The 129,459-nt window shown below is 52.4% G+C and overlaps 49 protein-coding genes across 49 annotated transcripts in view; 19 read left to right on the top strand and 30 right to left on the bottom strand.

Annotated features, from left to right (window-relative positions):
- K489DRAFT_308958 (Nucleotidylyl transferase) overlaps nucleotides 1-762 on the bottom strand; it is a gene marked incomplete at both ends in the record, with an annotated part of 978 nt that extends 216 nt beyond the window's left edge. Inside the window, one exon of the mRNA XM_033600627.1 lies at nucleotides 1-762. This exon is cut by the window's left edge and continues 216 nt beyond it. Coding sequence (XP_033457324.1) covers nucleotides 1-762 — 762 coding nt within the window.
- A 1,833-nt stretch (nucleotides 763-2,595) lies between these two features.
- Nucleotides 2,596-3,325, bottom strand: K489DRAFT_383080 (uncharacterized protein). The gene has a single exon (XM_033605512.1). It carries the CDS (start codon nucleotides 2,992-2,994, stop codon nucleotides 2,641-2,643), a length of 354 nt encoding a protein of 117 aa, XP_033457323.1. The 5' UTR covers nucleotides 2,995-3,325; the 3' UTR covers nucleotides 2,596-2,640.
- On the bottom strand, nucleotides 2,932-4,529 carry K489DRAFT_52152 (PP2C-domain-containing protein). The gene is made up of 4 exons (XM_033608693.1): nucleotides 4,008-4,529; nucleotides 3,864-3,937; nucleotides 3,517-3,808; nucleotides 2,932-3,448 (listed from the first exon to the last, which is right to left on the bottom strand). Exons 1-4 carry the CDS (start codon nucleotides 4,360-4,362, stop codon nucleotides 3,177-3,179), a joined length of 993 nt encoding a protein of 330 aa, XP_033457322.1. The 5' UTR covers nucleotides 4,363-4,529; the 3' UTR covers nucleotides 2,932-3,176.
- Nucleotides 4,530-6,294: 1,765 nt separating this feature from the next.
- K489DRAFT_372796 (uncharacterized protein) lies at nucleotides 6,295-6,897 on the bottom strand (the record flags this gene model as incomplete). The annotated part of the gene is made up of 1 exon (XM_033603367.1): nucleotides 6,295-6,897. One exon carries the CDS (start codon nucleotides 6,895-6,897, stop codon nucleotides 6,295-6,297), a length of 603 nt encoding a protein of 200 aa, XP_033457321.1.
- Nucleotides 6,898-9,217: 2,320 nt separating this feature from the next.
- K489DRAFT_324676 (MFS general substrate transporter) lies at nucleotides 9,218-11,902 on the top strand (the record flags this gene model as incomplete). Its single annotated transcript, XM_033601781.1, has 1 exon — nucleotides 9,218-11,902. One exon carries the CDS (start codon nucleotides 9,218-9,220, stop codon nucleotides 11,900-11,902), a length of 2,685 nt encoding a protein of 894 aa, XP_033457320.1.
- A 1,002-nt stretch (nucleotides 11,903-12,904) lies between these two features.
- Nucleotides 12,905-14,766, top strand: K489DRAFT_383075 (Aldo/keto reductase). Its single transcript, XM_033605511.1, has 6 exons — nucleotides 12,905-13,316; nucleotides 13,438-13,620; nucleotides 13,685-13,844; nucleotides 13,926-14,085; nucleotides 14,146-14,286; nucleotides 14,349-14,766. The coding sequence occupies exons 1-6, from the start codon at nucleotides 13,055-13,057 to the stop codon at nucleotides 14,523-14,525; spliced, it is 1,083 nt and encodes a 360-aa protein (XP_033457319.1). The 5' UTR covers nucleotides 12,905-13,054; the 3' UTR covers nucleotides 14,526-14,766.
- Nucleotides 14,767-14,898: 132 nt separating this feature from the next.
- K489DRAFT_433703 (uncharacterized protein) lies at nucleotides 14,899-15,951 on the bottom strand. The gene is made up of 2 exons (XM_033608527.1): nucleotides 15,332-15,951; nucleotides 14,899-15,223 (listed from the first exon to the last, which is right to left on the bottom strand). The coding sequence occupies exons 1-2, from the start codon at nucleotides 15,613-15,615 to the stop codon at nucleotides 15,019-15,021; spliced, it is 489 nt and encodes a 162-aa protein (XP_033457318.1). The 5' UTR covers nucleotides 15,616-15,951; the 3' UTR covers nucleotides 14,899-15,018.
- Nucleotides 15,952-17,355: 1,404 nt separating this feature from the next.
- On the bottom strand, nucleotides 17,356-19,449 carry K489DRAFT_412250 (uncharacterized protein; the record flags this gene model as incomplete). The annotated part of the gene is made up of 2 exons (XM_033607910.1): nucleotides 17,356-19,207; nucleotides 19,265-19,449. 2 exons carry the CDS (start codon nucleotides 19,447-19,449, stop codon nucleotides 17,356-17,358), a joined length of 2,037 nt encoding a protein of 678 aa, XP_033457317.1.
- Nucleotides 19,450-19,615: 166 nt separating this feature from the next.
- K489DRAFT_52079 (uncharacterized protein) lies at nucleotides 19,616-20,496 on the bottom strand. Its single transcript, XM_033608692.1, has one exon. It carries the CDS (start codon nucleotides 20,347-20,349, stop codon nucleotides 19,891-19,893), a length of 459 nt encoding a protein of 152 aa, XP_033457316.1. The 5' UTR covers nucleotides 20,350-20,496; the 3' UTR covers nucleotides 19,616-19,890.
- Nucleotides 20,497-22,120: 1,624 nt separating this feature from the next.
- Nucleotides 22,121-23,270, bottom strand: K489DRAFT_343349 (NADH-quinone oxidoreductase). Its single transcript, XM_033602306.1, has 3 exons — nucleotides 23,217-23,270; nucleotides 22,937-23,156; nucleotides 22,121-22,882 (listed from the first exon to the last, which is right to left on the bottom strand). The coding sequence occupies exons 1-3, from the start codon at nucleotides 23,257-23,259 to the stop codon at nucleotides 22,432-22,434; spliced, it is 714 nt and encodes a 237-aa protein (XP_033457315.1). The 5' UTR covers nucleotides 23,260-23,270; the 3' UTR covers nucleotides 22,121-22,431.
- A 381-nt stretch (nucleotides 23,271-23,651) lies between these two features.
- Nucleotides 23,652-24,840, top strand: K489DRAFT_383070 (uncharacterized protein). Its single transcript, XM_033605510.1, has 3 exons — nucleotides 23,652-23,862; nucleotides 23,924-24,337; nucleotides 24,394-24,840. Exons 1-3 carry the CDS (start codon nucleotides 23,827-23,829, stop codon nucleotides 24,781-24,783), a joined length of 840 nt encoding a protein of 279 aa, XP_033457314.1. The 5' UTR covers nucleotides 23,652-23,826; the 3' UTR covers nucleotides 24,784-24,840.
- A 446-nt stretch (nucleotides 24,841-25,286) lies between these two features.
- On the bottom strand, nucleotides 25,287-26,935 carry K489DRAFT_372789 (uncharacterized protein; the record flags this gene model as incomplete). The annotated part of the gene is made up of 2 exons (XM_033603366.1): nucleotides 25,287-26,880; nucleotides 26,931-26,935. 2 exons carry the CDS (start codon nucleotides 26,933-26,935, stop codon nucleotides 25,287-25,289), a joined length of 1,599 nt encoding a protein of 532 aa, XP_033457313.1.
- Nucleotides 26,936-27,449: 514 nt separating this feature from the next.
- K489DRAFT_383068 (uncharacterized protein) lies at nucleotides 27,450-28,339 on the top strand. The gene is made up of 2 exons (XM_033605509.1): nucleotides 27,450-27,539; nucleotides 27,596-28,339. Exon 2 carries the CDS (start codon nucleotides 27,892-27,894, stop codon nucleotides 28,105-28,107), a length of 216 nt encoding a protein of 71 aa, XP_033457312.1. The 5' UTR covers nucleotides 27,450-27,539; nucleotides 27,596-27,891; the 3' UTR covers nucleotides 28,108-28,339.
- A 1,722-nt stretch (nucleotides 28,340-30,061) lies between these two features.
- On the bottom strand, nucleotides 30,062-30,682 carry K489DRAFT_372788 (uncharacterized protein; the record flags this gene model as incomplete). Its single annotated transcript, XM_033603365.1, has 1 exon — nucleotides 30,062-30,682. One exon carries the CDS (start codon nucleotides 30,680-30,682, stop codon nucleotides 30,062-30,064), a length of 621 nt encoding a protein of 206 aa, XP_033457311.1.
- A 3,594-nt stretch (nucleotides 30,683-34,276) lies between these two features.
- On the bottom strand, nucleotides 34,277-35,188 carry K489DRAFT_383063 (uncharacterized protein). The gene has a single exon (XM_033605508.1). The coding sequence runs from the start codon at nucleotides 35,179-35,181 to the stop codon at nucleotides 34,504-34,506; it is 678 nt and encodes a 225-aa protein (XP_033457310.1). The 5' UTR covers nucleotides 35,182-35,188; the 3' UTR covers nucleotides 34,277-34,503.
- An 823-nt stretch (nucleotides 35,189-36,011) lies between these two features.
- Nucleotides 36,012-38,648, bottom strand: K489DRAFT_412246 (uncharacterized protein; the record flags this gene model as incomplete). The annotated part of the gene is made up of 2 exons (XM_033607909.1): nucleotides 36,012-36,296; nucleotides 36,366-38,648. The coding sequence occupies 2 exons, from the start codon at nucleotides 38,646-38,648 to the stop codon at nucleotides 36,012-36,014; spliced, it is 2,568 nt and encodes an 855-aa protein (XP_033457309.1).
- A 487-nt stretch (nucleotides 38,649-39,135) lies between these two features.
- Nucleotides 39,136-39,638, bottom strand: K489DRAFT_51856 (uncharacterized protein). The gene has a single exon (XM_033608691.1). The coding sequence runs from the start codon at nucleotides 39,536-39,538 to the stop codon at nucleotides 39,275-39,277; it is 264 nt and encodes an 87-aa protein (XP_033457308.1). The 5' UTR covers nucleotides 39,539-39,638; the 3' UTR covers nucleotides 39,136-39,274.
- A 911-nt stretch (nucleotides 39,639-40,549) lies between these two features.
- Nucleotides 40,550-42,431, bottom strand: K489DRAFT_372784 (sphingomyelin phosphodiesterase; the record flags this gene model as incomplete). Its single annotated transcript, XM_033603364.1, has 2 exons — nucleotides 40,550-41,169; nucleotides 41,222-42,431. The coding sequence occupies 2 exons, from the start codon at nucleotides 42,429-42,431 to the stop codon at nucleotides 40,550-40,552; spliced, it is 1,830 nt and encodes a 609-aa protein (XP_033457307.1).
- Nucleotides 42,432-45,506: 3,075 nt separating this feature from the next.
- On the top strand, nucleotides 45,507-47,863 carry K489DRAFT_383059 (Di-copper centre-containing protein). Its single transcript, XM_033605507.1, has one exon. It carries the CDS (start codon nucleotides 45,768-45,770, stop codon nucleotides 47,667-47,669), a length of 1,902 nt encoding a protein of 633 aa, XP_033457306.1. The 5' UTR covers nucleotides 45,507-45,767; the 3' UTR covers nucleotides 47,670-47,863.
- Nucleotides 47,864-48,810: 947 nt separating this feature from the next.
- K489DRAFT_51797 (uncharacterized protein) lies at nucleotides 48,811-49,834 on the bottom strand. The gene is made up of 3 exons (XM_033608690.1): nucleotides 49,663-49,834; nucleotides 49,001-49,578; nucleotides 48,811-48,918 (listed from the first exon to the last, which is right to left on the bottom strand). Exons 1-3 carry the CDS (start codon nucleotides 49,741-49,743, stop codon nucleotides 48,816-48,818), a joined length of 762 nt encoding a protein of 253 aa, XP_033457305.1. The 5' UTR covers nucleotides 49,744-49,834; the 3' UTR covers nucleotides 48,811-48,815.
- An 806-nt stretch (nucleotides 49,835-50,640) lies between these two features.
- K489DRAFT_324683 (uncharacterized protein) lies at nucleotides 50,641-52,751 on the bottom strand (the record flags this gene model as incomplete). Its single annotated transcript, XM_033601782.1, has 3 exons — nucleotides 50,641-51,855; nucleotides 51,913-52,215; nucleotides 52,275-52,751. The coding sequence occupies 3 exons, from the start codon at nucleotides 52,749-52,751 to the stop codon at nucleotides 50,641-50,643; spliced, it is 1,995 nt and encodes a 664-aa protein (XP_033457304.1).
- Nucleotides 52,752-53,011: 260 nt separating this feature from the next.
- K489DRAFT_412241 (uncharacterized protein) lies at nucleotides 53,012-53,743 on the bottom strand (the record flags this gene model as incomplete). Its single annotated transcript, XM_033607908.1, has 1 exon — nucleotides 53,012-53,743. One exon carries the CDS (start codon nucleotides 53,741-53,743, stop codon nucleotides 53,012-53,014), a length of 732 nt encoding a protein of 243 aa, XP_033457303.1.
- Nucleotides 53,744-56,776: 3,033 nt separating this feature from the next.
- K489DRAFT_324081 (NAD(P)-binding protein) lies at nucleotides 56,777-57,747 on the top strand (the record flags this gene model as incomplete). The annotated part of the gene is made up of 2 exons (XM_033601735.1): nucleotides 56,777-57,577; nucleotides 57,637-57,747. 2 exons carry the CDS (start codon nucleotides 56,777-56,779, stop codon nucleotides 57,745-57,747), a joined length of 912 nt encoding a protein of 303 aa, XP_033457302.1.
- A 36-nt stretch (nucleotides 57,748-57,783) lies between these two features.
- Nucleotides 57,784-62,223, bottom strand: K489DRAFT_403603 (uncharacterized protein; the record flags this gene model as incomplete). The annotated part of the gene is made up of 2 exons (XM_033607095.1): nucleotides 57,784-61,451; nucleotides 61,502-62,223. 2 exons carry the CDS (start codon nucleotides 62,221-62,223, stop codon nucleotides 58,046-58,048), a joined length of 4,128 nt encoding a protein of 1,375 aa, XP_033457301.1. The 3' UTR covers nucleotides 57,784-58,045.
- Nucleotides 62,224-63,871: 1,648 nt separating this feature from the next.
- On the bottom strand, nucleotides 63,872-66,435 carry K489DRAFT_51539 (cobalamin-independent methionine synthase). The gene has a single exon (XM_033608688.1). The coding sequence runs from the start codon at nucleotides 66,340-66,342 to the stop codon at nucleotides 64,027-64,029; it is 2,316 nt and encodes a 771-aa protein (XP_033457300.1). The 5' UTR covers nucleotides 66,343-66,435; the 3' UTR covers nucleotides 63,872-64,026.
- A 1,626-nt stretch (nucleotides 66,436-68,061) lies between these two features.
- On the bottom strand, nucleotides 68,062-69,860 carry K489DRAFT_51610 (uncharacterized protein). Its single transcript, XM_033608689.1, has one exon. The coding sequence runs from the start codon at nucleotides 69,808-69,810 to the stop codon at nucleotides 68,386-68,388; it is 1,425 nt and encodes a 474-aa protein (XP_033457299.1). The 5' UTR covers nucleotides 69,811-69,860; the 3' UTR covers nucleotides 68,062-68,385.
- Nucleotides 69,861-71,013: 1,153 nt separating this feature from the next.
- On the bottom strand, nucleotides 71,014-71,732 carry K489DRAFT_390298 (NADH dehydrogenase 29/21K chain precursor; the record flags this gene model as incomplete). Its single annotated transcript, XM_033606591.1, has 3 exons — nucleotides 71,014-71,038; nucleotides 71,102-71,601; nucleotides 71,670-71,732. 3 exons carry the CDS (start codon nucleotides 71,730-71,732, stop codon nucleotides 71,014-71,016), a joined length of 588 nt encoding a protein of 195 aa, XP_033457298.1.
- A 429-nt stretch (nucleotides 71,733-72,161) lies between these two features.
- On the top strand, nucleotides 72,162-73,157 carry K489DRAFT_324448 (Nucleotidylyl transferase; the record flags this gene model as incomplete). Its single annotated transcript, XM_033601758.1, has 1 exon — nucleotides 72,162-73,157. One exon carries the CDS (start codon nucleotides 72,162-72,164, stop codon nucleotides 73,155-73,157), a length of 996 nt encoding a protein of 331 aa, XP_033457297.1.
- An 89-nt stretch (nucleotides 73,158-73,246) lies between these two features.
- On the bottom strand, nucleotides 73,247-74,559 carry K489DRAFT_396027 (4-hydroxybenzoate polyprenyl transferase; the record flags this gene model as incomplete). The annotated part of the gene is made up of 2 exons (XM_033606861.1): nucleotides 74,261-74,559; nucleotides 73,247-74,206 (listed from the first exon to the last, which is right to left on the bottom strand). Exons 1-2 carry the CDS (start codon nucleotides 74,399-74,401, stop codon nucleotides 73,247-73,249), a joined length of 1,101 nt encoding a protein of 366 aa, XP_033457296.1. The 5' UTR covers nucleotides 74,402-74,559.
- A 438-nt stretch (nucleotides 74,560-74,997) lies between these two features.
- K489DRAFT_324364 (uncharacterized protein) lies at nucleotides 74,998-78,948 on the top strand (the record flags this gene model as incomplete). The annotated part of the gene is made up of 2 exons (XM_033601753.1): nucleotides 74,998-78,295; nucleotides 78,329-78,948. 2 exons carry the CDS (start codon nucleotides 74,998-75,000, stop codon nucleotides 78,946-78,948), a joined length of 3,918 nt encoding a protein of 1,305 aa, XP_033457295.1.
- A 100-nt stretch (nucleotides 78,949-79,048) lies between these two features.
- Nucleotides 79,049-79,762, top strand: K489DRAFT_51497 (uncharacterized protein). Its single transcript, XM_033608686.1, has one exon. It carries the CDS (start codon nucleotides 79,150-79,152, stop codon nucleotides 79,540-79,542), a length of 393 nt encoding a protein of 130 aa, XP_033457294.1. The 5' UTR covers nucleotides 79,049-79,149; the 3' UTR covers nucleotides 79,543-79,762.
- K489DRAFT_51502 (uncharacterized protein) lies at nucleotides 79,650-80,201 on the bottom strand. Its single transcript, XM_033608687.1, has one exon. The coding sequence runs from the start codon at nucleotides 80,123-80,125 to the stop codon at nucleotides 79,757-79,759; it is 369 nt and encodes a 122-aa protein (XP_033457293.1). The 5' UTR covers nucleotides 80,126-80,201; the 3' UTR covers nucleotides 79,650-79,756.
- Nucleotides 80,202-80,396: 195 nt separating this feature from the next.
- On the top strand, nucleotides 80,397-81,350 carry K489DRAFT_324414 (GINS complex, PSF2 component; the record flags this gene model as incomplete). The annotated part of the gene is made up of 3 exons (XM_033601756.1): nucleotides 80,397-80,510; nucleotides 80,622-81,160; nucleotides 81,236-81,350. The coding sequence occupies 3 exons, from the start codon at nucleotides 80,397-80,399 to the stop codon at nucleotides 81,348-81,350; spliced, it is 768 nt and encodes a 255-aa protein (XP_033457292.1).
- Nucleotides 81,351-81,899: 549 nt separating this feature from the next.
- K489DRAFT_372772 (mitochondrial 54S ribosomal protein YmL9) lies at nucleotides 81,900-82,814 on the bottom strand (the record flags this gene model as incomplete). The annotated part of the gene is made up of 1 exon (XM_033603363.1): nucleotides 81,900-82,814. The coding sequence occupies one exon, from the start codon at nucleotides 82,812-82,814 to the stop codon at nucleotides 81,900-81,902; it is 915 nt and encodes a 304-aa protein (XP_033457291.1).
- A 2,082-nt stretch (nucleotides 82,815-84,896) lies between these two features.
- K489DRAFT_372771 (uncharacterized protein) lies at nucleotides 84,897-85,346 on the top strand (the record flags this gene model as incomplete). Its single annotated transcript, XM_033603362.1, has 1 exon — nucleotides 84,897-85,346. One exon carries the CDS (start codon nucleotides 84,897-84,899, stop codon nucleotides 85,344-85,346), a length of 450 nt encoding a protein of 149 aa, XP_033457290.1.
- Nucleotides 85,347-87,791: 2,445 nt separating this feature from the next.
- On the top strand, nucleotides 87,792-88,912 carry K489DRAFT_51380 (uncharacterized protein). Its single transcript, XM_033608685.1, has one exon. It carries the CDS (start codon nucleotides 87,971-87,973, stop codon nucleotides 88,565-88,567), a length of 597 nt encoding a protein of 198 aa, XP_033457289.1. The 5' UTR covers nucleotides 87,792-87,970; the 3' UTR covers nucleotides 88,568-88,912.
- A 1,029-nt stretch (nucleotides 88,913-89,941) lies between these two features.
- Nucleotides 89,942-90,314, top strand: K489DRAFT_383042 (uncharacterized protein). Its single transcript, XM_033605506.1, has one exon. It carries the CDS (start codon nucleotides 89,951-89,953, stop codon nucleotides 90,200-90,202), a length of 252 nt encoding a protein of 83 aa, XP_033457288.1. The 5' UTR covers nucleotides 89,942-89,950; the 3' UTR covers nucleotides 90,203-90,314.
- Nucleotides 90,315-91,253: 939 nt separating this feature from the next.
- On the bottom strand, nucleotides 91,254-93,443 carry K489DRAFT_412229 (Mpp10 protein; the record flags this gene model as incomplete). Its single annotated transcript, XM_033607907.1, has 1 exon — nucleotides 91,254-93,443. The coding sequence occupies one exon, from the start codon at nucleotides 93,441-93,443 to the stop codon at nucleotides 91,254-91,256; it is 2,190 nt and encodes a 729-aa protein (XP_033457287.1).
- A 397-nt stretch (nucleotides 93,444-93,840) lies between these two features.
- On the top strand, nucleotides 93,841-94,633 carry K489DRAFT_433682 (uncharacterized protein; the record flags this gene model as incomplete). Its single annotated transcript, XM_033608526.1, has 5 exons — nucleotides 93,841-93,852; nucleotides 94,094-94,144; nucleotides 94,196-94,367; nucleotides 94,442-94,474; nucleotides 94,530-94,633. The coding sequence occupies 5 exons, from the start codon at nucleotides 93,841-93,843 to the stop codon at nucleotides 94,553-94,555; spliced, it is 294 nt and encodes a 97-aa protein (XP_033457286.1). The 3' UTR covers nucleotides 94,556-94,633.
- Nucleotides 94,634-94,955: 322 nt separating this feature from the next.
- On the top strand, nucleotides 94,956-100,658 carry K489DRAFT_412227 (IKI3-domain-containing protein; the record flags this gene model as incomplete). Its single annotated transcript, XM_033607906.1, has 3 exons — nucleotides 94,956-98,905; nucleotides 99,606-99,850; nucleotides 99,922-100,658. 3 exons carry the CDS (start codon nucleotides 94,956-94,958, stop codon nucleotides 100,656-100,658), a joined length of 4,932 nt encoding a protein of 1,643 aa, XP_033457285.1.
- K489DRAFT_383034 (uncharacterized protein) lies at nucleotides 100,411-102,842 on the bottom strand. The gene is made up of 2 exons (XM_033605505.1): nucleotides 102,684-102,842; nucleotides 100,411-102,568 (listed from the first exon to the last, which is right to left on the bottom strand). Exons 1-2 carry the CDS (start codon nucleotides 102,718-102,720, stop codon nucleotides 100,785-100,787), a joined length of 1,821 nt encoding a protein of 606 aa, XP_033457284.1. The 5' UTR covers nucleotides 102,721-102,842; the 3' UTR covers nucleotides 100,411-100,784.
- A 1,210-nt stretch (nucleotides 102,843-104,052) lies between these two features.
- K489DRAFT_372764 (uncharacterized protein) lies at nucleotides 104,053-106,527 on the top strand (the record flags this gene model as incomplete). The annotated part of the gene is made up of 1 exon (XM_033603361.1): nucleotides 104,053-106,527. One exon carries the CDS (start codon nucleotides 104,053-104,055, stop codon nucleotides 106,525-106,527), a length of 2,475 nt encoding a protein of 824 aa, XP_033457283.1.
- Nucleotides 106,528-107,283: 756 nt separating this feature from the next.
- On the top strand, nucleotides 107,284-110,089 carry K489DRAFT_383032 (uncharacterized protein). The gene has a single exon (XM_033605504.1). It carries the CDS (start codon nucleotides 107,748-107,750, stop codon nucleotides 109,833-109,835), a length of 2,088 nt encoding a protein of 695 aa, XP_033457282.1. The 5' UTR covers nucleotides 107,284-107,747; the 3' UTR covers nucleotides 109,836-110,089.
- A 57-nt stretch (nucleotides 110,090-110,146) lies between these two features.
- K489DRAFT_51275 (guanylate kinase) lies at nucleotides 110,147-111,471 on the bottom strand. The gene is made up of 4 exons (XM_033608684.1): nucleotides 111,412-111,471; nucleotides 111,195-111,323; nucleotides 110,811-111,124; nucleotides 110,147-110,725 (listed from the first exon to the last, which is right to left on the bottom strand). The coding sequence occupies exons 2-4, from the start codon at nucleotides 111,205-111,207 to the stop codon at nucleotides 110,459-110,461; spliced, it is 594 nt and encodes a 197-aa protein (XP_033457281.1). The 5' UTR covers nucleotides 111,208-111,323; nucleotides 111,412-111,471; the 3' UTR covers nucleotides 110,147-110,458.
- A 1,543-nt stretch (nucleotides 111,472-113,014) lies between these two features.
- Nucleotides 113,015-114,117, top strand: K489DRAFT_412222 (uncharacterized protein; the record flags this gene model as incomplete). Its single annotated transcript, XM_033607905.1, has 4 exons — nucleotides 113,015-113,134; nucleotides 113,275-113,510; nucleotides 113,593-113,902; nucleotides 114,040-114,117. 4 exons carry the CDS (start codon nucleotides 113,015-113,017, stop codon nucleotides 114,115-114,117), a joined length of 744 nt encoding a protein of 247 aa, XP_033457280.1.
- Nucleotides 114,118-115,092: 975 nt separating this feature from the next.
- On the bottom strand, nucleotides 115,093-116,167 carry K489DRAFT_51215 (uncharacterized protein). Its single transcript, XM_033608683.1, has one exon. The coding sequence runs from the start codon at nucleotides 115,886-115,888 to the stop codon at nucleotides 115,307-115,309; it is 582 nt and encodes a 193-aa protein (XP_033457279.1). The 5' UTR covers nucleotides 115,889-116,167; the 3' UTR covers nucleotides 115,093-115,306.
- A 1,255-nt stretch (nucleotides 116,168-117,422) lies between these two features.
- K489DRAFT_412221 (uncharacterized protein) lies at nucleotides 117,423-118,364 on the bottom strand (the record flags this gene model as incomplete). Its single annotated transcript, XM_033607904.1, has 3 exons — nucleotides 117,423-117,630; nucleotides 117,697-117,806; nucleotides 117,870-118,364. 3 exons carry the CDS (start codon nucleotides 118,362-118,364, stop codon nucleotides 117,423-117,425), a joined length of 813 nt encoding a protein of 270 aa, XP_033457278.1.
- Nucleotides 118,365-124,142: 5,778 nt separating this feature from the next.
- On the top strand, nucleotides 124,143-124,837 carry K489DRAFT_433674 (glycoside hydrolase family 92 protein). The gene is made up of 2 exons (XM_033608525.1): nucleotides 124,143-124,614; nucleotides 124,670-124,837. Exons 1-2 carry the CDS (start codon nucleotides 124,338-124,340, stop codon nucleotides 124,822-124,824), a joined length of 432 nt encoding a protein of 143 aa, XP_033457277.1. The 5' UTR covers nucleotides 124,143-124,337; the 3' UTR covers nucleotides 124,825-124,837.
- Nucleotides 124,838-124,907: 70 nt separating this feature from the next.
- Nucleotides 124,908-128,037, bottom strand: K489DRAFT_383021 (peroxidase/catalase 2). Its single transcript, XM_033605503.1, has one exon. The coding sequence runs from the start codon at nucleotides 127,584-127,586 to the stop codon at nucleotides 125,331-125,333; it is 2,256 nt and encodes a 751-aa protein (XP_033457276.1). The 5' UTR covers nucleotides 127,587-128,037; the 3' UTR covers nucleotides 124,908-125,330.
- Nucleotides 128,038-129,459: the final 1,422 nt, after the last annotated feature.

The following is a 129,459-nucleotide window of genomic DNA, read 5'->3' as shown; positions in this document are numbered from 1 at the left end:
ATGGCGGCTTGCGCGGTCCCACGGGAGCGGACTCCTAAGGCCGCTGCTGCTGCCGTTACGCATTGAGGCGGATGAAGGGCTGCTCGCTCGGCTGGGTTGCCAGAATTGTCGGAATTCTTTACTGAGTTCTTGCCCGGTCGTGGTCCAATTCGTACGAATGGTGTCGCGTAGTTCGGCAACATGTCGCTTGATATCCAGCTCGTTCTTCTTCAGCCATGAGACATTCAGCTCCTGTCGTGATGTACCGCGCTGGAGTTGTCGCTTAATGTATTGCTCGTAGTCGCGCACGATTTTGGTGATGATTCCTGTGGTGCTGACGCCCTCTGTCCTTTGTGTTACGAGGAACATTCCACGCTCTTTGATGGGTTTGTAGATATCGTCGCCTTCGCTAGCTCCATATGGAAGATCGTCATGAGCGACGAAGTCGATCTTGTGCTTTTCGAGAAATTCGACGTTGATGATCCATGGGCAGTCTTCCACGACCTCGTCCACCCATCGGCAGTGTCGTAGTGACTCGGCACGCTCTTTGCCAGACATAACAGTAAGCCCTTTCCGTTTGTGTGTCTCGGTATCGCCCGTCACTCCCACGATCAGGTAAGTGTCGGGAAATGCGGATTTGGCTTGTTGAAGGACTCGCATGTGACCAAGATGGAAGAGATCAAAGACGCCGTCGGCGTACACGCGTACAGGTCGATTTTTCGGAGGCGCGTTGGTGTGATAGCCTGCCGGTTCTACAGTGCCTGCCTTTGGAGGAGGCTCCATCCTCATTGAACCCGCTTCGCCATTCTCTCCGCTGTCCGGTTGAGCGTACTTGGGCATTTCTACCTTTCCGCCAGTCTTGATGGTGTACTCCACCTTTGGTGCAGACTTTTTGCTGGCTGCACTCGTAGCACGAGTCCGCTTCGCTGGTGGGTCAGAGGCTTCGACATCGTTGGCGATATCGGTGTCCAGCTTGATTTCTACTTTGTCTGCTGACGCGCGAGAGGACGGTCGTTCGGCCTCTGTGTTTGGTGCCTCTTTCGACAGTGTCGAAGCGCGTTTACGTTTGGGAGCCATTGCGCAGGTACTTGGTGGAGCTGGTGAAGTGTTCAAAGGCGGAAAGAGAGTTCTGCGCAAGTGCCTGCTCGCAATCCGACTGTGGCTTCGATGTGTGAGCTCCCAGTGATATACACGCGTCGGGAGACCAATGCGCTTGGAAATTTGAAGCGGGTCAACGTCTCCGCTCCGTACTTCGGTCCGAGATCTGCTTCTGAGCCTGGCCTAGTATTTCACGATGTCTTCGGGAATACACGGACACACGCAGTTGAAATGCGAAAGATTAACATATATAGCTCTAGGCATAGGGGCTTCTTCTTACTTTGATGAATTAAAAAACACGTGCCTTTGTGCTCGCCGATTGACGGTTCACCAAGAACGCCATGTGAGGACTTTCCTTGTTTGGGCGTTGGCGATGACGGCATGCGTCGCGCATACTTTTCCGAATACACATATGGGCAGCCGCGGACAAGCAAGCACACATTTTCCCCGAACTTCAGCCGAATATCACTGGTCTGGCCTTCTCCAGGGCTGTGTCGATGGTGGAAAAGCTCAGATGTATGTTTCAAAGTCTATAAATCAAACACAAACACAGTTTGTCACAGTGCGCGTGTATGAGAGCCAATGTGATCGCTGTGTGGCAATCAAGCGCGGAGGAGGTATATCATCAATGGAGACAAAACTCATGGTCAGCATCAGTGACGTTTCGTGACGAACGAGCGCAGGAGCCTATCCACGCGGGAATACGTGACATTCGACACAACTTTAACGTGCATACGGCTGATAAAAGGAGACTGAATATCACGCTAGGTCAGTGGTCGGTAAATGCTTTGATTCAAAGTTGCCTAATGCTGGAAATCGAGTTCATTCGAGTAGTAGTAATGGGATCGAACTTCGACTTTGTCCTGGTTTTGAAAGGAAGGTTGAACGATGATGATCGGAGCACGGAGGTAGTGGATTTTGCGAAATCTCACGTCGAAGCTTAGAAATCCTGCGGAGGGAAAATCTCTTGCTCTGTCCTTCCGATCGCCTGTTGTGCTCGGCTTCGCCAAAATCGCGGTCATTTCGGGAGATAAAGAAACATGTCATATCGTCATGCCATTCCGAATCAAGCTATCGCAAGGTCGTATAATGCTAGAGTGGGCGATGGTTCGCACGTCCCGTATCACTCTGACGGAGCTGAGTCGACAATCAATGTCTACTTCTTTTCCGCAGCAGTCTCTGCCTCCTTTAGAATCTCGGCGACCGCCGGTCGCGAAGCCTGCTTGTCCTCTGTCGAATCAAGCTCCTTCTTGGTCTGTTTCTCCGTCTCGAGGGATGCTACCGGCGGCGGAGCATTAGCAGATGAGATATTTCCGCTCTCCTCGCCTTGTCTCGTCAGAGGCGCGCCCTCCGTTCCCTGTGGTGCCGCGGCCGCTCCTGTTGTTGCGGAGGGTGCAGACTTCTGCACCAGCTCATCATCGCCCTCTTCCTCTTCCCATTCATCGCTGTCCTCCATTTCCTCAATACGGCGTGCATGATCGTCATTAAGCATGTCATCATCGTTATCATGGCGGCCGTCCATAAGATGACCAATGGAAATCTCGGTTCCATCTCCAAGAAGAATCACACGGCCACCGCGCTGGCCAAAGATGCGTGCTCGCGGATCCATGTCGAGGTCGTCGTCATCGTCGTCATGGTAGGAGTTTTGGTTAAATCGGTCGTGAACGCCAGGTCCTCGGAACTCGGCTGTAGAGCAGAACGATAGCAAATGTTAGCCAGCAGAACGATGTGTTTTGTGGCTGAAATCAGCGGATTGCTGCCAGAGTGGAAAGGGGTGCGAGGTTGATAGTTGCGAGAATCGCGGATCTCTGTTAGTTGGTCGAAGTTCATGAGATAGAGTGCGGATAAAGATGCTACTCCAGCGAACGGCGACAGAAGAAACGTTTCACGGGCGAAGAAATATGAGAACGGATTCATCATATATACTGCCTGCCATGCCACAATAACACGATTCTTCTATCATGATGCGCTAAAGTGTTTTGCGTGCTCTCGAAAGAAATGATGGCATATCATCAAGGTCGGGAAAAGGTAGGAGGGTGAGAAGGGCCAAGAGAAGGAGGATGTGATGAATGAGAAGGGAGTGGAGGGGAAGGGAGAGGTCAAGACTTGCCGTACTCTGGAGGTGCGCAAGGACCATCTCCATTCGCAACCCGTTCCGCAATCAAATTGTACCACTCCTCCTTCGTCTTGCCTTGGAGCAAGGCCACCACCATCATGGTCATGTTGTCACATCCGACACCTCCTGTCTCTGAGTTGGACGCCAAGCAGTTATCCATCATGTTCTCGCAAATGGAATGTAATTCTTGTTTGGCTGCGATTCCTCTTCGAACGAATTCTACGACGGCTTGTGAAGATTGGCAATCCCAGATTCCTGCGAGATTCAAAGGTCAGTTGACAATTCTACAACAAGAAGGCAAGGTCTTCAATGGGACCACAAACCGTCGCAAGCAACGACCAGGAATTCGTCATCCTCTCCGATTTCGTGCGTCGTTACTTCAGGGAAAGCAGTGACGATCTGTTGCTCCGGGGGTAGGTCGGCGCTCTTCTTGAATTCGAAATCGCCAATGGCTCGGCTCAGTGCGAGATTGCCATTGACTCTGCCAAAGTCGACAAAACCTCCGGCCGCGCAGATTCTTGCCTTCTCACCCTCGTTTTGTGGCTTGTGGTCAAAGGACAGCGGCTTCGCGCGACCCTTGATACCCAGAACGGTTCTTGAGTCTCCAGCATTGCCCTGTGACGGTCAATGTCTAGTTGATACACTTTTGAAAATTATTTCAGAAACTTACGCAAAAAATCTTGTCCTTTGTCATGATGCCAACAGTCGATGTGCAGCCGGAGACTTCATCTTCGTACTTCGGATCTGTGGAGACGGTTAATGAGTAACAGTTCCTACTCGCACTAAGACATGGTATTCGAATGAGAGGACGTACCGCTCAAGATGGCCCGATCGATCGCCAAGAAACCATCTTTGAGCGCCTGCTCAAAATCTCCCTTCTTGAATGATTCCTGTTTTGCAATGATCTTGTGTAGATTCTCTCCGGTGTAGATGGCCACTTTGTCGCCACCATGCCCATCGTATACTCCAAAATATGATATCCTGGTATCCGAGGTCGCGGGGGTAGGCTCTCCGTCACTGCTCTGAGGTTGTAGGTCTAGAACTGCAGCATGTGCGTCCTCCATACTGATTCTCCATCCTTGCATACAGCTGACTCCGTACGCCGCGCGTTCATCCTCGCCGTGCTCCGACTTTTTCTCCGTGATCGGTTCGCTCAGGGTCTGACCCATCTTGGTGATGTACGCCGGTAATCTTCCAGGCGAGAGTCTCGGACTGCTGGGAGGATTTCTATCTGGAATGTGCGGGTGTGTTCTGATGTGAATGTGAATGTGAATGTAAATGGAAAGAGGTCGTCCGAGGATCGCGGGGTGAGCGGTGGTGGAAGACTATGAACGGAATCTAGGGCTCAGCAAGCGCAGCAGGCGCAGAAGTGTTCTGAAATAATAATATTAGGTGAGGGAGGGGAATGCTCAGGTGGGCAAGTGTACTGAACTTTGACTAGGCTGGCGGAGAGACGAAAGGGGGACTTTAGTCTCGAATAATACAAGCGAGTCTGAGACGGGAACCCGAGAGCCGACAGGGAGCAAATGAGACTACAGGGCAGTGGCGGAGATCATGGTGGTTACAGCAGTGGGAATGGTTGGTCACGTTGCTGATCATGAAGGTCTACAGCACTCTCTATGGATGATAGCGCACTGCTACACATACGCGTCGTGAGGCTAGATGTGCATGTGCGGTGGAGATTTTGCGAGGGCGAACGAAGGCGAATGACGGAGTTGTGCGTCTCGATTTAATTAGTAAATCGTCATAGCCAAAGCGGCAATCCTCGAGCCAGATGTGACGAATTTGTTATGATGAATGAATACATCACAACAACCATTTGAACAGCAAACAAAGCAGGGAGGAAGACATTTCTGGGTAGCACCTGGCTGGTATTCTGGCGGCGCCTTGTGTTTTGTGTGGGTACTATCGGAGCGCACCGACGTGTCCTGTACGGGCATATCCTTGGCCACCTGCATTTCTAATCCAGCACTGAGGGAGATATTCGCGCGTCGAATCGATCGTGGCAATGTGCCCAGGTGTGGTAGAGCCTGAGTGGGCACGCCTTTAACCCAACTGCAGACGCGTCTTGTTCTTGCCTAAGTAAACCAGAGGCAAAAAATCCACAGTGTGTCGCGTGCCTGGAAAGAATCACGCACTCTACGATACGCTGTGGTATCGTCGAAGAGGGGATGTACATACTATAGGTGGGGAAGGCGGCAAATTTCGTGGGTTGTCGTCATTGTCAGGGATTACCCCAATTCTCTACCCATACGTGTGCCATACGCACAGTCGCTACAACAACTGGCATTCAAACAACAGTGGATGTCTAGATGCACCTGGACTAGACCACAGTTTGATGCATATACACTGTACTTTCAATCTGTTATCACCTTCTGATCCTGGTGCATCGCGACGTGATCTTTCTAACATCTAGGCCTTGACATTTCAATAAGTGTCTCCTTTGCACGGGGGGCAAATGGGCTTTCTCGAACGATTTGGTGGGGGTACAGGTGCAATGCCGCCCGTACTACACAATTGATGGGCGTGGAAATTCCGCTGTGTCGCAATTGTTATTACCTAGGTAGCCTTTAATGCTCGGCTGGGGCTGCTGGGCACGTCATCCCGATGCCATTCAAGTCCGCGCCCGCGTCCCCCACAATATTCTTCCAAGATTCCAAGGTCGTTTCTCATCAGTCGCGTTTTGCTCGGTCAGCAGAGGGAACTTGATCGTCCTCGCAGTGCCGATCGACCAATCCTCTCGGTATGCAAGAGAAACAACACGTCTTTGTGGATCTCATGGTCATCAACTATCCATACTACTGGAAACATTGCCAAACGCTCGTAATTTCTCTCGAAAAGCGACGTCGTCTGTCTTACGCGTTGGCCTGCACGTAATAGCTGATCTGAGCGAGCATGTCGCGACCCTGACAGAGCGGAAAGAGCTCAAATATGGAGAATCGCCTTGACTTTCACTTTCATCAAATCCGATAAGCTGGCGCTGGCGCTGGCTTGAAAAGTCACCTATAATAATAGTTATGACCATCCATCTACAAGAAAGTTCGAAATCAAATCAGCTTCCCGCCTCTGTGTATCATAACAATAGGCAGTACGCCTGTCCCTCACTCCAGTTCCGCTCTGTGTCCAGTCTCCGCATCTTCTGATTTGCTCTGAAACATGAGCTTCGACGTCGCATGATCCTCGAGCTCCATCGAGATGGATCCCGTTTTTTGACCTTGCACAAAGTGAGAGCCAGAATGATCCTCGAGCTCTCCCCGATGCTGCCCATTCATCTCGTATATCCCGACTCCACTGGTAGGCGCTTCGTGGGTCTTCTCGACAAAAGAGACTTCAGAAATTGGAGACTGCGCTGCATCATGCACTTCCTTCTTGGCTTTTCTACGGCGGCGGATCAACGCGTAGGCTATGACGCAAAGGACAATGAGAATAAGTAGGCCAATTGCTAAGCCCACGCCTATTCCGATTTTGACGGCAGACTCATTCGATGACACTGCCTGCTGGGTAGCCGCGACCGTAGAAGCATCACTGGCCGCGACAGGCGAAGAGACTGTGCCGCCCATTGTGCTGGCAGCTTGTTGAGCCGCACCGCTAGACATGCTTGTGATGGTTGATAACAAACTGCTGGTTGTGCTGGAGGGTTGCGAGGTAGTACCATTGGGCACACTCATAATGGTAGACGCCGCGTTTGACGAAGTCATTGTCATGTTCGAGAATGAACCAGTGGGTACGGCAGTCACCTAGTGTGGTGGTCCGTTGCCCCAGGGCGGTGTTCCTGTGCCCCATGGAGGTGTACCAGTGCCCCAGGGCGGTGTTCCAGTTCCCCATGGTGGTAATCCCGATGATTGCGCTTGCGCGAACCTAGGTATTATGCCTTGCAACCACATGATAATGATAGAAGTTGCTGCGGTATGGAGGTCCTAATGGCGACTCCAGTTTGAAAGCATGAATGGCGATTGCCTAACTGCTGCTGTCGTCCTCTGACGGTGCTCAAGTAGGCTCCTGCGCTCAAACCCGATGCTGGATCGTCAAGGGCAGCTTCGATGCTATGCTGAGCACAGCTTCATCTCCAGCGGCAGCATGAAAGTCATTTGTTGTATCCGTGCTCGAACTCGGAGATTTCTGGAGTCGAGGCTCGCGAACATAGAACATGATGTTTCTCGCCAAGGCCGAGGTGGCGGGCTCGAGCAACACCACAACATTATGACCAACGACTGGCGGCCCACTAACATGTATCATTGCATGTGTTGGTCAGCACTACGGGATTATGGGCAAGACGTGCATATTAGCGAGGCGTCAGCCGTTGATTCACAAGCCTTGAGCCTGGGGTTTCGGGACGAGCGCAAGGTTTCGGAGCCTATGGCCGCATCGGGGCAAGGATTATTAGCTACTGAGGGCGCAATTGCAAGACCAGCGGTGCATAATCATGGCGTTCAGAAGGATCGCTACCTAATTGTTGAGCAATCGAGCTGATGTTGTAAGCTTGTATCAGTCCATCGTGATTTGCGTGCAGTAGTCTACAGCGATTGGTAACGCAACAACGTGCAGAATGGACGGCAGCACGACTGTATGATATATCAATCGCGAAGCGTTTTACTCGGACGCGTCGACTGGATGATTGCATTTTCAAAAAGGGCCTCCAGATATCTTGCAACTGGGACGGGACCAAAATGTTCGGCTCAGTCGATAGAAGTTGGTAGTAGCGTCGCTAGACAGCTGCGAGCTTGAAGAACGAAGGACACCTGCATCGACCAAATGCGTGGGCCCAGTGGCGATATCTCAACCAAGCAATATGGCGGGCCGCAACCCTACTCATTTCAACGATGGACAGTGCATCGGTTGATCCCCTATCACCATCGCTCAATGATTTGAATAATCAATAATGATGAACAGGTATGTAAAGTAAGGACAATGTGATCGGATGCCCTCACTTCATTTTTCACTGGTTGAGGTTTGGACGGTACACAGGATGAGGGAGCCCGAGAACATCAATTCGCGCAGTGTGTCACGTGAGACTCGATGGGCTTCATCTATGCCTGAGGTAGTAGATACAATGTGGCTTGGTGGAAGACGAATCGGCGGTACTGCGGAGAATCTTTGAATCGGTCTCGGCTCTGACTCTCACGTGGCACGCCGGATGCGTGCTTGCAGATTCAGATACCAAGATGATGATGTCTCGGCAAGAAGATGATGTCTCGGAGACAAGACGACATCACTTGGTATCCTGATAGTCCCGAACCTGGAGTCCTTTGGCGAAGTAGCTGCTGCTGGGAACAAAGACCATGTACAACAGTTGTAGTCCGTGTGATGAGTCATCCCACATCATTCCCGACCGGGCTCTTGTAGCACCGCGACGTTCAACACGGAGGAGAAGTGGCGATCGAGCAATAAGCGAGATGTCAAAAGAAAAGCTTTTCCCACACAGGATCGGTACAAGATGCTGTACAATCGAGCATCTGATCTTTGGCTGGCTATATGTCCTTGTCATGGCGCAGTAGCGAGATTCATCGGACCAAGGGGAGTGAGAAGTGCATTGAGGCCTTGTCCGACGAATGCGGAGAACATCAAGCCGCTAAACTCGGCTCCACGGACATCCAGCTACGAGAGAGTACACATGAAGTCCTCATCTTTCTTGTATCTCCCGATGATAACCCTCACCCTCTCCTCTCTGTGAACACAAATGAACAAGCTTTACATGTGAATTGTCGAAGGTTTCTGAAGTGCATACCAAGGACTTCTTCCGACTCCTTCGCCGGCACTTGGCGCAAACCGATGCTCACATTTACCATTGCCTGCCTGCAGCTGTCGACCGAACGACGTCACCAGCAATCGAAATAAAGAATTTTCGAAACGAGCGAGGGTTCGCGACCATAAACAACTACGCACAGCCGTCCAACAGATTGGGAAGCTATCGGTGTCAAAAACCGATCGCATGCCCAAAAAAGTCTAAAAAGACCATAATTGGGATCGCGATCACGCTTTGAACGATGGTCCGTCGCCACAGCCTGGCCATCGAACAAGGATGACATGGCGAGCAACGCCCATGATGAACAGCACCATGCCTTCCATGGTCGCAGCGGTCTTGTTCTCGGCATCACCATCTTGATGTGGGCATTGTCCACGGTTTTCGTCATCGGCCGTTTCATTTCCCGTGGTGCAATCGTAAAGCGCATTCTGCGAGATGACTATATCATTGGCCTGGCTTGGACCATTGCGACAGGGCTATCGATCGGAGTATGTCTTGCCGCTGCGAACGGCTTGGGACGGCATGAGAGAAATGTTCCTTCAGATTGGACACGGACTCTGCGGAAGGCGATCTACGCCGTCAGCATCATGTATCAACCTGCGCTCATGACAACCAAGACATCCATCCTGATGTTCTATCTGAGTCTCTCCGCAGCGGATCGAACCTTCAGGTGGGCTTGCATCGCAACCCTGGTGGTTGTGAATGCGGGTGGTTTCGCGCTCACCATGGGAACAATCTTTCAATGTCGTCCCATTTCAGCAGTGTTTGACTTGGTGGTGCCAGCCGGTGCACAATGTACGGACGTCTTGACAATATATCTGGCGTCTGTACCGCTCAACCTCATTACGGATCTAGCGCTACTGCTCCTGCCAATGCCAATTATTACAGCTATGCGTCTGCCACGAAAGCAAAAGATCATCCTCGTGGTGACATTCAGTGCAGGTCTGTTCGTGGCGATTGTGGACGTTGTCAGGATCTCGTATCTACAAGACGCATCGGAGGCTCGACTAGCTGCGATTCAAAGACTGAACGGACAACCATCGGATATTGCGGCGGACGAGATGATCGACTCGTCCTGGTTCTTGTCCTATACATACCTTTGGACAGCAATCGAGGTGCATGTCGGAATCATGTGCGCTTGTGTGCCAGCGCTCAAGCCACTTGTCGCACGCTTCCTACCATCAATGCTCAAGGATCCGGGCGAGACTACGCGAGCGGCCTCGCCAATGGAGAAGTCTGACCCGGTCGACATCAATCGCCCTCCAGATATGAGCCCTCGCGTGGAGTACCCAGAGGATGTCCATCCCCGCGACTTTGGTGGCTCGCTTGATTCAGGTGTCGGTGGACCAATGGACATGATCGATTTTCTGACGACGCCAGACATGAACGAGAGTCAGGTAATTCAGCGTACAACAACGGCCATCACGAACACTTCTCGCGACACGGCTCCACCTGGGTCAGCAACATTTTTTGACTTTGTCAATGTTAAGCGCCATAAGAGTATGGTACAAATGACCCACCGCGAGTCGATTTTTCCAATCTCAATGGTCACTTTGCTATTCTTCATCTGGGGTTTCGAATATGGTCTGCTTAACGTACTCAACCGACAATTCCAAATTGTCGCCAACGTCACTTCAAGTCAGACGGTCGGCATCCACAGCGCCTACTTTGCCGGATACTTTGTTGGGCCTTGGACAGTTGGCCGCCTCGTTTTGAAACATTGGGGGTTTCGATCATGTTTCCCAATCGGCATGTTCATTTATGCTGCAGGCCTACTCATATTTTGGCCTGCGGCCGTTCTGACGTCCTGGCCAACATTTGTGGTGACTAATTTTATCGTTGGCTTTGGCCTTTCCATCCTCGAAACGGCATGCAACCCATTCATCATGCTTTGTGGACCTCCCGGATATGGTGAGATTCGTTTGAACATCAGTCAGGGTCTCCAAGCTATCGGCAGTATCGTTGCGCCTTTGATCGCAGAAAAGGCATTCCTCGGTCGGATCGATGATGCTCCTTCTTTAGTCAACACTCAGTGGGCTTATCTCGGCATGTCTCTAGCTACAGTGATTCTGGGAATGATCTACGTTTACGTCCCTTTGCCTGGTGCAACGGATGCAGAGCTAGCTGATGCTGATGAGAGGGCCGATGGTGCTAACGAGGCTACCGTTCCATTTGGTGGTCAACGGAGACTACCAATAATCTGGATTGCCCTCGGGTTGGCAGTCTTTAGTCAATTCTGTTACGTCGGCGGACAAGAGGTCAACGCCACTATCTTCTCCACCTACTTCACAGACGTCATCTATCCTGACTCGCCAGCATTGTCATTGAGTGTATCGACCTACTCTGCCATTGCGCATACAGCATTCGCTGTCTCACGATTCGTGGCTGCCGGATTGGGCTTCTTCATCAAGCCTCGATACTTATTGGCATTCTTCTCCGTTGGTGCCGTCGTCTTTACAGCTTTGAGTATGCACTTCACAGGCGACACAGCCATCGCGTGCTTCATCATGGTCTACTTCATGGAGGGCCCCATTTTCGCCCTGATATTTGCTCAAGGCTTGCGTGGCATGGGACGACACACCCGTCTTGCCAGCGTAATGCTCACGTCCGCTATTGGTGGCGGAGCGGTGTTCTCGCCGATTTCCAGTGCACTCGTCACTGGAGGCCGATCAGCATCATCTGCATTGGTCGTCGGAGCTGCGGTATTTGCCGCAGGCTGTATCTATCCGTTCGCATTGTCTTTGCTGCCCAAGCTCAGCAAGATCGTCGACTATCCCAAGGCGGACAATGTTACTGGATCACGTCTATCGGCGTCATCGCTGTCGTCAAGACCTAGCGCGATGCGTAAATTTGAAAGTGGACATCGTCGACGGCGCATACTCGGATTGGGAATAGTGACTGATGAAGGTGGGAAACCTCAGCGAAGCCCAGACGCTGAGCACCGCGAAAGAAGCGCGGCTGAATGACAAAAGCCATCGACTGGATCGACTCGGATTAATTTTGACGCCGCCCAATTGTTCATTTGGAGAATCGATGGCCGTTTTTGGGCTGGCGTGGTCAATATTTCAAGCATGGTGTTTGGCGTTATGTCATGTCCTATCTGCGCGCTCGGCATTTTACGATATGACCGGGGCAAGAAGGCTATTTTTGGTTCTTTGCTTGGATTTCTTCTACTTCGACTACTGTTTCAATGATTGACGTCAAATGACGGTCGCGAAGTATCATTCTTCGAAATTGTACATCACAATTACATGTTTAAAAGCGTTCTTTTTCTCCAATCGCGTGCCAAAATGTTGTGATCACCTGTCCTTGGTTTGTGCAAGTTCGCTCGCTCGCTCGCTCCACTAGCTTGAGTCAACTCGAGTGTCGAAGTTGCTGGAAGTGTTCCACAGGATCTCGGCTCATTCACTCGAACGATTCGTGCCATAGCAGCCATGCACGTAGGCGGATTTAGGACATTTCGGCGGCTTGTAGGCCTTAATTCTCTCACGAGCCACATCTGTTGACCGGAGGATTTGGTTTTATGAAATAGAAATGCCAACATAACAGCCCCAAAGCCAGTGGTTGACTTGATGTAGTGCGTGATTTACATCGAGCCAATGGTCCAGCACAGAGCAGCTTGTTTGATCAAAATTTCATGGGCTCTTTGATCTAAGGGGCTCAACAGCCGACACCGGTCAAATTGAGCCATACACTCGAATAGCGACACTGATCGCGACGACCCTCTTTCTGTAGCACTACTAAACAAACCATCGTGTGTCCAGGTTTCTCTGGGTCGTTGAGAAGGGCTTACTAGCACTACCTAGGTGCTAGGTGGGTTTTTATGTTGGCTGAGCACCTGCAGAGCCTTGATGTAATGCCCGTTCGCGGAGATAACTCCACTATCTCCGCGTCGAACCCTGTACACGACACGAAATCACGTCACTACAGCTTAAGCGTCATGTCCAGAGTGTAACATGGATGGAAATACCGAGTAGTGGGGCTGACGATATTGCAGAAATGATTCATGTTTCCGCAGCCCTTCCGGAAGACTTATATATAAGGAGAAGCCTATTCCTCTTATTCGCAGTGCAACCTCAAGGTACAGAATCAAATCCACAACTCAACAATCAATCACAATGTCTGCTGCTGTCGCTGCTGTCTCAAACACCCTCGGTGCTGCCACCGGTGGTGCTATCGGTAACAAGCTTCCTACTCGCAAGCTTGGCCGCAATGGTCCACATGTCACTGCCCTTGGATGGGGTCTCATGGGACTGAGCGCCTTCTACGGCCAGCCAAAGCCTGATGCGGAACGATTTGCAATCCTCGATGCGGCATATGCTAGAGGCGAATTGTTCTGGGACTCTGCGGATATGTACGGCGACAATGAGGACTTGCTTGGTAGGCCCATCTTCCCATCGATGGTCATAAGAGATGGTTGCCGATATATCACCATCATACGATCATCAAAAAGGCAGTCATGATGAAGGCTTCTGGTGCTAATCGCTCTCGTGTCCTACAGGCAAGTGGTTCGAGTCAAACCCGGAGAAGCGCGAGAAAATCTTCCTCGCGACCAAGTTCGCCAACAGGGTCGATGACCAGGGCAACCGTAGCGTCGACAGCACTCCCGAATATGCGCGCGCTGCTTGTGAAAAGTCCCTTGCTCGGCTGAAGGTCAAGCAAATTGATCTCTACTACGCTCACCGTTAGTGCCGTCAAATGATACACATCCATGCAATTCGCTAACACCGGATTGTGATCACACTCAGGTCTCGATGGTGTGACTCCTGTAGAGAAGACCGTCACTGAGCTCAAGAAGCTGCAAGATGAGGGCAAGATCCGCTACATCGGTCTATCCGAGTGCAGCAGCGAATCTCTGCGCCGTGCAAGCAAAGTTGTTCACATCGATGCTGTGCAAATCGAATACTCGTGAGCCTCCATTTTCTACACAACAGCGAATAGTGCTGTGACAGGCAATGATCATATGCTGAACAATCCCTCCGTCTTTAGACCGTTCTCTTTGGACATTGAGAACCCTCAAATCGACCTGCTCAAGACTGCACGTGAGCTCGGCACCGCCATTGTGGCTTACTCGCCCATCGGTCGAGGTATTCTCGGAGGCAAGCTTCGCAGCCGTGCCGACTTCGGAGAGGGTGACTTTCGTGCCTACGTATGTAGTACAGCCGACCCTTCGAGAGTGGACTATGCTGATCAATGGCTTTCAAACTAGGCTCCGCGATTCTCTGAGGAGAACTTCCCAAAGAACTTGAAGCTCGTCGATCAGATTACCGAGCTTGCTGCCAAGAAGAATGCCACTCCCTCTCAATTGACATTGGCATGGCTGCTCGCTCAGGGTGATGACATCTTCCCGGTACGTTATGCTCGCGAGTTGGAACCCTCGCTACGCTCATCACTGACCACGTCTCTATTCAGATCCCGGGCACCACCAACATTCAGCGTCTCGAGGAGAACCTTGCGGCGTTGAAGATCAAGTTGTCGGCGGAAGAGGATGCGGAGATTCGCAAGGCGAGTGAGGCAGCTGAGCCAGCTGGTGCGCGATACCCCGAGGCCTTTGCAAAGCACTGCTTTGTGGACACTCCTCCGTTGTAGTGAGCGATCGGCAGAATGAGAAGTCGGAATAGCCATACATAATGAAATGTGTAACGATCAAGTTGTGTAATGCTTTCAGCCCCCAACACGATATAGGAGCCATACACGGAGCAGCTTCAGACTGTACATGACGATGGAAACCGAGGTCCTCTTGTTAAGCAAAGACAACTCGACTGATGGACTTGCTTGAGGATCATGAAGAAAATGTGTGAGGATAATCTGAAGATGTACAGTAGTGAAGTAAGCTTTCAGATTAGTTTTCCAAGACAGTAGCACGAAGTAATGTACAAAGGCAGACTGGGCAAGGAGACAGTCCATCTCTTTTCCTTTCCAACCCTCCGATTTCAATCATTGTGTAATAGAAATCGACAAACCGGACATGGTCTTTGGAATATACGCAGGATTTCCTCGCAAATACAAACGTGGACTTTGTTCGAACCAACTCTTCAAAAATACATATTCCGATCTCGGCCTGGACAACCACGTCTCCAGCTTAGAACAGCGCGAGCGCGCCAAAGATGGCTACGACAGCACCTGCAGGCGCAAGCAAGACTGTGGCGGCGCCAGTGTGGGTCGGGCTGGAGGGTGATGGAGAGACGGCATTGATTGCGTTCGTGGAGGAAGTAGAAGTACGCGAAGCGGTGTTGGATGAAGTCGTAGTGCTGGACAAGATGGTGGTCGTGGCGTGGGTTGGGTAACTAGCGGCAGGTTCAGTAAATCATCCTTTCTGGCATCTCATCTGCGTCTTTCACTCGATCCTCTTGATCGGATTGAGAGGCGATAACCATTTGGCAAGGCGGACTCACGCTTTGGCAGCATTGCAGTAGGACACTTTGGTCTGCTCAACGCCGAATCGGTTGGGGTCCGATGGGCAGTTGTTGTAGCAGGTCAAGACATTGTTGCTCTGCTCGCACAGGCAGTCCCAGTCGTTAGGCTTGCAGTTGTCAAGCTGAGCCTTTTCGGTCGCAACGCAAGTTTGGATGATGATGTCGATCTGGCTGCCGCATCCCGAGACAGGTCCAGATGACGATGATGTCTGCGCAGCGACGAGGCTGGCGGCAGCCGCGAAGAGGATGGCGGAGGCGTACATGGCGATTGTAGACCGAAGATGGGAAGCGAGGAATGCTGGTTGTTTTCAACGACACAAACGTGGGCTATATCACGATGAAAGATGCTGGCGAAGAAAGCAAAAATCGAACTGTTTTAGAGGAGCCCTTTAATGTTATCGGCAACGCAGAAGAATCGAAAGGAGTGTGTGAATGGAGAGGAAATGAAACGACCGGATAAACAACCACAGATGAACACAGAAGCCACAATCAAGTATGAAGTAAATGTACAGAGGAGGAAAGAGGGCTGGCACCGACGGGTTGACAATAACAGGACGGAGGAGGAACGAAAAGAGGGCGCGCGGAGCCTCGCGGGTGTATGCGCGTTTATTTCCGTGGACACATGCGCTCGACGGGTTTGAACGACCGTTCCACGGACGGGAGCGTGGTCAATCACATGATGTTTCCTGCCGTGCAACCCGCCCTTTCATCTCTCCGTCATGGTGGGACATCAACAACCCCGGCATTCGAAAGGAACCGTTGCGCGAATGGGGTTGATAGCCAATCCAACAAGCATCCGTGCTGGAAGATAATAAAAATGTTAATTTGATCTAGAGGGAACAAATCGACGAACAGGGTAAAGCCTAGTTCGGAGGAACTCATCCCTCCTTGAAGTCTATTTCCTCTTCCGCACCAATCATACCAAGTTGATGGGCCAGGCTAACCCATGTTGAGGATTACGGCGCAGATTGAGTAGCTTCCACCTGCTGCAGGTATTCCAAGGCTCACGTACAATGCAGATCCATGGTTCCCTCGATGGGATCAGCAAAGGGTAGTACGTGTTTCACATGCTGATACGTGTGTCGTGCAATAAGTGTTTCTTATATGCAATCCAGTTCACCACTGACCAGCAGCTGTATGCATGACAGTGTCTGCTCGCTGAGTGTTTAAATCAGCATCGAGGAAATTGCAGTGACCAGAGAGAGGAAATGCTGCTCGTGTGGGAATGTCCTGTTTGTTGACCGGTCATGCATGGCAAGTCGAGTATTTGGTGCCCAGATTGCTCCGCGTTTACTTCCTGCGTACAATCACTTTGTTTCTTGCGTGTTTCATCGGTGCTTGATGCATGCACATGTCAATGGTCCTGGAATAAGACAGGCTCTGCGGTCCTGTTCAAACGACGTACGAACTACGAAGCATGTGGAGCTAGGTTGATGCTCTGGCCTTCGATGAGCGTCCGCGAGAATACCTGTTGTAATAATGCCATCTTACTGTTCATACGCATGCCGTCCAGAGTGAAACTCGGCCTATCGAACTTGCTCTTGGTGACAGTAGTAACGTACTCTTCACTGTACTACCCCGACAGTCATGTAGATGGTCACCCAATGCAGATTCACTATCCAGTCACACGAAAACGGATCAGGAGAAAATTCGAAATTTTGAGAAGGGAAATGGTTATTTGATGCAGATAAATGCTGTTGCAATCGTTATATTGCGCGATGCCGTCCGCGCAGAGCAGGTAAAATAGTTAAGAAAAAAATGCCTTGCAGGCAGGATAAAAGATGCGATCATTGGTCCCGAGTTTTCAGTCCCGTCCAAAAGGGGCTCCCAAGAAAAGTCTATATTGGTGATGGAAAATAATGATGTGAAACGGAATAATCGCCACCTGCGCCAGACTTGAATATTTTCCCAATCAGAAAAACAAGGGTTCGTGTAGTGATGAAGAGACAACGTGAAATGTCCATGACGTTTCCGATAGCGAAAGGAGAAGCGAAATCCGCCCTCTATGCTTTCTCGACCAGGTTCATGCGTGGTTTTAATTGTGATGCAAAGTCATCCCGAGTTGTGACCATATCCTTGGGGATGCGGCTCACACGGTAAGCGCCTTGGCGAATGGCATCAGACTGCATCGCCGAGATACCTGAGCGATAGCTTCGAATTGAACCTGCGTCGCTCGGGCTAAGGCTGGCATTCGGGTCGCGGATGCGGCTCGGTAGCGCAAAGTCCAAGGCAGTGAAGGTCGAACTCTTGCGAAGTTCATGCGGTGAGGGCATAACTGTGAGAGTGTCAAAAGACGATGCGAGCGGGGTGAACGCTCTGACGGCAGGTGAGTAGGGTCGCGGTGTTCCGGCTGGAGAATCTGGTCGAGAACCGTGTTGCAGATTGCGGAAAGTGCTTGGAGGGGCAAAGTCGATCGGATTGAAAACTACAGAATCCTCCTTGAGAAGGTAGGGAGTGGGCAAGCTCGTAAGAGTCATTGGAGGCGGCATTTTCTTGGCCGGAGGTCCCTTTCGTCCTCGAGGTCCGGCAGACGATGTTGAAAATTTCCGTGGGCGGTTGTCGGAATGTCCGCTACCACGAGGAGGGCCTCGAGGTGGTGGCGTGAACGCTCTCCGACCCGGTCCTTGCGCGAAAGGTTTGCTTCCTGGGATATAAGTGTCGTAGGCGTCTAGGAAGGCGGGGTCATATTCTTCTTCGAAATGCCCGTTGGTCGGGTTCGGTTTGCTCTCGTCAAAGTACTCGCGGTAGAACGAACGAATTCTATTCGCGCGCACTTCTGGATTGTCATCTGGAATGTCCGGAGGAAGCGGTCGTAGCCCGACGACAGAAAGCCTGTTGTTTCCGCCCTGCCAGACCGATAACCGCGTATTGTCGACTACAACTGAAGCCCGCTGGGTTGACATGGGTTTGGGTGCATGTATCTGTGGCGTTGGGCTCATGTTGTGTTCGTCTTCGTATTCATCATCTTCTGTCGCAAACACCATACCCGGTGGAAGATCAAGTGATAGATGAGGTATAGGCGCAACGGGGATATCTGGCACTGTTTCCGCTCCGTCTCCATATATGCTCGATTGTCTTTTCGCTGAATACGTGCTCGAGCGGCGATTGTTGGGGGAGCCGGCAGAATCTTTCCTTGGTGGTATGGCATATGAGGAAGTGCGCGGAGGAGCAACGTCGAGCACAGCGGGCTCGGGTGTCGCCGGAAGATTGCGTTCATCGTATGAATGTAGGTGGTCATTACCGGAGATTGCTAGACTCTGCTTGCGTGGAGGAGGAGGAGCCATGTCCGTAGCATGCGGCGTAGGAGAATGAGCACCGTTTGATGCAAATTCTTCATAAGGTGAGGTAGGACTTGCCCGTGCGGCATACGATTGTGACATTGGTCGCGCATTTGCCATGAGACCTGAGTTTTCGTGTGATTGATTTCCCATTGAGAGGGAATAAAGCGAACCTTGCTCTGCACGTTCATTGATCCGTGGTGCTTTTCCTGATCGTATTGAGTCGCTGTCACTGTGCAGCATCGCGACGGGTCGATAAGGATCATGCTCATCGGTAATTGATCGGGAAATACTGCGAAAGGATTCCCGTGAGCCACGCAAGCCGCTGGGAAGCAAATATGGGCTGCTGAGATTCATGTCCATGGACAGTCCAAGTGCCTTCCGTGGAGGTCCGTTACTGCCGAGGCCGTTGTTGCTCATCTCTGGGTTGCGCTTATTGCCTCGAGACGCGCTCGGCACACCATCAAGTCCGAAATCGAGGGACTTGTGAGGGTCATTGGCATCTTCAATGCGAAGCTTTTTCTTGTTGCGTCTGTGCAGAATGAAAAGAACAATTAATGCTGCGGACAGAGGAATGCTGTTGGCTTGGTTAGTGACAGGTTTACGCAATTCCGGATGTTCCTGAACCACCTACACTGTCCCCAGTACGATGGGAATGGTCGCACTGTCATTTGTATAGCAATTCCCTGTAGAGGGATCGCATTTTCCATCGCGTTTGGAAATCATGTGAGAGATGCTCTGGAGACCAGCCGCAGCAGCATCATCCACCATACGCTCGAAATTCTGGGCCTGCGCGCGCAGATCGGCGGGAATGCGCATAATCGTCCTGTTCTGACACCGACCTAGTAATCACCCGAGGTTGTTTCCCAGAACACGATGCTCTTGAAGGTTGATGAGAAAGGTTTCCAAGGGGTATCTGGCGAGTGGATGAGGTGAGGGATTTGTATAGATATTGTGGTGATTTTCCGGCCGGTGGGTACGGATGTCCGCTTCCTTTCGCTCTCGGTGATAAGGATATTATAATTGTGAGATTCGATTCGTGATATGGTGTCGTGAACGGAGACTTGGAGAAGCACGATCCTGTCGCTTGGCCTCAGGAAGCGGGAAAGCGTATGAAGCAATTGCGCAACAGGGTGCAGCAAGAAGAATATCGAGAAGAGAATTCGGTCAAGAGCAATTGCAAAGAGCGTCGTGGATTGCCAGTCTATTTGGTGTCGTTAAAGGAGCGTAAGCGGCACTGTCTGTTGCAACAACATCGCTTCACGGGCAATGCAAGGCGAGACGTGTGCAGGATTGCGAGTCGATTGTGAGTAATGAATGAATGTGGTTTGTCAATTCAAGAGAAGACAAGCTCGGCAGAAGGCTCAGGAAGAGAATGTGTAGAATCGACAAGAGAATGACGGGTCGATGCGACGGGCAACGAAACGGTTTGGCAGATGGGGGCACCAGGCCTGGCTCAATTCTCAACGACTGATTAATGAGCGTGAGAGGTAGTGCTGTGGGTGGCACCAAGAGAAGGACGAGGCTGAGAGAGAAAGTAATACAAGAATACCTGAGGAGGATCGAGGCGTGCGTGGGTGTGTGTGTAAGAGAGAGAACCCTCCGCTTTACCAGGGAGAGAGGGTGAGGAGACGGGAAAGAGTTGGCAAAGGGCTGAAACTCTGCGCGTCTGCCGCCGTTTCGACGGGTTTGACAGATAAGATACAGTACTGTGCACATAGATTACAAGTGCAACACATGTGTGTGGTGAAAGAGGTACTGTGCTGTATAGTAAGGAGGAAAGGAGTTCCGTTTGCTTCATCAGCCATGTTGCTACTTGCCCTCCCCTCGGGCGTGGCGCGTACCGGGCTCAACTCTATTCAGGCCACGATCTCATGGGGCCGAGCAACACATATTTCGTCGACCGAATTTCTCGTGCTGACGCGCCGTCAATATTCGGTCTGTTTGGCACGTATCCACGTTGGACATTGGAGCAAAGGCCGTTCCGCAAACGTCACCCCAATTTCGATTTTGTTGTTTTGTTCGGTCCGCATTGCAGTACAACGCGGTGTTCCTGCAGTGTAAGCATGGCTTTTCATACCCGACGATTTCACCGGGCGGGTTTTTTCTGGAAAGGAACGGCGCTGGAATATCCATATAGCAACACCATCGTCTACCTCTCACAGCAAGTAATGCTCATATATTGATCTGCTTGATCAATATGACCTCCTCTTGTGGCTGACACCTCGCTATGCATTGTGTGTAGACTGTCACATTTTTGTCCTTTTCTCCTCACGCGTCCGCATCGGCTTAAGCGCCAACTACCACGACTCCTTTTGCGACGCGCCCTGTGACCAATCAAACACCTGTCGACGACAGCGCCACCGCAGTGGTCCACGTTCGATCTCGACGCCCTCACCGTTGATCGACAGTGCACCGTGCCTTTTGCTCTCCACTTCAGGGCCGCTTCCCGCGCAGCGACCATACAACGTTGGGTCATCAATTCGGCGCAACGACAACATTCCACGCACCAGAAGATGACCTTGGGACGAACAACCATCATCTATCCGTTTCAAATCTGCATGGGTCGCGCCGCTGCTTTAGCGTCAGGTACTCCCGTCTGGCCCGCCAATCGCTGTTGACCTGCATGAGGATTGGTCGAGAGGGTGCGCAGCTCACAGTGTTGGGTTTTTTTTTGCTCGGCCATGCTTTTTCGTAGGCTGATCTGAAATGATCCTGTCGCGCATGTTGAAGAGTCAGTGAGGATGATGTTCAATGTGAACTATATACGTAATCCTCATCAATGATCAGTCAATCTATTTACATCATATCCGGCGCTTTCACCGGATAATAAAAAGACATATAGACAGTGGGGCCGTGGAGGAAAAGTTCTTTGGTAAATGCAATTTCCGACATTCTACGCCTGACGTGTTTCACCGCACTCGATGATGTTGAGTGTGATGAAAGATACCCCTCTCGATTCCGATCTCTGCTCACACTCACGTGATTTCGTGATGTCCACATCTCCATTAAATAAGATCGCGATCAGTGATGATTTGGAAGGCGCCTGATATATTTCGATTGACTAGTGATAATCATGATGACATCCGTCCCGGTCTCTGGTCGCTCGTGGTACAAGCTCTACATCTGTGTCGATTCCGGGTAACAAGCGAACAATCTTGATTCATCCATCTGTATGCCATACATGCGGGATATATGGCCGAGGACAGCAGGACGGAACTCGAAAAATCATGCTGTACTTCTTCGTACTGTAACGACCAAGCTATATACGTCTATGTCTCCCACAAATTTAATGGTGCATCACAAAGCCTTGGACGACTTCTAGTACCCAACGGAGAGCCGGACTGAGTAGTTAAGCACAACGACCATTCGTCTTGTAAAAGTGCTGCGCACCTAATCGAAGATGTGCAGTCCACTATCGACTCGTGTCGAGCAATCACTCGTGTAGTGGCCAAATTTTGTCAATGCATGCACTGCGAGGTTGCAATTGCTACTGGCTCCTGTGGTCATTGGGAGCTTCACGTTTTTGGCAACCGGGGCACATCCACCATAATTTCCGACCTGGCCCATTTGAGACGATAATCTTGCAAGTTCTGCAACTACTTCTTTGCTCCATGACGATGCACTATGTACAACAAAAGAGAAATTGTGGACTGTTCAAAGTCTAGCCCAAACGCCAACGCATCAATAAAGCTCCTGGTCTCGCAGAGCGTGTGCAGATTCCTCGTCCTTGACGACTCTATAGCGAATATCACTGTTACACTCCTCCCTGTCGCACATCTCCAATTTCCATTCGACCGTCTACTTGCGGTACCACATACGGGAAATCTTGGTATGCCGCATCTTCTTCTGCAGCTGGAAGATGCCAAACATCAGCGCCTCGGCGGTTGGTGGGCAGCCAGGTACGTAGATGTCGACAGGCACGATTCGGTCACAGCCGCGCACGACTGAGTAACTGTAATGGTAGTAACCTCCACCATTAGCACAGCTTCCCATGCTGATGACCCATCGCGGATCGGGCATCTGGTCGTAAACTTGTCGCAAAGCTGGTGCCATCTTGTTGGTTAATGTACCCGCCACAATCATAACATCCGACTGTCGTGGTGAGGCACGGAAAATGATTCCCATGCGATCCTGGTCATATCGTGGCGTTGACAAGTGCATCATTTCCACAGCACAGCACGCGAGACCGAATGTCATGGGCCAGAGCGATCCTTGTCGTGCCCAGTTGGCCACCGCGTCCAATGTGGTGCTGCCCAACATGTATGAGTATGATATCCTCCTCACCAGCGTCATTTACACTTACAGCGCATATTCCACCACACTGTTATTTCCCTCCTGACTCGGCAATGGTACATCTGTTCCCATAGTCTTCTTCATGGGCGGAGGAGCGCCCGGGTTGCCCTTGACATTGGCTGGTCCCAATGCTCGGGTCGGTGTCGCTTCAGCCGGCTTTTTCGACGATGAAGAGATGAATGCCGCAGGTCCTGCGACGCGGAATGTGTTGAGCGAGGTGGCAGGCTTGACTGTGTATTTGTGTCAGTCCCATTATGTCTGCTCCGCGTGTTGTCTCTCGCTAGACATACCGCGCAGCGCCAATGCCGTCGCTTGCCGTGTCGTCGAGAACATTTTTGTGAGTGGAGAGTGCAGTGCAGATCGTTTGGCGTGAGATCGGGACAGAGACTCTCCCAAATGTCCGCTCTGGTGGCAAGGTGAAGCTGTCACGACAGGATTTCTATGATGCGAGTAATGTCGCCTTTGCGCAGATCTCATTGGCTCCCACGCCGGGCGCAACCGATCATGCCTGAGGTTCGGCTTTGTGCTCCTTGTCGCGGGAAACCCTAGATGGTAACCCAAACCCTATCCTCGGACGATCTTGTTCACTGCTTGTCATTCCTCCACGCCTTGCCCAGCGGATCTTGGGACGTGGTCATCGCTCGTCTACTTGTTATTGGTATGGAAATGGTCTCGTTGAAAGCTCTGAACAGGACTGATTCCACGGGGTCGTTGCTGGTCAGGCTTGATTACCCACCTGGAAACCAAATATTTACAACCTAGTTTGGTCATCGTGACATCAACAATACATATTTCCTTGATCGATATTTGAACAAAGCCCTGAATGGCCATACATGGAACGCCTTTCTACTACCCATTCTAACCGAATTCAACATTGAAACGAAAGCTTCACAATTGAGAATGTCGGGGCTAGGATCACACGCGCGCCGACTGGGAGTGAGTCGTTTGTTCTTATGCAATATGGTGCTTCGTGTCCATTGACATTCTCCCGGGATAGAAGAACCAGCTTGGACCTTACGCATTTGAGACGCGCATGCCCGGCAAACTCTGGACATTAATATCCGATGAGAATGGCTCGACGACCGATCTGAATGGGGTGATACCAATATTATCTTTCTTACTCGAGCGGGATGAAAGTATCGCAGTAGCTCACCTGTGTACAAAACACGCTACACAGGTCTTTAAGACGCGCTCCGAAGGTGCTCACTTTTGTGGCTACCGCAACATCCAGATGCTGCTTCTGTCTCTCAGACACATCTGTCCTGAGAAACTCATATCACTTTCCGATCATGACAACATCCCACAGATTCAAGAAGCCATTGAGAAGGCATGGGATGATGGTTACAATTCACATGGACGGGTACAGACAGGGGGCATCATATCCACGCGAAAACACATCGGAACGTCGGAGGTACGATCATCAATCTATGCACCCTCTGTACGACCGGCTGCTGATTTGGATTCAAGGTGGAAGCGCTGATGTTAAGCCTGAACATCGCGTGCACCGGGCACTTATTCAGTGGGAAATATGCATGGAAGGAGTTGCTCGACTTTGCCGAACAGTACTTCCATGCAAGCGGACTAGATCTCCCACCACTCTTCCTGCAAAGACCTGCACATTCTTTGACTGTTATTGGGATAGAGTTATTGAAGTCTGGCGACCGCCGTCTCCTAGTGTTCGATCCTCAATGGAGGTCACCATCGATCATGTCTGATGCAGCGCGTGCTCGGGAGTGCGTTGGTCTACATCGATTACTGTTGTTGTGGCGTTACCGGAAGTCGATACGGTATCTAAAGCGGTTCAAAAGTTTCGAAGTACTTTCTATCGATGAACGTCTGCAAGGAAGACTGCCATGAACGCATTTGCAATGAAAACACGAACACTCAGCCTACTGAGAAACTCCACGCCGGTAGAAGTTCCAAATTATTCTTACAAAAGAATTATCTCAACCGAACCACTTCGTAGAACAACAGTAGAAACAATTCCTGATAGCCCTGTCTATCCTCTACAACTTGGCACCAAGATTCATGTAGAATGTCACATGATCACGTGACCTAAAAAATCCCAAGGGTGAGCCGTTGCGTGGGCCCTCGATCAAGCTTTGCGTTAATGTCAATATTGGCTCGACTGGACGTCTTTCCGCGGAACATGATTTTTGCAATGCCTTGACGAAGGGACTCGACTTCGTGCAGTGATGGGAAAGGTCTGTATTCTATGCTCGTCTTGGCTTCCCGCCTGTAGCGGTACTGGACTCCCACACTACGTTAAAGTGCGAGCACGACATGAGAGTGGTTTTTTTAACGAGCTTAACCTTGCTCGGATGTTTTTGATGAGTGCAACAACTCAGCCCGCAAAGACTTTACTGACGACGACGATCACGCCGACTTTCAGAAGCGTCCTTGTCTTTATGCCGCTTGGCGGCGGATCCCTCATCAGGCGAACGAGCTCGTCGCTTGCTCCCTGTTTGAGGTTCTTCGACAGCTTGGCTGTCGCATAACGCCTTGATCCGCGTGGACCAGGCATCCGCCTCGAATGCGGTCTTCGATTTAGAGGCCAAGTCCATCATGCGATCAAGTCGCTGTTGGAATTCGGTCTTCGGCAAGCGAGAAGCGCAGCCACCTCTGTGGAGTTTGCCACAACTCGGACACAGCGGCATATTGCATTGATGCAACAGATGGCCAAACTGATTGCATCTGGAGCATCGGGGCGCGGTCTGTTCACCTCTGCCATGAGCTCCCTTGCCCTTCCACCCGGTCTTTTGCTTGTCGCCTTTTGGCGCAGCATTGGCCTTGGTTTGGGGCACAGCAGGAGCTTCGCCCGTTTCCTGGTCCGCGGCTCCAGCGGCTGCATCGGACTCGGTAGCCGTGACGGCTCCTGAATCCTTTGTAGTCGGCTGGGCAACAGCCGGGGTGGTTGCAGGGCGGGGCTGATCGGCCTGTTGCCGCTGCGCCTTGCGCGTGGTATTGTCCGTAGACACCGTTCGCCGCTGAGCCTTTTCGGCGTCGCGTTCAGCCTCTGCGGCGTCACGTTCAGCCTTTGCGGCAGCCTTCTTGGCGTCTCGCTCAGCCTTTTCGGCATCACGTGCGGCCTTCTTATCGGCAGACTCCTTCTGCTTTCGCTGCTTGGTTTCGACTGCCTTTGCACGTCGAGCAGGATCACAAGGTCCGGAATGATGGCCAGCCAGACCAACGGACTTGCAATCTTCGCAGTCGGGATTGCCAGCAGCCTTCCACTCTTTCCACGATGTCATCTGGACACGGGTTGAGCTCTGGGCTTGATGATCGCCAAGCGGAGCGGCCACGACAGTGGCAGATTGTGCAGAATTCGGCTGCACGGCGCTTGCGGCAACTTCTTGAGACTGCGCCTCAGAGGAAGTCTTCGCAGCGACTCGTAGAGCCTCAGTTACTGCAGGAGCGTCCGTCATCTCGGCGTCCTCGATGTCCGTTCGGGACTTTTGTCCTTCGGGGATCTTCGAGGGAGCACGTGTGACGTCGGCAGGCGCTTTGGCCGTGCCGATTGGCTTGATTTCTGACAGCCAGCTGACTATGCTGGCTTTGTCGGAGTTGGCCGCGTCGTCTTCGCGGTCGGAGTTGACTGGCGCATCTGACGCCGTGTATTCCGCCACATCTTCCTGGTCGGAGTCGGCTGGCGCATTTGACGCCATCTCGTCCGCCCAGTTCAAAGTGGGGTCGATCTGCCTGTCGACCAACGCAGGCTCGGCTGGCTTGCGAGCCATCGCCGATGCACTCTGTGCAGACGGGCCCACCAGCGACGCAGGAGGTCCAGCCGACCATGCTGATTCGCGACTTTTGTCACGAGTGTCAGCTCCGTCTTTGGCCTTGAGGTCCTCAAAGTTGGTTGCCAGGCCAGGGGCAACTGCCTTGGTGCCGGGATCATTCCAGGTCCCGCGTTTGATCTCCCATCGCGGCGCCTTTGGGGTTCGATTGTTTGGCCTGTATCATCATTAGATCTGTTTGAGCAGTTCGGGATCGCGATAGCAAACCCCATGTTGTCACCGAGGAGCTGGTGATCAAGAAGAATTTTAAATCGTGCACTATGTGCACGTCAAAAGGCTTGATGATCGTGACGAGAGTCAAAGCATCAGACTCTAAGAATTTCCAACATCACATTGACAGCATCACCAACCTCGCATGCTCCCGCTCCTGAAACACGCTAGCAACCGGGGCATCTTTGATGCATTTTCACTTGTACATTTCATAGGAACGCTCATTGACCCCACCTAACCCTCCAGCTATCGAGCTATGCGAATTTGTTTTCTCCATCCATGTGCTCGAGGCCGAGTAGAAGAATATCATTCAGATGCCAGTGTTTCAGAACCTTGGAATGGCAGGGCTTGGCTCCACTGAGCAATTGGATACAATTTAGGAGAGTCGATAGATCAAACCGAGCGTGCGTGCAGCAGACGACACGATCAGGTTTTGCGAACAGTGATGAAGCTATCTTTAAGGATACATCCTGAAGGTATTGCGATTGATTGCTCCAACATTCTCAGTAACGGACGAATACACTACCAAACTCGTCAATCCTGCTCTACAGCTCTACAGCTCTACAAGGCGACAACACGAGCGGCATATTCTAGAACGCCTTCCTGGTCTGTCTCAAAGCCGTATCTCGAGACCATCGGCCTGCCACTGACGGTCGAAACAGTCTCCAAACAGCCCCTGAGCGCAGCAGTCGATATTCATGAACACCAACACCTCCCAGGCAACGAGAGTACGCTTAAGAACATACACCCATTACAGATGAATCATGATTGCTGGTTGCCGGTCTTCAATCATCGCTGATGTGTATGTCCGGGCAAGTTGTGCCTGGCGCTGAGGAAGAAATTGAAAGCTGTACAAGGGGAGCGTCATGCAGCAAGGAGAGGGACTACCGGAGAACGATACCATTCTGTAGAATCGGGCTTCGAGATCCTTTTCAAGCATTCTGCAATCTCAGCTGCCATGCGCATGCCTCCATACAGATTCATGAAGACCGTCGGTTGTGGTGACGCGTCAATACAAGCACATCATCTGAGTTTACTGCTCGCCGTTGTATCGCACCCGCTGAGTCCAACTTTGTCGCTGGACACCGAGGACCGCGTAGATCGTGATCTTTGGCCTCAATCAGCGCATCTGGCGCTCATGAAAAACGCAGCTGGTAAAGCCATAATTATGTGAACGCCTTGAATATCGACCAAAGCTCGACCATGGTTGATGTGCCTGACAGTGTTGGCGAAGGAAGGGGATCATAATAGGAATGGATTGTGAGCAAAGCTAGAGCGATGCAAGTTCTCGTGAAGTAGAACGTTTTGGGAGTGCCGGTATGTGCTTCGGCTCTGCACCAGGGGTGCCGATATCAGGCAATGTCAACATTCGATCTGCTCCTGATGTCCGTAGACCATTTATGAAACACTTTAGCATTGCAATAGGCTACGCAAGTCGGCTCGTAGGTCATAGCACGGGGAAAAGATAGGCGGAGCAGGTTGGCGGTCTTATGTAACAGCGTCAGGAGTCTAAATGACGATTTGCTTTTATTGATCAACATCATATAGTGCTGCCGCAATTGGGGGCTTGCGACTCGCGCGAGCAGGTGGTTGTGGCAGTGATTTGGTGAACATAATCATGAGCTGAGCGCCAGATTGCAGATCGTTGGTGCCCTCTTGGTATTGCTTGTTTCGAGGCCGCAAGTTATGTGCTTGGGCTTGGGCTCAGAAGAGCGAGTAGTATCCTTTCGTTCGATGACCATCTCTTCAAGTTTCCAACTCTTAAAGCCCATGTGCAAGTGACCATTTGTGTTTCGACTAAGGTCCGCATATCGACAAGGCTAAGAGTATTGGTAAGGTATGCGCCACATGTGATTAAGGCCAACAGCTCTTACGCGATCTTGTGACGTAGGAGTCATTGTTGGTGAGCGGATCCCATCGCGAGAGTCGGATGAGCGAGAATTCAGTCGGCAGTGCCACGGGATATCTGAGGACGGGCGAATTATGCTTGGCGAAACTGCTGACACATGGGTTGCTCAGCAGCTGAACATACCTTCATAGTCGTTTGATCGGTCTGATGATGGGTGCTTCGAGCAAGATCTACATGCCCTAAATTGCGACACTGACTGCGCTGGCGAGGTATGCTGTTTCAAGGTTATCATTATCCTTAGATTGCTGAGAAATCTAGTGGCTCAATCAGACACACTGACGCTAATATTCGTGGCAGGAAGAAGTCCCATGATACTGCCAATGGTGAAGATTGACCTCAGTGGAAGACAAGGAGCTGCGATCGGCTTTATGGCCAAGAGTTTGTTCAGAATCTGAGCGCAGTCTTGAGCATGAATTTCTTGAACTAGTCTGTTCTCAGTTGGCAGGTGAATTGTGGACACAACGCTGTTACAACTTAGATGGTGATGATAGGCGATTGTGTAAGTCCGTGGAGAACAGCTGCTTGATGAAGATCAGGTCGCAAGAGGATATGGGCAAACTCATGTAACACCCGAAGTGACCTGCCCAACTATTCATCGCTGCGAAGTGTGCATGCATGCATACCTAGTAATGTAGTGTCCCTCGGTACCTAATAATGCACCTATGGATAAGATAATTTTCAGGTTCAAAAGCAGCTGGAGGCTTCCCCGATTCTCTGGTGATTACTTGACCAGCAGATAGAGTGCCTGAAAAATGACGTTTCTTCTCGGTCGTTACCTAAATATACCTACCTACCTAGGTAAGTAGATTTTAAAACATTTGTTGACAATTTCCACACGATAAAGCTCCAGGGCTGCTTCTGAGACCATGAAGCCCTATGACCGTGACGTCTTAGGGTAAGAGTCTGCTTGGCGAACAAAAAGCTCGTGATATCGAGCGAAGACGTTTTGTACAGAAAGCGAAAAAGATTTGCATATTGATGCCGGTGGGATCTACTGGTCTGTGAGTGGTTGCTGTGTGTTAATTGAACCTTTGAGTGAGACGTACTCGAACCCACGCCTGTTAAGACTAGCGTCTGGGTGGAATGAAAATTCGGTCCTTAAGCTCGAAGGTTGTTAGTCTGATTCGAAACTGAGTTACTGCAAGGCCTATATTTACCTAGCGCCTATGAAATGCGTTAGTTTGAACATTGAATATGAAAGGCAATCTGGCATTTTACCTTAGACCACTCGGCCACAGCACCTGTCATTCTGGCAGCGAAATCTTTCCGAAGACTTTATGAAGGTTTGTAGAGCTTGCATCAACACAAGCTTGGATAGCATTCCTTCCAAGATGAATTTCGTCCAGGGATCCTGCGTGCGTGTCAGGAGTAATGATTGCTCACAGGTGGCCATTGCCGTCATCGATGCTTCTTCACCACATGCGTGAACCTGTGCATGGTCGAGAGGCCGCACCCACCACGCGATCGTATTGCTGAAAGTAGTAGCGTGACCGCGTGACGCCGGCGGGCTGTGCGCTTTGTAGATTCTTGACGCAATTGTTGCCGTAGAAGGTCGGAAATTTGTGCCGCAGCCTTCGTTCGGCGTAGTGCACTGGCAGCTTGGAGCTTGCGGGGCTTCTGTATGACCGTGCTGTAAAATTGTGAATTGCAGACCAAAAGCATGTATGTCACTGCAGGCCGCAGTGGTATCTGCGCGCTCAGCACCATATCCAGAACAGGCCCATATGGCGATGAGGGCGCGAAAGTGCGATGCATCTTGAAGCAGCCCAGCCAGAAAATCGAGCTCAGGAGTCTTGTCGCTGCACAGATCCTTTGAACTCTCTATCGTAAGCAGCTCCATCGCGCAAAGACTCCATGTTCGAAGATTTTCAGCCTCGCTCAGATCAGACTTGCAAGAGTCGCATGGAGGTGCGAGCGGGTGATGCCACTATATCCCGTGATCCAGCTATTCAAATGATATTGAGCAGCATGCACCCAATGCCGTGAGCCCAATATTTTCCGTAACGCAAGACATTCTCTCAGACTTGAGATGTGACCGCTCCACGTGATCAAAATCCATGCCTCGAACCCTGGACCGTTTGTTTAGTTGGCTATCGGTTCGTGTATTCGAGCCTCAGCAGCGCAAAGATTCATGGCCCGCAAGACGTACCCTGCGCAAGATCAGATCATGCTTTTTCTAGGCGCATCTTCTGAAGCCGAGAAGGGCGCAAGCCACGGTGAAAGTCCATTTCCAAGCTTTCATTGTACCAACGAACTTGGGCGTGGTTGGAACGAGCAAAAATTCCCGGCCCGAGGAGGTGACGCTTCACGTGTCGCCCGGTGGAGGGAATAGACCACAAGCGCCGTACAGTCGAACGTCACGCGCGCCTCAACGATAGCTCTTGTGCCTGGTGGCATGTAGAATCCTGCTCGTGCAATGTCGGCAAGATTATGTGTGGGTCGCTGGTGTCGGCTCTCAAGCGAGGACCGTCGGCTCGGTGGTCTTTCGAGCCGTAGACTGGTATGCGTCCCTGCGCGACGTGCTGAGATGGTCTGGGACACACGATGGCCAGGCAGCAGCCAATATGATTAGAGCTGCCGTACATCAGGCTATGCCTGGATGCACCTTCAGCGAAAAGCTGAGGAGACGGCAAGAGGCCAGACACAGGGACGACGCCGCACCGAAAGGTGATGTCGAGTACTGATTGATTACTCATCAAAAAACACAGCTTGCAGATCAGATTAGTCACCTGGACATCGCCCGATGCAGACTCCAGTATTGCCATACCCGTGGATTGGAGTTCTATGATCGAGGCGCGAGACAAGATCCTGTCCGTTATTATCTGGAAGTTGCGAGGAACCTTTGTTTTTGCGAGCTACAAACTTTGGCACTACGTATTGTATTCATGATATGTGCTTGACATGAATTGGCTAATCTGCCAGATGTGTTCATGTTAGTTGTCAATTTCAGGTCCGTGGCACTGTCGTATGCATGTCTTCACGGACTTGAGGTTGTCTTTGAAGAACGATCTACGGATTTCGCAAGTCTGGTGGGCGCGTCAAATTCGCCTGTGAGAGCTGTCTCGATCTGATACCACATAGGTGGGTGCATGCGCAGTGATGTCAACAAGTGGTCAATGACGGGCAGTGCTTAGTCCAATTGTTAAGCGATCTATCACCTTTGTTCATACCATATGCAACCTTCTTCACATAGTTTGCGCGTACGGAATTTGAACTCATGAGCAGAGATCGCTCGCTGGATCTACGATATCTTGACTCTACCTGTAGATGCGTCACCAAGATCACGAGCTGATGCCATCAGCGCTCCGACACTGCACTGGAGGTCATCACATCTTCGCAAGTACATCATCACATTCGAAATTGACGCACTGTAGACACCGCTGGGGCTGCATTGCAACATTCTGCGACACTGTTGATGGTCAGCGGAAATACCTTCGGATCGCCTCACAAAATGTTCGATGGGTTGTCCGCCGTGATTTCGTAGTCACGTGCCTGAATGTCCAATGGCACGTAGGTCGGCTTAGGGGTTAAGCAGAAATTTCCAAGATAGTTTAAGCTTGGCTTATTTTGAGTATAGCGCGAGCGGACCGTAGAGAGTGCATGCCAATTCTGGGTTAGTGCTTCCCAATGTCCAATTTTGCGGAGAAGCTAGACGTCAGCCGGCAAAGCCCAGAGTTTGGGAGTGTCGGGCTCCCACCATGAAATTTATCCAGTTATCCCAATACTTTCGCAGGTTTGTAATGATTGTAAGCACGGCAGAGTAGTATGCCACGCTCGTGGAATGCCCTCAATATGTTTTTATTACTCGACTGTACATGTGTACATGCGCCTGGCCGTGTTGTCTGTACGTAGGGTGTAGGACCAAAAAGATACAAAAACTCGATGTCGTAGTAATGCTGTAGTAATGTTGAATTGTTTGATCAAACCAAGGCATAGGTACATATCAGGCATATGCAGATAGTGAGAGGACCAACGTGTGCATCTCTAACGACAGTAACAAGAACTTGAGGTCGAAAGGAGAGTTGTCAATCGAGAAAACTTCTCAGCTTCATGAACAGACAACAAACAAGCCCCTCATCGAACAACGGGAAGGTGGCCGAGCGGTTAAGGCGCCAGCTTAAGGAGAACGGGTGTTCAGAGCTTCGGCAATGAACTATCCACCATCTAAGCGCTGGTTCGAAAGAGCGCGGGTTCGGTAAGTTATCCAGACTAGCAAAGCAGCATTGGATCATCGTCTAACATCAACAGATTCCCGTCCTTCTCATCATCAAGCTTCCATTCTCTGGAGTATATCTTTTTCATTCTGGAATCTTTCTTTTTCGTCAGGGAGGTTCAACCTGTCGAAATGGGACAGGGAGAGTTCGGACGAGTCCATAGTGACGACGTAATCTTTTTACACACCCGCGACCTCTGCAATGGCAAGAACTTCCTCAAACAAACGACGTGCTTTGACAAAGATCATTATATGTCTTGCAAAATACCGTTAGCTTACAATGGTTTGACGCTCATCTCTAGTACTCGAAATCAACAGCATTGGACGGGCTCACGATTGAACAAGACTGTGCCTGCTGTGAGACAATCCATTTCACATGTTCGTGCACGCAAGTACCGCCCATGAATTCAACGTACTGTAGCTTACCGGTGTTCAACTTGTAGCTATTTATATAATTATTAGACAGACAGTGATCACACCAGATACTACCTCGCTGTGTTGGTGAAGCATCAACGACTGCCTAGTAATGCTGTGAGTTTATCCAACGTCGTCGACAACCGTGGACATAATTCCATCTTAGATGTGCGGGTAGGGATTGGGCTGGGTAGTAGGGTCTGGGTTGCTGTCACATTCCTTTCTCTACGAGTCATGCGATTGAACACGTCACTAGAGCTTCACGAATTCTATCCACCTGCACCAAACTCACTCGACCTATGCTGGATAAGAATTTGCAATGACCATGGGATAATATTGTCTATATAGTTGCATTTCAAAAACTTCTTGGAATTATCAATCATTGCTTCATACATAGGTACAAAGCATATAGATAATTATTGACACAATGAGACCCACTTCATAGCGGCCAACCTGACTCCATCACACGATAGGTCAACCACCGCCTAGACTCATTTGAAAAGGTTTCATACAAACATTCTTCATATACGCTATTTCGCGCCTCAGACAGTCCTACCGTTCTTGAATACTTCTTAGTTTCTGCCATTCGGCCTACTTATCTCCGACACCAAACGTAAAGGTGAGTATTCATCGCCGGAGTAGACTGCACATTCCCATGTGCAGTCCCGTAATCGCAATCCGGCAACGCGTGGCAACATTTGGTTGCCGCGTACGTTTGCCGGATGCTGTCACGTGGGATCGCTTTGTCCATGATACGCCTGCAACATATGGTCGAGGAGTATGCATAACGAAGACGAATGAAGGATGCTTTCAATATCATAGTCAAGACAAGGAGCAGCAACCATTTTTTATGGCGCATGCAACCACGTCAAGCGACAGTATCGTTCCCTACACAGGGAAAATGGACGGTCTGACCCGTTGTAGGCAATGAGGAACCATCCTCAAAGACGAGTATTGTTGAGACGATGAGCATGGGCCGTTATACAGCGCAAGCAATCACGCCAGCAACCACCACATCGTGCCAGGGAGGAGGATCAAAGCTCCGAATCGTCAACATCATCGGTAGATCTCTCCGGAATGCCCGAACGCAGATCGAACTCTGAAGTTGCACTATCAGCTTCAGCTGGTCTTGATGTTGAACGTACAGGAAGTCCGCTCGACGCAGGCAAATAAGCTGGCTCTTCCTCGTCATCGACATCGTGGACAGGCAAAGCAGCCGACTCTTCCTCGACATCGACATCGTAAGTGTCATCCGGGATATCTAGGTCCTGTTCGGCACTGGGCTCGTCAGGTCCTGCATCCGCTTCGTCATCGAAGTAGTATCGTGCCCAGTCTTCGTGAGTGAGACCATCGCCTTCGAGTTCGTCGTCGCTCATGCTGTAGTCCTCTGGATGATCGCGCCGATCCTGGAGGTGCTCTTCACACGTCTGAATATCAGCTTCAAAATCAAATTCGCTCGGAGCTCGGCCGAGCGCGGCGTTGAAGGCGAGGCTATCTCGAGTCGCTGCCAAGTACTCCTGTGCATCGTCAACGTTTGGGACAAGGAATGCCATCATCAAGTTACACTTTGCCCTCGTGAGCGGCGGTAACATTGGTCTTCTCAGAAGATCGCGCAATTGTCGCCGCGCGGCGGCATGATCAGTCTCAAAGTTTTTCAACGCTTCAGCATACAGACTGAGGTACAGTCTTTCGATGTTACTTAGCGGGGCCATTTCGCCGTGATTAACTTCTGACTGTCTGTGCCGACTGCGTATCACGTCGATCACGGAATCACAATTGAGTTAGATTGTGATGTGTTTATCACGTGACAAGCGGCGCAACTCGCACGGCCCGGAGGCCGATACTGGGGCAAGGTAACTAGGTTCCGAGGTTACCTAGCACTGCCTAGGTATCACTTCAATCATCACCTAGGCAGTACCGGGACAGCCCTGGAGAACCCGCGGGCGTGGACCATCGGCCTGCATCATCAGTCCACTGGTTGAGTCATCTCAGTGCCCAGTCCGATTCGACCACCTGGGCAACGCCTGTATTCCCACTTCGAAGCGAACAAATATTATCTTGGTTGGATCAAGGCAGGCGCCATTTCATATATGGTGCTCAAAATCGAGCATCAATTGTTATCGAGTATACAGGTTCTTTATATTACATCATCTCAACAGCCACATACATCCATGGGTCTTGCACAAAAGATCACCATGTGCTGCGCTTCACAGGCTTCTGTCTTTCGGTGTAGTACAGAAGTAGCGCCTTCGACAAATACTTGTCACGTTCGACAATCTCCGACATCGAACATCGAACTATCGCATCGTGCCTCCCCATAATACCGTAAATGTAAGGAATTTGACTCCTCCTGGCTTCGCCACGCCACGATATGGCAATGGGTACTGGACCACGGCACCGTGCTTGCGCTTGAGGTGGGAGTCATTCGCCGTGGTACGACAAGAGCGCCCCAAACTTTACGCTTGGGTGCTATTGCCGCTTGCTGAAGGCTTCGGGCTTGGGAACAGGTGTAGAAACAAGCGAATGTCAGACTTTACGCCGTTCATTCATCGTCTCCATCATCTCTGTCGGCGCCAACATCTTCGTCCAGCGTGTCACCAATGTCGTCTTCGAGTTCATTGACATGTACTTCCCGTACATCGTCCATGTCATCGTCGGCGAGCTTGGTGACGAACCGCTTCGCGACTTGCAATGCCTTCGGGAGTGAGCGCTCAAAGACCAGTGAAGGCAATGCGTCTTTTGGACGTACAAACCATTCGGTCTGATCTCTGCAGCGCGTTTGCAACTCGTTGCGCATCTGATCGTAGTCGGATTCCGCGTAATCCATCTTCATATAATTAGCGATCCGGCTTTCGAACAAGACGTTGCAACGTTCAGCCACCCTCTGCTGTCTTACATCGGTGATAGTATCGGCATTCGGCCACGCCGTACGCATAGCCCGCCCGTGATGTTCATGCCCGATGGCGAACTCTGACGGGTGGTGAGAATAAAGCGTCAGGGGTATCCCAAGATAGGCGCACCTCCCAGCATTAATCCTCCACTGCCAAATGAGTTCAAAGCAGAGAGAGGTTGGAGTCTCCTCGGTGATGAAGTCTTTGTTGCACCAAAACCACATCAAGTTGTAGTGATACATCATACAACCCTCGAGGTATTCCCAAGACCAGTCGTCCGGCTTGTGATCTCGTCTCCATGGGAACGGCGCACCGTCGCTGCCACGCGGCATTTCGACATTTGGCCACTTTTCTGAAGCGGGCGCAAAGTCCAAAATGGCGTCGGTAAGCTCACGCATACGCTTCTTGTCCCATTTCGCCTGCTTGAGGCTGGCAAAATGTATGTTATAGTACACAACCTCGTCGGGTTTGCGATACACACCATTCCGCCATTCCTCGCGCGCAGAGTCAAATTCTTCTGGACTCATCTTGATATCCAATCTGGCTGTTCGGTACCACGGAAATTTTTGACGAATCGCGAATAGATGATCCATACGGACGTTGAGCTGGTGATGCTCGGCTACCGGCTTGCTCAAAAAGTCGGATGCGACCTGCAACACGCCCTTTAGGTAAGTGTGCGAGGCCTGATTTGCCCAAGCCGCAGTCGGAACCACATTTCCGCTGTGGTGGTACGACGTCTTGCCGTCCTCCACGTGGAAAATTGTGGCCGCATCTGGACTGGCAAGGAATGGTGACGTGCGGGTGGCCGTTGCTAAAGGCAGAACGTCAAAGCGTCGCACATCAATGAACTGGTCTTCCCAGCCGTCGATGTTACGCCACTTGTCGTCTTGCTCTTTGGCAATGCCGCGTCGTTTGGTCAGATTCGATTCTTCGGCTCGAAGAACAATCAGCAATCTGCCGTGATATCCAGCCGTGGCCGTGGAGCTATGGGGCTGCCCGGTCGCACTAAATCCGGCAATTTCTACCGGGAGAACCTTTGACACACACGCAAGACAGACTCGCAGGACCAGAGGATGCATTTGCATGTCACGGCAGAACGGGAGCGTAAAGCAGCCCTGACAGACATGCAAGTGACAACAGCGCTCCTCGTCGGTATGATCACAGTGGGTGATGAACGACCGATCGTGAGTCACATTGACGCTGTCTGCCTTCAGACAAGCCATCTCCCAAGCCTGCAAAAGGTTGCAGTTGCCATCAAGCAATGCCGTCACGAGCTCTTCAAGAACGACAGATGTTCGACCCCTTGAATAGCCAATTATCTGAATAGCCGGAAGAAGTTTGTGTCTCTTTCCCTGGTCTCCAGAGATCGTTCCTACATCCTTCTCCGTCGGGATCGACTGCTCGATATCAATGCGGCCACGTTCTTTCTTCTTCGTGACAGCGTAGACGCTACGATGATCGTAAATACCCTTCAGGGATTTACCCAGCGTGCGATTGCCACCACGGCAGTAAACGGCAGCTATGCTGTTTGCCTGCGCCTGCAGATAATCTCTGTCTCCAACGGCGCCGTACATCGCGTACTGTACGTAGTGGCATAGCTCGATGGCCTTTTCATGCGTGAGCTTGTCCTTCGGCGACAGCGTATTGATGTTCGGCCCACGAGTGCCATATTCTACGTCTGGTAGATTTGACAATGGAATTGTTGGAATATTGACATCAAGGTCAATATCTCCCAAGGGAACCCATACTTTGATTGCCTCATTCTTGGTGAACAGGAACAACTCAGAATCGAGGGCCAAGACTTTTGCAAAGTATCGATCGCCTCGTTCCACGTCCCACGCAATCGAGAAGCCGAAGTTCTGTTTGAAAACTGTCATATCGCGATCGACATAGAATGAGATGGGTCGTGTGTTCTCAAAGTAGCGCTGCACCGCGATAGACACCAGCAATTGAGCCAGAACCACGCCGGGTCGCACCGCAGTCTCTGGGCACTTACTCAATAACTCACAGACGATCACGGCGACTTGATCGGCAGCATCCTGTGCAATGTCTTCCTCTGGCGGAAGCAACGCACTGGGTATATACAACCATCGATCAACCGCTTTGATTTTACGACCTTTACAGGTCAGAGCACCAACCCAAAAACCATTATGGATTCTAGCTTTGGTACTTGCGTCAAACACACCTTTATTCGAGGTAAGTGCCTCGCGCGACGTGAGCCGCATCTTACCTACTGTCCAGATCTCACCACTCCGAGCAGGCGTAGACGCCAATAATGCGTCAGCCATTTCGGGTATGAGGTTGGGCACTTTGCAGGTTACAACGCGTTTAAGCCGGAGGTGATCACGAACGGCATTCCACCTAGCAACATTTCTCAGGCTCTCTGAGCCAGCGAACTCGGCCGGAAGGAGAGACCTGTTCGAGTCATCTCGCGACTCTGTTGTCGTCGACTGCAGCCGAATGGTCTTCTGCGGCCTTTTGCTTTCCTTTACGGATGCAAATGGTCCGAGAGTGACGGCAGCGGCTTCGTCAGACGAAATTTCTACATGCCCAGGTGAGGGATGTAAGTCACTTCGGCGTCGTTTGGACGGGCGAGTGGACTCATCATCCCAGGGAAGAGTATGCGACATTTTCATCTACGTGCTTTTATTGATGTGTATATATATCTCAAGATATACAATCTTTCATCAATACAAGCGACGCGTGTTGTTTCAAGCACGTCAGACATGGCGCGGTCAATTGTGGGACCTCAAAATTGCGGCATGTCACAACTCTTGACTGGGCGATTCGATTTGTCACTCATTCATTGCAGCCAGCCATGCCAGTGGTTGAAATACTCATGCTGCACACGATATCTACACCATAGGCTCGCACATATCGCAGCGGATATCTTGAGTAAACTCTAGATCGGTACCTAGGCTTTCGACACAGAAAGTGGCGAAAGGCAAAAGCAACAAAGTTGAGGTGTTGTACTAGTCATCAGTACGAACACCATATCGGAACAACGCCTTGGAGACCTAATCCACCCTTGCATCATTTCTAAATGGGTTTGGGCGTACAAGAATGTGAGGAATGCGTATTTGGGCTTCAAGGAAGCATGACACTCGCAGAAAGGACTGCATCTATTTGGAATTGATGTTTGCAACATCCTTTTCGGCTTTATCAAAAGTCTATCCATCCTCAAGACACGCACAAGTCATGGTCGTTTGAGAAACAATGCAGCTTACGCCAAATGTGCTCGTCGTATTTCTTTCCAGCCGGATTGTCAAGCTCTGTATGCTCAAAGGCCAATCGAGCCCGAAACGTTTGTGCTACTACCAACCGGTTTCAATGTGGATCCGTCCAGCAGATTCCTTACTTTTCTAGCAAGTGAATTTATGATCATTCCACAACTTGCAAGCTTTGTATGCTTTGTGAACTTCGCAGGTACAGCGGAAGTTTGCGAGCAGATACTCTCTCTGAGCAACAAACGTGTAAATTCGGCAAAGATGGGTGAGCGACGACAAATCATCGTATCTTCCTCCTACCATCATTATGCTCTCTCTAACGCATCCACAATAGCATATGTGGAGGATACCTTCTCTTCGCTTGCCGAAGGCGAGCTTGACAAGCTTCTCGGTAACATTATAGAGGATCCGCCCGAATTCCCGACTTCAACCTAAACAAGCCGCAACCGCAGGATCTTTGAGTATATTTCAGGCAACACGGAAGAGCAAATCGCCGAAACCAACGAACGTTTGTAGCAGGCGATCATCATTGCTGCTATCCAAGGGCTTGCTGCCTTTCAGGACTTCGTTGTCGCTTGCGATGATGATCGGTTCTTCGGCGTTGCTGAGCGGGGAGTCACCAAGGTAGTCTATCACCTTGATAGTCATACTGGAGGATGGACTTGGCTTGCGAAGTGTATTGAAATTCCGCTCATATTGCAATGTTTGAACAGCGGTCGCTTCATGTGTGAGGTTGTCTCGCACGACGCGATGTTTCCACCATAGGCGAGCAAAAGTCACAAGTGAGCTCCAGTGGTGAAAGATCCAACAGCAATTGTGATTGTGAGGGTAGTACCCGGATGTTTTGCTAAGCAACTCGAACGGAGAAGATCACGAGGTGTAGCGATCTCACAATGAAGGCCCTCTCGGGTTATTGTGCAGCCGGTCCACGAGTTGACTTTGACCACATCCTTGACATGCCATCACGGAGTATACTGCCGTCGTCCAATCGCACCTCTCAAAACCTCCGACGTCAGACTCCCATGACACTCGCTCTCCAAAGTCCCAGCATGCTCATGAACGAGGACAGAACCCCTCTTCGCCTTGCGGAATTGCAATCCCGGCTTCGGCTTGATACAATTATACTGCGATTCCGAAGCACGGAGTTGACAAATCTCGGCGGTTTTGCAAGATCCCGTGCAGGACGAGACCTTCCAACCCCGGCGTTTCCGGGCGACATAATCCTGAAAAGCAGCATCATTCGTTTCGAAAGCTTGCGTCACGCGGTGCCAGAAGGAAGGCGTCATCTCGGCGGAGGCATCGGTCACGCCGACGAGGGGCCCATAGACAGCTTTGCTGGAGTAGTATTTGCTCCAGATGGGTCCGCTGGAGGTTTGAAAGGTGGGATCCTCGAGGCTGCTGGTGTATTCGGTCATGTCGAGGACGCCGTAGGTTACGGGATCTACACTGTAGACACGAAAGGCGGGTGCGCCGGAGGTTGGTGTCAATGAGGGACAGATGTAGGACATGGCGGAGGCGCTGTCTGCTGATGGCGAAGAGCCGTTGCGATAGCTCAGCTCGAAATGATCCAAATGGGTGTGTCCTGTCTCACTAATTAGTATAATCTCCAGATGTAGCTGGAGAGATGTCCATACCAAAGAACATCGCAGCGATGGTGGCCTCGTAGCGGTTCACGATCTGATTGAGATAGTTCGACCCATCTGGGAGAGCATCCCCGACACCGAACGGCATATGTCCAATGATGTAGACACGCTCGCCAGCATCTTCAGCGCGTTGCAATTCATTGACCAGCCAAGCAAGCTGACCATTCGGATCATATCTTATGCGCAGTTCATACAACCAGAAGTTGACAGAGTAATAGAAATTGGTATCGATGGAAATGATACGCAAATTGCTACCGGGACGCTTGTACGAATAAGCTCCGTATGAGTCGGCTTGAGCTGCTGCAGTTGGTCCAATCCATTGCGTCCACGCCGTCGACAAGGCATCATAAACCCATTGACTGCTTGATGCACCTATGATGCCTGCAGGAGGGAAGCTATTAACAGGCGCCGCTTCATGATTTCCAGCCGTCGCATAGATCGGCATTCCGAGTCTTGATGCCATCTTAGCATATGCCGTCTGAATGTCGTTGGTCACATCCGGTCGATCCACAAGCCAGATCGCATGGTCGGGAATATCGCCTGTGAAAAGACCGAAGCTTGCATCGGGAGCGAATTGCTCAATGGCATTGTACATGCTCTGCTCGAGTGATTCGGGAGTGTCGCATTGATGATTACCATGAGGTCCCGCTGGGTAAGAAGTATTTCCAGGCGCATCGGCGGCGGTATATGGTCGACAGCAGATTGGTTTGGTACAATTGTAATTGCTTCCCGTTTCATAATCCAGATCGATATGGATGTCGCTGAAATGTACAACCTGCAACGGCGGTTGACCACTTGAAGCTGGTCGGGTGGCATTCGGCTTGGGTTTCGGAAATTTCACTTGATATGGCCTTACATTAGGATAAGGACATAATCCTAGAAGTGAAGTGCAAAAGGTCTGCGCGGTATGTGAAGGAATGATCATCCCTCGGAGATCGTGAGCTATGATAGGACCTTCCGAGGCGATGGCACCCTTGCAAACATCTTCATCTTCGAGATGCGCAAGTACACAGACGGTGGTGATGGTATTGACGAAAGCATCGTCGCCTAGTAGAGCGAGGGTTTTCAAGGCGAGTAGAACGACTTCACAGCCAGCACATGTTGTAGTGCTTTCGAGCAGGGAGAGAATGCTACTTGCATTTTGTGCGGAGACGAAGCTCACGACGAGAGCAAGAATGCTCCAGCAGAGTTGAAAACGCATCTTCTCTCACGATTTCGATGTTGAGAAGTGGTTGTTTCTCGCAGAATCACATTTTGACGACTTCCCTGTGAACGACAGACGTGGCAATCGACTCCGCACGACATGTTTACATTAAGCGAGGCTTTCGCTATTTCTTACCCAAAGCAGCGAGCTGAATCACATAGACGGATGTTTGGTGACGGAAGAGAGGAAGGGAGATCGGCAAAATTTGTCGTTTGATGCGAGATATCTCGGATCTGATTTCCTCTCGATTTGATGCACTAAGAGGGTTTTCTTTGGTTGAGAGCGCGATCTGACGAACGGAGGGATAATATAAACAATAATGGAGAGTAATTGTAGAAGAGAAAGGCAGGTATTTGTTGCAATCGACATATACGGTAATCGGCCAGGCTGGACGCAGCTCGATGACACCAAGGTTCGTGTTCTTCTCTCCCTCCCAGTCTCCCTTTCAGATTTGAGAGCAGACAAATATCGCATTAGTCATCTGGGTGCGATGTTCAGCCTCAAGACGCAGCATCGCCATGCCCATCGCTTCGACGAATTGAATATTCATTATCAAAAAGAATGAAAATTCGCCACGCGCCAGAATTGCTTGCTAGCGGCTTGGGGCCTGAGCTGAGACAAGTGCCAGATTGAGGGCGGAGCTTCAACAGCCGGGAATGTCACGATTCATTAGTGCACAGCCAGCACTTCTAGAATGGAAGAACTGAATGGAGACCAAGGGATTGGGACACAACCTTGTGCTCCATGTAGCTGAGCGTCGGCGAGTGGATGATCATGTAAGCGCCGTCCTGTGATGTCCATCGCCCAATGTCACGGTGCCGAGAGGGTTTAAAATAGCACAAGACTGTTACAGTACACGATCAGGTTTGATGATCGCGGCTGACCGCTTCCGGGGATGGTAATCATACACATCCGCAGGTACCGCACTGCAGCCAGTCGTGTGCCAGTGTTGTACCGTTTACACACCTCGCTTACCAGGTGAGCAAAAGGCATTCCCTTCGCTAAAGCTTGCATGAGATATTGGGGAAAAAGGGCTGACGAGGGAGTGAGGTCTCCACAAGGAGCTGGAAGGACAGTATGCATTCACTTCCGGCCTGATAAGCCGTCGCCGTTGTCGCCGTGTCATCACGACTGAACAGGATAATGCAGCGAGCGCAAAGAAAAAACGACGTGCACAATCCAATGCGCGTCATTTTCTCGATAAAGAGCTGCCGTTTCCGGAGAATTCTGCCAAGAGAGTTTGCGCTGTCAATTGTGCGTGGTGGTTAGGGATGTCACGTTCTAGCCGAGCCCAGACAAGCGGTGCAAATCCAATAGTTAGCATGGAGAAGGATGCTGCTGGGCGACAGTGAGAGGACGACGACGACGATGATGATGAGGAGCATGAAATTTCCACCCACCCTTGCCGAGCTCCGGAGTGGATCCCCGGACTTTCGGGCGGCACCTGGGCAGACACAGAGCAAAACAACGAACGCTCGGGTGAAGATGAATGGTTGGGAGGTGCCCGGGTGGGGACACGAATCAACCTTTGCCCAGGCGTTTGCCCTACTGTACTGCATTCCCGTATTGCCGGAATCGGGTGACGCTGCCTGCCACCACCACCACATCTCTCTCTCAGTCACTCATCACACTCATCATGAGCCAGAGTTCTATCATGAGCCAAAATCCGAAAGCCTATTTAGTTTTTGTGCACATCATCATAGCCAACGCATAAGCGCTCACGTAATGTTATGGTAATGATCTGCCTAAATCATCCTCTTCTCCTCTCGCTTCAGTCCATCTTTTCTCAACTAATAATAATGGAGAACAAGGTGCCAAGTGCCTTCTTGCTTACTTGGGTTACATACCAAGAGACGAGGATTTGGACCTTGCACGCGCTGGATCTTCGGCTGGACTATGCTTTCAGTCATCAGCCAGACCATGCCAGCCGACCAGACTAGACCACCATGTTCTGAAGCTAGCGCATGCGACGTAATCAATAAATCTGCAGCAGCCATGGCTGTGTTGAGGTATCAGATGAGCTCAAAGACAGTCCCCGAAAAATTCTAATTGATGGTGTACGTTCGGCGTTCAAAAGCTGTCGCCGGTCGAGGTACCTGATTTTACAACGAGCTTTTGTTGAGGACGATCAACAGACACGCACATCATACATACAATACCTCGATTTGAGGGGAGAAAAAAAAGGAAAATCGGTATCACTCCTACACCACTTACAATCCCTCTACCGAGACAAATTTAAAAGTGGACCCCCGCAGTGTGGCGCACCACGGAGTCGCGTGCCTGACTAAAAACCTTACCAGACGAAATTGTCGTAATGTTCCGGTTTGGGAAAGGGGAAGGGATGGAAGAATGCGGAGTACCCAAGTACACTTCCGGAAGGTGTGGAGACGATCACAAGACAACAGCAAAGCTCGGAACTTTCGCTGTGCTAACAAGCGAATCCATCTCTCGTTGCGAGCGATGGAACCGTTGCAATGCTTTGACCGCAAGCGAGATGTGTGTGCATGTGGGGTAATTTACACATCTTGTCATCATCAAGTGGAGTAGAGAGAGACACATCTGACACGAGTATTCCCATCTCGTATTGAGAAGCTATTTCCATCGAATACATGACGGAGGTCGTGCAGCACGAAAAGGAGCCAAAGCATGACAAGACGAGGGCATTGTCACATTGAGTTTTCGCCCGGTTCCGAACGATTCATGCAAGACTTGTAGATCCACCAGAGCTGTTCCAGCAAAGAGTGTCCTGTAGATCCATCGACTTCATCCACCACACGCACCACTAGGGGTGAGTGACATAGACATGAGTTGGTCGATGTGCAATCCAAAGCATTCATCGACGCCACCACACCACTCAAGGGGGCAAACGGAACAAGCCAGACTGTTCATGGTAGGGATCGCGAGGCCGGACCTTGGAATGGACCACGAATCCATGATCGGGCAGGGTATGGGGCTCTAAATTTGGTCGTCGCAGGGCTGTCGTGAGTCGTCCATAGCTCCTCCGCCCGCTCCGAACGCATTCCTAATCCGACCTGGCTGATTTGACCGCTTCCCACGACGACGCAGGGATGTAGCACATTCCTTTCCCCATGCGAGGAGGAGACATCTCAAATGTGAATACGAATACACACTCGGACCTCACCTGATACTTTAGCGCCTTTTCACCCTGTCCAAGTCTTCGATTTTCTCCCAAGTCTTCGATTTTCTCTTCTAGGCACCGTTGGATCCAGATGTTTGTTTAGTGCCGTGGTTCCGGTCCTGAGCACATATTTCCACGTTTTCCCGCACGTTTCCCCTCATACTCGATTCGACATCTTCGCAACTTCCGCAACCATGAAGTTCCTCCACTTGTTTTCAGCCTTATCGTTGGCTTGTACCTTTACCTCTGCCCATCCTGCCGCCTCTTCACCTCTGGAGGAGAGGCAACAACAGCTGGTCATCACCAACGCCGTCTCTGGACCAGTTTATCCTCGACTTGAGATTCGAACATTATCCGCTGCGAACAACTACGCACAATGGTCCTTGTTCATTCTCGCTCTTCGACAATGGCAGCAAGAATCCCAAAGCGATCCGTCGTCGTTTTTCGGCGTCGCCAAGATCCACGGTGTACCGCGTCAGAACTACAATAACGTCGGACAATGCTTCGGTTGTGGTGGCACCGACGGCTATTGCACACACGATTCGATTCTTTTCCCAACATGGCACCGTGCCTATGTCGCTCTGTGGGAACAGCAGTTTCTCATCCGAGTGAACCGCGTTGCGAACTCGTTTGTGGGCACTCAGTTCCAAGGTGCCATGCAGCAGGCGGCCGTGTCGATGCGTTGGCCTTTTTGGGACTGGGCCGCGAAAGCTCCCGCAGGCACCCCGGTGCTCCCATACGTCGTCACGAACAGGACCGTCAAGGTGCAAACTCCCACCGGCCAGCAGATTGTCGGCAACCCCTTGTATCAGTACAACTACACCAGCTCCGGTGGCATGTACTACTACCCATACACTGACTACAGAGCCACCTATCGATACCCTTACAGCAATGCCGCCAATGCAGGAAGCAACAACGCCAGAGCTGTTTCTGCCTTTGGTTCGGCTCGTTCGAATTTGGCGGATCAAGTCTACGGACTACTCACCCAATGTAAAACTTGGCAACCCTTCAGCAATGACAACGCCGACAACAGCAACACGGGCTGCTCCAACAGTCTCGAGGGTATCCACAACAACATTCATGTCCTCGCCGGTGGACAGGGAAGCAGCTCGGCCGCCGCCGGTCACATGTCCGTCCCACCGACTGCTTCATTTGATCCCCTCTTCTTCCTGCACCACGCCAACGTGGACCGTCTTTTCGCAATGTGGCAGGCTATCAACCCGTCTCAATACAGCGGTAGCGCAAGAGCACCTGGATCCACCTGGACCATCGCCCAAGGCGACACCAACAACGAATTCTCCAACCTGACCCCTTTCCTCAAGGACACCTCGGGTAACTTCTGGACAGGACTCCAGGTGCGATCGTGGAACACCACCTTTGCCTACACATACCCCGAATTTGTAGCCACCCCAGGCGATGCCGGATCCGTCGCCAGCATCGCCAGCAAGCTATACTCTCGCGGCGCCACCGCCACCGCCGGCTCCATCAAGCGCGATGCCGAAGCTGCTCCTGCGCCCAATGCCGCCGCCGAGGCGACCCCCGCCCCCGTCCTCGAAGCCCGCGACGCCACAACCTACCACTACGTCGCCAACATCCAGACACCGCGTCACTACCTCAAGGGTTCCTACACCATCTACATCTTCAACGGCAAGCCCGCCAGCGAAGACCCGGAGACCTGGATCACCGACGAGCGCATGATCGGACCCATGGGAGTCTTCGCCCACAGCAGCATGGCCTCGAACAAAGTCGTCATCGCCGGCTCCGTCCCCTTGACCAGCACTCTGTCCTCCATCGCCGGCACCGGCCTCCTCGCCGACCTCAGCATCCCGCTCGTCTCGGCCTACCTCAAGGCCAACTTGCAATGGCGCATTCACGGCCCCAACGGCGAGAGCGTCGACCCGGCCTCGATCCCGGGCTTCGTCGTCTCCGTCGTCTGCGCGCCCATGACCGTGTCCTCGGACCCAAGGGTCTTGCCAGTCTACGGACAATTCCAGACTTTGGTCGACGTCACGACTGGTTTGGTCGGCGGTCTCGACAAGACCACTAAGCTGTTGGGTAACGTTGTCGGCGGCCTCCTCAACGGACTTCTTGGTTGAAAGGCGCGTGGAGCGCTTTTTTCGATTTACCTTTTCCTTGGGGCTTGGATACACCCAAGTGAACCCTCTTCTTTGACTTTCTTCTTTTGAAAGCGTGTTTGGGAGGGCGAAAAGCAACTAGATTGTTGCGGAGGACATATGATATTGTTTATTCATAGTTGTGTGTAACGAAACCTAACGAGATATCTCACCTGTTTGTCATTGCATTTCCATCCATTTGACGTGTTAATTGATTTCAGCCACTGTGAGCACTCGGCTTGATGACAAGACTGTGTTTGTCCTTGGTGCCGACCCTTCCAACACAAAGTAATTCTCAATCACGTCGACCACAAATACGACTCTCCGTCACATTCTTATTGGTCACATTCTCAGTACTACTTCGCGCGAACAATCCTGGAGCCGACACGAGACTGTGATTGTAGGAGCACCAAGGTCGATAAAGCCCATCTTGGATACTATCCACGATATCTTCACTAGACCCTGAATGTGTCGGGCTCTCACGCTCGAGAAACAGCAATTCAATCAAAAGACACCCGATCCTCGTGCATCCTTCTGCCGCATAGGCATTCCATCATCTCAAGCAGAGTATTTCCAATATCTTGCGTCACCCACTTCCCATATCGCATCATAGGGCACTCCTTGAAAACTCTACTTCTCTCGATATTGCGAAAGAGACCGTTGAAACTTTCTCGAAGCCGTTGGCCAACGTTCGCAACGGCTGATGACTCTGACGAAGAATGCCACATCTCCTAGGTTACGGCATTATGACTCACATGTCATTTCTTCATCCTGAGCCTGAGACCAAATGTATCCCGTAGGCATGGAAACGCTCGTCAAAGAGGATGGTCGAGACGAAGCTGGGATCGCCGTGCTTCTGTCAAAATCTCGATACTGGGATTCCAGTACTAGCATTTCCTGAGACATGCCTGCAGCATTCTTTTCGATGGGTTATGGCATGGCAACAAGGAGAACGACGAGGCCGAAATGGCACTTCATCTCAACTCAAAATTGTCGCAGAGATGATCGTCCCGATGCATATGGCAGTGTCGTCGATGGTGCTTCGCTGCTTAGTGATGTATGGTGACCAGTCCTCTAGCGCCCGGATCGAGAAAATTGGCGCCTACTATTATCATTAAAACGGTATATTTATCGTCGCGATTTCGCGTCTAAAGGTTTGAGGGTCTGCCCCGAGGCCAAGGGACCGCACCAGCCGTAGAGGTCACAGCGACATTGGTCGTGATCCGGACAGCTAAAAATGAGCAGCGTCAGCAAATTTATCCTCTCACAAATATCCTCCCTGCGATAACAGGGGAGTATTGTCCACAACTTACTGCGTCGCATCCATGCCAAACACCACATGCCAGATCTTTTCAAACACCCAACCGACCCCATAACTCTCCACCTGAGTAGTGTTCGCAATCCAATTCATCATCCGCTCATAATCTTTCTTCGGCCGTTCCAAAATCCTCTTCCGGCTGACCGCGAATTGCGCACAGCACACCCCACCAACATGTTTCGGCACCTGCTCGGCTGGAACATTAAAGAGCTCGGAGTAAATCTCGACAAAGTGCGCGCGAGGTTCCTTGTAGCCGGCCAAGTCCTGCTCGGTCGGATCATGCGGATTCACCGCGATCGGACATCCTGGATCAAGATCGCAGCGGAGATTGACGTAGCCGGCTGCGTCGATGGCCGCGAGGCGCAGGTGCGGCAAGGTATGCGAGTTGAGCGGCCCGAAGAGGTCGTTGTGTTGTTGTGTGTCGCTGGCGTGGATGAAGATGGAGTAGGCGGGGAGCGCGTCGTAGTAGTCGATCACGTAGCTGATGAATGCGGCGGCTTCGCGGCCGATGAGGGTTCGAGGCACAAGGTAGCCTGGCTCGGAGGGCTCGGACATGGAGTACATGTACAACGCGTGTGAACTGGAGAGTATTCATACGTAAGTTTGGGGTCTTACTGGCTAGATGCGCCTGCGCGTGTGAAGATTGGTATTACTCATTGAATCCGCGATTGAACAGCCAATCCGTGTCCTCGTATACGGTCTTCCCCAAGACCAGCGCACTGGTGATGTTAGAGGCATCTTGAGGTGGTGGAGCTGGTACAATGCTGGAATGTGTCGTGAGCAATGGAATGGTTTTCTTGATGGGTTTGCGAAATGAAAACAGAGCCAGACTGATTGCTAGAAAGACGAGAAGGATTGTTGACCAGAACGGCGATGGCCGCAATGAATAGGAGAGCAATCTCCGTGCCATGACGACAGCGGTTAGCGATGAGGATCGAGGTAGACTATCCGAGGAGAGTGCATAGCCTTATCCTCACGAAATGCATGGCGAAGAGGACGTGAGGTTGAAATAAGATCAGTGGAGCAGAAGAAGAGAAGTTCCCAACATGTGTGACAGCCTTGCGAGGCGCGATCTTGATGCTGCGCCGCGCCTCTCACCTGCATAGGCTCATCATTACCGAAATTATAATTTTACCTTTCATCCATCACGACGGATGTCAGCAATTAGTTCACCTAGTTGCCGGCGACCAACACCCTTCCAGGCAAATCTTGGCGGCATGAAACATGCGGCGCAGTCATCAGAGGGAAGCATAAGAGTTTGCGGCGGTGATGGTTTTGACCTTGCCATATCGTATGTACAGTCCAGTACGAGAAACGGTCGTTGTCCAGCCCTAAAATGAGTGCAGAATTCGGCCCGGACGTCATGAGTCCCTTCAAAAGGTGCCGTCTCGCCGAAAGGCCCGGCACGCGAGCCATGATCATCTGGGCTCAACTTCGGTAGGTATATCATCAACAGCTGCAATGCGCACCATCACAACATAACTACTGTACAGCAGTAGTGGTCTGTCTGATTCCACAAAAGCAAAGATCTATCGTCCCATATGTCTAATATCCTGTAATAGGTATGGTGATCCAACCGCTATATTCAGCTTGTTTACACCATCGTTATTTCTATGTAATTCGTGCTGCAATCTTTCACAACTGCACATGATGGACCAACTTTCCACGACCAGGTACTCCGCTCAACACAAAGTCATGGACGTCATTATTAACCTCTGCAATTCCCGGCAACACCGGCGTCGAAAATTGTTTTCCAAGCAGAGTCTCCTGATCTGCAACAATAGTCCCATTCACAGCTTTGACATTCCGCGAGAAGAGCTCATCGCTCCCGGTGATGCTCGGGAAAGTCGTCTTGAGTAGAGAGCCGGCAGCAATATGTAGACCATCGAGTGAGAAGCTTTGCGTCGTGGTGCCGAAGCTAAAGCCGGTGCCGGCAGTGTTGTTAGCAGCATAATATGCTGTGCCATTTTGAGTCGTTTGAGCTGACGTGCCGTCAAATGATAGTGCTGATTTGGCCATGTCGCTGGAGAATGTTTCTTGGCCTGTCGGGAAGACCAAGCGGCCTAGACTGTCGATCGATTTGGAGCGGCGGATGTCTGCAGCAAGTGTAAAGCCATCTGGATTACCGATTTGACTGCTCTCAACGTAGAGCGGATAGCTGAATTTGCGGGCGTAGCCATTCGATGAGAGATCTTGACCGGTCGTCTGTTGATCATTGGTCTGCAATGAGGCCTGATTGGTAACGTTTCCCTTGTTTAAGTAGGCGAGGCGTTGATTCCAGCTAGCAAGCCGGGGTCCTGTCGAGAGCAACAAGGTCGAGGTAAAGGAAAGCGTGCGCTCTGCCGTGACGGTATATAAAAGTGTATCGTTGACCCCGGCAGAGGTCTGCGAGATAGATGAGCTGACGTGAAACGAGGGTTGTGGAGCAAGCTGCAATGGCGCACTGCCAGATGTGACGTGGCCTGCTTTGTCGAGCCACACAAAGATCTTTCCGGTGACGAGCCAAGTGGAGCCAACTCGACCTGATAGAGCGGCATTGCCAGTGCCGTCGTCATTCAGGCCGGAGACGCCAATGGTAAAATTGTGCGAGCGACCGTCACACAGAATCGGAAGCCAAGGGGTAATGTCAATCTCGTCCTCTTTCAAATCGAAAGTGTCGATGCCGACAATGGGTCTCCAAAGACTAGGGACAATACCGCCGGTAAAAATAATCGGGAACGGCCAAGCCACGCCAACGAGTGTACCATCAATAAATAGCTGGACTTCACGAAATGGTGAATAGCCAAAGAGCGTGCCGACGGTGGACTCGTAGGTGTTGACGCGAGATTGGGGCACATTGCTCCACCAGAACTAGACACGGTCAAAATTGTGAACAAGCTTACTAGAACCTTGCCGGATAAACGTTACCTCTTCGTCTGCTTGCCCAGTGGAGGAAATAGTGAACACGGCCTTTTGGATGTTTCGCGGCAAGGTAAGGACATTGGATGCGATATCCGAGGGGACACTGAAAAGACTCGGTTGGCCCTGGGAGCCTTGACGCTTTGAGACTGGGATGATCAAGTCCGCTGGCTGCACAACAGAGTCCGCTGTGAAATATGCCGCCGTCAAAGTGACGTTGAAGGTCCCGTCTAGAACGTCAGTCACCAAGTTTCCCAGATCGAAAATGACGGTTTGTGATTTTGTGAACAATGACAAGAAGTTGGTCATATCCTTTAAGTAAGGCTGTCAGCATCCGTGTGATTGCGATAGACAATACTCATCAGACAGACCTTGAGGTACGTCCATTCAATTCCGTTTCGGGTAGGCTCTGCCGTTGATGTTCGAAACAATTCAATGTCTCCAAAGGAAACAGTACCGAGGCGGTCATACTGTCGCCCTCGAGATGTAACTGTCAAGTTCCAAGTGACTCTGTTAAAGGAACACGACGGCGGAGTGTAAGGCCCAACGTAAGGTTGTCCATAGGAGGCGATGAAGTCGTGTCTAACGAGGATATCCTGGCACACGGGCTGCTCACTGGGCACAATGACTGCAGACGCGTTCGAAGATCCATCGGTGACTTCAAGTCCACCTTTGGAAGAAACGGTCAAAACTGGCGCGGCTACCTGGGAAACCTCGAGGACCACAGCGGAAGCCGCTCGGACGAAACGCTGGATAGCGTCATTCGGGTAAAATCGAGGACCGGAACATTGCGCCAGGTTGCTCAATGAAAGGCTGACCAATATCCATGACAAGAGCGACGTCTGCATAGAGCGGCGCCATTGAAACGAGATGCCACGAGATGCCATGATCATAAACGATACCACGTTCTGAAATCTGTGAGATAATTTTCAACGGAAAAGGGGTCCGCTGTTGGAAAATAACCTGTGGGGCAAAGTCAGACCAGGTCAAATACGAGACGTTCTTCAAGACAACGTGTACAATGCAAGGGTCCGAACAGTTCCAACCTGGCCTGTGGTCCTCGGTACAAGAATGTCCTCCTCCCGGTAGGGCTGACGGCTTTGTCCTTTCAGTTCCTTCTCCCAGGCAAGTGGGCACCGTAGGTCCAATATAGGTTGATAAGCTGAGGAGCAAGAAGGTCCAGATGCGCATGCTGCTGGGACAGCTCCTGGGGAAAGAACACTCGATACCAATTGAACATGGCAAATTCCGCGGGCGTCATGATATAGTCCGGATAGTAGATGACCCTAGAAGAGATGACCCAAACTACAGTACGAATGTAGTCGATCACGAAATCGTCTACGTCCACATTCGGAGTATGGATGTGATCGACAACGTTCTCGTGGGTAAGCTGCAGGTTCAAGTGCTCCGGGGAAGTGGTCTGCGTGGACGAAAGGGACTGCGGTTGGGATGTTTCACTGATTATGGTGCTGGCAGTATCTCGAGCGGGCTCCGGATAAAACTCTGGGCGGGCCTGGGATGTGCGGGCTCCAGTAATCCGGTTTGTCCGTTCCGGGGGCATCATGGATGATCCTAGGTGGGTGTTCCAGGTATCCGGGAGGCAACCTGAGCCAGGGGAAGGCAATGACCGTGGAGGGCTGGGATATCCGGGAAAGGAGTATTGAGCAGTCTCGTAGACCACACCTGGGTCAATAAAGGCAGTTTGATTCGACAAAGACTCCGCAGTCGTGTCACAGGACGAACTCAGCATTGAGATAGACTGCGGCAGTGGACCATGGAAGGAGTGACTGTAAGAATAGAGCGATCCATTGTTGGAGGTGTCGGTATCTGTAAAGCTCATGCTGTCCAGAATATGATGGGCGCTTCTCGAACAGAATGAAGTCGGGCTCCGAGCTGGATATGAAAAAGAGAAACGGTCGATTGGAGGACCACCCCCAGGAGTTTGGAACGATGGTCTTACGATATTTGCGAAGTAAATGACTCGTCAGGCTTACCTTTGTTATGATTGACAAGGATCCTCGACCAAGAGGCTCAATGCGCTCGGCAAAGCGTCGTTCGCCTATGATCCTACGTCGTGACCGTTGCGCCGATGGCGGCAAAGCAAGTCGGATGAGCGTTCGTCCACGATGAGGACAGACGTCACGTCAACGCGGGTCACTTGGGCTGCAACAACCTACCCTCGCGTGACGCGCGTGGGTGGGTTGGAGGGCGTAATTTGCGCTCTTGTCCTTCTCAGGTACAGGGTATTCGCGAAGATGGGAGTGGTGTGACAGGCGGAGTGAGGTACTAGTCAGGATCGTGGACCGCTGGTGGGAGATCCAAGCGGCGAATGACTGCTTAATCTTCAGCCAAGGCGCGGTAAATTGAATTATTTCTAGGTCGCTGCTTTGACCAAGGACACCAAGCGAGGAAGCTATTCACGCCACAAACACTGCGACGGGTCGTGAAGGATTCAATGGGATGGGATGATGTTGGATACGAAGAGGAATGATCTTGGGTGGGGGTTCTGCGCTGACGTTCCTGCGTAAAACATGAGATGAATCGGGGTATGTTGATGGACACATTCGCCGGGCAGCATCGCAAGGACTGCAGCGGTATGTCGACATCATCATCAATGCCGATCATCAGTTTCGATAGTTAAACGGCACTTGATTTGTTGAGCTGGGGGTTCGAGGCAGGGCACCTTATCGCAACGGTCCTGGGACGAAAGCGTGGGCCAGAGCGGGGGAAATTCGGCTCACCAAACTCAAAGTCTATCAATCTTACTCTCACTGCCAGTGGCGAACAGCAGTGCCCGTGTGATATGCACCCCACAATTCCTGAAAATGCGACCATCTCATCAGAAGATGCTGAAACACTCGTCGTGATGGCATAATCATCCTTGGTGGACGTTCCACTTCAGCCCTGCTGGTGTTGCAGAGGAGTCGGAGAATCGCCGCACAGGAGACGATGTCATGCAGAGCGATGCAGGGCTGGTGGTGAGGTATTCTCCATAATCGTTCTTTCTATTGGTTCACGATCGACAAGGCTGCAATAAGATATCCACCTTGACTCTGCATCCTTGCCTGAAACACCTTCTCCAGAGCACGCTTGTGGAAGTTGCAGTTGGGCATCAACGCACACGTTTGTGAGTTCCTAGACCTGGAACGCTGTCGCATGTCCAGGCAGTCAATGCACGCGGGAAGGGATACTTCCGAAGGAATGAAAGGATCAGGCCCGAGAATAGAACGATTCGGGCAGATTTCGTCGTTGACATCATGCCACGCAGCCACGTGCGGTCGACCGGCATCACAATGGATGAATTTTCCAAATTGCGCGCAACGCCCTGGCCTGGGGACGTGAGAGCATTGGCAGCTTGTCAGTCTTTGTATTGTACCAATTTCCGGGAGTTGTTCCCTGATCTCGCGCTGCTTGGACGAGCGACAAGGCTTTGTGTCGCGCTCCTGTCCATTTTGCAGTTAGGAGACTTCCCGCAAAAGGACAGTCTTGACTCTTGCGATCATTAAATATGCCATAGCTTTTCACATCGAAACCGGAATGTTTGTCGATCGTCTAGACCCTGGAGGTGAAGCGTGTTTGGAGCACTTGTCGCTGAGTCTGTGCGCGGAGTTGGACGACTCGCGGGGACCCTGCAACAGATTTTGCACCGGCCAGGATCACGTCCATGACGTCGCCAACATCGTATTCTGAGTCCAGCAAACACGACAAGACATACAGTGAAGCCGTCTGAGGGTCAAGCTCTTCTCCATGTAGGAGGTGCTCGAGTCGTTCGGATCGACGCTGCTAAGCTTTTCAGAGTATGGAGGCCTTGCAAGGACAAAGATATACGATGGTGGTTCGTTTCTGGAGTCGCGATGTTGATGCCCGACAATGCGGAGCTGACCCCCCAATTTCAGAACCCATTCCGCCGATCCTGCGAGGCATTGCGGAGGGTCTTGGGGCAATATTTTCTAAGCTAGCGAAAATGAAGCGTGATGTTGGCTCGTATTGATGTTGGGACGTCGGCACTTGCTCGGACATGTATGGAGATAATTTGTTGCTCTCTCGAGAACGTACGTGGTAACCACAATGCTGGCCCTCGTTAGAGGCGGAGGCCCGTCATCATGTTTAGCCGAAAAGGACCCCATTTTAACACAAGTTCAAGCTGGCCGTGTTCCTGGGTTTCGAGATCCAAGGCTTTCACGTTGCAGTTTCCGAAGATCGTGGTCGGACATCCAGGACGGTGCTTGATTTCCAGCGTTGCACATGATATGGTTATACATTCAATGCGCGAGTGGTGATGGTAACTCAGCACCTTACGTCCACTTGTCGGATCACCGCGAGCTTCCATGGAACAGCATGTTGCGCATCTCGGTGCTTATCAGAATTGTACGCTGAGGCCGGCGGATCACCATGGCTTGAATGGCGCTGTGAGCGCGAGACTTCTCCGACTCCACCATGCTTTACAATACAGAAACGAAGAGCACGTTTGTATGAATTTGAGCATGTCTACATCTGATTTCCAGTCGTATTCAGGCAATGTGACAGAGCCAAGTCAACATGCAATCTCTGGTTGTTTATCCATTCAGCAGCCGGCTAAATGCAGCTGCAGGGCAATTGCTGGTTGAAGCAGGTCCACCTCACCTTGTCCAACTTTACCGGACGACTGACCAGGCGTGTGCTCCCGTGACACGAAGAATCGCGTTGATGTCGGATGTTTGATAATTCGTTTGTCAACACTAAGCCATCATTATTTCAGGCATCAGATCGGCAAGCTTCGCACATCGGAAACCTCTCAAAGATAGGCAGCTGACCGAGGTCCTCAAGTGAGGGAGGAAAGACTCATTATATCCCTCTCGCTTCACTTCAATTGACCTTGCAGACCTCGCGCAAAATGACGGCTACCGAAGCAACGAAGCACAAAAGAGTCCTCGAGTGTAAGCTCGCCATCGTCACCGGTGCCTCTCGCGGCATCGGTGCCGCCGTCTGTGCAAATCTCGCCAGCAAAGGCTGTCATATCGTAATGAATTACACATCAGCTTCATCGGCTTCCAAGACCGAGACTCTCGCCCGCGAGCTGGAAGCCCAACACGGCATCAAATGCTTGCCTGTACAGGCCGACATGTCAACCGAGACAGGCCCAGCTCACATCATCCACCAAGCCCGCCAACACTTCTCCGTGCCACCGCCGCCCTCTTCGTCTTCCTCCGCCGATGATGATCGTGTTCTCATCTTCCAAATCGACATACTCATCAACAACGCCGGCGTGGGCGGTAAACATCCCCTCCCAGAAGCCACTTCCTCAGAATTCACGCGCCTCTACAACATAAACGTGCGCGGGCCTTTGCTCCTCATGACAGCAGCCCTCCCTTACCTCCCGCACGACCGGAGCGGCCGAATCGTAAATCTGAGCAGCGTGTCCAGCAGCTGCGGTTTCACAGGCGACAGCATCTACGGCGGGACAAAAGCAGCCCTCGAAGCGATGACGCGGTCCTGGGCCCGCGAGCTCGCCGAACGCGCGACCGTCAACGCCGTCAATCCGGGCCCCGTGGCGACGGACATGTACTGGGCCAATCCGCCGGAGTTCCAGGCGAGTATGGCGCATTGGACGAAGAATACGCCGTTGGCGAAGATTCGCGGAGATGTCGATCCGAAAGAGATCCTGGATGGTGCGGAGTTGGCGGGAGGTCGGCCGGTATGTTGTTTTCGCTGCTTTTGACTTGACTTGTCGGCTAACATTGAATTGCTGCACAGGGATATGATCACGAGGTTGCCGGTGTGATTGCTATGCTCTGCACACCCGATAGTGCGTGGTGCACCGGAAGTGTGATTTGCGCAAACGGCGGGATGAAGTTTAGTGTCTGAAAGAATCCATCTTATACGCGGGGCCGACATCGACTAGAAGAGGCGGGGAGTTAACAGAGGCATTCAAAGTTCTGCACGAGTTTATCTATGCTATGTGACTGTTTGTATGGCGCACCCAGCGGGATCTCTCGTGCTCTGATGACAATAATCTGATAACGTAGTAGCATGCTGGCTGAAAACGAATATGATGCGCTCAATTAATTCAATGCACCCAGAAGAAGAAGAAGAAGAAGAAGAAGAAGAAGAAGAAGAAACCCAGTAATACATCATAGTCGTCATGGGCGGCTCGAAAGTTTCATCAAAGGTCCTCGCACTTCTTCTCTCCGACATCATTGGGTGACTCCGCGGTGGCGGTAGTAGCAGTGTCACCGCTCGACCCCAACCCAAGCAACTTCTCTCTCTCCTCCTTCTCCTTCATCTGCACGAATTGAATGAGATCATACGTGCTCCCTCTGAGCGCACTTCCCGCACGCCTGCTACCACTCCCACTCCGCTCGCTGAGGCTCTGTGTTGAGATCAACGAAACACTGCGCAGGTGACCCTTGCGATCATCGACCACTGTGACGGAAGGGAATCGGCGGATGCGGACGTTTGGATCGAGATGTGAGGCGTTCATTTTGGGCTCTTTGCTGCCTTGCTTGGACTTTTGTTCCGGTGAGCGGGCTTTGAGCGGCTTCAGGATCGGAGCAGGCGGAGGTGGCATTTCTGAAGAGCTTTGCGAGCGACGGTGCCCATCGTTTGAATGTTGTTGTGCGACCGGGGTATCAGCGGTTGCGGTATCGTTGTTGATGTCAGAGACGGACGAAAACGCCGGCGCGTGGCGTGTGAGACAGGATTTGTACATCTGCGACCAGAGATCCGCGCGTGATGAAGGTGAAGGTGGCATCAGAACCGTTTGAGACCTATTTCCTATGATATCCTTGCTGAAGTCCTCGTTGGCGCAAGTGGAGGGTCCGTCGACCTGTGTGATCGTGGTTTCGGGAACATTGCTCATGGCTATACTATCCTGTCGCACAGATGTAAGCTCTGGGCTATTGCTCTCGGTAGACTGACTTGTTCCTGTTGGATCGATGCTAGTATCAATACGTCGGACGTTGTGAGCAGGTTCGTTGAAAAGACTACCAAGCCGGAATCGAATACTGCCTGCTGCTTGAGATCCAGAAATTTGGGTTGACTCCTGCTGCTCAGGAGCTTGGACGAAAGAAGAAAAGGAAATGGTATGGCTATGTCGAGGAGAATGATGAGCGTCGGTCTCACCCAAACCTTCGATGGAATCTTCGACCTGCTTGAGATGTTCATATAAACTGTTTGAATGATTCTCCGGGACCAGCGAAGGAGGCAACATTTCCAGCTCGGGTTGCTCCAGTCTGCCACTAACAGCCACAGATGTACGTCGATTCTGTCCTTGGAACCCGTTGCCAGAACTGGACAGCAGATTGTGATAGTACCTGACAATCCCACCGAATGTCATGGACCGTCGTTTGATCATTGTTGGGGACAAATTCTTCTTGTTATCACTTGTCGTGAAGGACCTCTTGCTTGTCGGAGAAGCCTTCTCATCAACAGAATCGGCACTGCTTTCCACATTTCTGCCCGCGAAGTCACGCGTCTTGACGGAGTCAGCAGCATTAGCTGATCCACAGCGCTCACTGCGTGTATGCGACGCGAAACGTGACCATGACGGACGCGATGTTCCAATCTTGGCAGTCTTGGGAGAAATAGTCGGCGAGGCGCTTGGAGATTTGACGAATACAGAGGGCACCGATGTGAGTGAAGGGACACCGCAAGATGCTGTGCCAGTGAGTGGCTTGTACTCTACACCAAGCAGTCCCGATGGAACAGCAGTATCGAACGCCACATGTGGACTTGAAACATCTGGCGCAAGCTGGACACTGTCTTGTCTCTTATTCAGCAGAGCATTGGTGCTCGAGCTACGTCCAGCTGGGTCGAGCTGGAAAGCATTGGGCAACGCAGGAGACGAATGGCTCAGACGAAGCGATTCTCGACGTTTGCTTTCGGATTGAAACAAAGCTTTGCCCTGTTGGTGACGTTTGAGAGCACTCGCCATCAAAGGATTGAGCTCTTCCTCTTCCTCATCCTCAAAGGTTTGCTGTGATAGATACGCAGCATTTGCCATCGCATCGTGGCGATGATTATGTCGGATTTCTTGAGCATTGTGCAGGTTCCTCACTGACGGTCGTCGTCTGTCATCGCCCATCAAAGTGAGGTTGCGTTCGTACTCAAGCATCGAAGGGCGGCGATGGAGATCGATGACCGGGGTCGGTGGGAGGGATGAACGAACAGAAGCGTACATCGTCGTTTGCCCTGATGCTGTACTCGGAGAGGGGGTATGGCGAAATTGAGGCCTATGAGAACTTGCGTCGTCCACGGTAAGGTATGTGCCCGAGGTACGACGACTGCTCCCGGATTCAGGGCGAGTTTTGCTTGCTGGCACGACCAGAGACGTATGCATCATGCCAGAATGTTCGACCTCATCTTTTGTGACAACAGGGTTCTGATATAAGTCTCCTTCTGTCGCTGAGCGACGGCGAGGAATGTTTTCTGCAGGGCGAGTGAGCTCATACTGTACTGTGAGCATAGTATCATCAACAGCACCGTCCTCTGCATTCACATGCTTGTGATCGTCCGAGCGCAGAATAGGCGTGCTCGCACATCGCATTTGCTTAAGACTGCCAGGACGGAGGAAGCGGAAAATGGACTTCCTCTTTCTGACTGATTTCTTGGGCGGCGTGAAAGCTTCGAGGAATTTGCTCTTCTTGCTGCCTTTAGATACAGAGTTACGACCACTTTTGGAAACCGGCTGACCGTTGGAAATCGGATGGTGCTCGTGAGACAATGTAACGCCGTCGAGCGTATGGCGCTCCAGCGGAGAATCGTTTGTATCGACAAACTCTGGTAGTACTTCCTTATCAGCAGGGGTAGAATTGCCATGTGTATTCGTACTGGCTGTGCGATCTTGCTCCCCAGCGCCATCAGTTCGCAACGGCCAGTCGGCGAGATTTCCCGCCAGAGTATTTGGGATATCGTACGGCTGCGGACATTCCATATCTCTGTTTGCGCTGCAAGGTCGGCTGTAGACAGAAGAGCTGGCGTCCATTGACGGCGACGATACGCGGCATGAATGCAATGCGGGGGTCAATAAGGCCGCGGGTGGAGTGTCTGCAACCTGCTCAGTTTGTTTGTTCAATAGCACTGTGCTCTCGCCTGCATCTTGTCCAGCATGCGATGTGGATGTAGACGCCTGGCTTGCTCGTTCGGTCAATTTTTCAGGGATCGCTAAAACGGGTTCATCATTCACAGGCACACTGATAACTTGCTCTACCACACTGCCCACTGAGTCAACACGAATCTCCTTCACCTCAGGCACCTTGTTTGTATCAGAGTCGCGACGCAGATGTCCATCTTGCTCATTGTCCGTCATGAGGAGACTTGACAAAGCAAAAGAGGTGCTCGACTTCCTCCTCAAGCGTGTCGGTGAATGCATCGGTTTGAAACGTTGCGGGTGCAGATCCACAGAAGAGCTTCGACGCACGACCGTCTCATTGGAACCTTCCGGATAAGGTGGCAGGAAAGGAGATGTGACTATCCTCGGTAGAAGAGGAGCTTGATTGAAAGGCGTGAGTCGCAACTTCCGGAGAGTCAGGACATCGAGCTCAATAGCTGCATCTGACAACGGAGATTTTCTGTGATTTGAATTAGAGACAGGATCGACGTCGTTCTAGGTTAAGCTCACCTGTGCTGCGACGCTTGCAAGATCTCGAAATTGCCTTCCGCAGAACTAGAATACCTCGGCTGATTCTCCGCGAGATCATCTTGAAGCTGATCTACTTCGCCATCCGTGCGGATGACGGATTGCGCGGAAACCAGACGTGGCACGCCCCGAGGAGACACTGTCTCGTCGTGCTGTCCTTCCATGACAAGATTCCGAATAGCGAGTTCCTCACTAAATTCGCGTCGACGTCGACGTCCGCGTTCCTCTTCTCCCTGCAAAAGAGCCTCGTCCATATCTCCCATAGCCTCTTGATCCATTTGATGGATGACCTCCGTCGATGTTAAGGCTTTGGCATCACCGTCCCAGAGCTTACCACTGGAGACGGTTTCCCATTTGCTGCAAATGCTAGCAACACGACACCCGCGCACTTGCTTTTTGGCACGGATTCGATCGCCACTCTGCTCTGTGTTTACGCTGGCGCTTCGTCCCGGATCAAGTGTGCGACGGCTGAGCTTCATACGTAGTCGGCCTTTGAAGCCTGGACTTCTCAGGATGGTGCTTGAGTCAATAGTGCCGGGAAGGGTGTTTGAATTTGTGAAGCGTAGAACATGTGGATGATCGGAAGGTAATCCTGCAGCAGCTAAGAGAAGGCCATCAAGTGAAGATGACGACACTGTCAAAGGACGGGAAGGCGGTTCGGGTGAGTTGATACGTGGATGAACACAGCAGAGTACAGCCGACATTGTTTTGACGTGGTTGAGGCTACCGATCTTGTTTCAATATTCCGTCGCTGGTCCAGAATTGTTCCAGATCCTGTTCTATGACGAGGTCTGCCTGGGTGAGAGGCTTTCAAGGTCTCTGTTGAACACACAACGCGTGAGATCAGCACAGCATATGAATGAAACAAAACGAACACCTTCTGAGCCTGAAGCGTGGATGATGCTGGTGTTGATTCTCTCAAACCAGTACGAATCGTCCAGAAAAATAAAAATGCATAGAGACGACCTGCAAACTTGAAAGCCATCCATGGATTCGACGAATGTCAAGGACAACGAGCATGGTCTATCCACACGGACAGGCAAGGCAGACCGAAATAATGACGGATGATGGAAGTCACCCTCCATCGCGTATCGTACTTGTTCGACTTGCACAGAAAGAACCGAGAGCATGATTCCATCGTGCCTCCTCACTTTACAGCCTTGGAAGTCAATCATTCACCGAAAGAGAGATCACCACCTACCGCGTCGACCTACCTGTATCCGGGCTATCACACCTCGAGGATATCCACTACACTCCAGGTCTCCGTCTCGAGCTAAACGTAGCGCAGCTGTGAGAAGACGTAACTTGCAGTTTCGATCATTCTTTCTTTCCTTCCGTCCATCTGACGTGAAGAGTGCCGAGCGATGAGTAGAGCGTGACGACGTGAGCAGCAACTCCAGCCGCGCGACACGCGAGGCAAGTCGACACGAGAAAATTAAGACAGATCAGGAGGGCTCAACATTCTTGAAGAACAGCACGCGTCTCGCTCCTTCCAGTGGAGCTCTCGTCTTGTTGATGATGACAGAGAATGCATGCCCACTTGGGCAGGTGAGCACGGAGTTCCGAATCATAAGTTGCACATGCACCGGACAATTGAAGTCCGAACGCGTGCGTGTTCGGCGGCAAGATGAGAGCGGAGGCGAATTTCTCCGCCGAGGGATTGAGTTTTGAGGGTAACCCTAACACAATCACAGCCCGTGGACAGTTGAACACGCGAGGAAAGTGAAGAGAGTCTGCGGGTGGCATTGATATTGGTCTATTTTTTTCCATTTGGACAGTGAGATGGAAACGTCCATTTGAGATCCGCACTGGCGACGAGGGACTGCAATTGCATCTCTAGATCGCCGGTGCAGTGGTCTATACACATGTCGGTGCGAAGAGGACTATAAAAATTGTGGTGCACAGGCAGAGTTGAGAATTGCGAAGGTGCGAAAAAATTCCGTTGCTTTCTTTATTCATTTATTTACAGAGAGAGATTCCCTTCAAAAGTTGGCGAAAAATACACCAAAGCGATCGTTGAGATCCAACTCTTCCAGGTCGATACGACAAAGGATGTCGTCGACAATGGTATCTTTCATGCACCATCTCCTCCCACAACTCCATTGGAAAGGCGTGATTCCACTCCGTACACACGCGCTCCCCATCCGCGACCCATACACACACAACCACAGCAAAAAATTCTGCTGTTGCAACTCCATCGCTTTGATAAGACGTTGAGTAAAACGATTAGTTTGAGGGTATCACAAAATGTTGAAAAGCCGATATCGTTCCATAATGATTTTGTCAATCATTGTTTTTCCCCTGCTTTTTCTGGGACCAGCCGGTTGAATAGCTGAAATGTCCCAAGGGAAAACGGCACACACAAAAGACTCCCCCTTGCCTTAGATGCACCAACGCCATGGCGCACACCCGCCCGAGTGAAACAACGGAAAGAAGAAAAACGGAAATGCCAGAAAGAAAAGCAGGTGAGACGGTGTTCAACTCAACAGTAAACTGCGAGAAGACATCTACTGCTTGCTGTACTTCTCACGGAAGACCTTGGCGGCGTTGACCATGTTGACCAAGGCAGCCTTGGTCTCAGCCCACTGTCGGGTCTTGAGACCGCAGTCGGGGTTGATCCAGAGCTGGTCGGGCTTGAGGTACTCCAACATCTCGGCGACACGGCCCTCAATCTCTTGCTGGCTGGGAACACGCGGGCTGTGGATGTCGTAGACACCGGGGCCGATGTGGCGAGGGTAGGCCTCGTCGATGAAGACCTTGAGGAGCTTGGCGTCAGACTTGCTGTTCTCGATGGACAGAACGTCGGCGTCAAGGGCGGCGATGGCGTGGAAGAAGTCCTGGAACTCGGAGTAGCAGAAGTGGGAGTGGATCTGGGTGGAGTCCTCAACACCGGCGGTGGAGAGCTTGAATGAGTCGACAGCCCAGCTGAGGTACTTCTCACGCTCAGTGCCGGAGCGGAGAGGGAGACCCTCACGGAGGGCGGGCTCATCGACCTGGATGACGTAGATGCCAGCCTTCTCAAGGTCGACGACCTCGTCACGGAGGGCGAGGGCGAGCTGGATAGCTTGGACGGACTGGTGGACGTCGTCACGGGGGAAAGACCATCGGAGGCAGGTGATGGGACCAGTAAGCATACCCTTCATGGGCTTGCTGCTAACGCTGGCGGCGTACTTGCTCTCCTTGACGGTCATCGGGGCCGGGCGAGAGACGTCACCGACGAGGATCGGTGGTCGGACGCAACGAGAGCCGTATGACTGAACCCACGCGTGGGTGGTGAAGACGTATCCGTCGAGGCGCTCACCGAAGTATTGCACCATGTCGTTACGCTCCGGCTCACCGTGGACGTAGACGTCCAAGCCAAGCTCATCCTGAACGGCGACACAGTCGCGGATCTCCTTCTCAATAAACTTCTCGTACTCCTCAGCGGTGATCTCACCCTTGGTGAACTTGTTACGCTGGATACGGATCTCCTTGGTCTGAGGGAAGGAGCCGATGGTGGTGGTGGGGAAGTCAGGGAGCTTGAGGTGCTCCTTCTGGGCGGCGTAACGGGTGGGGAAGGCAGACTTGCGCTCGTATTGCTCCTTGGTGATGGAGTCGACACGCTTCTTGACCTCGGGGTTGTTGGTGCGCTTGGAGGTGGCACGGGACTGCATGCTCTTCTCGTTGGCCTCAAGCTCGCTCTTGACGGCAGAGGGGCCCTCGGTGATGGCCTTGGCGAGGACGGCGACCTCAGAGGCCTTCTCAACAGCGAAGGCGAACCAGTCACGGACCTCAGGGTCGAGGTTCTTCTCGCTGGCGAGGGTGTGCGGGGTGTGAAGGAGAGAGCTGGAGGAGGCGACAATGACGCGGTCCTTGCCGAGCTTCTGGACAGCGGTCTCGACGGTCTCGATGGCACGCTTGAAGTTGGTCTTCCAGATGTTACGGCCGTCAACGACACCGGCAGAGAGGATCTGCTTGGGGCCGAGGTGCTCGAGAACAGGGCCAAGCTGCTCAGGGTTGCGGACAAGGTCGACGTGGAGACCGTAAAGGCCAGTCAAAGCAGAGTCAACAACGTCGAAGTTGTGGACGATGTCACCGAAGTAGGTGGCCAAGACGAGCTGAGGACCGCTGGTGCCCTGGAGGGCGCCAAGCTTCTCGTAGGCAGGCTTGAAGGCATCGCGGGTCTTGGAGGGGAGGTCGAAGACGAGAATGGGCTCGTCAATCTGGACGGTCTCGGCACCGGCCTCCTTGAGCTTCTTCAAAAGCTGCTCGTAGACGGGGAGGAGCTCGTTGAGGAGAGTGATGGGGTCGACGGTCTGGTCACGGTCGGCCTTACCCAAGTGGAGGAAGGAGACGGGACCGAGGAGAACAGGGCGGGTGGTGATGCCAGCCTCCTTGGCCTCGAGGAACTCAACGACGGGCTTGGGGTTCTCGTCGAGCTTGAAGGTCTGGCCGTCCTTGAAGGTCGGCTTGACGTAGTGGTAGTTGCAGTCGAACCACTTGACCATCTCCAATGAGGGGACGTCAACGCCGCCCTTCTGGTGGCCACGACCCATGGCAAAGTATGTGTCCAATGGGTCAAGGTTGGCAGAGGTGTATCGGTCGGGGACGGCGTTGAACATCTGGATGTGGCTGAGGACGTGATCGTAGAAAGCAAAGTCGTTGCTGGGGATGATGTCGACACCAGCATCCTTCTGGATCTTCCAGTGCTCCAAACGCAGTCTCTTACCCTCAGCGAGGAGGTCTTCGCGGGAGAGCTTGTCACCCCAGTAGGCCTCGTTGGCCTTCTTCAGGTCACGCAGGCGACCCATGCGAGGGAAACCGAGGATGGAGGATTGCACCATCTTGGCTGTTATGTGAGTGATGGGTTTGGTGGTGGTTTGGTAGAGGAGTCGTGAAAGAATCGTTGTAGGTCACAATTAAGGACTACCACAACGAGATGAGTAGATGGAAAGAAAGTGTGTATAGAGAGGTGAGGGATGAGGATGTAGAGATGAAGAGAAGAAAGGAAGGAGAAGGAAGGGAAGAGGATGGAAGAGAAGAAAAGGACTCTTATGTCGGGTGGGCGAGCGTGGAAGAAAGTCGACGGATGTTGTGATTCTCTCAATGATCCATACCTAGTACCAACCTACCCACCTTACCTCACCTGGCCGAAAGTTAAGTCCAGTATACTCCTCCTCCTCCTACCCCAAAACACCGTACATTCCACTACCTACTACTGCAATCTACCGTATACACACAATACAACACTCGTATGCTTTCTTTGCTTGCTTGCCGATCACTTGTTCCGTTTCCCGTGCAGCTCAGTTCAGTCCCTCCTCCTCTACATCTACATCAATTCTACTAGATACTCCAAATATGGTACTTTACCACCATGGACAGCATATCACCCGCGACCATACCATTGACACCAGAAATGTGGACCAGCAGCAAAACACTGGGCGATGACGGCCGTGGGTGGGAGGGAGATGGAGGAGGGGCAATGGTCCAAAACACATGCTAAACAGTACAGCATGAGAGACTCGCATACATTATTATAGTATCCTTCACCAATTTCCGTCCCTCTCTCATAGAAAACCTTTTTTACGCTTGTTCTACTGTCCAAATCGTCCCAAAAATCACCCCGCCATCGGCGTCCTAAAGTCCCTGGTTTTCGACATTCGACGACTTTTATTTCTCAACAGCCAATCATACCTCACTAATATTGACGCCGTTGTCCACGCGATTGGGCGAATGCGGCGCGTCCGGACCCTGCATGCATTCTCTTCGCTGCTGGCCATATCTTCTGCCACCAGATTCCCTCGTCATGTCTGGAGGGAGGATCGTTCGCAGCTACGCTGGCGGGGTGGATCTACAATAAACCGGATCGTCAGAGAACTTGACTGGTTTCACCTCCGGACTGATGCCATTGAGAGGAAAATTTTGGGAGAGATAGAGGGGTTCGGGCGGCTCGCGACACAAGTTGCCACAATCCAGAAAAAGTGAAAGATTGCGTTCGGCCTCGTTTTCCGCACTCGCTGCGGACATGGACTTGGGAACGAAGTGTCGGAGATTGCCATTTCACACATGGGCACGTTGAGATGATGGCGGGGGAGTGCGAGTCCGGAAAATGCTGGCTGGCTGGCGCGGAGTCGAAGCCCCCACCTTGTCTGGTCGGCGCGAAAAAAATTCCCAAGAAGAAGACATCGGACCCCGGGCAAAGACGGACATGTCAAACTGCCGCTACTGGGCGCTCTCATCAGATTTTGACGATGGTGCCATCATCATCTCTCCAGCAACTGGCGCCGACGTTCGGTCTGCTGCCATCTCAGCAGTCTGCGCGCACATATGTTCTATTCCTACTCGGGATAATCTCTTGGAGACCATCCTTCTGTAAGGTAGGTCCTAAATGCAGCTCTACCTGATGAGCTTCCTTTCCCAATGCGTGCTCACTTCATGTAATGATGATTATGCATTTTCGTTTTTCTACGCCACGTTGTCGGGCTGGAGCTATGAGTCGCCACCGAAAATCAACGGCAGAGCAATTGTAGTTCGATCAGCGACGTCCGAACTTTTCCGTCCGTATGCGGCGATTTATTATTGTGAGGTACAGTACTGTCGAGAGCTATGAATTCTTCGCATCAGCCGCAGAAAAGGTTTCAACGGCAGCTGGGCCGTGGGGCAAAACTCCTCGGGGACTTGTGACGGGGAAAAAGCCCGCAGCCGCCTCCGTGTCCCGGAGTAACTTGGTGATCGCTTTGGCAGTCTGTTCTTTCATGACCACAACCCTCCGAATACATCACGCGTGTTCCCCGAGAGAAGTTGGTGGTAGAAAGAGAATCCGCCGTAAGCTTGCCTTTCTCGTTTCCGCGCATAATAATCATCCATTCGCGGAGCTGCCCAAATCTCTACGGCGGCGCTACTGGTCGTCGCGCGCTTCTCCTACCCGGCGTTGCAGAGAATAGGCTGTTTCCCATTGTCGGATAGGCGAAGTAATTGTTATGATTGTAATCACTAGCAGCTTGTCGAGGATCAAATCGCCGTGCAGCTTGTCTTCGAGACGAATGTATGCCACGCACTCCGGGCAGCTGTGACAGCAGAACGCTATCGCTGCGTCGAAGGGTATGTGCCTTTGGTGGCGGCAGAGAAATCCGTCCCGGCCGGCGATTCTGCAATGTCTGTTGGTCTGAAAGATATGCACGCCTTCGTGAACTGGTTCCGCGTGAAATGTACAATGCCGGGTCGTGGTTGAAACGCTCTGACACAGCGTCGGACATTAACCATGCTGGTTCATTTTCGGAGGCCGGCCCGGAATTTGTCGACTCATGATAAGCTGGACCGCGGCCATGATGATTTGTATATCCCGCAGAGTCGTTCCGGACATCCTGCATCCCCCTCGAGTAGCTATGCTCCCGGGTCAAATCTATCACATTCGGCTGCACCCATCGTGGTGTTTGGTTCGCTCCGTTGTGGAACGATCGTGGTTGCTGCATTGCATGTGCAATACTAGAATGAGTAAAGAATGGCGATGAGCGTGGTGGACCACCAGAACGGTTGAGGTTCGGCATGGGCGGAGCTATGTCACGAGTTGAAGGCCAATGACGGGAAATGAGACGTGGCTGAGGTGTTTCCCCATGATACGAGCTGTGATGGCTGCTCTCGACCTCATTTCGTCGCCGAGGTCGTGCTGGATCGAAATGACGTTCATCGACTGCATCGCGACCCGACCGCTCAAAGGCTCTCAAATTTGGAGGCACTGGGTAGATCTCACCGCCAATTGCACAGCCACCATTGCGACGAGGGAATCCTAGCATTCGAGCTGATTCGTTTGATGCAGCACCAGCCGTCCTGCCAAGAGTGTATGAGCTACTTGCTTGAGGTTGATGCAGCGAGTTCGTCGGGACGCGCTCAACCTCGGCGCGTTTCATCGGAAAATTTGCCAAGTTGCGAGAAGAATTGTTAGAGGCAGGCTGATGAACATCGTGGTATCTCTCAAGACGAGGTCTCATAGGCTTAGCGCTCTCGGAAGACAGCAACGTGGGTCCTGCAGCTGGCCCATTGAACGCTTCTGAAGCTCGATGATTTGGTGGTGGCATCAGGTCTTTACTGGCCCGACGAGATATGCGAGCTGCATGTTCGTGTCTGTTTTCATCGTCGGCATCAGGTGGTGAAAGCTTGCGCTTGCGCGAAGAAGAACTGTTGTCCGCCACGGCACCTCGTCGAAGCGGCGTCGGGCCATGGTTTGGCTGACTATTCTGCTTCGGCTCAAACGTATAGTCGCGAATCGGATACTCGCAACCAAGACTGGACAATTGATTGCGCATCCGGACCATGTCTCTGAGCCATGTCAGCGGGAAGACAAATTTGCAGCAGTGGGTCTTTCATTACTTTGCCATATCGTTCACTGCGCCCATGTAGTGATTGATGACTTCTCGTCGTGCCTCCCATTTTTCCAGCTTTTTCTCCGACTTTGACAACGCGTCGATCCTGGCGTTGAGATCGAGAACATCTTGCTCGAGCTGCTTGTTGTACTTGCGTTCATGCGTATAAACAGAGTCCAGCGCCGATGCTTTGTGACGAGCGTTTCTCAAGGCCGCTGTCAGTGCGATAACGTAACCACCGATACGAGCATATTGAAACTATGATACTGTCAGAGTGTGGATTAATCGCTCCTGTGATGAATTACTTACACGGACAGCGTCCATCCCATCGTACTCAATGTCCATTATCTTGGGTGGGCACTCTATGAACGCGCGAGGTATGGCCGGGTCAAATCTGCCATCTTTCAAACTCTGTATCCAGTACAACTCTTTTGGCGTGTGATCACCGTGTTTTTTTGCACAGACTGGACAGCTCGCCGTAGGAGTTACACCTTGTGGGTGTAGTGGTACGCCTGTCAGTCAGCGTCACAAGATGTCAGAGTGATTGACGGTAATTTATTGTGTCCTTGCAGAAATCAAACCGACCACCACCGTTTAAATGCTTCGTGCATGTCACATGTGCGCAATCTGTAATCCACAGTTTCGTCACGATGCCTTGTTCTTCGCGCGAACCACCATGTATGCCGCGGTTGGATTCAGGTGATGCGTAGATTTCCGGGATGGTAGCATGGCAGATCTCGCAGGAGAAGACAATATCCTGCAACGTCACCGTCGAGGTCACATTCTGGCCGTCAAGAGCGATGGCCATAGCGACTAGTGCGCCGCGGCGCTCCGATTGGTGATTGCAGGTGTCGAAGAAAGAGCCAGAGCGATGCACATATTCGGTGATGGCGAAGGCTGAGAAAAGCTTGGCATGGAAGTGGACATCACCTGGACTACCCAGATATAAAACTTGGGATTCTTCTGTCAGGTGCCTCAGAGTCTTCGAGGTCACGTCAGCATTTCACGGCGGAGCCGCGAGTCTTGCATACACGAATTGTCAGGTGTCTGCTGCACGTGTGACATAAGGAGAAAACCTGTCAGCAAAATGTGGCATTCCACCTATATACAAAAGGGACCACCCGCAACTCCGTTGGTTTATGAGAACGTCTATGATCATATGAAAGTTCGGCAAGGGTAGCTAGAAATCTTGTTAGCATAATGCGCGAAATGCGATGGCACCATGAAAGGACAGTAGACATACTCGGTACCATACGTCTGCTCCTCATCCTTGACCATCTCGTAGGTCCTGTTTGCACGGTGCAGACTTGGTGGCCGTGGCGGAAGTCCGTCAGGGCCCAGTACTGCCTGAAGACTGGCCGAGTTCTGCTGGAAGTGTGGGCTCAATCCTCGCTCGCCCTCCTCCTTCACCTGTGCCAGCTGCTTTGTTCCAGCTTCACCCAATTGCAACACATCATCCTTTGGCGCAGCTGCGCTTCCCACTGTGAGCAGGGCCACGACGTCCGATTGGCTCACCACGCTAAGCTTGGGGTAGCTACGACGAACATCACGCTTCCAGTAGGGGTTGTCGGCGATGTCTGCGGCTGGGAGTGTGACGGGATCGTCGAAGAGTTTGGGGTCATTGGCGCCAGGTGCTGGATTGCGGAATTGTGGGTTGAGCGGGATACCGGTGGAGCGTTTGGGGTCAATCGCAAGCAGATTGTTAATCTTTGCGTAGATTCCGGTAGGTTGGACAGTATATTTCTGTAAATCGCATTAGTGAGCCAGCTCATTCGTTCGGTTTGACATGATCAATGCTCAGACGTGCTCACCTGCCAATTCGATGTCCGGGAGGCCGCGTTCGCCGCGTTCGCGATAGTCTTCGCGCCCGACATGACGAAGAATGGGTTGGCGCTCTGATCGTGGTACAATTGTTCGGACGGAACGAGAATAACTTGCTGGCGCAGTCAATACTGTTGTCCTGACTGCTGCTGCTGCGAGGGAGCCGTGCCAAGGTCGGCAGACCTTCCGCAGACGGATCTGAGCTTTGGTCAAGTCACCGAGGCGCATTGATGCATAATGATGTCTGCCCATCGACGTATGCAATTCCACCGAGCTGAACGTACTGAACCTAGTGCAGTTGTTTCCGGTCAAGCCCAATTAATGATCGATATTGATCAATTACACTGTTGATTTTAAATACTCCTGCAAGTCTTGAATGTATAGATCCAGACTACAATTTGGTCGTTGATATACCGCGCAAGCCAGCCGCATTGAGGGAATTGGACTCGCTCACGGTGAACAATCTAGTCGTAATCCGGGAGATGTCAACCGAGCAAACCGATAGAATGAATCGTTTTCAATCCTACAGAAGGCTGGTCACCGAATTTGAAAGCGTGCTCTCGACATTTGAATCTTCAGATCGGAAATTTCAGATTGTCAAAACTATCTATCCAAGGCTCGACCGATCTTCGTCACTGCCGCATGCAGTGATTGAAGACCATGCACCACTGGAACCAAACTCAGCCGATTCGCCAAAGACTCTGATCATCCTCGACTCTTCATTCAATCCGCCATCTAATGCTCATCAAAATTTGGCCTTGCGGTCACTTTCTAAAAGCTATATTTCGCGATTTACTGGACCGCACCGACTCTTGTTGCTCTTCGCCGTGCTGAACGCTGACAAAGGTGGCAGCTCACCAGCAGCCTTTCCTCAGAGATTGACGATGATGTCCCTCTTCGCACAGGATTTGCTGCAGACCATGCTGAATGACCGGGCAAGCTCCGAAGCCGAGCAAAATTTTGAGGAGTACAGTCCTGTGCCGATCGACATCGGAATTACCAAAGTCCCATACTACACCGACAAGTCTATCGCAATTGCTTCAACAAGATCCCAACTAGACGGCAACCTCATCTACCCAGATTTCCCTAAACACATGCATCTCCTAGGCTTCGACACGTTGATCAGATTCTTCAATCCGAAATATTACCCGTCATTCGATCCGCCGCTCTCAGCGCTGAAGGACTTTTTTGAGCCTGGTCATCGTCTTCGTGCGACAATGCGGCCCGATGATGCATCTGACCAGGTCGCGGAGCAGCGATCGTGGCTCAACAGGCTTGAGCAAGGTCAAATGGAAGTCGATGGTGGGAAAAGAGAATGGTCAAACCAAATCGAGCTTGTTGAGCCCAATCAGCAGCAGGGTGTGAGCAGCACCAAAATTCGCAAGGCTGCGGCAGAAGGTAATTGGCAGACGGTCAAAGGCCTCTGTCCAGAAGTCATCGCAAGCTGGATTCGAGACCAGGAGTTGTACAAGGATTGAGTTGTGTCGCCGATGCTGTTGATTGAGGGCCCGTCTGATCTTGCCAAGTGATTTTAAGGTCGTAGTTCGAGACAGACATAAGTATGCGTTCACGACTCCTCGTCGCCGAGGTATCTCGTAACATACTCTCCTGCCAGACCTGCCGCAATCGCTCCTCCAGTAAACCACGCACCTCGTCGGAACCACGCTCCGCAATCCTTGACGTTGGTCAGATCTACTTTCTGGATCATATAGGCCAATGTCGTTGCGGCACCACCACAAGTTCCCACAAAGTAGACCGGGCTGGCACCGATTGCAACTCCTGCACCAGCCAAGAGCGCGACCTGCAACGCGCTGACAGCACTCATGAATAGCTTTGCGTTCTTTTGCTGAGCCAGTGCAATACTTTTGATCCCGACTTTCACGTCGTCGCGGATGTCCTGATACGCGTAAATCATGTCGTATACCATCGTCCACGCGACGCAGGAGGAATAGAGACACGCGGCGGAAATCAGCGCGGGTGTGTTGCTAAGCAGATCTATCCCTAAAGCCGGGAAGCCGACGATCGCGCCCCATGAAAAAGTCAAACCTAGGACGAATTGCGGATAATTTGTCACGCGTTTTGCAAGCGGGTAGATCGTGACAAACAGCAAGCTTGGAGTAGCATAGAAGAAGCAAGACACCGGGAATTGCAGCAGAACGGCGAGCCCTAGAGAGAGCTGGCCACCGAGGTAGACCAATGCATTGAAGGGCGTGATTGCCCTGCGCGCAATTGGTCGAAGACGAGTTCTTGCAACGTGAGGGTCAAGATTGCGATCCCAAAGGTCATTGACGGTACATCCTGCGCCACGCATGACCAAAGCACCAGTGAAGAATAGTGCGCTCGTTGCTAGCACAGTCGATGGTGGAGCTATGGGACTTGCGAATGGTGCGGCCAGCAGCGTGCTGAAGAGACAGGGTAGGAAAAGGTAATATGTGCCGGCGGGTTTGTCGAGACGGATGAGCTCGGCATAAGGAACGGCAGATCGTGGCAGGAGAGACAGCAGGCCGGTCTGAGGCGGCGCATATTGCTCGGGTGTGTCTGGGATGGTACTGAGAGCTGCGGACTTGGACGGAAAATTGACGATTTTGCGTTGAGCAGATGTGGCAGAGTATCGAAGCAGCGAGGCATTAATGTTTCGGGTGACTCGTAGTTGTTGTGATGTCCGAAAAAATGAAGATGTGCTGAGAACGTTGCACGCCGAGTGAGGCGCGCGTAATGCCATGGCTGCTAGACAATCGACCCTACCTTGGGTTCAGATCACTGTTGCATTCACCAAAGATGCCACAAGCCTAGCATTCAAATTTTCGATGATCGCAGTCCGCACCGGCCTTTCCTCCAAGACTTATCGTATAATCGGTTGATCAAAAACCCATGTTGTTGATGGATCATGGCGATCAAGGAGTCAACGCCCAAACCACATTGACATGTGGAAGACCTCCGCGGTCAAGCACATGTCGGCGCGCCACAGCTTGAACTCGAGCCCGAGCGGGATGGGACGGGTCGTGACTTGCGCGTCTGGGGAAGCTGCAGCTAGGCTTCGCGACACACGCGAGCTTTCACTTTGGTATTACACTTTCGTCACTTTGCGATTGTGATCAAATGAACTCCCTCTTCGTGGCGCGCTGATCGACACACCTTCGTCTCAACTATGTTCTGTTTTTCATCAAATGATGGGATTGCTGGTATACCATCAAGATCACTGATTAATCACACGCGATGCCAGTTCCACAACATGTGACGTGAAGCGATGCCCGCACGAGAGATCTAGAGCATATCATCTTCGAATCAACTTGGCTTGCGCCAGACACAAATCTCACAATGCCGGCACAGCGACCTCGGGCTTCATTCGAGCCTATTGCGCCAGACTTCGACCTCGACCGTCTTGTCGAGAACACTCCAAACTTCAGCTATGTCGATAGGATAAACTGTGACATGATCGCTGAGCAAGGGCTTGCGCAATTTGAAAAGCTGGTCTTATTGCATGTGATACAAGGAGGGAAGCCCTTGATCATCGATGGCTTTGAGCAGTATCTGGATCCATGGACTTTCACTCAGAAATGGCTTCGTGACAATTGTGGCGACAAGGTCGAGAATGCCCAAAATCTTATGGACAAGACGTCACTGCCGTTAACGCTACAGCACTATCTGAAGAACATGAGCATCCTCGCCAATCAATTCTTTGACAAACCTCTAGCATACAAAGAGAAGAAAAGGCAGCGCATGTACCTAAAGGATATCGATTGTCCACCAGTGTGGTGGGACAAGGTTCGAGAACACATTCCGCCAGTCTTGGCTTACCTAAATGAAAGTACAGGTGAGCTCGGCGGACCTGGTGCAGTCCCGGATGTACAGAGTAGTGCTTTAGGCAACCGTCTCGGGCGAGGAGTTGCAAGAGCGGGCGACTTGATGAGCTCTTTGCCTCCAGACATGCGAGCTGAAAATCTTATGTGCTACATTGGTCATGAGGGCACTTTTACTCCGGCGCATCGTGAAATGTGTGCGTCTCTGGGTCACAACATCATGGTCGAGGCTTCATCTACTATCGGCGAGGACGGCCAGGTCGAGAAGCCTGGCTCCTCCATCTGGTTCATGACGGAATCCAAAGATCGACATCTAGTCTCCGAGTATTGGTTGAGTGTCCTAGGCCATGACATCGAGGTTGAAAATCACTTTGCCCAGGTTGTCGCCTGGAAGAAGGCGCCCTTCTCAGTCTATGTTGTTGATCAAAAGCCGGGTGATCTCATCTTGATACCACCTTTGGCCCCACACCAGGTATGGAATCGCGGGACCCGTACCATGAAGGTCGCGTGGAATCGAACAACCGTAGAGACGCTCGAAATGGCACTCGAGGAAGCACTTCCACGTAGCCGTGTCGTGTGTCGCGACGAACAATACAAAAACAAAGCGATCATCTACTACACGCTGCAGAAGTATTTTAGCCTACTTACACATGCGCACATGCAAGCTACACGCATGCCACCGGAGGCGGGTCACGCGTTCCTTTACACCGGAAAACTCAAGCAGCTGATTAGAGATTTCAAGAAACTGTTTGTTTTGTACAAGCAAATATTGCTCAGCGAATCGTTCAATCCTAGTGACCGCGATTCGAACGCAGCCGAATACATCCCGTTCGATTCAAACGTCACCTGTGCTTACTGTCGATGCAATATCTTCAATCGCTTCTTGACCTGTCCAGCATGTAAGGATGTGCTTGGTCATCACGCGGACGAAGGTGGGGAGGGTGATCCCTACGATATATGCATGGAATGTTATGCAATGGGACGGTCCTGTGCATGCTTGAGTAATCTCAAATGGGTCGAGCAATTCAAGTGGAAGGAGCTCAACGCGCGATACGAGACATGGCGTCAACTAATCATTGCCCTCGACGGTGGTCAAATCAAGAGCAATACGCCAGGTACATTTCAGGTAGAGCGCAGTCGTTTGAGCAAGAAAACTTTGGCCGAGATCTGCAAGGAGCAGCTGAAGAGACGGCCGTTCAAAGACTTCAATAAAGCACCGGGGCCGAAAGATGACGACGATGATGACGAAGAGATTGTAGTGGGTGATGATGGATTGGTTAAGCGAATCAAGAAGAAAAGATCTAAAGCTTGGGAGAAGCAGAATCAACCATGCCATGTCTGTTGCTACAGACACCCGATATGGAAAATGGCAAACTGCACAACCTGTGATCGATGGTGGTGCTATGGGACCTTATTTCGTGGTTGGGACAAGATGCCACAAGATATTATGGCCGACACCGATTGGTCTTGCCCTCACTGTCTGAAGATCTGCTTTGCAGGAAATTGCCGCAAAGATCCCGAAATGACTCCTTATGAACCCAAAGGCACGCTACTTGGACACGACACGAAGAAGGTCGCAGACGTCCGTAGTGTGGAAGCCCTTGTCGATTTCAGTGTCAGTAATCTCAACTGGATTAAAGGCGATGATCCAGAGGTGCGTACTGAATCAACGCGATTCAAGAAGGCCGAGGCGGAGGCCCGTAGAAGTAAGGAGGTCGACCACACTCTTCTCGACGACGACGATGACGGCCTCGAAGTTACACAGCTTCGAATGGAAGGCGACTCACCTCAGGACGACTTCGTCGATCCTGCACTGGGTGGCAATGTCAACGGCTACGCCGACAATGATGATGGCGACGATGCACTTGCACGTCGCTTGCAAGTCGCTACCTCAAATTACCCGCAAATGCCATCAACAGGGCCTTACGCAACTTCACATCAAGCCCCCAACGGATATGTGCCACTCGGAGGCGCTGAGCTTGGTGCTCCTCATGCGCCGATGTACCCTGCACCAGAGCAGAATTCGTACAATTACCTCTCCCAAAGTATGGATGCGGAGCAGCCAACAGTTCGTCCATCTAAGCGACGTGCAGCCGAGGACGCTGATGCCGACGGCGACGAGGAAGATATTGCTATGCAGAAAGCGCCCAAAGCGAAGAAACCACGTCTGGCTGCAGCAGGATTCAGGTCATCTGACCTAGCCGAAGCAGCGACTGGACCAAGTGCAAGCAAAGCGAAGAATGAAGCGCAACGGCAGTTCGAGCGTGAGAAAGAACGCAAGGCTCTCGACAAGGCCAAAGCCGAGGGAAGATTCATTCAATTTTCTGCTGCACTACGGGGCAAAAAACGCATTGTCAAACTCAGGGTTCCTGGACATCAGCTTGCACAAGTCCTGGCCCAGCAGACTGCGAGAGCCGCGCTGAACATTGGCGCCAATGTGCCCGATCCGGAGCCGGAGAAACCACCGGCTGATCTGGGAGACAATGCTGATGACAATGATGTTCTGCTAAAAAGTGATATTCCCGTCAAGAAACCCAAGCCATCGGGACAATCACTTTATGAGAAGGCCGTGCAGAGTGGCGCTATCATTACGAGCGTGACTAAGAAGGCTCGAGTACCTGTTGAAAAGGATGACAGCTACAGTTATAGAGAGCGTGTGCGGCTTCCAAGCGGAAAGCGGGTGACTGCTATGTCTACTACAACAGTGCAAAAAAGCAAACGCAGGGGACCGGCAAAGATTTATGAGGAAGTTGATGTCGGGAGTAGCGATGACGAGCAATCCAGAGACGACCCAGATGATGCAGATTTTGGCAGTCGTGCACGAGCGACTAACAAGGACAACAGACGAGTGACCTTTTCTGCTATCAACCAAGTGTCTGCCGAGGACTCGGCTCGTAAGGCGCGTCACTCGTTACCTGGAAACCTTCATGCAGCTGGTCAGCGAGAAGAGGATGACAACAGCGAGCTGCCAGACGAGCTCCCTGGTGACAACCTTGCAAGCAGTCATCGACCAAAGCCGCCATTGCATACCGCCACAAGCTCAAAGACAGCAGGCAAAAGACCGAGTATGCGTCCGGCACATGTTCCCATCGCCACGTCGACCGCGGATATCGATTCCGACGACGACGACGAGAACCTCGACGGTGACACCGACATCGATTCCTTCGTCGCAAGAGCTGCCAGTGGACAATTCGGAGACGAGACGATGCCTACGTCGTTCAATGGGGCTTCCTCGGCCTCAAAACCTCGAGGCCGACCGAGGAATAAGCCCAGCAAGACCCTCGGTCCTAAGAGCTCTGCGTCGTTCAAAGCAAAAGCACCCCCAGCGACCTTTCAGCACGAAACGCAGGTCATCTCCGATGGTGGCGAAAGTTCGGACGGTTTGGAGAATATGTTCGAGGATAACAACCTATCAATTGAGGAACAGAACCGGTTGGCGAAATTGCAGGTCCTGCAGGAGATGAGTTGATGTGCCCATTTGAAAGGCAGATTTTCTCAACATTGTCCCTCCTGGCTGAATGCTCATTCTTGGTCTTTCTCTTTCGAAAGCATCAGGTCAAAACCAGCCTTGTTTTTGTGGGATTGTATATTTCTGTTTCTGCTGCGACACATTCCATGTGTCCCTTTTTTTGTCGCGTTTAAGCCAGGCTTTGCAATTTGATGATGTGGAATGTTCATTGCCTACCTAGTAGGTACATGTTTACCTTGGCTGTGGTTTCCGACTCCCTTGACCGTAAGATCTCGCAATGCAATCCCTGAGACTCGACAAAAACCTGCCGGGTGCTCTCCAATCGACCTGCACGACAGTAGACCCGATTCACCAACATCCCACATCATGAAATATTACCCTCGTGCACGCATTTTCGGCGCGTTCACACTGCTGGTTGCAAAAACAAGCGCAAACAACATCAACGACGATAAATCGAATGGCTCGCCGTCAGACTCCAAATTTACGCGAGACAGCACCACACCGTGGCCATGCCCATACTACCACGAAATGACCTTCAGCGACCACCAATCAATCCAATACACAGTCTACTGTGAAAGCCTCATCCTCGGTTAAATCATCACCGCCTTCTCCCGATCCAACATCGACATGTGGCGCTGCATGCTCGAATGCGATTCGCTCGCCGCCTGTAACGCCGTGACTCTGCAACCGGGTCGATGTACTCTGCATTCGCAGTCTCCGGATCCGCTAGTACCCTCCAATTGGAACATCGTCGCGATCAAAATCAGCCGGGGATTTTCGCCGATACCGACTTTCGTTTTCGAGCCAACTACAGTCCCAGATCCACCGGCGACGACGATGGCGACGACGACGGTGCCGTCGGGTCAGGCCGCCGCCGCGAGCTCCGACGAATATTCGGTACGGGAATGATTATGACACGGGAGGCATTTGGGGACGAGCATTTTGAGAAGAGAGTTATCGAGCAGCTAGCAGATCTTTTCCGCTGATTTTGATTCAGAAAGGCCTGTGATGTCGGGTTTGAATTATGCAAGTTCTCAATGCAATCTGACTGGCGGGATCTCGAACGAATGACCGTAATTCCAATCGAATCTGACAGCCAGCCGTCTACTACAGAGGCTCTTGCGGATGAATGAGTTAGACAGGCTCTGGTAAAGATCGCGAAGTTCAAAACTACCATTGGAGATAGATAAATTCATGAACGACGCGTGTTGTTGTTTTCAGATTAGATCGATCGTGAGGTAATGTCACAGTGCTATTTATTACTGTACGCGACTTGCCCCACAATGGCGGGGAAAAGCGCTTGACGCCGTGAACGCGACTTTCAGCCTCTGTATATCATCAATATCATCATGTTAATGCTCGTGCCACCGACACTCGAAAATCGACGTGTTATTGTACCGCTGATTGTCTGGGCCTGACGCGGCATCAGCAATGCATCAGGACACACGATGGCGCTCCCTCTTGCACCTGGACTTACGCCGAACGAAGAGGGCTTTCTTGCAGAAATGGAGTTGGTCACCGTGATCCCGCGTCAGAAACTGGAGCGACTTGAATTGCTGGGTGTGAGTCCGTCCTAGCGGTTATAGCAGCGTAAGCACCAATGCATGCTGGGCCGCGCGCTCGAGAGTCTGTGACGAGAAAGAACACAAAGACTAACAAAAAGTTCGTGAAAGGGCCCGACGCAACCACTCAATCCGCCATTCCCTGCTTCGCTACCACTGTGGCTTGCGCTCCTCCTCAAACGTCAGAAACGATGCAACATCAGCCCTCCCGCATGGCTCAGTGTTGATGCCTTGACTTCGATCCTAGACATGGAGAAGGATGAACTGACCGCTGCCGTTTTCTCACCTTCGCCCAATCTACCTCCGCCAAAGGGCAACGCTCTCCTGGAAGACCCTTACCTATGGTCAGAGTCTCTCGAGACTTCTTCGCCTTATTTAGCAGACTCAGCGACGACCCGGGCGCAGCCCGATGCTCTGCCATATCATTGGTTAGAGATCAGTCATCTTCTCTTGACACATGCCGCAGATGATTTCGTGGCGCCAGATGAAGTGCGCACGCTGGTGCGGGACCTTCGCGAAATCCGCATGAGTAAATTGCGGAAAGGTTTCAAAGTCTTAGGTCCCGAGGCGGGAGTGAAGATGAACGGCGTGGGAGGCATGGAGATCGCCGAAGTGCGTGGGTTTGTCGGCGGTGTAATTGACGGGCTGAGGTGAGTGGAGGAAGCTATTCTCTGGAGAATTTTCGCATTCACTGTCGTCGAGCCGCATACTAATCGGTACGACAGGAAGATCAACCGTCCTCGGGAGGAGGCACGACGAGAACGCGAGGCGGAAGCACGATCAGGAGGTCTTCGCAGCAGCGGATACACAGACGACGATGACGACGAAATGCAGCTTTGATTCTAGCCTTTGCCGTGCGTCTCCGCCTCTCCACAAACAGGATACAACTTTTGACATCCATGAATGGTTTCCGATAAATGATGTATCCCAACAGACCGCTGTCGGTCACACGAGTCAACCGAAATGAAGATTTAAAAGAAGCATTCCAAGTGTGCAGCAGCGCCGAATACAAAGAAGAAGGTTTTGCAACAATACATGATAATTTACAGGTCATGCCATGAATCTAAGATGCCCAATGTGCGTGTCCATCGACACCACGGAATTCGTTCAGTGAAGGGCATTGTCAAGCTTCCAAAGCATGACTAACTCTGCGACTGAATAGCGAAAACTCGAAAAGACTGCCTCCATGTTGAGGCAGTGACAGAATGTAAATCCCAGACGCTCATGATGCCCAGATTCTTGTAACACACAACGACCATCAGCTGTCGCGCTCGCGAAAGAACCCCTGTCGACGCTGTGCTTGCCACTTCGAATTTGAGGCTTCATCTTGTGCCAATTCGAAGTCATTTCAGGATTGTAAAATGAAACATCGTGACTTTGGTGACAGTCTCAAGTTGATGCCTCCGCCGCCGCCGCAGGTCTCTTAGTCGGCTTCCACAATCCAACAGTGTTGTCCACCTGCGGCCAGGGTTTCTTGATAGCATCTTGAAGTTTGACGATGCTGTATTTCGGTCCCGGAACAGCTCCGCTCACCACAACAATCCCTCCTTCAAGGTCCACCTTCAACACTTTCAAATTTTGTACAGTGTGCATGTCTCCACCCATACGCCCGGCCATTCTCTTTCCGGGCAAGACACGCGATCCACTGCCCTGACTGGCACCAGCCGAACCCATAGCACGGTGAGTGAGCGAGTTACCGTGTGAAGCAGGCTGTCCCGAGAAACCGTGACGCTTCATTCCACCCGCAAAACCCATACCCCTCGTGGTCGCGCGGGCATCCACGAATTGTCCTATTTGGAAAAGATCCGCCTTGATGACGCTGCCGACTTCCGGCAGGCCTTCCTCGCTCTTGACTCGGAATTCAGCGACATGCTTCTTCAAGGGCACCTGGTTTGCAGCGAAATGGCCTCGCTCGGCTCGAGTGACGTTGCGAGGCTCTTTGCTTCCAGAGCCGACCTGTACAGCCCAGTAGCCATGGACGTCACGGCGCTTGTGGCTGATGACCTGGCACCGCTCAATCTGAAGTACTGTGCACGGCACGCGTTTGGCTGTGACGGGGTCGTAAATTCCCGTCATGCCCTTCTTGATGCAGAGCGCGCCGGTACGATGCGGGAGGGTGAATTCCTTTCGCTCAAACGCTGCCTTTTTCGATGATGTTTGCACCGGGATGTTACTGCCATAGTTGAAGCGGCTGTATTGTGGTCGGAGTATTGACTTGATCGTCCTGACGAATTGTCGCGGGACCGACGGACAAAGGAACTGTGGAGGTACGGTGAAGAGCCGTGGAGATGTTTTCGGCGGCATGATGGATGATTCGTGACGCAACGAGGTTGCGATCAATCACTTCGATGATCGTCTACTTTTTCCAATAAAGCTGGAATCTCAATCGCATTGCTGTACTGGAGGCTCCAAATGCCTACCGTACTACCCTGCCTAAGTGCCCAGGTAAGCACCTGCATCAATCGCTAGAATTACGGAGGGCTCCACTGTAGATTTCAGCAAATCCACCCAATCCGTCTCATCAACGCTGCTTCATACAGCCGCGTTACACACCTGCACGTGCTTCTCTCGAAGTGGACTCGGTGCGTGACGTGCAGTGTATAGATTATGATTGATTGCAATACTGTAGACAAGAGTTTCACAAGTCTTGCAGATCACCCCGATGGCAGCTTGACCTTCTTCACCTTTCGACTCTCCGGATATAAGCGAGAAAATGCCACAAGTCGAGAAGTGGATCCTCCCCACCAATGTGAGCGAGATAGGGTTCCTTCATGGGCACTTGACAACTTTGGAACTCGAGAACTGCTTGCGACGTGCATTTGGCGCGCTGTACCATGGATCATTGGATCTACACGCCCTGCTACGTCGCCAAAATTGCATTCCACTGCTAACAGTAGCCGAAGGGCATCGCATAGGGCTCAACTGCGTTTTCAAAGGGATAGGGAACTACAAGTACTTGATACGTCTCTCTTTGTCGATCACAGCCGCCCTGAGCGTGTGCGCGTCTGAAAGCCGTGACGCGACACGCCGCGGTATGGAGGCAGCTGTAGCAGCCGAGCGAACATCGAGCAACCGCTCAGCAAGGCATAAGCGATGCAGCTCAGTCCGTTCAGCAATAATTATACAGTTGTGTTATGTACAACCTCGAGAGGATGTTGCGGTATACAGAGCGATGACCGCGAGAGAGACAACCGATCTCAACACTTGTTAGAATAGAATCATGGACATGCCCAGAATGCCGCAAGAGGGTTTGTGGCATGGGCACGCCTCAACACGATACTAAATTCTTGCAGCGCGGAGGTAAAGTAGCGACTAAGTTGCCACGTTCTTTGTTGCTCATAGAAATCAGCTTCCGTCCGCGATCAGGTCGCTCGATGAATGCGTTTTCTCGCGGCGAGAGATGGTTTCTTGCAGATGCGCGACGACCCACTCCCAGTCCCTTGCATGCGGCCGATCGATGCAGCTTTGGAGCTTCCGCACGAGTCGCGGTAACCTGTCATAGTTGTGGCGATTCAGCCGATAAGGTGGCTGCTTACTTGAGACCGTCAGCAATCCCTTGACGAGTCGTGCCGCAGTCTTGATTTCTATTCTCGCAAAGAGGATCATCCTTTTGACTACTTACAGTACTTCAAACAATCCATGAACGAGATTACCCGAGAGGCTCTGACGATTCCACCATCAAGAACATCATGAGAACATCATGAAGGGATACGCGCAGGTGGCGCAGCGGCTTGTCCATGGCTTTTTTTGCTGATATTAACAAGATCAGTGCTTCGTGAGGGCGGGCCTGTGCGCACAACCTACACAGCTGCCAATTCCGCAATGCCCAGGTGCCCTCAGCGTCTACGGCCTGGCCCAAGAGAGAGGGACAGAGCGAAGGGGTCGGCACGCACCGTGACTGGGCCATTCATCCATATCATCGGAATGGCTAAGGCTAAGGCTGCTCGGGTGAGGAGAGCGGATAGCGCATCACAAACATACTGTCTTAAATAATGGTGGGCAGGGAAAAGAAGTTCGACCGTCGTTTGGCGAAAAAAGTTCGACCGTTGTTGGGCGAGGGCTTGTGTGTTAGGGGAGGCACACATTCTGTTGGAATTTGAAAAATGGGTCCGCGACACACACCCACACACTCTTGAATAGCCGAGGAGAAAGAAATATCCCGGACCTGAGCCGGCAACAGCGACAAGCTGGAGTTGCTGCGCATCAGGCGGTACAAATGCCGCAGGGGATTGTTTTGCGGCAGGACAGGTGCAGGCTGCACTCTCTAGTGCTGATTGCCCTCTTCCTCTGGGCTCCCGCCATTAGGCGAGTGGCGAGCACAGTAGAAGCAGCACTTCGGTAGAGGTAACGCCGGATCTTCGACGGACAAGCCAACTTTGGAAACCAATGGGAGTGAAGAGGCATGAGAATATGGATGAGACTGTGATGATGATTTTCAAGGCCTGGGCGGCCGCCGGAGGCTCGCTGATGGCGGTGATCAATGACGTGTCGTCGACTCACCTCGACTCACTCGTCGCGTTGAGCTTCAAGCACTACCCATCCCCAAAAGCTCAACCAGTAGTGGTGGCGATGGTCGCAACGTCAGAATCCCGCAGAACGAGAAAGCAAGGAGACTCGCGCGCACGGCGGCGCGCTCGATCGTCGAGGTTCGAGGTTCGGTGGACACCTGGGCATGATCGGGGCGAGGTATGGCATGGTAAGGTACGTAGCTGCCGCGCTAGAGTGGAGACAAGCGCACAGGCCAAGGCGGGCCAGGCATCGTCTGACCAAGTCGAGCGTCCGGCGGCCGTCTCGCTGTTGGCAACACCGTCGAATGCGTTTCTCACTCGTTTGTGATGATGCCGACCTATAAAGAGAGAGGCTCGCGGCCACCCAACATCAGCTCGGCGGCGCACTCCTGGGAATCAGCCGCAGCGAGGATCTGGTGCGGCGACGAAGCAAGTGACTGAACCGAGACCATTTTCATCACGCTCCTTCGCTCGTTAGCCGCCACCATGCAAGTGACCCACCAAAAAGTAGTAATAATAAGGAAGCGGGTGCTTTTCATCCGTCGTTACATGCCACGACGTGCCGTTCGCGGGCCGCACGGCTCATCCATGTCTACGGAATGGATGGACATCATATCACAATGTAACGGCAAACATCCTTGGAAACAAGCGGGCAGAGGAGAGGGAGCACAGAGCATCGCGCGTGTACGGCCAATATCGACAATGGCATCTGCACGGCGCAGACTGAGCAGCTCTGCTCGGATGGCGATTCGTCCTGCTCCACGATCAAGCCAGGCGTTGACTAGCAAGGGTCGCCGATGGAAATCTCGCAGCTCGTTACCGCGTGCAGATGAACGTATGTCCAGGTATCGATGCGGAACTCGATAAACCTCTCAATTCCATATATCTCTCTCGAGCATTGCGTCGCAAAAGCAAATGATTTGTGCGCGCTGTCGCAATCTTTAAGCCCTCCAACAATCATCAAACACTGAGCTTGGATATGCAAGCCCGTTGGGACCAACGACTGGGTATGATGAAATCTCTGTGATTCGCTTGGTTGTGACACACATCTGCACGACCGCTGAGATTATACTTGAGAGCAGGGTGGCACAGTGGAAATACAGAGGGATGCAGATCTGCACAATCAATTCTGAGTGTGCGTGCACCTGTACTAATTTATACCCAGCTGGATGACGGCCGCTACATCAGTTGAGAAGAGAAGCTGCTTGCAGCACCTACCTGGGTACTCTTGACCAGGACCTCTCACGCACGCAGGACTTTTGGCTTTGTGATGCCTGTGAATATTGTTTTCTTCTTCTGGATACTTCTGTACATGCACACACGTAGAAACGCCCGCCCATCCATCCGCACAGACATGCTACGCTTCGATGATGGGCTGGTCAGCCATCACATAGACACGCCGCCGCCGCCGCCGCCCTCCCTTCCTCACATCCTCCATCCTTACTGCCAAAGTACATGGCAGAGTACGAGCACGTGTGGATGAATGGGTGTGAGCATGAGGGTGGGTGTGAGGGTATGAGTGGGAACGAGGGAGGGAAAGGACCAGCCAGGTCTGAGGTCGGGGCGCGTAGAACAAGCTTGAGCCAATGAACAGTTGCGACGCATCACACACCAAGGACATGGACCCGTTGCTTCCCTTTCGGGAACAGCCAGCCGAAGCGCTGCTGCCAGCTGCTTTGCCGCGCTTCGCATCACGGCGGCTCACACCTCTCTGTCGCTTTTTTTCGAACACGCATCGTGTCTGGCTCCCTACTACAAACTCCTCCCTCCGCAGCTCAGGCCGAGCGCATTTGTGTCGGTCAGAGTGAGCGGGCGTCATATTCGATGAAAGTCTGGAGAGAGACACAGAGAGAGAGATAGAGAAGCGCAACAGCTTTGGGAAGGACGACATTGAGGCCACTATTGATCTTTAGACAGATGGGTGCGGGTCCTCGTGTGATGGATTTCCTTTGTGACTGTGATAAACATCATCACACCTACTTTGTGTAGGCAGAACACAGCCTTGGAAAGACACAGCGATTGATGTTATCGGCGGGTGGTTAGGTGGTCAGAATGCCTCGGACATCCTTTCCTCTGCCAATTTATCTCGTCGAGTCCCCATCGCAGGGGATCTCGCGCTTGTCGGTGTTCTCCAGTAATTACAATGTACACCTGTTCAAACCTTTAGATGAGCTGCTGAAAGGCGGTCGAGATTGCCAACTGGAAGACGGCAATTCTGCCATCCGTGTCTGCGTGCTCGATCATGCTTTCAACAATCTGATCGCTGGAGAACCCCAGAGGGAACGCCGCGGCTAATAATTTCTCTCGGTTCCACACCCCATCAATTCTTCACGTTGTTCGTCTCGTGTGAGGGAGGGACAGGACACCACCACCATCCGCGCGACATTAAGTTTTCACTAGAAAGACTACACGGAGTGGACGGTCATGTACTGAAAGACCAGAGCCATCCCCCTGTCGGCAGGCCGCCTTTCCCGCTCTGCGCTCGCATCGATTGGTGTGTCCTGGTATTTCCCACTGCTGTTGGCTTCCCTGCCTGCCTACGTACCTTCTGATCGTGCACTCGGGGCTAATAATTTCACAAGCGCTCCAACCCATTTTGCTTAGACTTGTGGTGGCTTATCCGCGCCTCGGACTCCTTCAGCCTATCTTCCTTCTTCCATCCCTTCTTTCTGATCATCTCTAAATCACACAAAACTACAAAGTCGCTTTACCTCCACGATCTACAACACAGCCAGCAAGCGCGGACAGCTCGTATAACGTGATACCGACTTTCTCCAACAGTAGACGTGGGGGCACATTGGTGGCACGAGAACATTCTACGAGCGCGCACGACCTGGCCTTTCTCTACAGCTTGCTCGACATCGCGCGCACTTATTGTCCAATTCCGTCAGTCTGGATGCGCCCAATTTACAAAATCAAATAACGGCAGGCCCCGGTGCGCGTCTCGAAGCCATGCGAAAAGAATCGGAACCGACCGCGAACTCGCCTCAGAACGGCGTTTCTCACGGCTTGCCGCCGGCTTTGCGCACTGAAACTCCATCGGGCTTTACAGCAGTCAACAGCGAAAACCAGCGGCACACGTCATTTCGTCCAGATGCTTCTGCAAGACCATCGATCAGTGACCCTATTGACAATAAGCCCATCGTCTCTAGTGCCTCACCTCGTAGCAGCACACGCGAAAGCGACGGCCGAAACCACGGTTGGCGGCCGGATGAGCGTGAGCGCGAGCGCGAGCGCGAGCGACGGGATCATGATTCTGAAACTTCGCGGTCTGGAGGCACTAACATGACAGGGAAGCGCAAGCGCGACGATCCTGCGAGCCGCGAGCAGGACGATCGCGACAAGAATGGAGCAACCGACGAGCATGAGTCGCCGAAGCGACGTGCTACAGAGTCGATGACGGGATCAAAATCGCCGTCTGTTCACGAGCCTAAGCCAGCGCCGGAAGGAACCCCTCCCACGAACGACATGCCGCCATCAAAACGACGGTACGTAATCTTAATGTCCCATTTCAAATCATTCACGACACGAAATGAAATGAAAGCATAGTCGTTTTTACTCAGAATATGCGATTAGTATCATTACACATGCGCGAAATGTACAAAACTTATTGACATTAATCACAGCGAGCAATCCCCGGCGTACTTGTGGAACCGAACTGCGCCACCTCCGACTCCTAGCAAAGAAGTTGCTGCGTCACTGGCGGAATCGGTACAGCGCGAATTTCCTGAGGCGCAATCCTCGGACGACGAGGACGCCGATGAATCAAGTCCCGCAAATGAGCGACAATCGACTGAGCAGACTGCTCCAGACGATCCCTCGGACCCCAAGAAACGGAAACGTCAATTCAGCAATCGCACCAAGACCGGTTGTCACACCTGCCGGAGCCGCAAAAAGAAATGTGACGAAGGAAAGCCGCACTGCGAAAATTGCAAACGTGGCAATTTTGAATGCACTGGCTATGGACCGAAGCCGCCCGGAAGCGCCATCAAACAGGCGTCGAGAAATCCGCCGCTCCAACCATCGCATCACCATCATCAAGCATACGATGCCAAAGCAGGCTTCTACGGACCTCCTCACGATGCACCACGATATCCAACATGGCAAGGTCGTCCCGGGCAGGAGGGACCGCCGCCTCCGCCCGGTAATCGCCATTATAATCCCCCGCCTTTGGACTACCATCGTCCTCCAGACAGTCGTGACAGCTGGTCGAAACAAGGCCAATCATGGGGACCACCTATGACAGAGCCACCTCCGCATTATCCGCCTCCTGGCAGCCAACACTCTGTTGCGTATCCACCGCCTCCGCGCAATCCCTATCCTCAGGAGCCGTACCGTCATCATGCACCCCCTCCTCACTCTGTCCCTCCTGGCAACCCAGCCACGGACAGCTCTTGGGGCAATCGAGGACCTGTCCTACCTTATCGTCATGGAGCTGTCAGTAATTTCGGCAGCAACCTCGAGGCCAGCATTTCGTCTTCGTCCTCTACCGGCGCTCATCGCGGGCCCGTCATGTCTTATCACCGCGGCGACATGTCGGAACGCGAAAAGATGCTCACGGGCAGACCATACCGACACTATACCGACTATCACCTCATCATCGATCGTGACACCTGCATGCGCGCAGTCCATGACTACAATGAGTCTGCTTTGGGCGTTCTGGGGCCCGAGACTCAACAAGCGCGAGAGATGGCCTTCCGCCGTATAATCGAGCCCGGTTTGCGCGGAGGGGATCCAAACCATTGGACAGGTGTGCCGCCAGGTTCCGTCGGCATGCGGACGATCGTGAGTACGCCATTCAAGTGCGAATATGGGTATAACCTCAACCTCGGCGACGATGTCGTCGTCGGAGCCAACTGCCAATTCTGGGACTCGGCTCGCATTGAGATCGGCAGCCACAGCTTCATAGGACCGAACGTCAAACTATATTGCATGGCCCCCAGCGTTGCCATGACGAACCGCGGCGGTAGCTTGGGTGACTACCGAGCTGGAATGATCAGGATCGAAGATCATTGCTTCATTGGGGCCGACGTCACAATTTTGCCATACCGCACCATCGGGCGAGGCTCCGTGGTTGCGGCCGGCTCAATTGTCACAAGAGTAAGTTGTCCTCGTCGACATTCCCCTCGAGCCCTGTCACACGCACATGCACGTGCATGGCAACCCAAGAAAACCAAGAACTGACATTGCTTTGCTAGGACGTTCCGCCTAATACCGTCGTCGCCGGCAACCCAGCGAAGCGCGTTCGCGAACTTATCCCTGGCTCAAACGATGACCGCAGCACACGCCGTGACATTCAAGAACAAAACGAAGCTGTCATGCGTGTGATGGAAGATAACGTGAGGTTCTACCCTCGACGCTAGAGGCTTGTGACCGAATTCGGCGGACAGGTAGATATCGTCGGTGATCACAACGACAGATCTTGGCCGTCGACTGTCAGTCGCGTGCACAACACTTTATTTCTTATCGTGGTGAGGCTATTTTGACGATTATTGGATTGATATGACCACGATTTTTGGACGGGCTGCGAGGGGGTTTCGTATGCCCTGGGGATCCACCAAAACTACTTAGATCCCTCTTTAAAGATGTTGCATCGTGAGAACCATTATAGACAACTGTATTCATCTTTGAATTATTCAACACTACATCTCTCCTGCCCAGCCAGCTCGCACCGCACTCGAAGCAAAACGCACGGTGCACGCGTCAACTTATGTCAGAGCTGCTTTTTGACCATTTACGGCACGAACTCTCTCTTTCTTTCTCTCTCTCTCTCTACACCGATGTGCGCCCCTCTCCACTGGATGCACCAAACCGTACCAAATCGTGTCAAACACCAGTGCGACAGACATTGCCTCAACAGCGATGGATATGGAGCACCGCCCGGCGCAGGACAAATGTAAGCGCGCCTACGCGCGAAAAACAAATTGCGGCACAGTTCCGGTGGTGGGCGACGGTACGGTCCACGGATAGCCCTCTTTTTGCCTCGAGACCATCCATGCACATCATCGCGACGGACTCAGGCGGGCAGTGCGGCGTTTCATAGATGGTCCTCGTGCTCACCGCTTCCTGTCGGGAGGGACATGGTGCTGGAGAGAGCGCTAATTTCTGACTTCGTATCGTGACGGAGCGGAGCGAAAAGTCTGACGCAGGTAAGCGGCACAGCATTGGAGCGAGGAAGCGTTGAACGAATGGTTCTCATTGAGGGGCTGGGGGGAAATAAGTTCGCAAGACATTTCTACAGTTTGAACCGCGCCGCGCCTTGTCCGCCGTCGCCGCTCTTCACGGCCTGTCCCTCGACATCCTTCACCTCACCCTTCTTCCCGATGACTTTGACTCCGCCCCGTTTCAGATCGCCCAACAGATCCTTCTTGGCCCTGGCCGCCCGGCTCTCGCCCGGCTTGCCCGAATCCGCATTGGTGCCCGCCTTGCGGATGCGCTCCTTGTCCCGCCGCCTGCGACGCTTACGCTCCTCGCGACTGAGCTCCTCACGCACGGCGGGCAAGCCGCTTCTGCCGACGACCTCCTCGCCGCGCCCTTTGGACGCCTCGCCGGCCTGGTAGACCTCTTGGGGCGCGAGCTGACTGGTGCCGGCCACGTCGCCGCCGGCGTTAGGTCGCGCATCTTCCATCGTGACGACTGGGGCGTCGACGCGGATGTCGAGCTGGGGCGCGGCTTGCTTGGGACGGAAGTGCCAGGAGCTGAGGCTGTCAAGCTGACTGCTCACCTCCCGCCATAGGGCTTCGATGTCCTTCTGCTCCTTGGAGAGCTTCTCATCCTTGACGTCGACGAAGTTGGGATCGGTGCGCTTTAGATGCTCCTCCTCGTATTCCTCTGCTAGGCCTTTCTTGGCCTTGGTGTCGTCAAGCTCGAAGTCGAGCCGGCCTCGCCGACCGTCCTTGCCGGTCGCTAGATCATCTGGCCTTCGTCGAATGATGTCCTGAAATTCGTGTGCGAGGATGCGGCGCTTGATCAGCTCTTCGATGCTCTCGCTTACCTCCGCCGTGATGACAGGGACTGGCTTGCCCGCTCTCTCAAAATCGAGATCCTCCTCTAGCAGAGAGTTCATGGGTCTGTCTGCCGCTCGCGCTTCACCGGAAAGTGTCCATTCTCGCTTTGCTACGTTGGCTGCTTCCAACTTGCGAATCTCTTCTGCAAGAGCAGCCTGTCGGCGTTGGTGTGCCGAACGTCGTGATCGTGGGTCTGATGGGTCCAATTCTTCTTCGCCCTCCCGATCTGCATCTTCTTCCTCTTCTTCCTCATCTTCGTCTTCAAATAGATCGCGGTGTACGGCATCTATAGTGCGTTTGACGTCATCCTCGTCGTCCTCGACTTCGTCGGTTTTCGAGGCCTGTGGAAAGTTGTGGGGATTTGGTCTGCCCTTCTTGTTCTTTTTCTTCTTCTGTGCAGGTGGAGCAAAGAAGTCGGCGTATCTGATCTCGTTGGTGTTTCCCATGCCACCGATATCCTTGAGGTCGTCACCCATGACTTCATCATCTTCATCTTCGCTTGACGCGTCTGGATCGCCGAAAGTAGGCCCGTTCTCGTCGTCGTCGTCGTCGTCGTCCTCACCGTCATCAGCAGCAGCATTTGAAGCGCCGCCGTTCGTGCCGTTCGATAGCTTTGTGTCCGCGACGAGCGCAAGTGGATTGGCATCCCAATCAACATCTTCTTCATCGCTCGCGGCTCCGTCATTTTCACCTTGCGCATCCTGTTGCTCGAGGAATTCTGATTGTCGATTGAAGTCATCGATCGAGAAGAAGCCGTCGTTGAGTCCGAATTTGTCCGGCAGGTATTCAGTGGCAGGCTCCTCGTCCTCCCCATCGTCTCCTTCTGAGTCGTCAAAGTCATCTCGCAGGTCGTCTGGGCCGTCTACGTCTTCGTCCTCGTCTCCGTCCTCTTGCAAATCGGAATCTTCCTCTTCGTCATACATTTCATCGCCATCGTCGATCCCCTCGACTTCATAATCTACACCTTCAACGCCGAGCTCTTCCTCGTCGTCCTCGGTATCGTCTTCGTCGGCTTCGTCCTCTTTGAAAGCCACACGTTTCCCGACGCCGTTTGAAACGCCATCTTTTGCCTTGTTTGTAGCCAGCGATTGGTGTTCTTTATATCCCCTCTCAGCTTCGACTCTGACGGCATCGATGATTCTCCTAGCTTGTTCCCAGATCTGCTCAACGCCGAATCCCTCGGAGTGAATTTGCTTCAAGCGCAGAACCGATTCTTCTCCATCGCGATCACCTCTCTTCCGTTTCTTTCGTGCTTGCTCCAGACGTTGCTGCTGTTCTGCACTGACATCTTTGGCGACAGGGTCTAGTATGTCCTTGAGATAGGCGACGGCGTCGGTGTATAGTGGCAATTTCGGTTGTATGTAATCGTGGGGTGTTGTCGCAAGCGACGAGATCATGGAATTTTGTGCAACTGCCATATTGATCAGACTCGTGGCGTTTCAATCCCCTTGACGGACGGGTCGCAACAGCATTTCCGTAAATTTACAAGAATTTCGTAGCTCGACCGACTTGAATTTACTAGCGTCATTATCGGATGCATGCGCTTTGCGGACTGAGATCTCTTAGGGTTGCATTTGGGGTTGTTCACTGCTTTCGTGAATCCACACGCTTGCGGTGCTGGTAGATAGTACCAATGCGCTCAAATACATTGTTATTCACTACGTATCGTTTTGAGTGGTCGTGTCACAGAATATCTCGATATATCCCCTGCGTCTGCCTTCGTGAACCCGAATATTGCGTTTGATGGGCGCCCGTGACGCCGACATGTAGATAGCACTGGAGGCATTCAATGTATCAAAGTGCCTGCCTTCACCAATGTACCGCGATGTATGTCCGGACGGGGTTACAAACATATGCATATATCCCAAACATCTCACCAAATCGAATGCGACCATACACCTGGACACCCATCAACGTCTCGGGCACTCGTTCCGTTAGTATACCTTGAGATCTGGAAAATGTTGCAGTCGGAGAACGTCTTACGGTCGTCCTGGCATGTGAAGCACGGACCTCCGGTCCTCGCCAAGCTTTCCATTCGTAGCCGAGCTGCAACTGAATCTCGAGATAGACGGACAGAGAACCTCCCAGCACAACCAGATCACCAGCACAACACGCCAAGGTACGGTCGCCTTCACGGAAACAGGTGCGACATGAGACTGACCAAGTACAGATGTTTGCACGAACCGCCGCCTCGCGCGTCCCCTTCATCGCGGGTCGCCGCGCCTTCTCCACCACTCGTGCTCAGTTCGGATCTCCTTACCACTACCCCGAGGGACCTCGCAACAATCTTCCCTTCAACCCATTGACACGATTTTTCTTTGTGCGATACTGGCTATTCATGGGTGAGTCCCGAGGAGTGCAAGAGAACGGATGCCGCAGGGCTTCAGCCATGAGCAAGGACACTGACAACTATTAGCCACCGGCTTCTTCCTACCATTCGGCATTGCTGGTAAGTCGCGCGTGCCGATCTTGTACGTTAGAACGATTACTGACCAGTGGTATAGTCTGGCAAACCAACAAGAACAAATAAAGCAGCTAGCAATGGGATCATGAGAATAGGGAGAAACTGGTGGGAAAGGTTGTGTACATTGATTACGATGCGTGCTGGACTTCCGGTCAGACGTACTGTGTCATCGCATTTGTACAGCATACGAATATATAAGAGGCATGTCCAAATGGTCGCTCTCAATGCGAATGGTTGACCACAGCATTGAGAGCATCATCAAGGGACTTTTCATTGGTTGGCTTTAGCGCAAGCTAGCTCGTTGTACAGATTTTGTGATTCAGCACCCAATAAATTTCATATGTGCCAACTACAATGAGCGTTCAAATGATATGTGCAGTTCACGAAACGACTTGATGTTGACGAATGTGCGTTCTCCTGCATCGTGAATTAATTGACCAAGTCGCCGTCTTCACTGTAGAACAAAATGCGCAATTTGCGCAACACATTCCACGCAGCTATCCGATTGCCAGGTGGCACTCCAAATTTGACAGCAACAGCTTGGGATGGGAATGACCTGATTTGTTCGTTTGGTCCAACTCCGGAAAGTCATACGATAAGCCTGAAAAAATTCCCGCAAGGCTCATTCAGCTCAGACGAAGCTGTATCTATAGCATCATGGGACTCGCCCTCTCCCAATCCGGAGGCAGTCTGTGACTGCGTGGTCAGCCTTCATTGTCTATCAGAAAGCGGCATCATATGTCTGATACTGGAGGGAGGCGACATTGTACTTGTGCGTGAGAACCCGCAACTGGGAGAGGACTTGATAGAGATTGTTGGCTCCGTGGACGCTGGAATCACCGCAGCGGCATGGAGTCCGGACGAGGAATTGCTCATCATAGCAACCAAAGCCGATACGCTGCTTTACATGACGAGAGAATTTGAAGGAACTACGAGTATTAATCTCACGCAAGATGATCTCAGAGTGTCAAACCACGTCTCTGTGGGCTGGGGTAAAGCCGAGACACAGTTCAAAGGTCGAGGAGCGAAGGCACTGCGTGATCCCACAGTGCCTGAACACGTAGATCAAGGACGCTTGAGCGATCGTGACGACTCAAGGACAACAATCAGCTGGCGAGGTGATGGTCAATTTGTTGCTGTCAACAGCATCCTGGAGAGTGACATACGACGCAGAATAATCAGAGTTTACACAAGAGAGGGTATCCTTGAGAGTGTTAGCGAACCTGTTGATGGGTTAGAGGGCGCCTTGAGCTGGAAGCCGAGTGGTCAAATCATTGCTGCAATCCAGAGAAGAGAAAACAGCATTGACGTTGTCTTTTTCGAGCGCAACGGGCTTCGTCACGGCGAGTTCGGCCTCCGGATTCTAGAAGCAGACGTCAGCAAAATCGGCAGCCATATCAGTCTCCTATGGAACAACGACTCCTCGGTTCTTGCTGTAACCTTCACGGATCGAGTGCAGCTGTGGACTATGGGCAATTACCACTACTACCTGAAGCAAGAGATACTTTTCCCGGCCACAATCGAACAACGTGTGAATACTGTTTGGCATGCCGAGAAAGCTCTAGATTTAGTGTCGTTCTCTGGAAAGGAGCTGCATGTCCTGACATATGTGCAACATGTGGCTCGAGGCTCGAGCCTCACTCCGAACGATCAAGGTATAGTGGCAGTCATAGATGGCGCAAAATTGAAAATTACTCCGCTGCGAACAGCAAATGTGCCGCCACCGATGGCTTTCGACGAGATCGATCTTCCTTCCAATGCAATTGATGTCTCTATTGGCGCATCCGGCAAGATCATTGCTGTCCTTCATGCAGATCAAATCTCGCTGTGGGCTTGTGACTACTCCTCAAAGCCTCTGCAGAGGGCCAAATCTCTACGCACGATCGGGATCCGAGACCAGGAACAACCGCGCACCGTAATACACCGGCAGATTGAGCTCGTCGATGCAAACAACATCGTCACCATTGCAGTATCTCCAAATTCGTCTGGATCACTCATTCATTCTTTTGACGAAAGTAACGAAAATTCCTCGACACCTGAAGTCACACACATCAGCACACTTTTCAAAGCTGTGAATCAGAATAGAATCCTCTATCAAGTCAACAAAGGAGCTATTCGACACGTTGGTACGGATTTGTCTTCGAACAATGTAACTGAACTGTCGCTGGCGTGCACTGCTGTCGATGTATGGGCAGACGACTCTACACCGATCGCTATCGGTTTATCTGCGAACGGCACTCTTCACATTAGCGGCCCTGCGCAAAGTCTCAAAATTCCCGGATGTACCTCATTCTGTGTGACAGCGACGCATCTGATCTTTACAACCAGTCAACATTTGCTCAAGTTCGTACATTTGAACTCAGAAGAGCTTGTGGTCCCGCCGGATGAGCCTGAAAAGGACGAGCGATGCAGGAGTATAGAAAGAGGTGCGAAGCTGGTGACAGTAGTCCCTTCGGCATATTCCATCGTCTTACAGATGCCCCGCGGCAATCTGGAAACCATCTATCCGAGAGCCCTTGTACTCGTTGGCATTCGTCAAGCTATTTCAGGCAAGGATTACAAAAAGGCGTTTTCAATCTGTCGAACACAGCGCGTGGATATGAATATCCTGCACGACTACGCCCCGGCGCAGTTCATGGAGAACGTTGAGCTTTTTGTCCAACAGCTCAAGAAGGTCGAATACATCGATTTGTTCCTCAGCTCACTGTCCGAGGACGATGTTTCGCAGACTCTTTATAAGGACACCATTAAGCTGTCAGGTGGCGACACTGTGCCGGAAATAACGCCGGCCTCTCAGCTGTCAAACGTGCCATCTACGACAAAACCCTCGAAGGTCAATTTGATTTGCGACAATTTCCTCCGGGTCCTCCAGCTACAAAGGGCTACCCATCTCGAGAATATCGTCACTTGTCATGTCAGCAAGAACCCGCCAGATCTGGAGGCGGGTCTAGCTTTGATATCTGACCTTCGTAAGAGCGATAATCAAGCTCATTTGGACAAAGCTGTCCAGCATATTTGTTTCCTCGCAGATGTCAATAGACTTTATGATGCCGCCTTGGGGATTTATGACATTGACGTCGCTTTGTTGGTCGCTCAGCAGTCACAGAAGGATCCGCGAGAATACCTCCCGCATTTACAGAAACTTCACGAGATGCCGTCGTTACTACAACGATTTACGATTGATAATGACCTTAAGCGCTATCACAAAGCTCTCGATCATCTTCATGCCATGGATGACTTTGAGCGCCTCAAGACATTCACCACTCAGCACGAGCTCTATGCTACGGCCATTGAACTTTACCGTTACGACAGTAGTCGACTAGGCCAATTGATGCGCCTACACGCAGACTTCTTGTCGGAACGCAGCCGCTACAAAGAAGCCGGAATTGCATATGAGTATATCCAAGATTACGAATCTGCTTTCCAGGCATACCGCTCTGCAAATCTGTGGCGTGAATGTCTATCAAGCGCAACATTTATGGAAATGCCCGAAGATAAGATCAAGAATGTTGCAGGCGATATCGCGGACAGCCTCGTCGAAGCCAAAGATTTCATCGCCGCAGCGACCGTTCATCTAGACTACCTGAAAGATATCGAGTCGGCGACTCGTCTCTTCTGTAAAGGCTATCAGTTTTCAGAGGCCATCCGTCAAGTCGCCGTTCATGGCAAATCTGCGCTCGTCAAAGACATAGTCGACCCAGGTCTGGTTGAGTCTTCAGCTTCCACGACGGAACTTCTCGCCGAGATGCGCACGCAGCTCGGCGCTCAGATTCCACGACTTCGCGAATTGAGACAGAAGAAAGCCGAGGACCCCATGGCATTCCTCGATGGCGGCGAAGGTGGCGTTGGAGGCGATGATATTCCCGACAATATATCCCTCGCAGCGACGGATGCCTCGACCAGTGGAGGAACTTTTATGACACGGTACACAAATCGTTCCACAGGGACACTGGCCACCAATGCCACTCGGAAGACGTCCAAAAATCGCAGACGCGAGGAGAGGAAACGTGCACGAGGCAAGAAAGGAACCGTCTACGAAGAGGAATATCTCGTCAATTCGGTCGCAAGGCTCATTGAGCGTCTCAACTCTGTGGGCGAGGACGTTGAGCGGCTCATTGAGGGTCTGATGCGCCGGACGATGCGCGAACGTGCCATTGCTGTGGATGCGGCGTACAAGGATGTCCTGGATGCTTGCAAGGAGTGCATGGCTGAGGTTTTCGAAAGTCCCGTCACGGTGGCGGGTCCCGTTGGTGCTGGCCCCGATGGCGAGGGAGCGTCGGATCAAGCTCCTAGACCTTGGGGAGGACAGGGAGTACTTTGGGAGGCGCTTTCAGCGTCGCAGCAGAAGCGCGAGGCTCCGGTGCTCAAGGGTATCGAGCGTCTATCGTTGTTGGATCACGGCTCGGCAGGATATAGGTAGACATGACCACCCCTCACTTATACAAAGATTGCAGTCCTGCGCAAGAAGATGTTGTGTATCTGTGACATAGATTTATCATCCAATACTGTCGAGCTCACCTAGGCATGGGCATGTTTCTGGCATTTTAAATTGCTGGTCAAGTGACGCGGCTGGACCCTTGATCGCGGCTTGAGACCGACCGAGATTATGGGGTGAGACGCTGGAATTGGGCTGGTTTGACAGCATCGCGGGCGGCGCAGGCCGGGGGAGGCTTGCTGATGTACTGTATCATTCCAGCTTGAGATGAAAGTCCAGCTCGGAGGCGTTCTAGACAGTCCAATGTAATTTTGTATTTCGCAAGTTTCGCCTGCTGGAACAACAAGAACAGATTCTTGTATACTGCCATGAGTGTTATATTATGTACAGGCGAGTGAATTCCCATCACGGCAAGAGACATTCGTCCACAGCTAACAGGTCCTCTCTCAGCCGGTTATGATCACACCATAAGGTTAGTAGTGACAAGCACGAGACCTCCTTCGATGACTGCCCAGGTGCAGATCATGTACTTGGACAGCAAAGCAACATTTGCTATCGCGAAAACCCAAATGTCATCGATTGACTTCCTCCTCGGGAAGGATGTCCCGAATCCATCGCCAATACTACGCGCCGACGCAGACGACGAGACTCACGAATAGGTAGCTGATGTCGCGCTTTCAGATTCTGGGAGGCATTATCGGGAATCTGCTCAAGAACGATCCCACATCCAGACTCTCAAGTCAACAGATTAGCCGTCTCGCCAGACAAGAGGTTTCTCGCGGCGGCCGGCCACCACACAGTCAAGCTCTACGACATCCGGTCAACAAACCCGGCCGCTGTGCTTACATTTGAGGGTCATACTGGTAACATCACCGGAATCCAATTCCACTGCGAAGGGAAATGGCTAGTCACCAGTTCTGAAGATGGTAAGCCTTTCACGACCATGTTACCAAAACCCACAAATTCACGCGACGGCTAATCTGGGACAAAACTCCAGGCACCGTCAAAATCTGGGATACCCGCAGCGGCCACATCCAACGAAACTACTCGCACAACGTCCCCGTCAACGACGTCGTCATCCACCCCAACCAAGGCGAACTCATCTCCTGCGACCGCGGCGGCAACGTCCGCATCTGGGACCTAGGCGAGAATCGTTGCAGCCACCAACTCATCCCGGAAGAAGACAAGCCCGTGGCCTCCGTGACCGTCGCGACCGATGGCTCGCTGCTCTGCGCCGCCGTCAGCAGCAGCGTCGGCGGCAAAGTCTTCATCTGGCGCCTCGTCACCGTCAAAGACGTCACCAGCCTGCTCCCCGTGACCGAATTCGTCGCGCATCCGACTTACATCACGCGCGTGCTGCTCTCGCCCGACGTGCGCAAACTCGCGACCTGCTCCGCCGACCACACGGCCAAGATCTGGACCGTCGACGTGGAGAATTTGCAGGCCAGCATGCCGATCGGCGGCGATGGAGATACGGAGGACGGCGAGGACGAGGAGCTCGAGGAGCGGGTCTATCAGCCACTACCACTGGAGAGCGAATTGGACGGGCATCAGCGCTGGGTGTGGGACTGTGCGTTCTCGGCGGATTCGGCATATCTGGTCACGGCGTGTTCGGATCATTATGCACGGCTGTGGGACTTGAACGGGAAGAATATCATCCGTCAGTATAACGGGCATCATCGGGGTGCGGTGTGTGTGGCGCTGAACGATTATTCGGGGACGGAGGCGATGTGATTGATTGGTCATACGGTGTGTGGGGGGATTAGCATATGAAGTGATTCATCGATTGAGGATATCTACGTGAGCATGCTGTCGCAGATGTAGCTTGACTCGGCCAGCCAGTGGCGGGCATACGTCTCGTCATTTTTTCTCAGCCAGGCTTTCGTCCTGTCCTCCACCCGCTCTCTCCGCACCCGGTGACGAGAATCCTCCCGTGACACTCGGCGCCCGCCCCTTCTTCGCCGTCGACAGCGCGAGACTCGGGCGGCGACTATGCGCCGGGTTACTGCTCGGGGCGTTACTCCCCGCCTCGGCCTCACGATCGAGGAACTCCGACCACAACTCCGCCAGACTCTCCTTCGCGGTCGCCGAGGATCCCGCCGAGCCGTCGAGCGAAAAGTCGTTGACGAGCGTCGGCGTCGAGGGTGTCCGCCGGAAAGGCGATAGGGGCGCGCGCAAGCTCCCGGTAGATCCGGCACCTCCGCTCGCGCCCGGGTTGCCGCCGAGCAGGCCGGCAAAGCCGCTGCCTTGCCGTACGAGGCCTGCGGTCTCGCGCTGCGCATCGTCCCAGGCCAGTAGTGCGGCAATGAGTTGAAGCACTTGGAATTTCTTGGGATCGGAGCGGTCGAGCTGGAGGAAGTGGAGGAAGTGGTTGGTGACGAGGTGGCGGTCGACGTTGTCTTCGGGCCGGCCGCGCTTGAGGAAGCGAAGAGCCTTAGTGAGGTGATCGTTCAAGATGACCGCCTCGTGACGCAGTTTGCCGATCAGGAGATTCTTCTCTTTGACTTCCTTCTCGAAGGGCTCCGCTCTTTCCAGGGCTTCTTTGGTAGAGTCCAGTTCGGTACGGAGCGTTGTGCGTTCGGATTCGGCTGCCTCGAGTTTGGCCGTGAGTTGGTCTACTCGCTCTTGGCTCTGCTCGACGAGGCCGCGCAGCTCCTTCTTTCGCTCTTCTTGCAGGTCGCGCAAGGCACGTTGTAGTCCATCGACAGTACTGCTTTGCGTCTCCACCTCGTTCCGTGCGCGCTCATATGCATTCTGCTGTGTCCGAAGCTGCTCTTCTACTTCTTGCACACGCTCCTCCAGCGCTTCGCGACGCGATCGCTCCTCCGTAGCGAGGATCTCCCAATCTTGCATCGCCTGTTTGGCGACCTCATATTCCTCCCGTACGTAAGCCTCTCGGCTAAGCAGTTCATCCCGTTCCTTGGCGAAATTGGTCGAGGAGAGGTTTGTTCGGCTCCGTATTGATTCCAGCTCGGCAGTCTGCAATTCGAGTTTGGTATTGAGTGAAGCGATGGAGGATTGCAATCGTTCGTTTTCAGCTTGGGCCTCAGCATTGCCGGATTCGAGCTGGTCTATCTGTTCTCGCTTCTGCTCTAGTGCTGCAGCATCTGCTTTGAGACGTTCGCCGAGCTGAGACCGAATGGTATTGACCTTGCCCAGCAAGGTCTTGTATTGACTCTCGGCCTGCTCCTTGCCTTCCAGAGACTGTTCTAGCTCTTCCTTCACTCCCGACAGCTCTTCATTATGCTTCTCCCGCAAGCCTTCCAGTGATTTGCGCAGCTCGCTTACTTCAGCTCGAAGGTTGTCTCGCTCCTGTTGCAGTGCATCCAGTCTAGCGGAGGTCCCGGACTCTGCCACCTGCCCTGCATCTGAGTCGTCGGCATCCTCGTCTTCCTCAGCTTCCTCCTCTGCATCATTGTTGGCGGGGTTCGAATGCTGAGCCGATGCTGCTTCTGCGCCTGCTTCGTGCGAGGTGGATGAAGGTTTCACACTTCCGTCGCCCGTTGAACTTCCTGGATCGTCCTCATCCTCATCTTCATCTTCGACATTTTCGGGGTTGCTCGTGGCATCTTTCGACTCGACTGGTGCGGCTCCATTTGATGCACCATTGTTCTTTTTCTTGCTCTTCTTTTTCTTCTTCGACGCTGTCGCCGAGAGCAAAGTCAGAGAAAGGCCACTTGAGTGTACAATCCTGTTCAAATCTGTAGACATTGCTGCACGACATGAATGCCTAGCATTGGGTCCAGATTCAGCACTCACCTGATTTCGCACTTTCTGAAGCGGCAGTATTGGACATATCTGCGTGCTCTGTCCGGCTCTTAAAGCGATTGTGAAGTGTACTGATCTTCGTATTTTCTTCAAGATATAGTTTCAAACCATTCTGCAGCTCGACCTCGCGATAGAAGTATAGTCTTCTCGTCCACGTATTCGATACGTACCCACCTGTTCACACGTGGAATGCATTGATCGCAGTCGTCGGCCGCGTCTCGGAATGCCTCAGGTTGAAATTTCTCATTCCTGAACACAGCTTGAAGGCGGATCAAGCAGATTGATTTTCGCAACCACCTGGGCATGTATTATTGTTATAATTATTATTATTCCGATCACAACAACAGATATATGCAAAACTTCAACTCCTCGAAGATCATGATTTGCTCCATGAGACATAGATGATGATGGGTTTGGCAGTGCTTCTCGCACACTTGCTGCGTCGGAGACCGCCAACTGTCTACGAAATGTAGGCATGTCGTCCCCGGCACACCGCAGTTAACTTCGACGTCGCGTGTTGCGAGAGACCGCGCCAGGATTTCGCTTCATGAACATTCTCCAAGCTTGTAGCGTGCGACGTTCGATATCTGTGAGCAAAAGCAAATTGCTCGATCAGGGTGATCACCCGAGGCATCTCTTGCGAATCGAAGACCACCGTAATCGCGCATGCGAATGTCGCTTCTGAAGCCGCCCACTCGCCCGTGATGATTCGTGGATTCGATGCCGCAGCAAACTTTGAAGGCAGACTACTGCACAGTACAGCACATGCAACTGCTGCGCAGCCCAAGCAATGCACAACATGGATGGCTATCTTTACTGTCATCATAAATCACCCACGGGCAAGCAATACATGCTGAAACATCTATTTTCGGCCCCATTGCACATCCAAAGTGTATTTTCTTTTCCTGCCGAGCATCTACGCGCCCTGCCTGCTAAGCCAGCATCGTTGCGCATTCGTGCGGCGCGGACCTCCAGGAGCGCACGACAAGAACGATACCTACACTTTGGGGGTTACCACCCCGCGCGAAGAACAATCACAACTGCACTGTGATGCATGCATATTCAAACTCAATACACCAATGTATAGGCTCTGGATGGATCTGCTTCGCCTGTTTGAAACGCTGGCATATGTATCATGGCGCGGATGACGCCTCCTGCAGTCCAACACTGCCACCAGACACATGGCGAGGAGAGATAAGATGTCCTGATGAATGCCTTATAAGTGAGGTCTGTCGACAATCGTAGCAGAATTCAAAGAATCGTCAATTCACCCTTGTCAACTCGTTTCGCTTGCTCTGCCTAATTACATTGAGGCAGAGGTTCTACCATCTGCGACTCACCTATCAAGCCTGTCGCCGCGATGGATCGGTCACGTTGGAATGCAGCCCTGTACACAATTACGTTTGACGCAGAGGATTCGCAATGCATTGCACCGACTGTCGAAGGTAGAAGATGTAGACTCACGAATTCCATAGATGATAGGAACGAACTCAAGATACGCATGAGAGGTTTGAAGGCATCGAACTATGAAGAGGCTGCGAAGGCAATTGAAAAAATGATTCCGCTCCATGCCTGTAAGAGGCACCACCGCAAAAACCTAGATGAATACACTCTATTACAAGATGTCGCAAAGGCATACCTTGAAAAATTCAAAGAGCTGTATGGCAACAACAGGACTTTGACGCCTCCCATAACGCCTCCTGGCCCGTCGTCTGCCCGTCCGGATACCTGTCAAGCTCAAGCAGGATCGATTACGCCAATCCGATACCAGACTCGATCAAATGGGGTTGGACCAGATGTACCGACATTCACTCCATATTTGAACACAAAGCAGTCGACCATCAAGACGGTACTCGCAAAACCCATCTCATCTGCAGCGCATGCGTCGGGGGTTGTCCACATTTTCGCCTGGCCATCTCATCCTGGCTACCTCAAGATTGGCTTCTCAAGTGTATCTGCAGAAAGTCGACATAGGGAGTGGGTCCAATGTCATCCTGATTTGAAAATCCATTTCGAGATATGCGTGGCATTTCCCAAGCGGGTTGAGAAACTGATTCACCAGGAGCTCAAACAACACCGACGCCAAATTGTCGCTTGCAAAGGCCCGCGCTGTGGCGGAAGCCACAATGAATGGTTTCAGGTCTCCGAGGACCTGGCCATCAGCACCATGAAGGCTTGGGCAGAGATCTTCAACCGGAAAATGCTCTACGATGAGGATACTCGGGAGCTACAAGAGTGGCTAGATGCCAAACTCTTGAGTTGTCATGCGAATGATTGGAAAGCTACCCATCTCAGGTCGATACTGGACGAAGAAGAGAGCCGTCGTGCCGAGGAGGCACGCCTGGCGGAAGCACACCTGACGGAAGCACGCCTAGCAGAAGCACGCCTGGAAGAAGCACGCCTGGACGAAATATGTCTGAAGGTAGCGCGCCTAGTGGAAGCACGCCTGGAGGAGCAAGCGCGCCAGAAGACAGAAACACGCCTCAAGGAAGAACCACGCCTGAAAGAGGAGGCACGTCTGAAGGAGGAAGCGCGCCTGGACGAAACATGCCTGAAGGTAGCGCAACTAGTAGAAGCACGCCTAGAGGAGCAAGCACGCCAAAAGGAGGCAGCACGTCTAAAGGAGGAGGCACGTTTGACGGAGGAGGCACGCCTGGAGGAGGCACGCCAGAGGGAGAAGAAACGCCTAGAAGAGGCACGCCTGGAGGAAGAACGCCTGAGGGCAGTACACCTGGTAGAAGCACGCCTGGAAGAGCGAGCACGCCAGAAGCAGGAAACGCGCTTAAAGGTGGAACTACGCCTGAAGGAGGAGGCACGCCCGAAGGAAGAGGTACGCCCGAAGGAGGAAAAAGTTCTGAAGGAGATGTCACGTCTGAAGGAGGAAGCGCGCCAGAAAGAGGAGGTGCATCTCAAGGAAGCAACGCGCCTGAAGGAGGAGGCGAGCCGGTGGGAGCAAGCATTCCTGGAGGAGCAGGCACGAGGGGTTGCCAAAGAAGCACGACTGAAGCGACAACAGGCAGAAATAGCCGAACAACTTCGCGCTCTAGGACAGCAGCTCCAGCGACTAGGAGAACCCGAGCAGGCCCAACAGGCACAATCGCCCGAGCGACCAGCCCGAGTGCTTGCTGAGGGAACGGGGAAACCTCAAGTTGCACAGCAATCGACAACCTCAGAAGAAATTCCAATTTCATTTGACGAGACCGCCAAACCAAGCAAGCAAACCGATGCCCGACTCGTAAACCGCTCAGGAGTTCAAGCCAATACTTCTGGACACGAGCTGTCTCCACCAGCAACACCATTGTCTCGCCCGCGAGCTCAGAGCGAACCAGTCAGATCTAGCGATGTCTCATTGCGCTTCAGCCCATCTGCCACGGATATGGATTTACACAATATCGCGGTGGAACGCCGCAGCAGACGTCCGGAAGCCGAGAAACAGCCCACAGACGGCGAAGCAACTACAACAGCCCCGAGCGTACCAGCAGAGAGCGTCACGCCAGCGAAGTTGCACGTCTCATGGCCGCCTACACCTCCCGAAACTCCTATTCGCCACCCAGCCGTAGCAGTAGGAAAGACGCATGTTCCACCTGTGCAAGAAGTCCACCTCACAAAGCCCGACGAGGACCCCTTCACCAATGTAGCAATCCCTCTCCCACTAAAAGATGACCCTGACGCAGCACCCTTGGCATCTTTCGAATTCCTCGCCGTGCTGGACAAGACACGACAGACGACCTTGAGCCAATTGGCGGTAGCTGCGGAGGTGGCGACGACGACGACAACAGCGATGATGGAATCGTCGGATTTCACGTTCACGGTCCCGTCTAGAGTGAGGCTATGAGGAGCGATTCCTATTACTGAGTGTTTCCTTTCATGTCTGTTCTTTTTTCATTCCGAAAGATTACCCCTTGTTTTGAGAGCGAGCGATTTTGATTGTTTCACGAGTATGATGTTTACGACGACACGACGACGTTTTCTGCTTCAGAGAACTTTTTATAGAGGAAGATCAGATCAACGATGCCATTGATTTTGTTGTTTGCTGTTTCGGCCAACTGAAGCCTTTTACCTTACCGCGAAATTCGTTCATCAAACTGTGTATAGTTTATTAGTATGGAAATTTTGAACGTGCGGAGCTCCCTCCCATGGCGGCGTAGATGGCGGTCGGCCATGACAAAATCCTGCGCAGTGACGGGCTGTACAGACAGGCTGAGTGACTTCTTCGGGGCACCCGCGTTCCCTCTAAATGACAATGATGCTGAGTTCTTCGACACGCGACGATGGTATTATCGACGCCGATAGCGTGACGCATCCAATGCATCTCAATAAAAAGCCATTCACTCTTTGGTGATAGTCTGTGATATTGAAGGACGCGATCGAGCATGGAAATATGTTCGATGGCGTGTATAGACGACCTCAATTCGCTATCTCTGTTCACCGGTCTGGATGCATCGCAGGGAAAGAGAGAGCCCGGCTGCTGCGCCTCCACGCAATTGCCCGCGCACGCGAATTCTACGCGAATCGTGGCGCCGGACTAAAGCCAAGCTGGGCACTTCACTGCATTTATTGTGCGATACAGTACACTCTCAAGCATCCAACCCGGATCCTTCGCTTCTCGCGCCGTGTCCATGAATGTTCTCGTATACTTCTGAGCCGGTCGAGAGGGGCTTTTGCGTTGCACGGCCCATGAGACAGGGCGGCTTCGGAGGAACACTTCAATGAAAGGATTTCTACCCACTCAAAGCTCATGGTACATATCGGTTGCATGTACTGCACTACCCACGCTTGCTTTGCCGATGAGCTGGCACTGGCTGGAAGTGCTTCAACTGCCTGCATGCTCCGGGATGTCATGACGCGGTTGGTGTATCGCGCCTCCTTTATTTGCCAGCAGGTACATGGCGAGGAACGATAAGGGATTATGGTAAGAGTCATATAGTTGACTTCTGTCGACATTCTTACCCAAATTCAGCAACAATCATTACTTCCTGTCAACTCGTCTCGCTTGCTCTGTCGGGGTGCAGTGACGTAGAGCTTCTCTCGTCTGCGACTCTTGTATCGATCGCGATGACGCTACATCGTTACAACGCAGCTCAGTATACCATCACGTTTGAAGATGATGATTGTCAATGTATCGCACCTAGAGTTGATGGCACAAGATGTCGATCAACGCATTCCAGAGCTGATATGCAGGAGATGAGGTCGTGGATGAAACGAGCGGAGCCATCAGGCTATGAACAGGCTGCGTTTGCACTTAAGAACGTGGTTTGGTTCCGTGCATGTGACTTTGCACACCGCAAGTTCCTGAATTATTTCACTGTGTGGCAGGATGTCGCAGACGAATATCTTAAACGATTTATGGACGTCTACGACAACAGTGGAATTTTGACACCTCCCTTGACACCTCCTAACCGGTTATCCGCCCGTCTGGAACACCGTGAAGCAGGACCGGTCTCGCAGAATCGATATGAGACTCGATCAACGGGGCTCCAGCTACGGCCACCGACGTTCACTCGATACCCGAAGGACAGGAATTTCACCATTAAAGAAGCGCTCGCGAAGATCATCCAAAAGGACAAGGAACCGATGGGAGTTGTCTACATTTTCACCTGGCCATCTCATCCTGGTTATGTTAAAATTGGATTCTCAGGGAAATCGGTCCAATCGCGGTTCGATCGCTGGAGTCGATGTCATGATGGCCTACAAAAGCTTCGTGATAAACGCGTGACCTTTCCCGCGATAGTTGAGGCACTAATCCACCGGGAGCTCTGGCAATACCGACGCGAAATTGTCTGTTGCCAATCCTGTCATATAGGTCACAATGAATGGTTTCAGATCTCGGCGGACACGGCCATCAACACTATGGAGGCATGGGTAGCAACATTTGAGCGGGAGATGCTCTACAACAACGGTGATCAGGTACTCCAAAGGTGGTTGGCTGCCAATCTTATGGAAAATACAAATGACTACAGTATTGCCTATGTCACCTCAGTATTGGACGAAGAAGAGAGACGTCGTGCCGAGCAAGCACGTCGTAAGCAACAAGCCGAGTTTGCTGAGCAACTTCGCGTCCCACAAGAAGAGCCCCGGCAGCTGAACATAGCTCTCAAGGCTGAGCGACAAGCTGAGCAGACACGGCAAGCGGAATTGGCCGAGCAGGATCGGCAAGCGCAGTTGGCACAACAAGCCCAACAAGCCAAACTCGCCGAGCAGGCATGCCAGACGCAATCGGCCGAACAAAATCGACAGACCGAAATTACTGAGCAGACACGATTGGCACAGTTGGCAGAACAATCACGACTAGCACGCGTCGTTGTCGGAGGAAGCGAGCAAGCTCGAGTTTCCGAAGAGGACCGAATGCTGAGTAAGATCCAGCAAGCACAATCGTTAGAGCATGCTGCCCAACAGGCAGCCACAAAGCCACGAGTTTCAGACATCGAAGAGCCAGTGAGGGCCAACTCATCCGACCAAGCACATGTAGTGGTGCCAGACGCACTTCAACCGATAGCGATCGTACGGCAATCAACGACTTCAACCGCTGACGTAGCTTCACGTGACGAGGTTATTTCACCAAGCGAGCCAATCTCGGTACGACCGACAGATCTCCCAGCAGCTCAACGCGAGAATACTGGACTACCCACACCGGCATCCAGTCCACAGCGTCAACCAGAAGCCGTCAAATCCGACGATTTCGCCTCCCGCTTCAGCTCACTTGTCGTGGCAGATGCTTCACGTCAGCTTGCGTTACCGCATCCCAGTAAGCTCCCGAAAGCTACTGAAGACGAGTCTGAGGAACAGACCACAAGCGGCAAAGCGATCTCGACAGCTCCGAGTCCATCAGCAGAGAAAATCACGCCCGCCACGCCCGTCAAGCTGAAGGTCTCGTTGCCGCCTACTCCTCCCGAAACTCCTCTATATCGGAAGTCTGCACCAGAAGGGAACGGGAGCGGCCCAGAGGCGCTAGCAGTGCATCAAGGAGAGCCTTCACGACCCACCACACCTGTACCTCCGCTCCCAAAGGCAGACAAAGACCCCTTTGCCGGTTCGACTATGAATCAGCTGGCCAAGACGGCGGCGACGACGACGACGACGACGACGACTACGGCACAGGCGTCGGAATTCGTTCTCGCTGTTCCATCTGTAGTGGTGCCGTGAGGAGGAATTTCTGCCCGAAGTTATCGGATCCGCTTCAGCTTGTCTTGGTCAGGTCTCGAAAAGGTCGTCGATCGATCAAGAGAAGGGACCGAAGAGGAACCGATTCACGATTGAATGTTTGTCATGATGTTGCAGATGTATTCTGTTTTGGATTTATGCGTGGGGGCTTTGTTTTTTTGATACTTGGGAAGGAATGGGCGCTTAGGGTAGCGATATCACGATGAGATGATTTCCAATGACATGTGCGTGCAGAATGGAAAACTCATGATGAAGTCTCAGAGATGCTCGACGAGTTCATCGTCAATGGTCTGTCTACGATCGTGGCATGCTGCGATCGTCATGCTTTTCGATGCTGAAAATTTCAGAAGCTAGTTCAAGCGGGACTCATCGTCATCCACGGCGGCCTTTTCAAACCCAGCCTGGGAAGACCACAGCGCGAGACGATGACTGGAGGTCTGATCGAAACAGCCGCCTTTCTCGCGTCCATTCGCCTCGATCATTCCTCTCTAGTCCTTTCTCTCTAAAGGACATCTCCTCCGACGCCACACCGACATCTTCCAAACCCACCCACCAGCTTTCGGACCGTCTTCCTCACACGAGAGGCCCATCCCTCCTCCTCCTCCTCACTGCGCCGCCTTCTCCGGCACGCAGAACGCCTCGAACTCCTTCCACGCCTTCTCCAGGTCGTCGTTGACGATGATCTGATCGTGCACGCCGGGCGTCTTGGCGAACTCCAGTTCGTTCTTCGCCTGGGCCAAGCGCTGGAGGATGGCGTCCTCCTTGTCCGTGGCCCGGCCGCGGAGTCGCTGCTCGAGCACCTCCATGGACGGCGGCTGGAGGAAGAGGAAGCGGGCGTTGAGCGAGGAGTTCTTCTTGACCTGTTTCACACCCTGGTCGCATCCCGTCAGCATTGTCCTTTCTCTCTCTCTCCCTCCCTCCCTCTCTCTCTGTCTCTGGAAAAAAAAAGAAACATACCTCCATCTCAATGTCCAAGATGCACGTCCGGCCCTTCTCGGCCACCGTCTTCACCGCCTGCACGCTGGTGCCGTACGAGTTGCTGCCGAACGTGGCATGCTCGATGAACGCGTCCTCGGCGACCAGCCGCTGGAACTCCTCCTTGGTCGTGAAGTAGTAGGCCACGCCGTCCTCCTCGCCGTCGCGCGGCCCGCGCGTCGTGTGCGAGACGGAGAAGCCGAAGCGGTCCGGGTAGGCGGCGAAGAGGCGCTTCAGCAGCGTGGATTTGCCGGAGCCCGAGGGCCCGGAGACGACGATGGGCCGCGGCGGGGAGTCTGGTGGACGATTAGAGAGGTTCGTGGTCAGGTGGATTGGGGTCCCGTGGGCGATGCGGAGTCTGTTTACCTGTCGGTGCCATGGCGTGTGATGAGCGGATCCCGAGGCCGGAGCGGTGGAGTAGTATCGCGGCGGGAGGAGTGGTGCGGATGGTGGACGAGGGGGAGATGGTCGTCCAGCAGTGAAGCCGACGATGGACTGCACGCATTCAGACTCGCGGTCGCGTAGTAAGTCCACCAGTACTGGAGCAGTGAGGGAAAGCCAACGCTACTGTGGATGTGCCTACCTAGCTAGCTACAATAGTACAACAGACATTGCAACAAGAACTGCACTTTGTGGATTAGGCGGGGGTTTCCAATGCGCCCGCCCAAGCGAGCTGCTCTCTCCCTCTCCCTCTCCCGTCAGACACTCAGGCGGGGATCGACCATCGTATCTCTCCGGCGAACCCCTCCCTCTTCACCCGCATCAATGGAGATGGTCATTCCGTAGTGAACGTCTCTCATTGGTCACGTGTCTTGGGAGGCTAAGGGATGTCGGTCAACCGGTTCACCCACAGTCCCAGTCCCACACCCAACAGCTCTGTCACTGAGGCTGAGGCCGGGAGACAGCTTGGGAACGATCTCTTCGGAGTCATCAGTCTTGGCCTGGGAGAAATATAGATGAATGGATGACTGTTGACCTGTGGGGGACCTCCCGGCATCGAAGTGTTTCGTGTATGTAAATACATGTGTATATATATATGCCCAGGTGTATATATGATTACTACTTACCGATTAGCATTTGAACAGTAGCATTTCTTGCGTTTCTCCCATGGTGAAGAAAGAAACCGTGTGTCCGGTGCGGAAGAGAGGTGATGAAAGCTCATTGGTCAGGATCACGTCCGAGCTAGTGAAGGGCCGAGTTTATCGAACATCCGGCAGTGTTTGATCCCCAGCGCGTTCAGTGTGTTTTTCGATAATAATCCATCATTCATCCATCATTCACAATCCATAATTCATAACCCATGATTCATAATCTATAATTCATGATCTGTGACTCATAATTTATAGTCCATGACCCACCTGCATAATTCGTAGTTCCTGATCCAGCATCTATAATGCATAATTCATAATTCACTTATCATTCATTTCTTAGCCGAGGGAGAGCTTCGAGTTCACGATTGAGGGCAACGATGACTTTCTCGAGAGTCGACATTTCGTTCCACTCTCTCTGCCTACGGTCGATAGAAATTGGTATAGATAGCCAGTCTCCCAGGCACAATTGATATATATACAGTACTACTGTAGACTAATAAATACAGTACTTGGTATATGGATATTTTGTCATTGCAGCACCCCTGGAACGTTGACTTCTCCCCATATGCCGGTCGTGTCGTGTCTCCTTTGCCCTATAAAGAAGATTATGTACACACTACCTACCTACTCGGGACTGTTGTATGGGCACGATATCAACCTCGATGAGTGAAACATGCACAGGTAAACATCTCCGTCGGTGATTCCACTCCGAATCCATATCCGCGGCTTACTCCATATGGTCACTTCAAGCCTCAATGATCTTCAAGAATGCCCATCTCACCCTCAAATCTCCGTTGTATCGAAAGCGTAAGCGCACGAACATTATTCCTGAAGCTCCACAATTCTCCATTCGCGCTTCGGCCTGGTCGCCAGAAGACGTCATTTCGAGCACCTCTTGGACTTCACAGCAGACATCATTCAACACGGGTCGTTGAGACTCGCTTTCGCGCATACAACACGGAACTTAGAGCCAGGACATCCTCGCATCATCCATCGGGAATCCGTACCCATCTCCATCCTCCACCTTTTCGCACCACAAGGAGACTCACGTGCAGGCCACGATTGTTTCCAAAACCAAGCAGAGCCATAAACACGATGGCGGAAAAGGACCAAGAGTATCAAACTGTGCCTGCGGAATCTCGCAGGTTATTCGAGGAAATTCGCGACCAATTTCCCGGCGAAGAACTTGGCAAAGACAAGTGGGAGATCTTGACAGTGAGTGCACGGATTCAGTCAGAAATGCTGCGACGAGGTGAAGGAAATAAGTCACTACAACTTCTATCATTCACCATCACGTCGTGTTGTTGTATTATCTCGTTCTGGCATGCATGCTACCTGCTCACCATCCTCCACAGATAGCAGCTCTCACAACCGCCGGCCGGAACGAAGTCGCCGCTGATCTATACACGTATCTCATCACACATCCCAACGCCCAATATGCGACTCCCGAGCAACGGCAAGCCCTCATCCGTCGGCTACGAGAGGCGCTCGTCAAGCTTGTGTCCGTCGTAGGTGTTCCGAAACCGCTGGAGACGGTGATGGTGATCGCAGAGAGAGAACGCGAAGAAGACCGGGACTATTCCTGCTCCAGGTGTGTGTTCGGAAATCCCCCACCGTCACCTACTCAATCCACCAGGAGACGCAACCTCTAACGAGAAAAAACCCCGCCACAGGGAGGACTGGGAATCCGGCCCCGAGAACATCGAGCGCGGCAAGGCCTGGCTGGGGGAAATCTACCGCCACAACTACGCCGCCATCGCCAAAGACCACATGTCCGCCCACCGCGACTTCCGCTGGATCAGCGAGCAGATCACCTACGGCCTGTACCTCTCCGACCACCGCATCCTCGACGGCGTCGACACCGAGCTCGTCGTCCTGCCCGGCCTCATGCTGCAGAACCTCCGGCGGGAGACCGGCTGGCATCTGCGCGGCATCCGCCGCATCGGCGTGAAGAGCGAAGACGTCGAGCGGATCTGGGAATGTGTGAGTTGTTTTTCCCCAGAAAAGAAAATCGTAGAACCCTCCCCCTTCCCGAGCAGCAACACACACACACACAAAGTTGATCATTCGCCGCGCCCCGAAGACAAAGCTGACACCGCGCACTGCTGCTGCTGCAACAGATTGTGAAAATCGGCAAATGGTGCCCGGTCCCCGTGGATCGCCTCCCGAGGGTCCAGGATGTCGAGCACGAGGTTTGAGATCCTGCTACTGCTTTCCTGCAAGAGAGAGAGAGAGAGAGCAGCAGGTAGCAGCGAGCAAGCGACTTCTTTTTGGCAATGATGAGGAGCCGTTTCCTTATCGGAAGACCCAACAACGATAGCAACAACACTCATAGCCTTGTTGCCCAAAATTCTTATCTCACGGCGGCCCATAATTCACAGATCGGCAGGCACCTGATTCTCCCCGTCATAACTCCACCCTGCATTCCAAATCACGCCTGCCTATCCTCCATGCTGCCAGGGTTCGATGAACGCACCAAGGGTTCGGTTTCTTCCTCTTTCATTATTCAACAGTGGGTGATCGTCTGGTAGCACAGCAGAGGCTTCCGGCCCCTCGCAGAGCAGGGACTCGAGGCGCACTTCCTGCACGGCGCAGGGTCTCACGAGAGAGAAAGAAAACGAGTCCACTAACGGTTCATGGCCGGATTCAGAAGGATCTGTACGAGGGCCACCACCGAGCCATGGTCTTGAAAATTAACCATACGTCGAAAGATCTCGGCGATAGAAACCTTTGGTCCTCCCCCCTCCATTCCTTTCACCTGCGTCCGGGGAGTGACGGAGGCCGGCGGGAGAGGCTCTTTTCGTGGGAGAAAAAACACGCCCGTGCACTCGCTGCTTTCGTCCGTTCCCTTACCCACCCTGGCACGTCGATGCTCCAAATTTAGCCCGTGGTTTCCTCCGGCATATCGCGAACAGACATGGTTTAGCGAACCCTGGAGAGGGGAGGGATCTACAACCATTCCCCTTTTTATTTCTCCTCAAGAATGTCCCCCCCCCCCTTGGTGCCTCGTGCCTACCCTTTTTCCCCCGAGTATGCATTTCGGACCAGGAGAGGCGGTTCATGGGGAATCCGCGGGTCTATGGAAAATCTATCTGGGTGGTGGTGGGTGTTACGTCCTGTCTGGTTGGGGAGCTCTGGGCACACGCACAAGAAATTTCCTTTTTTTAATGGCTATCCTGCTCGTCGGATGCAAGTTTTCTATCTATCTCTGTAACCCGGTGTGGTGTCTGCGGCTGTCCAGGTTCTGGTCGGGGCTTCAGGCCTGGTGGAAATTTGAGCTGACGAGTTACGACGGGAAAGTGTCGGATGCCCACCACCCACAGCGTGGTATGCGTAGCTGCCAGCACTCGCCGGCCATGCCGCTAGGCCCTCGTTGCCGTACTCACCTCACCACGGCCCCCCGGTCGCGAAGATCCTCAATTCGAAGGATTTCCCTTCGATAGGCGCAGTTGCTCGCGTGACTTCTCTCTCGTTGTGAATCTTACAGAGATGGCCCTTACAGCGCTTACAGCTGGACCCTGCGGCATCCTCCAGCAGGGGCATGGATGCAGTCCCGCCGATAGCGATGCCATCATGCAAGTCCTCTGGAAGAAAAGTCCCCATGGGAATCTCCGCTGCAGCGACGGTGGCCCATCCGCACAGTTGCGCAATCCGCTCGAGGACTGGCAATCTGTATGTTCCACACAACGGCCGTCCGTCGGGGAAGCTACCATATGAGTGTCTCGCTGCGGACAGGGTTTTCCTTGGAGAGACCGGAGTCCTCTGCGTCCCTGCAGATTGCCTTGTTGGCTTGCTCATTTGCTGCTGGATGACGCAGGGCCGTCTGGGGGTTACGGTGCAGTCTCTGGGTTGCAGGGTGTGAAATGGGGAAGGACCCCTCTTTGCGCGGCCAGAGCCACAGGTGGGATCCATGCGCGGCAGTGACAAATGATCTTGACGCTTGCCCGAGTTTCCAAATCTTTCCTCCATGTATGCATTCTTGCATCCTTATTCCGGGGCGGCGGAACACCGACGAATCACCTCGCATCTGTGTGGGTGCATATACATCGACCGGTGTGTGTGTGTGTGGCAAGATAAGTCCCGGACGTTCTGGATCGCATCACCCACCCTGGAGGTCTGCACTTCCCTTTTCCGCCGTCGTGATGGTGTGGTGTTTTTCGTGCCCTCCGCCGGAGAACCTCCGCAATCCAACTGCATCCTTCATCACATACAGAGAGCTCACTACTGCTGCTGCTGCAATGCTCATGCATCCTGAACGAGAAGGCCCGCCTGCGAGATCTTCCCACTCAGGCTAACGCGATCGGAAAGCTGACAGGTGTGGATTACCAGATTGCTGGCATTGCCGGAACTTTTTCTCAAAAAGAAATTACGAGTGTAGATCTTTGATAGACTTTTCTTCTTTCTTTTCTCGGCGGACGCTCCGGAGTCGGGTCACGCGATCTTTATTTTTCCTATCCGGTTCTCGTCTCGGATGCGTCCAGCAGATACTTTTGACCTTGCAGCAATGCTACTGCCCCGGTGGAGAGTTCTACTGTGGACGTGCTGTAGTCGATCTGCATCTCACCGGCCGGTCGACGGCGATGAACTCGCTGGTCGCTTGCTTGGCTCGGTTGATGCCGACATGATTCAGCTTGAGATGCTTAATTCTCGGTCCATGACCAGAGTTCGCAAGAGCGGGGTTCACGTCCAACGTCGTGTATGTGCATTCCGTTGGGACAACACGAGTACGTGAGTGAGTGTGTGTGTGTGTGTGTTTAGTTTCTATCATCGGCACAGCTGACGTTGATTTCGTGGTCATGTCAATGCAATGTTGTCCGGATGGGGCTTAGCGCGCTTGCTTTGCTGGCCGGCCCGGTGGTGCTCAAGGGCGAAATGGCCAGACTACTGACGCCATAACAGTGGGAATGTACCGAATCAGGTAATTACAACGACTCCATTGGGTTGGATCTCACGGCACCTCCTTGTTGGTAGTACTTTGAGAGACATAATTGGTATGATCACAGCGTAGAATGTTACTGTTACTCAACCCAGCACCGGATTGAATGCAACACTTCTCATGGGATTGATTGTAAACGATTCTGCCTACGTACGAAAGTGGTCGGGATGGACGAGAAAGAGCGCAGGTTGTTCGAGTTTGCTTGATCGGATGTTGTGGAATTCATTGCTTAATCATACATACATAATGCTCCTGCTGCGGGAGGCTTCTTTCGACACTGATGTCGTCATGACCTGACGTCGTCGCACATATGAAAATGTGGTGTGGATTCGTATCGTGTTCCTCCTCATTCATCCCAAAATCCCGCACAAATGAAAAGACAAAAGAAAACATGCAGCCAACGCCGAGAAGAGCGAGGAAGAAAATTCGCGGCTGCTCGTTGAAGAAGTCCCTTTCCGATTCCAATTCATGCATCATGATACACGACCCAAAACGCCCGTTCTGCCAAAAAAACAAGAGATCCGCCCATTTCATTCATTCCAACTCCAAAAAATCCCTCTCTCTTGTTCACAATCGTGGTGATATCACATTTTTCGAGTCGGGTGAATCGGCATGTAGGGTGTTGCAACGTCCACAGCGATGTTGCATCTTCTCCAGTTGACCTTCTAATTGTCGTAGCCGTGATGTGACATCGTCGAGCTTCTGGTGAAGGTCCTGAATGGTCTCCGCAGAGTTTGCGGCCAGTCTGGCGAGTTGTTCTAGAACGTTGCCACTTCTATAATCACGATTGATCAGCATTCGCCCATACGCGTTTTATGTTGCAATGGTTGCGTAGACTTACGATTTCGGTTCGACCTCGCGGTATTTGCATTCGATGTTATTGGTCGCGCACTGATGGCATCTTTTGGCGCCGTCACACTTTTGCTTCTTCGCTCGGCATGGATCACAAGCCTGTGGGTTCTATCATCAGTATGCTTCAACACCACAGCGGGAGTGTCTTCGATCAAGACTTACCACACCAGTCCTCTTGTTTCTTGTCGGGCGGCTTGATTGATATGTAGAAAACTTGCCAACTCTGTGCTGGGGGCGAGTGGGTGATCCAGTGTACATGCGCAGTGCTACATGGCTTTGAAGGCTTTGGCTTGATGGAACGCCTACATTTGCCGTGGTTGATTGTTGTGATGATGTTGATTGCATGGGAGAGCTCTCGAGGGAGCTCATCGAGCTCATCAACGACGGAACCGGGGGTACCATGGCTGTGGGAGCAAACTCATTCGAGCTGTCATGTCGGACCTGATGGTAGTCATCCATGATACCGCAATCAGGCTGCGTTGAGAAGGAGGCGTTGGGCGAGATGAACTGGGGGTTTGCATAGAAGATCTCTTGAGGTGCATTGAAGGACGAGTTGTAAGCAGTCATGTCGTGGGGGTAGAACATCTGATGACCGTCGACTGCGTATGCCATGGGGCTGCCGCTCGCGTGGCTGTCAAAGGACTCTGTCGATTGCATCTTGTCTGCTGGGCAGTGGTGATGCTCTTCAGGGTGCTGAATGCTGGGTTGACTTCGATTGAGGGTCTTTGAGACAAGAGTGGTGAATCGGATAGAAGGTGAGAGGCCTGATTGTGATGGACGATGGTTGGAATGGAAGTGAAGATGATGAGTTCTTTTCAAGACTTCTGGGTGAACGACAGCGGGTTTATAGATAGGACCGATACAGAAGTACATCTAAGGATACGCCATGGGCGAGATCATGCGGCGAGGCGACTGTCGGCGTTGAGGGCTTGAGAATCTGCCGATATGTGCAAGCCATACTCTATCAATGGCAGGGTACATGATACACTAGCATCGTGCACCAGGATATGAGAACTGGCATCCGCCGGGTCAGGGCTATTCTCCACTAGTCTAGATTACGGCGCGCTTCCGTCGATAAGGTGGAGGAAAGACTGTTGCTGTTCTTGCATGATCATGGTCGACGACGACCAGGGTGGCCCTCCCGATTCATCCAGGGCTCTCGTTTCATCGTGATGAAGGGTGACGACGGGAATAGAGGACGTGGATGCCGGAGCATGTCCAGGACTAGTCTGCACCATACACACAGAATGGGCGGGCCCACTCTGACCAAAAAGCAGAGCCCTGCGCCACGGATTGAACGCCGGGTCATATAAGCATCAAGTTTGGTTATGTCGCGTGTGCAAAACCGAAGAATCTTGGGATGCTGGTACTATCAAGAACGTCGCTCGGTGGAGCGAAATGGCTACACACGGATCATTCTGCATACTTGGACAAGGGCCTTTTGCCAAGCTTTCAGTAGACGATGCCTTGTTCAGCAGTAGTATCGCTGCAGCATGACATTCTTAGTATGCTTTAAACTAGTTCGACCTCATGGCATGCAAATCAGTATACTTTAAACCATTTCTTAGTGCAAGCGAATTCCGAGTATCGCCACCCTTATCGCTGAACAAACCATTATCCATTCACGACGAAGTTTGGTAGAAGTTGGGTCTTCCAGACTATAGCCAGCAAAGGACATCGACTTGATGTCGCTCGTGACAATGGACTCCAGATCATGCATTTTCCAGGAGAGACATCCTGAAGCCCAGATGAGTGACTCGAGGCACAGCGATTGGCCTGTCTCGTTGCCAATGGACGTGATGAATCGTCGTTGAAGTACCTACATATTGTTGCAGAAAATGGCTGAGACTTGCAGCAGCATTCATCATTCATACATTAGTGAGGTGTGTCCGTCGACGCGCAGCAGGCTGACTTGAGCGTTCCCATGGCGAGAGCGCCACACTTGACCAAGCCTGTGGGCTTGGTCACCCATCGTATCAATCCTTTGGTTCGAGTGAAGCCGATTTGGTGTTCGGAGAGGAGGAGAAGAGCTGAAGACGGCCAGGTGGAGGAGAAAGTTCGCGGCGCGCTGCGGTGGCGGGCCGGCGGGCCGAGCGGGCGAAACCCATCAGACGCAGACCAGAGTGCTGTTTGCATCCGCTAAATATGCACGCCACTCGAACTGGAGACGACGTTCTCTACTCTTTTCGGTACCGACGACCATGTTGCTGGCCCTTCAGCTCGCAATTCTCCGAAAGATTCGCCATGACCATGGTGTCGGTTAGTCTATGACTATCGCAGCCTCTCGCTTCTCTCCCTCTGGCCCGATCCGCCAACAGTGAGACAGGTCATTGAGCAGCATGTGATAGATACTAAAGATCACTTGTCCATATTAATGGGAAATGATTTATGTTCGAACCATTGGAACCAATGGCTAAGCGATCACCCTCCAGCACATGGCATTTTCATTCTATTGCCTATCAGACACTAGGGGGAGTTCTTGGCTCACCCGGCCGACGAAGCCTTCTCGCACCAGCCTCAACCTGGAGAAGTCGTTTGTTCCCACCCGTCAGGGCCACATGCGTCGCCTTGATGGAGACCACTCAGCAGCCATGGATGACCGACCATGCAGGCCGATCGTCTGCATGTACGTTCACCACCAAAAGACCCCCGTCAGCTTCCCGTGAGCCGAGGATGCGCCATGAAGATCCGTCTCAATCTGCACTTAGCGCCATCGTGATGACAACATTGTAAACTCAAACAGGACGCCGATGCCTTTGCATCGATTGCATGAGCTTAATACCTTAAAGCGGGTCGTGATTCTGATCGTGAAAGCACTTCAGAACGTGGACGAATGCCCGAGAAAACCCCATGCAAAAGACCGCGCACAGTCTACGACGAGTGCAACAGACTAATATGAAGCCGACAGTGCTCCGCTTGCACAGGTGCTCGATAGTGCCCACACGTGCATGCTGCCGTTGTTCCACCCGCGCTTGAGACCACGAAGGGTCACATCATTCGCTGCACATCACCCTAAAGCTGCAAAAGACCATGGAACTGCCGCGCTCCTAATCCAGCTTTGTCATCCGATGCTCCCAAGGATAGCGCCAAAGACTTGCATCGGCGGAGGTGCATAAGCGCAAGATGGTGCCGGAAGCTGCAGTTCGCTTGACGAGTCGATCATCATTCGAGGTCACCCATCGATTCTCGGCGCAGTCCCAGATCCACAAACTTCATCACGTTCCTCAGGACTGTATGGCCGCATATGCAGAAGCATGGCTACATGGATATAGAAATTCGAACACTTTTCTGCATGTTCTGACGAGACAACACAGACATATATGCATCGATCTTTTTACGAATTTCCCCGACTTGCCGCATGCTGATGGTGGGTTTATCTCTTCACCTGGAGAATGTCAGGGGGGAGAACAACTTTGGCCCAGGAACTTCGCCGTTCCGCGCCATTAGTGTCTAAAAATGCATTTCCGCGCCCTTTTCCACCCAACACTTAACCAAACTCGCGTGCTTGCATTTCGGCTTGGGCGAGCCATTCTTGTCTAACCAGGGTTCTGGTAAGAGCATACTCTCAAAGCAGTCTAGGCCCTGCCCTCGAATCCGGGTCGTTGACATGCGCCTGTGAACAAAAGTAGGGATCAGAAGTCCGCCAGGCTGTGTGTTCATATGTGCGATCCCTTATCCTGCAGATTATCCCTGGTCTTCGGACGACTCGCCGAGATCATGTTGGGTTAATGATTCCTGAGCTTGTGCATTTCATGGCGGCCGCTCGCCCGAGGGTCAGCGGCACGCTGAAGAGATCTCCCGTAGGCTGGGAGGCCGTCTCAACGATGATGTGCGGCTAGTGCACGACTGGCGAGACGGGTTCGAGCAAATCGTGAAGCGTGGGAAATGGCTAGCACCCTGTGGCAAAAATCCTCGCATGTCCGTCACGACCGGTGGGAGCCACACGTCACCCTGGATGACATTTGAACGGAATGGCATGGCACCTCGATCAACGCAGCATCACGGTTGCCTCGCATCTATCAACCCACAAGGTATGGGGATTTTCAGGGCCGCAAGCCCAGCGACCACTGTGTGCCGGCTCCTGACGACCAGCATTGTCCTACTGCGGCTGTTCCACGACCACCATGTACATCACAAATCATGCATACGATCGACGACCCAGCCGACTTGTGCATCGTGCAGCTCTCTGCCCTAGAGGAATTTCGGTTCAATGACCAGGCCGCGACCCTCCTGCCGCGGAGGGCCAAATGCAGGGCCAAGATCAGGGGATGTGTATGATGGGAAATCTGCAGCATCGGGGCTCCCCGATGAAGCATTATACCAGAATCAGCGGATAGGCGAGTTCATCCATGGAGCATAGTTGCATTGGCGAGACGTTCGGCCATGAGTTCCGCGCCACCGGACCATACCCAACAATTCAGCAGTATTTTTGGGGCATGCGATAGACATGTGCTGAGATGCCAAGTGCTTTGATGCTGTTTTGAAATTGCTTTGATGTTGCGTTGAAAATTCTGCTCGCATCCTTATCACGGCGACAGACTAGCCTTGGAAATTCTCATTTGGCATGAAATCGGAAGAACGAACGGAAGTCCTGTCCTTCGAATGGATATTCCGAATCTAGCCGGTATTGCTCGAAATAGCTGGTATCGATCACGTTTATGTGAATCCACGCTATCTCACTGCTGATAGTAGCTGATACCCGGTCATATCGAACGTCCGACTAGTGCACAGTGATCGCCTCGTGCTTTCTTCACACAAACCACACGCTTGGAAGATCGCCGTCGTTCATAGTGCGAACTCCTAGCCGGGAATAGGGAATGTCATCATTTGTGCGATACTGAGGCCGGCCAGCTACATGCCCGGGACAGACATGTATCAAAGGCGATCGATTCAGAGGCACGTTTTGTCCAGATCGGAGAATCTCGCGCCGATGTGGGCGCGATTCGAAAAGGATTTATCCCGTCATCAATCGCGATGCATGCATCTCTTGCTCAATGAAGTTGGCTCTGCTTCCCAGAGTTCGACTATGAGGCCAGTATGACGATGGTAAGAACGATGATAATGATGACCACGACGATAAGGACGGTCAGTCTATTGAGCATGTCTCACCGGTAGTCCCTTTCGCGTCCATCAACCATCACGCCGTTCAATCGGCTAGTCACGTGCGGGGCTGAACCATGCGTGCTGCCCTGCCAGCGTCATGGAGCCGATGTTTTCGATGTTTGAGCACGGTATGAATGTTTGTACCGTCTAGACTTTGCGTTCCCATGGACATCATCGTCGTTGTCCGTCCAGCCAGCAAGGAAGTGTCCGCAGAGCGAGTGATGATCCCCAGGTCTACCGGGACTACCTGCGTCTTCGGTTGTGGATACGGTTGTGGATATGGTCTTCGTTCTCTCGGCTTGATTACGTCATATCCTCTCCTGGGCCTCGCAACTTGAGATGGAATCCAACCGTCCTGCTTAGGTCTACAGAGGACAATGTCCGTTCGAAGACCACAGCAGCGCATTGACTGCACGAAGACTTCACCCAGAGCAATAGATTACAGGCGACGACTCGGTGATGATACTATGAGCCTTCTCCAGCCATCGTCTTATCATTATTACTACTCCGGCCAATGTGATCGTGCTCAGCCGCACCTGCTCCGGCACAGCTTCTTTCGTCTGATCGTTACCGGACGTGGATGTGAAATGAACGCTATGTCCTCGTTCGAATCCTCCCGCGTTGAAAATCCTATGTCGTTCGCGTTCAGACCGTGTGCCGGGATGTACGATGTGTATGTGCGTGCCTGTCAGACGGAGCGTGCTCTCTCAAGGGATGCACGTCGCAAGGCGCCCCTCAATCATTGTTCAGAATAATGTCCTCCTGTAGTCACGACAAAATCATACGTGGCCAATCACACATGAGCACGTCGGTTCTCGCGCTGAATTCCATTTGAACGTCCGTGTTTCTGAATAGTGCTAAGAAGCTGGAGTCGAGACATCTCTCAGTGCCTTCGTGCCGATCCCGAGGCCTTGAAGGTCAAATACGGATACCTGAACCATACCAATTCAAACATCAAGATATGCCAAATCCGGCGAACAACGCGGTATCGCGAACATTCGCCATGCCCTACCTACTCTGGATGGTGATGGTGGTGGCCGCGAATGTTCAAGCCCTGTTGACCAACTCCTCTCTCCCACATCCTCTCAACCTTGTCGATCCACTCATCGGCACAGCGAATGGTGGGCATGTCTTCCCGGGTGCGACTTTACCATTCGGAATGGCGAAGGCCGGGGCCGATGTGAATGCCGAAAATCAGGGTGGTTTCTCGACCGATGGTACCGAGGGCGTCTCACCGCCGGTCCCGGGCTTTACAACAGAGGGTAATATTACAGGCTTCTCACATATGCATGATTCGGGTACAGGAGGCGTAAGCTTTTCTTTTGGTCCGCCACGCAACATATAAAGTGCCAAAGAATTGACGATGTATTGTTGAAATGGACGCCCTCACTTGGAAATTCCCCAATCCTTCCATTCGCCTCATGCCCAGGAGACGATGTAGGAAAACGCCAGTGTTCTCTCCAGGACAGAGCGACTCGTCGGATCGCCGGCTCCACCATAGCCCATCCGGGATACTTTTCGGCCAGCATGGCTTCTGGGATCGATGCGGAAGTGACCGTCACCAACCACACAGCGCTCTGTCGTCTCGCTTTTCCTGCGAACACAACAAGTCCTTTGTTCCTTGCTGAGCTGACGGATCTACCCAAGACACGAATAAGTGCTTCGATTCGGACCGACGACAGCACTGGACGAATCTCGGGTAGTGGGACATTTCGCCCTAGCTTCGGCGCAGGTTCGTACAAGCTATACTTCTGTGCCGATTTCTCCGGTGCCAGCATTCGGGACACCGGGCTGTGGATTGATGGTACGGCACTGTTTGACCCTCATTGCGAGTCCACGTCAAGCTGACGTCTGATCAGGTTCTTCGACTCTCGGGGCGTGGACTCGTTTTGAGTCGCTGCCTGAAAATGGCGAGATCTCTGCTCGTGTCGGCGTGTCCTTCATCAGCGTTGGCCAAGCTTGTGGCAACGCCGAGAAGGGAAATCCCAAACTCCGATTTCGACACGACTCATGAAGCAGCCGTAACCGCCTGGCAGAAAGCTCTCAGTCCGATTTCTGTGACTCCCGGCGGAGGTGTCGACGAGAAACTTCAGATCACATTCTGGTCCGGGATCTACCGCTCGTTGATTTCCCCCCAAGACTACACGGGTGAGAACCCGCTCTGGAGGCCGCGGATGTATCACGCACGACATGCGACGCGAAAACAAAAACGAGTGGGGGATGTCACCACGGAATGGAGGGAAGAGGACTTTGATGACTGCGTGAGAGAGATGTGAAGCGACGACATGATCAACTGAGAAAAGAGTCCTTTTTTCGAAGTTTTTCCATTTTTGTTCATCAAATCTCCTTCTCCTTCTCCTCCAGAGGGAGAGGGTACATAAAGGATCCATATCATAACACACTCATTACACGCGGAACCATCAATCATGTTTATTTTTCTCGAACAAAAGAAATTCCCAAGTAGTTGTATCCCTCATCTCAAACCATCAATCTTTACCAACAGCGACCCAAACGTCCATCCTAAACGCGGGCCGACGGCTTCCGGTCCTGGGCGCTCAGGTCGAAGCGGTCGAGCTCGGAGACCTTGGCCCAGGCGCGGACGAAGTCCTGCTTGAAGCGCGGGGCGCCGTCGGCGGAGGCGTAGACCTCGGCGATGGCGCGGAGCTCCGGGTGGGAGCCGAAGACGAGGTCGGCGCGGGTGGCGGACCAGACCTTGGCGCCGGAGCGGCGGTCGTGGGCGTCGAAGAGCTCCTTGTCCTTGTCGGAGGGGCCGGCGGGCTTCCAGACGAGGTTCGGGTCCAGCAGGTTGACGAAGAAGTCGTTGGTCAGCTGGCCGGGGTTCTTGGTGAGGACGCCGACGTCGCTGTTGTCCCAGTTGGCGCCGAGGACGCGGAGGCCGCCGATGAGCACGGCGAGCTCGGGCGGGGAGAGGGTGAGCAGCTGGGCGCGGTCGACGAGGTAGTTCTCGGTGCGGACGCGGCCGGTGCCGCGGCCGTAGTTGCGGAAGCCGTCGATCTTGGGCTCGAGGTGGGAGAAGGAGTCGACGTCGGTCTGCTCCTGGGTGGCGTCGGTGCGGCCCGGGTGGAAGGGCACGGCGAGGCCGGAGGCCTTCTCGAGGGCGGCGTTGCCGCCGAGGACGATGAGGTCGGCGAGCGAGACCTTCTTGGGCGCGCCCTGCTGGACCTTCTCGAGGGCGGAGAGGACCTTGGAGAGCTGCTTGGGGTTGTTGACCTCCCAGTCCTTCTGAGGGGCGAGACGGATGCGGGCACCGTTGGCACCGCCGCGCTTGTCGCCGCCGCGGAAGGTCGAGGCGGAGGCCCAGGCGGTGCTGATGAGCTCGGAGGTCGAGAGGCCGGTGTCGAGGATGGCCTTCTTCAACTGTTGGATATCGGCGTTCTCGATCAGAGGGTGGTCGACATCCGGGACGGGGTCCTCCCAGATGGAGACCTCCTTCGGTATCTCGGGGCCGAGCCATCGGGTGCGAGGACCCATGTCACGGTGGAGCAGCTTGAACCACGCGCGAGCGAAGACGTCACCCAGCTTGCCGGGGTTGGCGTTGAAGTCCCGGCAGACCTTGTCGTACTTCTCATCGAAGCGCAGGGCCAGGTCGGTGGTCAACATGGTCGGCTTGTGCTTCTTGGTCGGGTCGTAGGCGTCCGGGATGATCAGGTCATCGGTCTTGGCCACCCACTGGTTGGCACCAGCCGGGCTCTTCGTGAGCTCCCACTCGTACTTGTACAAGTAGTCGAGGTAGTAGTTGCTCCACTTGGTGGGCGTCTCACTCCAGATGACCTCCAACCCGGATGTGATGGTGTCGGGACCCTTTCCGGTGCCGTGCTTGTTGGTCCACCCGAATCCCTGCTCTTCGATGGAAGCGGCGTTGGGCTCCTTGCCGATGTTGTCCGACGAGGCAGCACCGTGGGTCTTGCCGAAGGTGTGTCCACCGGCGATGAGAGCGACGGTCTCCTCGTCGTTCATGGCCATGCGGCCGAAGGTGGTGCGGATGTCGTGGGCGGCCGCCTTGGGGTCGGGGATGCCGTCAGGGCCCTCCGGGTTCACGTAGATGAGACCCATGTGGGCAGCGGCGAGCGGCTGTTGCAACTCGCGGGAGTGGATGTCCGAGTGGTCCTTGCGCGACTGGTCACCATCGATGGCCGGGCCATCTTTGATGCCCTCGTTTCCGGATGCGTAGCGGTCCTCGTTGCCGAGCCAAGAGGTCTCGCTACCCCAGTATACCGACTTGTTGGCCTCCCAGGTGTCTGGACGACCACCAGCGAAACCAAAGGTGGGTAGACCCATGGACTCGATGGCGACGTTTCCGGTGAGCAGGAACAAGTCCGCCCATGAGATTTTGTTTCCATACTTTTGCTTGATGGGCCATAGCAGACGACGGGCCTTGTCGAGGGATGTGTTGTCAGGCCAGCTGTTGAGGGGAGCGAACCGCTGCTGACCCTCACCACCTCCTCCTCGACCGTCCTGGACTCGGTATGTGCCGGCGCTGTGCCACGCCATACGGATGAAGAATCCACCGTAGTGGCCGAAGTCGGCGGGCCAGTAGTCTTGCGAGTCGGTCATGAGAGCGGTGAGGTCCTTCTTCAGGCCTTGGTAGTCGAGCGACTTGAAGGCCTCGGCGTAGTCGAACTCCTCGCCGAAGGGGTTGGTGACGGGAGCATTCTGACGGAGGATGTCGAGGCTGAGCTCCTGCGGCCACCAGTCCTTGTTGGTGGTACCACCGCCGGCGACAGGTGCCTTCTTGACGGGGCACTCGGAAGCCATGTTGCGTGTGATGATGTGTGAGATGGGTGTAGGTGGGTTGTAGTTCAATCGCCTCTCGAGATGATGTGGCGATGTTGTTGTGGTGGTGGTTGTGGTGGTGAACAGACAAGAAAGTGAACGTGTTGATTGAGGGAGGAGGAGTATGAGAGAAGCGGTGGCGGAGGGGCGCTGACGAGGTGATATATAGCTGTTCAGCTGCAGGCTTCTTCGCGAAAGCGATGGAAGCTGGAGGCGTGCCATGGACAAGATGCAGGTGGATGGGTAGTGGATGGTGGACAGGAAGGGAAGGGCGGCGGCGGTAAAGGTGAAATGGAAGGGTCTGGATTGGCGGGACTTGGGTTTTTCTGACTCCACCAGTACATACCATACAATACTACTACTGCTGCTACTATACACTACTAGGTTAACAACAGTACACGGATTACTGTACAGTAGTGGTGGTAGTAGTAGCAGTAGTAGTAGCAGTAATAGTAGCAGTAGTAGTAGCAGTGGTAAGTAGTAGGGCGTGCGCGTTATATGGCCCCGAACTTCGGTGGGGCAACATACCAATGGGCAAAGCATATACCCATATTACCTAGTACCTATCGATATACCTGGTAATATCTATTATTCTTATAATCCTTCTTATTTTTATTATTTTTATTACATACTATAGGCAGCAGCAGCCGACACCGACATGACCTCCCAACCGCGCGTACCTCAGGCCTGACAGCAGCAACAATAACGACGGGGTATTTGGTCCAGTCTCCCAGGCGGCTCTCTTCCTTGAGCCGACATACTCGGTAGTCAGATAATGTACTGTACTGTAGCTAATATAAAGACCTCGGGAGCGTTAGTACTGCAGTGTACTGTAGCGTAGCATGCATGCAGACAGTACATACATCCATACATCCATACATCTCTCTATCTATCGTGGCGGGCGAAAACGCCAATGGACCTCCTCCTCCGCCTTTTCCCACCACCGTCTCATATATGCATATATCCTCTCTCTCTCTCCCTCCACGCTCGTCCTTTGCACAATATGCCCTCTATGACTGTTCATCCCTCGCGCTCGGTGATACTTCAGACTACAGATGGTTCATCTCTGTGTCTGCTAGAGACCCCGCTGCCGTCCTCTTGTGCATTACGTACGTCGACAGCTGAGAAGATCGAAGACGGGAGCAATGACACAATTGGCGGGGTTTCCCTGTTGCATTCGTCGTTGAAACGGCGACAGGGTCCTGTCATTGATATATATCGGGTTAGCTCCCGTCTTTCCGTCTCTCCGATCGAGCCAATCACGATCCGGGCAATTGCATCTCATCCTTCTCTCTCGTCGTCATCCATCATCAATGCGACTCGGGCGTCTAATCATCGACTCTGATGAGCGCTTATTACTATCAATTACTGTATATCTCCATCTCACACTTCCGTGGTCGGATCCATATGGCAGGTGCGACATGGCATCTCAGTCTGCACCGTTCGGGCCATCGGTCCCGGCATCGCGGTCTGGACATGTCGTCGACCAGACACGGAAGAAGCTGCTATCATCACTCCATCCAGGTCCATACATACCCGCACGACGCGTTCGGGAAGGAGAAGCAATTCTAGACGCCGCACTAAGCCCCTCACATATGTCTATGACTTCAGCGTAGAAGTGTGATGCTGTTCCTCCCGCAATTGCCACGGCGATCCCAAGGATCTGAGATCATGTGGGAAGTTCACGGCGGCTCTGATGATCCCAACCTTGGGATACAATGGGCGTGAAGTGGCTGGCGGAGACACGACCACACGCACACACATCGTGGCAATTCCTGATGGTTGTTGTTGTCGTTGTGGTTTTTTGTATGGGGGGTTTTTTTTGCTTTCTTTTGCCACATTTCCTCTCGGACAA

The sequence above is a fragment of the Dissoconium aciculare genome, assembly GCF_010015565.1.
Source record: "Dissoconium aciculare CBS 342.82 unplaced genomic scaffold K489scaffold_11, whole genome shotgun sequence".
In the NCBI taxonomy this organism is placed as follows: Eukaryota; Fungi; Ascomycota; class Dothideomycetes; order Mycosphaerellales; family Dissoconiaceae; genus Dissoconium; species Dissoconium aciculare.
This window is presented reverse-complemented; position numbering and strand designations above follow the sequence as displayed.

Bases quoted from the DNA above. Each gene is read 5' to 3' on its own strand.
- K489DRAFT_383080 (XM_033605512.1), bottom strand. From the start codon at position 2,994: ATGAATCCGTTCTCATATTTCTTCGCCCGTGAAACGTTTCTTCTGTCG.
- K489DRAFT_52152 (XM_033608693.1), bottom strand. From the start codon at position 4,362: ATGGGTCAGACCCTGAGCGAACCGATCACGGAGAAAAAGTCGGAGCAC. The intron at 3,938-4,007 runs GTACGTCCTCTC...CCGTCTCCACAG, and splicing joins CGATCGGGCCATCTTGAGCG to ATCCGAAGTACGAAGATGAA. The intron at 3,809-3,863 runs GTAAGTTTCTGA...TGACCGTCACAG, and splicing joins CAAAGGACAAGATTTTTTGC to GGCAATGCTGGAGACTCAAG.
- K489DRAFT_383075 (XM_033605511.1), top strand. From the start codon at position 13,055: ATGTCTGCTGCTGTCGCTGCTGTCTCAAACACCCTCGGTGCTGCCACC. The intron at 13,621-13,684 runs GTTAGTGCCGTC...GATCACACTCAG, and splicing joins TGATCTCTACTACGCTCACC to GTCTCGATGGTGTGACTCCT. The intron at 14,287-14,348 runs GTACGTTATGCT...GTCTCTATTCAG, and splicing joins AGGGTGATGACATCTTCCCG to ATCCCGGGCACCACCAACAT.
- K489DRAFT_433703 (XM_033608527.1), bottom strand. From the start codon at position 15,615: ATGTACGCCTCCGCCATCCTCTTCGCGGCTGCCGCCAGCCTCGTCGCT. The intron at 15,224-15,331 runs GTGAGTCCGCCT...ACCTGCCGCTAG, and splicing joins TACTGCAATGCTGCCAAAGC to TTACCCAACCCACGCCACGA.
- K489DRAFT_52079 (XM_033608692.1), bottom strand. From the start codon at position 20,349: ATGTGCACAGTACTGTATCTTATCTGTCAAACCCGTCGAAACGGCGGC.
- K489DRAFT_343349 (XM_033602306.1), bottom strand. From the start codon at position 23,259: ATGTTCTCGACGACACGGCAAGCGACGGCATTGGCGCTGCGCG. The intron at 23,157-23,216 runs GTATGTCTAGCG...ACAAATACACAG, and splicing joins GACGGCATTGGCGCTGCGCG to TCAAGCCTGCCACCTCGCTC. The intron at 22,883-22,936 runs GTAAGTGTAAAT...CATGTTGGGCAG, and splicing joins AGTGTGGTGGAATATGCGCT to CACCACATTGGACGCGGTGG.
- K489DRAFT_383070 (XM_033605510.1), top strand. From the start codon at position 23,827: ATGTCGGGGCTAGGATCACACGCGCGCCGACTGGGA. The intron at 23,863-23,923 runs GTGAGTCGTTTG...CTCCCGGGATAG, and splicing joins CACACGCGCGCCGACTGGGA to AAGAACCAGCTTGGACCTTA. The intron at 24,338-24,393 runs GTACGATCATCA...TTTGGATTCAAG, and splicing joins AACACATCGGAACGTCGGAG to GTGGAAGCGCTGATGTTAAG.
- K489DRAFT_383068 (XM_033605509.1), top strand. From the start codon at position 27,892: ATGCGCATGCCTCCATACAGATTCATGAAGACCGTCGGTTGTGGTGAC.
- K489DRAFT_383063 (XM_033605508.1), bottom strand. From the start codon at position 35,181: ATGGCCCCGCTAAGTAACATCGAAAGACTGTACCTCAGTCTGTATGCT.
- K489DRAFT_51856 (XM_033608691.1), bottom strand. From the start codon at position 39,538: ATGGATAGACTTTTGATAAAGCCGAAAAGGATGTTGCAAACATCAATT.
- K489DRAFT_383059 (XM_033605507.1), top strand. From the start codon at position 45,768: ATGAAGTTCCTCCACTTGTTTTCAGCCTTATCGTTGGCTTGTACCTTT.
- K489DRAFT_51797 (XM_033608690.1), bottom strand. From the start codon at position 49,743: ATGCCTCTAACATCACCAGTGCGCTGGTCTTGGGGAAGACCGTATACG. The intron at 49,579-49,662 runs ATGAGTAATACC...TCCAGTTCACAC, and splicing joins GCTGTTCAATCGCGGATTCA to GCGTTGTACATGTACTCCAT. The intron at 48,919-49,000 runs GTAAGTTGTGGA...GCTCATTTTTAG, and splicing joins TTTGGCATGGATGCGACGCA to CTGTCCGGATCACGACCAAT.
- K489DRAFT_51539 (XM_033608688.1), bottom strand. From the start codon at position 66,342: ATGGTGCAATCCTCCATCCTCGGTTTCCCTCGCATGGGTCGCCTGCGT.
- K489DRAFT_51610 (XM_033608689.1), bottom strand. From the start codon at position 69,810: ATGGTCCGGATGCGCAATCAATTGTCCAGTCTTGGTTGCGAGTATCCG.
- K489DRAFT_51497 (XM_033608686.1), top strand. From the start codon at position 79,150: ATGTTCATTGCCTACCTAGTAGGTACATGTTTACCTTGGCTGTGGTTT.
- K489DRAFT_51502 (XM_033608687.1), bottom strand. From the start codon at position 80,125: ATGGTAGTTTTGAACTTCGCGATCTTTACCAGAGCCTGTCTAACTCAT.
- K489DRAFT_51380 (XM_033608685.1), top strand. From the start codon at position 87,971: ATGCGAAAAGAATCGGAACCGACCGCGAACTCGCCTCAGAACGGCGTT.
- K489DRAFT_383042 (XM_033605506.1), top strand. From the start codon at position 89,951: ATGGCCCCCAGCGTTGCCATGACGAACCGCGGCGGTAGCTTGGGTGAC.
- K489DRAFT_383034 (XM_033605505.1), bottom strand. From the start codon at position 102,720: ATGTCCAATACTGCCGCTTCAGAAAGTGCGAAATCAG. The intron at 102,569-102,683 runs GTGAGTGCTGAA...TCTCGGCGACAG, and splicing joins TTCAGAAAGTGCGAAATCAG to CGTCGAAGAAGAAAAAGAAG.
- K489DRAFT_383032 (XM_033605504.1), top strand. From the start codon at position 107,748: ATGACGCTACATCGTTACAACGCAGCTCAGTATACCATCACGTTTGAA.
- K489DRAFT_51275 (XM_033608684.1), bottom strand. The intron at 110,726-110,810 runs GTATGTTTCTTT...GGATGCGACCAG, and splicing joins TCTTGGACATTGAGATGGAG to GGTGTGAAACAGGTCAAGAA.
- K489DRAFT_51215 (XM_033608683.1), bottom strand. From the start codon at position 115,888: ATGGAGGAAAGATTTGGAAACTCGGGCAAGCGTCAAGATCATTTGTCA.
- K489DRAFT_433674 (XM_033608525.1), top strand. From the start codon at position 124,338: ATGGCTTCTGGGATCGATGCGGAAGTGACCGTCACCAACCACACAGCG. The intron at 124,615-124,669 runs GTACGGCACTGT...ACGTCTGATCAG, and splicing joins CACCGGGCTGTGGATTGATG to GTTCTTCGACTCTCGGGGCG.
- K489DRAFT_383021 (XM_033605503.1), bottom strand. From the start codon at position 127,586: ATGGCTTCCGAGTGCCCCGTCAAGAAGGCACCTGTCGCCGGCGGTGGT.